This window comes from Aotus nancymaae, unplaced genomic scaffold (genome assembly GCF_030222135.1).
Source record: "Aotus nancymaae isolate 86718 unplaced genomic scaffold, 86718_ANA_hifiasm-v0.15.2.pri h1tg000488l, whole genome shotgun sequence".
Classification (NCBI taxonomy): Eukaryota; Metazoa; Chordata; class Mammalia; order Primates; family Aotidae; genus Aotus; species Aotus nancymaae.
In genome coordinates this window covers 68959-205037 of record NW_026988903.1, presented here as the reverse complement: position 1 = coordinate 205037, position 136079 = coordinate 68959, and the positions used below count along the sequence as shown (strand labels likewise).

Below are 136079 nucleotides of genomic sequence, written 5' to 3'. Positions count from 1 at the left end.
GTGCTATGACAGGATGTATACTGTGTCTGGAAGAGAGAAAGGAAGTAAAAGAAATAATTTATCTTCCCCCAAATTTTCATTCTGCATCACTGCAGAATTTTAAGAACTAGAGGACATTTTGGAGATGGCATTTCACTCATACTCAGGCACTAAAGTATTTACAATCCCTTACTTTAGCCATGACTTGAGTTCTCAAGTACATTATATTTAATTAGGGTAATTTATACTATTATCATAACTCTTTCACACATGGTGTGATAAAATTCTTTCACACATGGCCCTTATTGGATAAAAAATTACTCTACATACTAGATAGTCTCTTATAATAGCAGTGTGGGAAAGTGCCTAGCTTAGTGTTTGGAAAATACACAGGTTCTTAATAATAATGGATAATAGACAGATTCTAAAAAGTGAAGAATAAAATGGTGAACTGGTTAAATGCTACACTCCATTAACAATCCTTCAAAGACTGGTACATTTTATGGTGTTTTAATAAATGTGGCTATTGGAACAGCCTCTAGAACACTTCTCTTGGATTCTTTTTTTCTTACTTGAAGAGTAATACATAAAAGCTTCTGAAGATTCAGCAAAAAGCTATTTCAGCTGTCTCTTTTCCTGGCTCAGTACATCATTCCCCATAATTGTGTCAGCAAAACCAAATTGTAGTTGTAGAAATTAAGGAAGATGAGTATAGATTTTCACAAAGGACTAAGAGACTAAGACTGAGACTTTTCTGTGTCTCTGGACAACATTTGCTGGGAGCAGAGGTTTCCTGCCATCTTCATCAGCTAGACATGCAAAGAAGAAGGAAATGGGAAAATAGGAAACTATTATAGAAAAGATCTGTTGTTCCAGGGTAAAAATCTTCTTTATACAGAAATATTTCTGGTTTTGTTTCATTTTTCCCAATTCAACTACAGAGACAAAATTAAAAAGCTTTTCTAGGATTCTAAGAAAGAAGAATAGCAAACTAAATAGAACAACAGCTAACACAAGCAATGGGACTGGGTCCTATTAAAAAAAAAAGTACATATATGACTCTTATTTACAGAATGTTTCTGGTTTTGTTTCATTTTTCCCAAGTCAACTACAGAGACAAAATTAAAAAGCTTTTCTAGGATTCTAAGAAAGAAGAACAGCAAACTAAATAGAACAACAGGTAACACAAGCTATGGGACTGGGTCCTATTTAAAAAAAAAGAAAAAGTCCATATATGACTATTATTTGCCATAAAGCTAAACTGATGATTTAGACGTTCGTTGGTGGCCTCCCTAGAAATCTTCCTGTCCTACCACTTCCCAAATAATTCTACAAAGTAAAGTAGAAGCAGGAAAATGGACTTCAATCCTCACTTAAGCTCGTTGCCTCCTGCTGGGCAAAGGATTTAGTTCACAATCAAGCATGTGACCAAAGCCAGTGTATAAAACAGTGATTCTTCTCAAGCTTGTTTCAAGAATTTCTAGATCCAAACCCGCCCCTTTTGTCCACTGGCCATAAAAGAAGTTTATCCATAGTCCTGGTAGCTATTCAAAAATCATTTCAAGACTGTGGGAGAACCATCACTAGGGAGGTGTTGACTATCCAGAAGGCTGGACTGAGAGAAAGGGAGAGAAACTGATTCTCAGTGACACCTAAAACCTGCTCTACCTCTGGACTTTTTAGTTATATGAATCAACAAATTTCCATTTTTAAGTGCGTTTCAGGTAGGTTTTCTGCTATGGCCACAGAAGTGTAGTAAGAAACTGGCAACACAATAACTTCAATTAAATTTTTCAAAAAATATCTCTTTACTCAGCATGTATTTACATGTGCCAAAAACCTGTGCTATGTCCAGAGGATGCATGATATGATAAACAAGACAAATGTGGTCTTTACCCTTCCAGAATTCAGAACCCAGTGAAGTATTTACAGATTAGGCAAGGTAACATGTTAAGTGTCAAGATGCGGAAAGCTTAGAGTACCATGGAACAATTAGAAGGTACAGTACTGTGGACATTTATAATTATGAAGACTCTTACTTTATTTCCCCTTCCTAAAGCTTCTGGATTTTTTTAGAGAATTATTTTTCCACCGAATATTGGTAGAATTGTAAATTCAGACACCTGACTCATACTACATAAATGAAAAAGTTTGAGTTCTCTTTTCCCACAGCCCAATTAATTCATGGTATGGATATATTAGTTTAGCTTAGCTCAGCTAATCAGCTGCTCTCTCCCAGAGCATACATCTTGAGTGACTATCACAAATATAGAAGAAGCAGTTGGAATTCATTATTCATCCCCATGTAGCAGCCAAAACAAATGGGTCCTGTTATATTTGCTGAGCTTCCTGCTTTCTTAGCCTCCAACACTTCTTTCCTATTGGTAAATTCTGAGAACCTTGATAGTCATCCCATAACCTCTGTAGTGCTTAAATTAGGCAAATGTAGGTGTTCTTCTTCATGACCAAGGAATCCTAACTCATGCTTTGGATGTAAAGGAAGGCTCTCTGATGAAGGTGACAACTTGGTTGATACCTTTTTATTGAATATTAGGTATTTATCAACTATTTATCTATCTTTGAAGATGGGGCTGATTAAAGGGCAGATATACCTAAGATTGGTTTGAAGTGTAGAAGATAGGTAGAACAGTGTGAGCTTGTAACTTGGTGAATTTAAGCAAACAGAAAGGAGCAAAGGGAAACAAGGCCCTATACAGAGTAAAGAAATGCAATATATACAGAGTTCAAGAAAAGAAAAGGCATCAGGAATAGTGAAATTGTTATGGAATAATTTGGAACTATGACAAACTGTGAGAAAATGCAAATGAATTCAGAGATCTGTGGCACTCAAAGAGTAACAGAATATCTCACAACTAACAGACAAAACAAATGGTGTAGAATAAAAAGGCAAAGATGAAACCTAAGTCACTGACTGTAGCCATCATCAGAAGAGCTTTTTAATCCATTTTTGAAGGAAGATTCATGATGAATCAGGAGTATTTTTATTATTCAAATGGCAGAAAGAGTATGTATACAAAGACATATTTAGCTACAGTTAATGTGTAACATATGGGTATAGACTGGTTTTTAAATAAACCTGCACATAGCCCATAGTTTTGTTTCAGACTCTTCGTAACAAATGTATTCCCTTATGTTCCAGAGCTTCAAGTTTAAAAACCACAGTGTATCGAGATTGCATATACCTAAGATTTGTATCCAAAAGGCCAGCTAGTCGTGGTTTGGTGCCAAGATCAGAATAATTATGTTTGATTGACTCTTCCAGCTCTCCTGTTACAGTGACATTTGTAATGAACCTGGCAGGCGATACTATACAGTAGTGCCACCTCATGTCTCTCACTACTTGCAGTGAATTCTATTCAATCAGGTCAAAGCTGCCTGAGTTTCAGATAATAATAAAAAGAATCACAATTATTCATCTGAGCAGTTGAATTTCCCTGGCACTGAATTCTAGGAACAATTTTTATCAAGAATTGTTATGTAAAAGCCGCAGAATGTGTCCTCAACAACAATTTTGTTATTAAAAATCTGTCCTAAAGGCAATGAAACCTTTTTCCTGTGGACATTTGTATGTCATATATGACTAAGATGTTTTTGGTGATACTTCTAAATGTAAACTTCTTTTATATGTCCTAGTTTCTCTCATTTAAATCTTTAACCACTTACTGAGGATGTAATTTGTGCAAGGCATTATGCTAGGTGCTAAATGAGAGTAGCATCCCAATATGAATCATCAACTTGGTAAAAGTTAACTGCATCCAAATAATTTTGGAAGCCTTTAGAAATACAGATTCCCAGGTCTTCATGAGGACCTTCTGATTCAGAAGTTCTACTCTAAGTGGGGAGCATTGGCATTTAAAAAATGTCCCAAAATGATCTTCTTGCAGAGCCAGGGTTGCTTTTTTTTTTTTTTCTTTTTTTTCTCTCAGAGTAAGCCAGAGATATAGATGACATGGTTCTCTCCTTTAAGAAGCTTACAATCTGTTTATCAAAGTGTGTAACAGAGTTTCATAATCAGATTATAGAAAAACTTCAGTAAGTGCTTTAAGAGAATTGCAATTGAATCTCTGAGCTTGTAATCCTTCATGTCATACATTTTCATTGATTTCTTAAAACAGTATTCGATGACAGTGATTTTTTAATCTGGAGTCCAGAGAATCCCAAGAGGTCTGTGGATGGAAATCAGTAGATTCATGGACTAAGATGGAGAAAATAATTACATCCTTATTTTTATTAATTTCTAGCTGATACTTGTAATTTACTGCAATTATTAATGCAGGCAAAAATCCACAGTATCATTAGCAATGTCCGAAATAATAAATAGAGGTCTCAAACTGTTGTTTATTCTTATCACTACTTCACAGAGTATTTTTATAAGATGTGTTACTAAAAACCAAAAAAGTTACTATACATAATATTTTGGTGTTTCAGTAACTACATGCTGAGAAGGCCTTTTTACTTTGTAATTATTTGAGGTGTCCATAAGCTACCAGACTTCCAGAGAGTTGCTGAAAATGGTTAATAATCTCTGCTCTCTGAGAGAAAACCGCAGGATGTTAGAACTAGAAAAAATGATACCAATCATTTAATCCATCCTCATTTTATAATTGAAAGTAAATTATGTAGTGAATACTGTGGTCAACGTGGTCAACTTCCTAAAAGCCTCTCCCCTGATGAGAAATAGCAGTGTAGTTTTTGTAATTGACCTCACGTGAAAAGTAGAATCTGATTTCTTAAGGGAAAATCACTCCTCCCATCAGAGATTCTTTTGGAGTAGGCCAGTATGCATTTCACAAAAGAGGAATGTTACAGTTTTCTGGAAAAAATTTCTATATTATTTCTGAAATAAAAGAGAGGGATTACCATTCTCCCTCTTCTTAAATGAGTTTGGGAAAATGTCCTTTTGCTTTTGCTGGTAGTCGTTTTTCAGTTATGATGGGAACCATCCTAAAGACAAATCAACATACAAAACAAAACAGTAACACCACGAGAGAAGAGAGAAAAGGAGCCAGATCCCTGAACAAACTGAATGATACCAACTCGCCTCCACTTTCAAATTCCGAGATACAAGTTAATAAACTCTATTTTGTTTTTTCCGCTACTGTGAGCTGATTTAAAATTGCCAGCACAATTGGTTTAGCATCATTTTACTTCCATTTTAAATTCAGTATTAACTGAGCAGTTACTGTGCACCAGATACTGCCTGTATTAGTTCGTTTTCATGCTGCTGATTAGGACATACCTGAGACCGGATAATTCGTAAGGAAAAGAGGTTTAATGCATTCACAGTTCCATGTGGCTGCGGAGGCTTCATAATCATGGTGAAAGGTGAAAGACATCTCACATAGCAGCAGACAAAAAAAGAAAACTTGTGCAGGAAACTCCCCTTTATAAAACCATCAGATCTCGTGAGACTTATTCACTATCTTGAAAACAGCCTGAGAGAGACCTGCCCCCATGATTCAATTACCTCCCACCGGGTCCCTCCCATGACACGTGGGAATTGTGGGAGCTACAATTCAAAATGAGATTTGGAAGGAGACACACCCAAACCATATCACTGTCCCAAATAATTTTTTAATGTCAAGTCCTATTTTTTTCCACAAAAGAAATCTATTATTAGAACCAGTTTTTACAAGGTGTTGAGCAGTTAAGTGACTACTGAAGTGGCCAGTTAGGAAGGGATAGAACTGGAATCTGAAATTGCCTGAAGACATGGCATCTATACTGGTTATGGAGCTTCCTACTGTCCACTCAACATGACCCTATACCAAGAATAAAATAGTATTGCAATATGAAGAAAATGACAGTAATTATATTAATATAAATTTTCTGTCTCTCAAGGAACTTATCATGATGTTATGTAGAATGATGGGGAAATATTTAGCTCTCTATTTCTCTTATGCATTTAAATTCCCTGAGAGGAGACTATAATTGAAAGTGAGAAAAATCTTACATTTACTTAAAATGCAATAGATGCTTTTATATAGTTCCAGCATCTATGCTCCCACACGAATTGCTGTTTTGTGACTCAGGAACACCTGGACATTAAGCAAATTAAAAAGCTGCATCCTGGGAAGTGAGGGGCTTCATTGAGTTGAGGTTTAATTTTGGAGTATTAGTAACACGGGAGAAAAAACAAATCAACACAAAGCAGTGGTCAGCTCCAAAATGATGGTGTGGTGAATCCAAGGAGTCACCATGTGAATACATGAAAGGGTTCTGGAAACCGGGCTGTGAGAAAACAGAAAACAGACTGCAAAGCTGTAAATAAAGCATCAGAGCTACTTGTGGGCAATTCTAGCAAGAGTGTCATTAATGTAGTTTGATTTAATTGGCTTTACAGGCAGACTAAAGCCAGGTGGTAGGATTCACAGCTGCTGAAGTCAATCCTGTGTAATCATTTTAAACCACTGTTTCCAGACTTATTGAATCAAGAAGCTTGCAAGAAGTATTGGTTAAAATAACAGATTCCTAGGTCTCCCTTTGTAGAGCTTCACACAGTGAGTATCAGATAGATACAAACATTTGAATTTTAAACAAACCTCCATAATAATGAATCTTGAAAACTGGCAATTTAGGAACCACTGATTTTAGGCAAATGAAATCACAGAAAAATCGTGGTCATAACTATAAAATTGGAGGATACAACATAAATCAGTTTAATGTGCATTGCTCCTTTCAGTTTAGAAACATATACAACTTCCATTTATGAGATATTTATTGACTATTAACTACATGCTAGCCATTGTGTTATGTGTGGATATTTAATAATGAACAAATTGTGGCTGCTCTCCCCAGAAGTGTTTAGTCTATAGAAGAAATACAGAAGTCAACAGTCAATTACAATACGCTTTGATGAATACAATGTTAAGTAAACGTTATTACAGTAACAAATAGAACAAGCTTTTAATCTAAATTTACGAAGCCAGGCCTAAATTGAGAATTGAAAGTCAGCTGGGAATATATGAAGCATGTACAAAAACTGAAGAAGTTGTACCGTTGGGTAAAGCATCATGCGAGATGTGGGCAAAGTAGTGAGCAGTAGGCAGGAGAGGTACATGGAAAACAGGTGATAAAGGCTCTTCACAAGGAGTATGCAGAGTCACTAAAGAGAGTTAAGTAAGGCAGTGACATAATGAGATTTTCGTTCTGGAAGGAACAGTGACTATAAAGGGGAGGATGAGAGTAGTCAGAGGTCATTTAGGAAGCTAGAGCAGTAATGTTGACTTTGATGATAGATAACTGTTGCATTCGCTTTCTTTTGCTACCTAATATTGCCACAGATGTAGTGGCTTTAAATAACACATACCTATTTCTGTGGGTTAGGAGTCTGAACATTGCTTAGCTGGCTTAGTCTTATATCGTTGCAATCACATATTAATTTGGGCTGTGTTGTCACTTGGAGGCTACAGAGGGAAGGATTTGCTTTCCCACTGCCATGGTTGTTGGTAGCCTTTAGTTCCTTGTGGTTGTAGAGCCAAGAGCTTCAATTTTTGCTGACTTTTGGCCAGAGGCCACTCTCCCAGAAGCTACCAGCATTTCCTTGCTATGTGGAGTTCCCCAACATAGCTGGGGTGACAGGAGCACCTGCAGATGTGCCCACCACACCTGAGTTAAGAAAAGGCCAGTAGGGATGGAAAGAAGTTGATGATTTTTAGCTATACTAGATAGTCTTGCATAATATTACATTGTTTGCATCAATTACCACTACAATTGGGTCACTTAAGAATCTGCATCATATTTACTAAACTGAAAAACAAAAACATCAAAACTTTGCCTTTGGGGAAATAATTTGCTCTGCAAGTTCTGGTATTATATAGAATAATTGTCTTCACTACCATGCAATGATTATAAATTAGGTGTTTGCTCTAAGTAGAGAAATAGTCTTGGGAGGAAAATTCCACCCTATGGACAGTGAGTCTGAAGATGTTATTTAATTACCAAGAAAAAATACCCAAAGAATGACATCCTTTCCTAGCAGCAGTAACAGCAGGTATTAGTCAGAGTCTTGGCACATGAGCAGACGCTAAAGCCCTGAAACTTCACTTGCAAGTAGTTGAAACCAAGCACATCATTTCAACATGTCACTGTTATTTGACATTTCAGGAGAAAGATTACCAATTAGGTTAAGTAATTTAGCCAAAGCCTTAGGAAATTTTTTCAAATTATTTCCACCTTGTAGCATTGTCACGTGTCTCCAATTTCTACTTATCCTCTATACTTTCCAGGTGTGTTATTCAGAGAACTCCAAAGCCTGTTCAAATCATTCAGAGAAATCCCATAAGCTCCAGCAGTATCCTGGGTAGTTAATAGGACTAAATTACTACTCTTTCATGTACGGTCAGTGCTAAAAGTTCAAATTCTCAAGTGTTGATCTGACAATAGATTGCAAAATATTCCTTGACAGTCACACAGGTGAAGTATTATTTTAAACTAAAATCCCATATTATTGTTACTATATAAGAATACAAATGGTTATTTCAGGGTATTGGCATTGCTGGATGATGTAAATTTCAATTTTAAATGCATTCTTGATCACCAATGTGTTTCATCAGACAAGTAAACTGAATTGGCTCACAGGAGCACCACCTCAGCAGGTGAGTTTAAACTGAAGACAGAATGCTGCCCACTGGCATGTTGGCACTGTATGGAGCAGCTGCCAAATAGCTTTGTGCTCATGTCTCTTATTAGAGTTTTATTTTCTCCAGCTTGTTGCTCCTTCAGGCAAGACACATGGGCAAGGAAAGCAAGACATGCTTTTAGTCTCCAAAAGTAAATCAGATTATAAAGTAACAATGAATACAGCCAGCCAAATAATTATAACAATGTCATTAATCATAATACAAATAATGATCAATATGATAATTATAATTGTTATAATAATATAGCTAAAAATAATAATAGCTTATGTTTTGATGGTACATATGGACAAGTCAGAGTGTTGAGGTAGTTAGCCACTCTAAACTTCTCCTTATCCACATTTCAGAAACGAAACTGAAGCTTAACCCTATTCAAGTATTTTATCCAAAGGATCTCATTCCTGTCAGAGGCAGAATGCACATTCAATTGTATCATCTTTGAGGTTCCTTGAAGTTTTAAAAGATACATATATGGACAATTTTATTCTAAGGGTGTGGGGGGAAAAAACCCATAACAATCTGAATAAACTGCCGGTTAAAATAAAAGAATGATTTAGACGGAAAAAATATTTAAGAATCAGTTCTTATTATTCCTAATTCTGTGTCGTCACAAAAATATGGCATTAATGTACTAGAAATCACAATTTAAAAAAGAGTGCCATTTCCCATTCTGTATCATGAACAAATGGATCTGGTGTCCTGGAACTAGTTTGGTTATTCATTCTTTTTATTTTTCTATGGTGTATTATTTCCTTTAAATATCTGAGATGATATATTTCCCAGGGTTTGAAAATAAGTGTCATCTATTGGGTTGATTTCACCGTGCCATTCTTTGTTTTCACTCCTAGTACACAGTGCACAATGGTCTCTTTATTAATATCTGCGGAAAAGAGCACTTACTGTTGGAACTGATACCTCCTAATCTCAATAAAGTCTAAGCTTGCAGCACTCCACTGATGTTTTTCTTTTTCCTTTTTTTCTTAGGTTGAATTCTGGACACATAATCATGCCATTATAAATACTGCCTATGGGATATGAGAAAGAGAAGTCATTTGCTTGCTACACCCACTGACATACCAGATGACAGTCAACTGCAAAACATTCAGGCGAGTAAAAAAACAGAAAGCACATTGAGGCTTCCATGCATGCAGGAGAATTGCAAGCATATGCTCACCATGTCTTTCTTAATCACAGGTGCTCAGATTATTCTAGGTATTTTATTACGTTCCACCCAGTGCATTACAGTGAGTGTGAGGCACAGGGTAAATACAGAGAACGTGTATGATGTTGGGGAAGTGAGCTCTGTGAAATGATTGCCTCTCTTTCTTCTCTCTTTTTATCATTTTGTTCTCATTCCCTACAGACTGAGAACATGGCTAAATAACCTACAATATTGTCTCAAGTTGAAAGTGAAGTCAATACCTACCACATAGCTCCATCTCCCTCCAAAGACCTCTCCCCTTCTTTTCCTTTTCTTTTCTTCACTCTTAGATAATCTAATGGTCTACCATACAGTTGGGAAATACTGCCCCCATTATCATTTCAATACAGTTAATGAAAGAAGAACAGAGCTTCACAAATAAAATGATGATGCCACTTACTAAGTTATTGTCTCTCACCTCCAAACCCGCCTCTCCAGTTTTGCTTTGTGGTGGGACTCTGAAAACCATTTTCTATACACAATCTACTGCCATGCTTAGTCTGACAACGCAGAGTGCTAAAAAGGAAACTGCTATGTAGAGGAGGAGAAAAAGACGCTCTTTCTTGGTTCTCTTTTGGCTCCTGATGGGCTTACTGAGTACTATGGTTCTTGGCAACATAATAAAAATAGGGATTCTTCACCCTGGCAGAGGCAAATCTTTCTCTTAGAAAGATAGAAGACTGAGAAGCTAGAGATAGAAAAGGAGACATGCTCCCTTCCATGGGTCCCCTTTGCACTTCTTGTGGGATTCCTGTCTGCTTTGATTTTGGGGGAACATCAGTTCAGCAAAACACCTCAATCCTGACAGAGGCAATTCCTTCCCATATTAGCAACTGAATCCAGTTCTCAGCTTTACCAGCACAGAACCAGCTTCATTAATACCAGCACCATCTGACTGGCAGCCCCTCCCCAAAAGTCTGGGTTGCAGCCCCATTGGATCCTCTTCTGAGCTCAGAGATGGGAGCACCAGCTGAGTAGCACCCTTTCTTCAGAGAGGTGTGGCATGTCAGATCATATCTTGCCAAGGGTCATGAGAAATATGATTGAATGACGAGTTATCAGACTCTCTCCATAGCTCTAAGGAACTTCAAGCTTTTGTGGAGTGTTCTAATAGAGCAGATGGGAGATGCGGGTCATAGCTTTAGAGCTTGATAATTGGTGTTTCACATGCCCTTAGTTGAGCATTTTTAGACTCTATTTTTAGAGCCTGTTATATTGCTGCCTTCACTAATTTTAACTGCTTTTTTTTCTAAGAGCTTCTATATCTTCAAAGATCAATACTGTAAGCTTGTAGAGCGTAGGGTACTTCTGTCTTCTATGCTCAGTACATTGACAGCACTTAATATGTCTGAAACGACAACAACAAAGGTATAGTATGGCTTCTGCTCTATTTCCCGATTTGTGTGTCATGAACAGCAGGTTGCCAGAAAGGCTCTACCTAAAGCGTATAGAGAGATAGGATTGTCCCACAGGAATAGAATGGTAACTTAATAACAACCTTAATTTACAGTGTCAGCAGTGAAAAAAAATGTATAGCAACAAGAAATGGCAAATTGCACCTCTATCAGGCAAAAGGAAAAAAGAACCAAACAAAATTTTTTAAAAAACAAGAAACTCAGGAGAGTTCTACTAAGATTGCTATAGTACAGCCTTCTTAAAACAGCACTCTCTAGGGCCTGCCTATTGGCGTCATTAATATAATAGGCTTGGAATAGATGCTGTGAAACCCTATGAAGCCACCAAAGAATGGAGGAAAACTGAAGGGATGAATAATACAATGAAATCACAGAAGTCCTAACCTCATGAGGCTATTAATTCTGCAGCAATTTCATCACAGAGCAAGAAGATCGCTTTTCTAGTGCCTTAAATCAAACAGCAGGTAGCTACAGCCTCAAAGTAAAAAGTGTTAAGTATTAACCAACTTTCGGACTTGAGACATTGCAGAGGCAGAGCTGGAGATTTCTCAGGGTGGTTTCTCTCCCAATTTTTTTCCTTTCTTTACCTTCACGTCTTCAAACTTGATAAGAATAAAATTTTGGTACCATATCTTTCCTCTGTGGATGTCATTGTTACCCTTCCTGTGAAGAAGAGAACAGTTCTCATATGAGTCATGGTCTAAGTTTTAGTCCAAATCAATATAAGTATTTTGGAAGTGTTTACATTCAAGACACTTCTGTTCCTTTTTTTTTTTAATTAATAGAAGTATAAAACAGAGACTCAAAATCAAGACAAAAGAAGTTATGGTATTTTTAATTTCTCTTTATCAATCATAAATCTTAAGGAAGGATTGTCATTAGTTCTGGAGAAGTCTCTGGAGGAAAGTGTCCTGGACTTCAGATTTATAAGATCATAAAATCTCAATATTGGAAGGGGATAAAAAGGTCATCTATGTAAGAAAACAGCAAGCTTTTTCTGTAAAGAGCCAGTTAATATTTTAGGCTTTGTGTGTCATGGTATCTGTCATGCTATTCAACTTTACCACCGTAGCTTGGAAGAGTGTGTACAATATATGGAGCATGGTGAGGTTCCAATAAAATTTGGTTTACAAATACAGGCAGTGAGCTAGATTTGGCCAATGGGTTTTGATTTGGCCACCAATGATCTAGAATGTCCACCCATGAGAAGGAGAAAAAAAAACAGAAAGAAAACTTTAATATGAAACTCAAAAGATGTCAGCCAGTATGGAAACAGCATGGAGACACCTCAAAAAATTAAAAACAGAACTAACATATGATTCAGCAATTCCACTACCGAGTATATATCCAAAGGAAATGAAATCAGTATGTTCAGTATGTTAAAGAGATATCTGCAGTCCCATGTTCATTGCAGAATTATTCACAGTAGCCAAGATATGGAATCAACATGAGTGTCCATCATGGATAAATGAGTAAAAAAAAAATACTCTATATATACACACACACACATGTATATATACACATACACACAACAAAATACTATTCAGCATTAAAAGAAAAAAATCCTGTCATTTGTGACAACATGAATGAACCAGTAAACATTATGTTAAGTGAAATAAGCCAGACACAGAAACACCAATAGCACATAATCTCACTTAAATGTGAAATCCAAAAAAGTGGAACTTAGAGAGTAGAATAGTATCTACTCTCTAATGGGGTTGGGTTAGGAAGTAGGGGGTCACAAAGATGTTGGTCAAAAGATATAAAATTTCAGTTATGCAAGATGAATAAGTTCAAGAGATTGATTATGCAAAATGGTGACCATAGTTAATATCAATGCATTTTGAAAACCACTTAGAGAGTAGACTTTAAGGGTTCTCACTACAAAAAAAGTGTTAAGTATGTGATATAGTTTGGCTGTATCTCCACCCAAATCCCACCTTGAATTGTAATTCCCATAATCCCCATGTGTCATACAAGGTACCTGGTGGGAGGTAATTGAATCATGATGATGGTTTCTGCCATGCTGTTCTCGTGATAGCAAGTGAGTCTCATGAGATCTGATGGTTTTATAAGAGTCTAGCATTTCCGTTCATGAAACTCAGTCTCTGTCCTGCCACGCTGTGAAGTGGAAACTTCTGCTGTGATTTTAAGTTTCCTCAGGCCTCCCCAGCCATGCAGAACTGCTAGTCAATTGAACATCTTCGCTTTATAAGTTACCCAGTCTCAGGTATTTCTTGACTGCAGTATGAGAATGGACTAATACAGTAAATGGGTGTATTAGTCTGTTCTCACACTACTAATAAAGACATGTCTGAGACTGGGTAATTTATAAAGAAAAAGAGGTTTGATGGACTCACAGTTCCACGTGGCTGAGGAGGCCTCACAATCATGGTGGAAGGCAAAGAAAGAGCAAAGTCATGTCTTACATGATGACAGGCAAGAGAGAGCATGTGCAGGGAAACTCCCTTTTATAAAACCATCAGATCTGATGAGACTTATTCACTATCACAAGAACAGCACAGGAAAGACCAGCCCTACCATGATTCAGTTATGTCCTATCAGGTCCCTCCTATGATGTATGGGAATTATGGGAGCTACAATTCAAGAATGAGTTAAGACTTTGGGGGACTGTTGGAAGGGCATGATTGTGTTTTAAATCTGAGGACATGAGATTTGGGTGGGACAACAGGCAGAATGATAGGACTTGGCCATGTCCCAACCAAATTTCATCTTGAATTGTAATCCCCATAATCCTCATGTGTCATAAGAGGGACCAGATGTAAGGTAATTAAATCATGGGGGTGGTTTTCTTATGCTGTTCTCATGATAGTGAGTGAATGCTCACAAGATCTGATGGTTTTATAAGTCTCTGCCATTTCCCCTACTGGCACCCATTCTCTCTCCAGCCAGCCTGTGAAGAGGTGCCTTCCACCATTGTTGTAAGTTTCCTGAGGTCTCCCCAGCCATGCAGAACTGTGAGTCAATTAAACTTCTTTTCTTCATAAATTGCTCAGTCTTGGATATTTCTTCACAGTGGCATGAGAACAGACTAATACAGTATGTGAGGTAATGCATATGTTAATTTGCTCAATTTGGCCATTTCTTAATGTATACATATTTCAAAATATCATGTACAAGATAAATATATACAATGTTTATTTGTCAATTAGAAAATAAATAAATATATAAATAAGAGGTCCAAGATATCTGACCTCCATTTGATTATTCATCTTTTTATATTTCAGGTATAATAGTCCAACCATTAAGGGCATAAATCTTAAATGATACATTTGTACATATGTATATGCCCCTGTAAATACCGACCAGATCAAGACAGAACACTTCCAATACTGCCAAAACACCCTCTTGTTCCCCTTAAGGATCAATTACACACAAAAATAATGCCTAGTTTTACTTTATCCATGTGAATAATTATTGTTTCTTTTTGAACATCACATAAATGGAGTTGGGCGATTTCTAATATGTTGTATGATGTTTCTGTTGCTCAACACTATGACAGAGGAATTACATCATTTTATAGAACTCATATTCTAAAACGTGCAATTTCAGACATGTTTAGTAGAGCATTAGCTATGATAATATACTAAACGTTCAATGATGGGGCAATGTTTTCTTAAGTGAGGTTGATATTTTTGTGTCCACAGTACTTATTTATAACTTAAATTATATTAAAATTGACCTGAGCCCCCATATAACATATTGGCAAATGTTTATTATTGAATTTTTGGGGCTCCTCCCTTCCCATCATCCAGGCCCTTTACCCTTCATCTAAGATCCATAGTGCTTTATGAAGTACAAAAGAAAGGAAATTCAGACATCCTTTCCCAGACTAGAAAGAAATCAGGTGTATACCAGTCTGCAACTGTCATCCCTGCCATTTGTTCTCCCCACCACACAGGTGAGTTTTGCAGAATATTTTACTCCAGCCCTGCTGACACATGCCACAGTGAAGTCTCTTCCCAGGTCCGTCTAAGTCGCTCTTGCTGAACTCACTAATCATAATCCTTTAAAGAAGAGCCTGTCTGCAGGCAACTCCACTCTCTACATTTTGGGCTGAGCCACAGGTGGCCCTCACTTAAGGACCAAACGCTTTGTAGTGCTAAGATATTTAAGCATCCACATCATTACAGCATTTGCTTCCTCAAAACACCCACCTAGAGAAGAGTTAGGTATCTGAGAGGAAGTTGGGTGTAATAGTAACATGAACTCAAGATTCAGAGAGCTCAAATTCAATTTCCAACCCTTTTACTTACTAATTGTGTGACTTTGGAAAGCTGTAATCTCTCTGTGCCTGTTTTTGCACGTGGAAAATGGTTAATTGTTTTAGTAACTACCTTATAGAATCGATGAATTAATGAATTAATTTTATAAAACTCTTGGAATAATGACTGACATGTAGTAAACTACACTATATAGTTATAGCAATTAATTCTGAAATGCAAAACCTTTCTGCCCATCAGTTGCCTATAACAACTTAGATATTCTAGTCCCCATAGGAATAAAACCTAATTGCTTAGAAAGCTCTAGTCAAATGTGCCAAACCAGGCTGACACAGAAATGAAAAGATTGAAGACAAAATTGAATACATTGTAGGATCTCTACTGCAAAAACTTATACACATGCATAGAAATCATACTGGAAGGAAATACATAAACATGTAAACAATCATTATCTCTAATCTGACTATGAATAACTAATTATGTTCTTTATATATGTTCATAATTTCTATTACAATAAGCAAGTGTAACTCTTAGCATTAACTTTAACAATGAAATCACCTTTGTGTGTATCTTATTTAAAAGAATGGATAAAGCTTGTACATCAGTGCCAGAACTTCATGCAGTAGATTTATAACCACAGGATTTAGATGTCAGTACTCAACTGACATACCCAAACCATGTTTTGCTAGCATCTAAAATAAGAATGATAACCCTAATTCAATTGGTTGTCAAAATTAAATGAGAAATTGCATGATAAAACCTTTTTATAATGTAATATACTATACAAATATAAGAAATTTCATTGATTTTATTATTAGATTTAAAAAGGCATCTAAGGTAATATTTTCAGAAACTCAAAGTGCTCATTTATACGAAGAACATTAAGGAAAAATGAACAAAACTTCCAGCTAAGTAAGTGATTTAAAAGCTTACAGAGTCAGTGCCTCTTCACTTCCACTGTGAATGAACACAGTAGGCTGTTGGCTAATTTTTATCTGCTCCTGTAAGAGACAAACTACATGAATATACGCCAAGTGCTAGAAGATTGCATTACCACAAAAAAATCATTAAAAGCTGGGGATTGTGCTACCCATTAGGGATATAAAAATAAGTAAGTCAGACCCTTGACCTAAAAAATTTCACAGTGTAGAGAATTTGGAGACAATGTCATGCATACTTGTGCTACCTTAATCTAAGATGGTATATACCTTTAATCTTCATGTAATATTATCTTATTATAATTACTCTTGTTTTTCATAAATGTTAAAAATTTACTTGGATGTTGTAACACACACACACACATACACACTCCTATTGTTTTTGATTGTTAATATTGGAAGACAGATCAATGAATGTAGGCTCTGTTGCTTTAATTCGCTGTTCAGTTTCGGCTCTTATGGACATCATTCGTTAAACGAGAAGGTAGTGAGTTCGGAAAGTATTGAGTTGAAGTTGGAGTGAGTTGAATAGAGTAAATTTCCCAATTCCTTCTACTCTAGTTTTTATTTTTATTTTTATTTTTTTATTTTTGAGAGGGAGTCTCACTCTGTCACCCAGGCTGGAGAGCAGTGGCATGACCTTGGATCACAACAACATCTGCCTCCTGGGTTCAAGGGATTCTCCTGCCTCAGCCTCCCAAGTAACTGAGATTACAGGCTCCCACCACCACACCGTTCTCATTTTTGTATTTTAAGTAGAGACAGGGTTTCACCATGTTGGTCAAGCTGGTCTCAAACTCCTGACTTCAAATGATTCACCCACCTAGGCCTCTGAAAGTGCTGGGATTTCAGGTGTGAGCCACTGTGCCTGACCTCTACCCTAATTTTTTAACTCTTTCAAAAATTCTTTCTTTAGCCTTTCCTTTATTTTCCCCCAAAGCCAAATTTAGAGACCACCACACCAAAATTTAAGACTGAAATCTCAAGAAGGAATTAAAATAACTTTCTGTTTGCTTTACTTATCACCACACCACTTACTGTTACAAACATATGATCAACAGAAGTAGATGACTCTCAGACAAGTACAGTCAACGTGTAGCCACAGGACTGTACTTCATGGATTAGGGAGACAGAGTTAAACAAAATAATTTTGGACGCAGAGTCACAAGACTGTGTCCTGATCCAGTCCAGTGGCCCCCTAATTTCCTTAGTGCAAAGTGGAGTGCTTAATAAATACAAGGCTGCTGAAATGCATTTTCTTTTATCCTTATCCAGATCAGTCATTGGCGATGCAGATAAAAATACCTTTAATCTATCCATTTTCCTCATAATAGAGTTATAAAATAGTGAAGAATAAATTTTAAAAGCTGGGATGGGATACATTTACCTTCTTCATGAGGAAATTCCCCTCAGGAAAAACGAAGAAGCAGGGGACACAGTCAGTTTAAACCTCTTGTCAAGTGAACCTCTGGGTAAATAGACCATTAATACATATTAGGAAGAAGAGATTTTATCTCTGAAATGCCCTTATACTTCACAAATACCCCTGATATCACTGGATAAAGATTATCTACAGTAAATAGGACCCAGGATCTAGGAGGCATAACTGCCTGAGGCATGTCATGTAAGCTATGCAATTCCCTGGGGTAGAGGGTAAAGATGTTTTTTAATTGCAGCACTCTCATGTGAGGAGACAGGTAACCACACTTAAAGACCTCATCTGTTCTGGGCCAGGGGACATGTCCAATGTTGAAAGGAAGGATTCTGAGAAACATACTTGCTGTTCCAAACCTCCCTCCGCTTTCTCTGAGCCTTTTCAGGTCCTTCATCCTCATAATTGTGTAGCAGATATTGATACCAGGTAAGATCTCTGAGTCCATTGAATCCAATTTGGCAATGCAGTACTCTGTATGAGTGCATAAATATTTCAGAACTACCGTATCAGTAGCAATAATAGCGATCATAAAGAACTCAATCATCATTTCCTTGGAGGGGAGACTCTGACTTCACAAGTATTTTGACATAATACTCATAACGATGAATGTGTCCTTTGTTTTCATCATGCTCCATATTAAGTAGTGCAATTGTGCTATAGTTAACAAAGAAGTCCCCCAAAATTAATAGTTTCAGGAACAGGAAATACATTTCCTTTTCTCATAAGAGTCTCAGAGAGGTGTTTCCTGTTGGAATAGGGAGGTGAGGTCTGCTCCATATGCTTATTTCAAGACTCAGACTTACGGAGGCTCTGCCATCTTCAAAATATGTGGCTTCCAGGTTCACCCTGGGGCTTGTGATCCTGTTCAGCCAGAAAGGAGAGAGAGCACGGAGGAGCAATTTGAGGTATTGTACGTGCCAAGCCTAGACGTGCATCCATCACTCTGGTCACTTGCTTGGCCTCAAGCTTAGTCACATGGCTTCACCTAACTGCAAAAGAGGCTATTAAATGTAGTCTAGCTTTATTCTAAGAAAGAAGGGGAAATCGATTTCAGAGGACAGCTAACCGTCCCTGCCACAGGCCCAAGAAGGGACTGACTCTTTTCTGAAGTTATAAAACAAATAATCAGACCCTTAAGAGAGGTCAGGCCAAGAATTTCTTGACAAGTCTCTACTTTATATCAAAGGTAATATTAAATAACAGTCATATATTTACTTCATTGTTTTCTTAGCCCTCTGCTAATGAGGTTTCTTTCATTTGTTTAAATGGCTGAGGAGTGCAAACGTCTCCCCAACCCCATTCATCTTAGAAAAATGAGAGATACAGAAATAGCCATTTTCTACAGATACTACGTGGCAGCTGCAGTCAAATAAAAAATATATCCTCAGTTCTTCTAATACCTGACTCTGTCTCTTATAAACAGGTTGATGAGTGGGGATAATGATACAGGAGAAGCAAGTCTCAAAAGTGGGACTTAACTCAGGAGGATTCTTGGCTTTCACCAGGAAAGAATTCAAGGGCAAGCCAGTGCTGTTAATCAGCAATCTATTTTGAATGTTACCGTCCTTTGCAGGGTGGGGCTAGTTCAGAGGCAGTGCACCCAGAGTTGGCAACATATGGGCTGTCGGCAACTATATTTATTCCCACTTATACCTACTTTCAGTTACATGCAAATTAAGGGGCAAGATAATGTAAATTGATGGGTGGGTTATTCAGAAATTTTTAGGGAAGGGGAAGTAACTTCTGGGTCCATTGAAAAGGGTGGTAACTTCCTTGTTGTTGCCATGGCATTTGTAAACTGACAAAGCACTGGGTGAGAGTGTCTTATGCTCATGGACAATAAGGGCAGCTAGGGATATTTTGTATTGCCATCTGCTGGTTCCTGCCAGTTTCTTCACTTCATCCTGTTGGAACCAAGAAATAAGTCCTGTCTATCCTCTACCTCAATAAAATCCAAGAACAACCTCTTTTTTATACTCAAGGCAGTGGCATAGTTTATATTCTCTAATGGAAAAATATATAACTAGAAAGTAGCAAAGATAAATTCTAACCAGAGAGAGAGACAGAAATTTAAAAGAAGGTGACTCATTCCTATTTTATCCTTTTGTTGTAACATGTACAAGTTATTTCTTAAGATGTAACGGTTGGAACCCACAGTGACTTGTCACCACATTGACATGTCGCCCATGGTGGCTATTTTTAATGTTGAAGGAGAAGGAAGAGCTATCACAAGGTAAAGATCCAAAAGGCTTCTCAGCGCATGAGTAGGATCTTCCAAGGACCCCTTGGGATCCAGAAGGGATCACATCTCTCAGTTATATGTTATAGCTCCGTGTAGCTTTCTTTATTACAACCAGAAGCATATGATTTTTTTTTTTTTTGGTTATTTAATTCATGTCTTTCACTCCTCAAAAATAAGCTTCATAACAGCATTGTTTCGGCTTACCATTTAATCCTCAGTTTCTAGCACAGGAGTTGGCATGTAATAGAAACCCAATAATAGTTGGTAAATAAATAAATGGCAAAAAAAAGATAGTAACAGTTAACATTTATTGACTCTTTCTGTGCCTACGGCAACCATGGGTTATGGTCCCAAGAAGCATCTCACGTGGGTTGCAGCTTAAGCATTGGATTGTGGATAAACTGACTGGTATGTTTGTTCCCTGTCCATCTACTGGTCCCTATAAGCTGAAAGAGTCTCTCCCCATCATCATTTTTCCTAAGGAAGAGCCTTACGTATGTCCTGACAGGAGACAAAGTAAAGAAGATTTACATGCAGTGGTTCATTAAGATCAATGGCGAGGTCTGAACTCATATAACCTATCCTGCTAGACTGATGAATGTCATCAGCATTGACAAGACTGAAGATAATTTTTGTCTGTTGTATGACACCAAGGGTCATTTTGCTGTTCGTTGTATTACACCTGAGGAGACCAAGCACAAGTTGTGCAAAATGAGAAAAATATTTGTGGTCACAAAAGGAACCCTTCATCTGTTGATTCAGGATGCTCACACCATCTGCTACTCAGATCCACTCATCAAGGTAAATGACACCATTCAAATTGATTTGGAGACTGGCAAGATTACGGATTTCATCAAGTTCAACACTGGTAACCTGTCAACACTGGTATCCTGTGACTGTGGACGCTACCTTGGGAAGAATTGGTGTGATTACGAACAGAAAGAGACATTCTGGATCTTTTGATGTGGTTAATGTGAAAGAAGCCAGTGGCAACAGCTTTGCCACCCAGCTCTCAAATATTTTCTTTTTTGACAAAGGCAACAAACCATGGATTTCTCCTCCCCAGCGAAAGGTTGTCCACCACACCATTGCTGAAGAGAGACAAGACAGATGGCCAAACAAAGCTGTGGGTGAAATGGTCTCCAGACATGTTAGAAAGATCCTAGTACTTAATTAAAGTTAATACAGCATGAATAAAAACATTATTGAAACTTTCCTACGTATCAGACACTGTGATGAGCAGTTCACATATAGCTGAACAATAAGACAGATGCCTCATTATCCCCTTTATTTAGGTGATGAGATAGCCTGGGTCACTTGCCCAAGGTCACTCAACTAGAAAGGTACAGAGTTGGAGAGGTTTGAAAGTTAGTCTTGATTACTCTGGATACATCCTCTATCCACTCTCTTCTTTGTTCTTCTTGTTTTTAATCTCATCTTATTGGTTGAGTAGCCCCTCTTCTACCATGTAGCACATTATATAAAAGACTAATGGCCGCATTTCATAAATTGTATTCACATTGAGAAAAGTGATTTCAAGCTGTAGTGTAGGTTCTTTCTTAACTTCAATCCTGAGGAGTGAGGATCAACCTACCTGACATTCTCTCTAAAAACCTAAGGCCAGAGACGCATTGTAGAAAACTGGCACAAGGAACTTTCGACAAAGAAAGGACATATGACTGTGTCCATAAGTATTAACGCCTAAGTATAAAGAGTGAAAACAAAATTCTGAAACCAAGAACCGCTCCAAAAGGGGAACACTGGGAAGGTCTTCTCTCTCCTGTGGTTTGTTTACCAGGCTCAGTGTTTGTAAAAATGTGGTCGTCCCAGGCCTAATTATACTTACATTATAGATTTTTTATTGCTTTAATAACATTTTGTGACAGGGTTTTTCAAACTTTAGTAGTACTGACATTTGAGACTGGATAACTCTGTTGTGGAGGAGGGGGACTGTCCTATGCATTGTAAGATGTTTAACAGCAACATTTAGCCACCAGATGCCAGTAACACTCCACTAATTGAGGCAATGAAAATGTTTCCAAACATTGTCAAATATTCCCTAGGGGAGCAAAATTGTTTCTGATTAAGAACAAACACATCTGGGGAAATTTATACCACTTTTTTTTTTTTTTGAGAAGGAGTCTCCCTCTGTCACTCAAGATGGAGTGGAGTGGAATGGCGCGATCTCAGCTCACTGCAACCTCCAACTCCCAGGTTCAAGCAATTCTTGTGCCTCAGCTTCCTGAGTAGCTGAGATTACAGGTGTCCACCCCTACTCCCAGCTAATTTTTGTATTTTAGTAGACAGGTTTCATCATGTTGATCAGGCTGGTCCTGACCTCAAATGATCTGCCCACCTCAGCCTCCCAAAGTGCTGAGATTACAGACGTGAGCCACCGCACCCAGCGTATACCAATTTATATAATTAATATTTTCTTTCACAAAATCAGAAAAAGACACCATCAAACTTTAAGTTTATGACAGTTACCACTCCTGCTGGCATCTGATGTGAAGTCTAGCTGAAGAATGCTCAACAACAGACAATAGCTCTAAAGTTCAGCACTGCCTACTTCTTCCCAATTTATTATAAGTGTTCATGAGTGAGACCTTCTCTCTATGAGAAAGTGGTGACAAAGCCTTCTTTCTAGATGGAAGCATAAATGTGTGCAAGAGGAAAATTCTTGAAAGGCGCTCTGGCCTGAATTCATGTCTCTTTTACTCTTTAACAAGCTGGGTTTGCTCAATAAATAATTATTGAATTACTGGACCTGTGAAAGAACTATCTAGAGGCTCTCAAAAGATGTTCTGAGGACTGTATTTGCACAAGACATGAACACATGCTATTCAGGAAAATGGAAGGGTCAGTAGTTAACTAAGTTTTATTTCATTTTGGGAAAAACAAAGCTAAACAATTTTCTTCACTTTACAGCTTCTCAGAGTCTGAGAGGGATTACAGTGAAATTTGCAGCTCTAAGAGATGGCATTCATATGTGGAAAATCTAAAATAATTTGACAACAAACTTTTTTGATATTATAATTTTCAAGATCATTTTTTCATCTTGGAAACACATTTTCCATACTTTTGAATATATTTGAAGATTTAAATATAAGCAGCAATTTTGATAATCACTTGACATGGAAATTTACAAAGATTAAATATTTCAAAAGATTAAAAAATAGCAAATTAATGAAAATGTACTAATACGCTCACTGTCTGATGGGAAACCAAGATCATCATAGCCAAGAATGTGATTCTAGTATACAATAATTTCATTATTTTTAACTATCCCTAACTATCCTTTTCCTATTACCATTATTACCATTCTTCTTCTCTGTTCCATCATTGTTAAAATTAATACAAATCAGCTTTCAGGTTCTGGTCTGGCACGTAAGGAACTCAAAAGTCACCACTCCATTCTGACAACAAGTAAATAGCTGCATAAATTTAACAAAACAAGGATCTAGAGAATAGCAAGCAGGATAAATACCAAAACACATACACGTAGGCATATGTATTAGTTTGTTTTCACACTGCTATGAAGAACTACTTGAGACTGGGTAATCTATAAAGAAAAGTTTAATCAACTCACAGTTCCACATGGCTGGGGAGGCCTCAGAAAACTTATGATCATGGCGGAAGGTGAGGGGTAAGCAAGACATACCTCACATGGCAACAGGAGAGAGAGTACAAGGGGGAAAGCCCCACACACTTTTCAACCATCAGATCTCATGAGAACTCATGCATTATCATGAGAACAGCGTGGGGGAAACCACCTCCGTGATCTAGTCACCTCCCACCAGGTCCCTCCCTCTGCACATGGGGATTACAATTCCAGATGAGATTTGGGTGGGGAGACAGAGCCAAACCATATCAGCGTATTATATTCAAACTTCAGATTGTCAAAAAAAAAAAAAATTGAAAGAAGCCAAAGGGAAAAACGCCTTCCCTGTAGAGAAGTAGCAATAAGAATTGCATCGGAATTCTTCTTGCAACCTACGCAAGGAAGAAAACTGAAGTGAATTTTGTACCCTGTGAAATTATGCTTCGAAAGTAAAGCAGAAATAGAGATTGTCTTAGACAAACAAAAACCAAGGGAATGTGTTGCCCATAGAACTGCCTCACAAGAAATGCTAAAACAAGTTATGTAGAGAGAAGACAAATGATATAGATCAGCAACTCACATCTGCATAAACAAAGGGAGAAAACAGAAAAAGAATAAGTAAAAATAAAAAAACCTATTATTTTTCTAATTCTAAATTGATCTAATAGAAAAGCACTTGTTCAAATTATAAGAGCAACAATGTATTTCATTATGTATCCTTAGCCTTATAAATGTGTGGGTAGAAAGATACATCATGTTAACACTTAACAAAGGAAAATGAGACTAACCGTATTAATTTCAGTCACAGCAGAGATCAGAACAAGGAAAACTATCAGGAATTCAGAAGCATATTATGTTATAACAAAGAAGACAATATCCCAAGAAGACATAACAATCCTCAATGGGTGTGTACCTAACTAGAGCTTCAGATTAAGTGAGGCAAAAACCGATATAATTGCAAGAAGAAGTAGAAAAATACACTCTCATAATTGGAGATTTTTAACAGCCTTCTATCACAAATGAACAGTTCCACCAGGTAGAAAATCAGTAAGGTCAAAGTTGAACTCAACAGCACCATCAATCAACTGAATATTATTGAGATCTATAAACTACTTCACCCAATAATAGGAGATTACATATTCTTCTCAGGCTCACATGGAACTGCAACCAAATATGATTTAACTCAGGTATTCAAGGCTAGTTTAACAGTTGAAAATCAGCTAACATAATTAATATCATCAACAGGGTAAAGAAGAAAAATCACTTAACTCTATCAATAGATATAGAAAAAAAATTTGACAAAATCCAGCACCCATTCATGATAAAAACTGTCAACAAACTAGAAAGGGAGAGGAATTGCCTCAACTTGATAAAGGAAACCTACAAAAATACTCACAGCTAACATCATATTTAATGGTATGACTTGAAGATGTCCTGCTAAAATCAAGGAAAAGATAGGTGTTCCCTCTCACCACTGCTTTTCAATATCAGACTGGAAGTTCTAGCTAATTCAATAAAACAAGAAAAAGATATAAAAGGTATACAGATTGGGAAGGAAGAAATAAAATCACTGATTTTATTCACTGATGACATAATTATCTATATACAAAATTGAACAATTCAACAACATAAAATAATCCTCTTAGAACTAATAAGTGATTATAGCAAGGTTGCAGGATTCGAGGTTAATATACTAAAGTCATGTTTTTTTATATAAACCAGCAATGAACAAGTGGGATTTGAAATTAAAACACATGGCCATTTATTTACATTATCACTCAAAATATAAAGACATGAGTGTAAACCTAACAAAATATATGTAAGGGTTATATAAGGAAACTACAAAACCTTAATAAAAGTTAGCAAGGAATAATGAAATAAGTGGAGAAATATTCCATGTTCCTGGATAGGAAGGCTAAATGTCATCAAGTTGTCCGTTCTCAAATGTATCTGTAAGTTCAATGCAATCTCATAATCATTTCAGCAAGTTATTTTGTTGATACCAACAAACTGATTTTAAGATTTATATGCAGAGACAGAAGACCCAGATAGCTGACTCAATATTGAAGGAGAAGAAAGTTAGATGACTGACTCTACTGCACTTCAAGGCTTATGATAAAGCTACAGTAACCAAGACAGTGTAGCCTTGGTGAAAAAAAATAGACAATAGATCAATGGAACAGAATATACAGAAATAGACCCACATAAATATAGTTAACTGAACTTTGACAAAGAAGTAAAGGCAATACAAGGGAGAAGAAAAGTCTTTTTTTTAATTTTTTATTTATTATACTTTAAGTTCTGGGATACCTGTGCAGAACGTGCAGGTTTGTTGCATAGATATATGCATGCCATGGTGGTTTGCTGCAACCATCACCCTATCACCTACATTAGGTATTTCTCCTAATGCTATCCCTCCCCTAACCTCCCATCCTGTGGTATCCCACCCCTAACCCTCCACCCCCAACAAGCCCTGGTGTGTGATGTTCCTCTCCCTGCGTCCATGTGTTCTCATTGTTCAACACCCATTATGAGTGAGAACATGTGGTGTTTGTTTTTCTGTTCTTAGGTCAGTTGGCTGAGAATGATGGTTTCCCGCTTTATCCATGTCCCTGCAAAGGACATGAACTCATCCTTTTCTATGGCTGCATAATATTCCATGGGGTTTATGTGTCACATTTTCTTTATCCAGTCTATTATTGATGGACATTTGGGTTGGTTTCAAGTCTTTGCTATTGTGAACAGTGCCACAATAAACATACATGTGCATGTGTCTTTATAATAGAATGATTTATAATCCTTTGGGTATATATCCAGTAATGTGATTGCTGGGTCAAATGGTATTTCTATTTCTAGATCCTTGAGAAATCGCCACACTGTCTTCCACAATGGTTGAACTAACTTACACTCCCACGAACAGTGTAAAAATGTTCCTATTTCTCCGCTTCCTTGCCAGCATTTGTTGTCTCCTGATTTTTTAATGATCACCATTCTAACTGGCGTGAGATGGTATCTCAATGTGATTTTGATCTGCATTTCTCTAATGGCCAGTGATGATGAGCATTTTTTCATATGTTTGTTGGCTGCATAAATGTCTTCTTTTGAGAAGAGTCTTTTTAACAAATGTGCAAGAACAGCAGGACATCCACATGCAAAAAGATGAATACATGGCTATACAGATCTTACATTATTCACAAAAATGAACTCAAAATGGATCATAACCCAAATGTAATATGCAAAACTATAAAAATCCTAGAAGATAACAGAGACAAAAACTTAGATAAACTTGGTCATGACAATTACTTTGTAGATACAACACCAAAGACATGAAAGAAATAATAGATAAAATGGGCCTCACATTAAAATTTAAAGCTTCTGTTCTGTGAAAAGGTACCATAAGGAGATTGAGAAGACAAGTTACAGACTGAGAGAAAATACTTGCAAAAAACATATCTGATAAAGGACTGCTATCCAAAATATTTTAAAAATCATAAAACAACATATGAAAATGAAACATGATTAAAAATGGACCAAGGACCTGAACAGACACTTTACCAAAGATATATACCTCACAAAGTATATAGATGGCACTTAATCGTAAAAAAAATGTTCAACATTGTATTTCATTAGGGAACTACAAATTAAAACAACAGTGAGATATAACTTCACACTTAGTAGAGTGGCCAAAATCCAGAATACAGACAACATCAAATGCTAACAGGGATGTGGAGCAAAATGGATTCTCATTCATTGCTGGTGGGAATGCAAAACAGTACAGCCACTTTGGAATTCAGTTTGGTAGTTTCTTACTAAACATACCTTTGCCATACCATCCAGCAATTCCACTCCTTGGTATTTACATAAAGGGGCTGAGAACTTATGTTCACACAAAAATCTGTTCCTGGATATTTAGAGCAGTTTTATTCATAATTGCCAAAACTTGTAACCAACCAAGATGCCCTTCAGTATATGGATGGATAACCAACTGTGGTACAGCCATATAATAGAATATTATTGAGTGCTATAAAGAAATGAGTTGTCAAGCCAAGAAAAGACATGAAGGACCATTAAATGCATATTACTAAGTAAAAACAAAAGCCAATCTGAAAATGCTATGTGCTATGTGATTCCAATATATGACCTTCTGGAAAAGGAAAACCTACAAAAGCAGTTAAAGTATAAACGGTTTCTATGAGCTAGTAGGAAGGGAGACTTGAACAGACAGAGCATAGACAATTTTTAGGACAATGAAACCATATAGTACAGTAGTAGATACATATCTTTATACATTTGCTGGAACCTCATAGAATATGTAACACCAAGGATAAGCCCTAATATAAACCATGGATTTTGAGTGTTAATGATGTGTCAGTGTAGGTTCATCATTGTAACAAGCGTACCATTCCGGTGTGGGATGTCCATAGAGGGGGAAGGTGCATGCAGAGACAGGGGATGTGTAGGACTTTATATGCTTTCTGCTAAATTTTGCTGTAAACCTAAAACTGCTCTAAAAATTAAAGTTTATTAATTAAAAAATAATATAAACCATATCTCATCTTTCAAGAACTAAAATCTTGCTAATTTTCAAAGGGACATAAACTTATCTAATAAACAAATTTGTACCACTTAAAGCAAACTATATCAGGTTGAATAGTTAGAAAATAGGCAGAGAAGGACAGTAACTCAATACTTTACGACAAAAAGAAACATGGTACATTAGCTGTAGAGGTAAAAAACAAAACGGTTAAGAAAGAAATCTAGCAATGAAGGCAATGCAAAGGAAAAAGAAATTGAATAAGGGTCACAAGGAAAAGAAGTGAGGTAAGCTTCCTATGAAAACATGAAAGAAGTCATAATGAGAAGTGAGGCTGAGGTAGCAGTAAGTTAATTTTGAAAACCGCAGGAGAAATAACTTTGTGAAGCCCATTCACTATTTGTTTGAAAATTATGAATTTGTTATGAATGTTTTTATGTGTATTATTTGACTTCCCTAATACTTTTATCATATATGTATAGTGAGATGTTCTACCTTCTTGGTTTATGAGTGTTAAACTTGAGAAAATGCGAAGTCCTTTAACACGGCACTTATTAATGGCATTGTAATTATTTATTCTCATATCAGCCTACCTACACTAACCTTGAGTTTCTTGGAGGAAGAGTTCTTGCGTTTTCTTCAGTTCTGGAATCCTTCCATCTTGCATAGTGTCTGCCTTGTACTGTGCTTAGTGAGCTTAATAAGTATTCACTGAATACAAGAAGACAGAAGAAAGGAAGAGAAGAAGGGAAAAGGGGAGGAAGGGAAAAAAGGAAGAAGGAGAAAAGGAGAAAGGGAAAGACGGAGGAAGAAGGGCAAGAAATAAAATCAAGAAAGGAAGAGAGGGAGCAAGGAAAGAAAGGAAGGAGGGAGGGAAAGAGGGAAAAAAGGAGGGGGGATGGAGGGACAGAAGGAAGGAAGGAAGGAAGGCAGGAAGGAAGGCAGAAGGCAGGCAGACTGGAGGGAAGGAAGGAAGGCTGGCTTTAATGATCCAAGTAAAAAAGAATAAGTGGAAAAAACTTCATCAGTACTTTAAAGTCCTGGTCAAAACTCTGTGTCTAGAGGAGACAAGGAAACGTGGTTGAAAGGAGGAACAACATGTAACTGATTACGCAGATGAATAAAGTAAGGGGAAAATGGGGACCTTTCAGTGAGTGCGGATAATGTGTTAGTAGTTATGGTACTTTGTAAGCACATGAGCATAATTTGCCTTAATGGTTTTTTAGTCTACTTAGTCTATTGTCCTTCAAGATTTCAGGTCAATAGATTATTATGTCCTAATATCCCTCTAAAATGGTATAAACAAATATTTATATCCTTCTCTATTCCAAAGAGGAAGTGAGACAGTAATTTTTTACACATAATGACATCATCCTATTAGCACTCTATTTGTAAGTACCATTGTCAAGAAATATACCTTGATTGAATATATTTCTAGCTCTATATAACAGTTTAAAAGAGGATGAAGCTGAAGCAGTACTTGGGGAAATAGTTTCTCTCTCTGCCACTCTCTCTCTCTCTTTCACACACACACACACACAGACACACACGCACACACCCCTTTTCAATTTGCTAAAACAACTACATTTCTCCAGTACGTAATCCTCCTCATCTCAAATTTAAAACTAGTTTGTTAGCTCCTGATAGTTTATTTATCCATGTCAGCCGCTACCTATTTTTTTTAACAAAGATCAATATATCACCAGTTTTACCCAACTCTGTGTGTCTCTTTCACTCATATTCAGATATGTAAACTTTTTTCCCATCCTTCTGCAGACTCTAAAGTTTGATTAGTTTTGCTTCAACTCTGCTCTTTCTTCCTTTGTGCCTTATTTCTTTTCTTGTTTTATTTCTTGCATCCTCTCTGTTCCCTGACAAAAGGAACATTATCATTCCTGACTCAAGCACTCATGATCTGTTGGCCCCAACAGCTACACTTGATTTAAGTAGGGACTTGGACAGCAATGTCGGAGGCACAGATACCAAAGCTGCAGCCTAGCCCTTGAGAGGAAGACCAGATTTGAACTGGGGCAAACTGGGCTGCTCCCTTTTCTACCCTATGCAGTTCATCGCTGCCAGCATGATTTCAACAAGGGCATCAAGAGAACAATATGCCTTGGAGTGTCCCTGCTTCCTCTGGCTTTATGCTTTCATTTTCTAAAACTGTAGAAGCCCCCAGCTACGTCAGAGCTTCTGTGGACCCTTGTAAACTGAAATAAATTGCTTTTTCTCTCTACAAAATGTCTCTGATGAAAGGTTATGCTTTGTTTATTTTCACTTCTGAAGACTCCTACTGCTAGCATCAGGGAGTTAGAAATAAATGTACCCGAACAAAATGTTTGTGAATGCTTTTTAGATTCGTGCTCTATTCCTGTGATAGTGCTGACCTCTAGTGTTCAGCACACGGATAGCTGCCCTTATTTATTTATTTATTTATTTATTTATTTATTTATTTATTTATTTATTTATATCTTATCATCAAAATTTCTTCAGAGATTTGCCTCTTCTATTAGTGAAATTTGATAAGACGTCTATGCTCAGCATAATAAATAGTTGTATTTTAATTAAAGAACTGAATATAATAATTAAGGATTAGAAACTTTTAAAGATATGAATACTTAAAATAGATATAAGCATTTTCAGTTGTCATCATAGGAATAACTTTTGAAGCATCTCAAACTGGACACAGGTCAAAACCAGACTCCATACTCCTAGTCTCCAGTCTTCCATTTGTTCCAACTAAAAGGCTTGAGTTAATCTTGACCTCTTTCTTTCTCTCACCCTACAAATCCATGAGAAAACTTGTGGGTTCTCTTACTGGATATACTGGAATACAGCCTTGCCACCACTACCTTGACCAAGACATGCGTTCTCTCACTAGAGTTAGGGTGACAACCTTCTCACTGGTCTCCCTAAGGCCACAGCTCCCCTCCCACATGGAGTCTCTAAGCGTCAGCAGCCACTGTAGTTAGAAATGGAAAGTAGATTGTGGCATGACTCAGCTCAAAACTGTCAAATGGCTTCCCACAGCCCTCAGAGAAAAGGCTGAAAGTCTGTTACTGGCTTACAAATCCCTATCTGACCTGCCTCCACAAGCCATTGCTCTGATCTCATCTTTTACAACGCATACACCCTCTCTTTTAGTTTAGATATTTTGTTTGTTGGGTTTTTTTAATTTGTACTTATTTTATATTATTTTATTTATTTATTTTTGAGCCGGAGTCTCACTCTATTGCCCAGACTGGAGTGCAGTGGCACAATCTTGGCTCACTGCAGTCTCCACCTTCCGGGTTCAAGCAATTCTCCCACCTCAGCCTCCCAAAGTAGCTGGGACTACAGGTGCTGGCCACCACACCTGGCTAATTTTTGTATTTTGAGTAGAAATGGGGTTTTGGCATATTGGCCAGGTTGGTCTCAAACTCCTGACCTCAGGTGATCTGCCCACCTTGGCCTCCCAAACTGCTAGGATTACAGGTGTGAGCCACTGTGCCCAGTCACTCTCTCTCTCTTTCTCATCCAGACACAATGGCCTCTTGGAGACAGTGACCAAGAAGTTCTTAAAGTTCCCCTCAGTTTGACTAAACTTTGAACAGATGTTTTCCTGCCTCTGGGCTTCTGACCTCTCTTTCCTTAGGGCATTTACTTTAGAACACATGCCATTGTCAATGTTTTCTCTGTCCCTTTGAGATGTAAACCTTTTTAAAAGCTTCTTGTTGAGGTTTTATAATCCAAGACTATCTTTCTCAAGGACCTGAAAGCCATCCCTTTGAAATATAATCATCAAAGACTATAACAGCCCCTATCTCCCAGTTTCTATGGGAGGTGGGAGCCTAACTTTCTTGTTCTCAGCTATGACATTGCCTCCTGTCATGAAGATACAAGAGAATTTACTTTCCTTTTGGGTAAGGCCAATTAACAGACACAGGTGGCCTGTGATTCTCCACTACCCCAGCTCAGCTCTTAAAAATCTCTAACCCTTTGTAGAACTGAGTTCAATCTCTCTCTCCTACTGCAATGGTCTTAAATACAGTCTTTCTTGCCTACTTAAATTTGCCTGATGCAGTGTTTCTTTGACAATGCCAATAATTCCACCTGGGTATTTACTGTTTCCTTTTTTCTTATTCTTATTCTTTTATTTATTTATTTATTTTTTGAGATGGAGTCGCACTCTGTCACCCAGGCTGGAGTGCAGTGGCGTGTTCTCAGCTCACTGTAACCTCCACATTCGGGTTTCAACCAATTCTCCCTTCTCAGTCTCCCGAGTAGCTGGGATTACAGATGCAGGCCACCACACCCAGCTAATTTTTGTATTTTTAGTAGAGATGGGGTTTCACCATGTTGGCCAGGCTGGTCTCAAACTCCTGACCTCACGTGATCCACCTGCCTCGGCCTCCCAAAGTGCTGGGATTACAGGGGTGAGCCACCATACCCGTCCTTCTGTTCCCTCTTGCTCAGAATGTGTTAACCCTAGGTATCCCTAGGAATACTATACCTAGGTATATTACTAGGTAATATAACTTGCTTCCCCACTTCCTTCACAGGACTTCTTCCAAAATGTTGTAAATGAGCTCCCTTACCCATCACAAAACAGCAAACTCTACTCCGTCCCCTCTGATATGGTTTGGCCGTGTCCCCACCCAAATCTCATCTTGAACTGTAGTTCTCATAATCCCACATGTCCTAGGAGGAACCCTGTGGGAAGTGATTGGATGATGGGGCAGTTTCCCCCATGCTGTTCTCATGATAGTGGGTGGGTTCTCATGAGATCTGATGGTTTTATGAGTGTCAGGCATTTTCCCTACTGGCACTCATTCTCTCCTGCCACCCTGTGAAGAGGTGCCTTCTGCCATGATTGTAATTTTCCTGAAGCCTCGCCACCCCGCCAGTCATGCAGAACTATGAGGCAATTAAACCTCTTTCTTTTATAATTTCCCAGTCTCAGACAGTTCTTTATAGCAGTGTGAGAATGGACTAATACACCCTCTCTTGCTATCTAGCTAACCTGCTTCATCCTCCCCTTGAATTTTCATAGTGCCTCTGAATTTATCACTGTCTAAACTTATTATAATTAAATGTCTGGTTGTCTCCTCCCCTGTACAATAAATGGTCCATGAGGGAAGATATTTTTTTCCTGTTTTGTTCACTGCTACATCTCTGATATTTTCTAAGTTTACTTTTTTATTGCCAAATTAAAACTGAATACATTTATGCTATACAATGTAATGTTTTGATCACATTGGTTTGCACTGTGGAGTGATTAAATAAAGCCAACTGACATGTCCATTACCTCACATCCTTATTACTTTCATGAGATGAGGATGTTTCAAATCCACTCTTCGCAATTTTCAAGTATACATTATTATTAACTGTAGTCACCATGCTGTACAGTAGACCTCCAGAATTTATTCCTCCTATCTAACTGTGTGCTTGTACCTTTTAGCCAATATCTCCCCCATTCCCTGCACCCCAAAACGCCCGTCCTAGTAACCACCATTCTGCTCAATGCTTATGTGAGTTGAATTTGTTCAGAGTCCACATAGAAGTGAGATCAATACAGTATTTATCTTTCTATGGCTGGATTATTCTACACAGGGTAGTAGCCTCTAGATTCATATGTGTTGTCACAAATGATTCATTTATGTTGTCATAAAAGCCGGATTTCCTGCTTTTTAAAGGCTAAATAATATTCCATGTATATTCATGCCACAGTTTCTTTATCCTTTTATCCATTGGTGAACACAGGTTGATTCCATATCTTGGCTGTTGTGAATAACGCTGCTATATGTAAGAAAGGCTGTCTTTTTGACATACTGATTTTATTTCTTTTGGATATATACCCAGAAATAGAATTGCTGGATCACATGGCAGATCTAGTTTCAAGTTTTTTAGTTATCTCCATACTGTTTTCTACAATGGCTATACTAATTTGCCCCCCTATAAAAGTGTTCAGAAGTTCCCTCTTTATCACATCCTTACTATAAAATTTGTTATTGTTCGCCTTTCTGATAAAAGTCATTCTTACCAGAGCCTAATGATGTCTCATTGTGGCTTCAACTTGCATTTCTTCACGATTAGTAATGTAGAGCCCCTTTTGGCATACCTGTTGGCCTTTCACATGCCTTATTTTGAGAAATGTCTATTTAGGTCCTTTGACAATTTTTTAATCAGATTATATGTTTTCTTGCTAATGAGTTGAGTTCCTTCTCTACTTTAGACAGATATTAGCCCCTCACTGAATATATGATGTGCAAATATGTTCTCCCTCCACACAGTCTCTTCTCTCTGTTTATTATTTATTTTGCTGTGTGGAAGCTTTTTGGTTTAATGCAACATCTAGACAAAAAAATAGACAAAATAATGTGTATTTTTGCTTTTGTTGCTTGTGTCTCTTGGGTTATATCTAAAAACTCTTTGCCAAGACCAATGTCAAGAAGCTTGTTCCCTATGTTTTCTTCCAGAAGCTTATGGTTTCAGTCTTACATTTAAGTCCTTAATCGATTTTGAATTCATTTTTGTATGTGGGGTGAAATATGTTTGCAATTTTGTTCTTCTGCATGGATATTCAGTATTCCCAGCACCATTTATTAAAGAAGCTGTCCTTTCCCCATTGTATGATCTTGGCACCTTTGTCAAAGACTAGTTGACCATAAATGTGTGGATTTATTTCTGGGATCTCTATTCTGTTCCATTAATTTCTGTGTCTGGTTTTGTGCTAATTTCTGTTTACTAGAAATAAATAAATAAATAAATAAGAGAAGCTATCCGTGTGCTGAACACTAGAGGTCAGCACTATCACAGGAATAGAGCACGAATCTAAAAAGCATTCACAAACATTTTGTTCGGGTACATTTATTTCTAACTCACTGATGCTAGCAGCAGGAGTCTTCCGAAGTGAAAATAAACAAAGCATAACCTTTCATCAGAGACATTTTGTAGAGAGCAAAAGCAATTTATTTCAGTTTACAAGGGTCCACAGAAGCTCTGATGTAGCTGGGGGCTTCTACAGTTTTTGAAAATGAAAGCATAAAGCCAGAGGAAGCAGGGACACTCCAAGGCATATTGTTCTCTTGATGCCCTTGTTGAAATCATGCTGGCAGCGATGAACTGCATAGGGTAGAAAAGGGAGCAGCCCAGTTTGCCCCAGTTCAAATCTGGTTTTCCTCTCAAGGGCTAGGCTGCAGCTTTGGTATCTGTGCCTCCGACATTGCTGTCCAAGTCCCTACTTAAATCAAGTGTAGCTCTTGGGGCCAACAGATCATGAGTGCTTGAGTCAGGAACGATAATGTTCCTTTTGTCAGGGAACAGAGAGGATGCAAGAAATAAAACAAGAAAAGAAATAAGGCGCAAAGGAAGAAAGAGCAGAGTTGAAGCAAAACTAATCAAACTTTAGAGTCTGCAGAAGGATGGGAAAAAAGTCATTATGTGTAAAAAATTACTGTCTCACTTCCTCTTTGGAATAGAGAAGGATATAAATATTTGCTTATACCATTTTAGAGGGATATTAGGACACAATAATCTATTGACCTGAAATCTTGAAGGACAATAGACTAAGTAGACTAAAAAACCATTAAGGCAAATTATGCTCATGTGCTTACAAAGTACCATAACTACTAACACATTATCCACACTCACTGAAAGGTCCCCATTTTCCCCTTACTTTATTCATCTGCGTAATCAGTTACATATTGTTCCTCCTTTCAACCACGTTTCCTTGTCTCCTCTAGACACAGAGTTTTGACCAGGACTTTAAAGTACTGATGAATTTTTTTCCACTTACTCTTTTTTACTTGGATCTTTAAAGCCAGTCTTCCTTCCTTCCCTCCAGCCTGCCTGCCTTCCTTCCTTCCTTCTGTCCCTCCCTCCCCCTCCCTCCCTCTCTCCTTTTTTCCTTCTCTCCATCCGTCTTTCCCTCCCTCTCTTCCTTTCTTGCTCTTATTTCTTGCCCTTCTCTCTTCCTCCTCCTTTCCTTTTCTCCTTTTCTCCTTCTTCCTTTTTTCCCTTCCTCCCCTTTTCCCTTCTTCTCTTCCTTTCTTCTGTCTTCTTGTATTCAGTGAATACTTATTAAGCTCACTAAGCATTTTCAAGAAATATACCTTGATTGAATATATTTCTAGCTCTATATGACAGTTTAAAAGAGGATGAAGCTGAAGCAGTACTTGGGGAAATAGTTTCTCTCTCTCTCTGCCACTCTCTCTCTCTCTTTCTCACACACACACACACACACACACACACACTCCTTTTCAAATTGCTAAAATAACTACATTTCTCCAGTACGTAATCCTCCTCATCTCAAATTTAAAACTAGTTTGTTAGCTCCTGATAGTTTATTTACCCATGTCAGCCGCTACCTATTTTTTTTAACAAAGATCAATATATCACCAGTTTTACCCAACTCTATGTGTCTCTTTCATTCATATTCAGATATGTAAACTCTTTTAAATAGCATATTTCTGGATGTAAAAATATCTATTGATTAGAATTTGCCCCAGTTACATGATGGTTACTAAGACATTTTATTTTTGGTACTTCATTTTGGTTTTTTTACACAACTTTTTCTTTATTTTTTATTTCTTTTTTCATTTCATTTTATTCTTTCTACCAATTTAGCAGCAATATGACTTGCAGTTATCCTATAAATCGTGGCATGCAATGGTTAATTTAACACCATCAAGATTATATCTTACCCCTTTAGGCTCACTGTGTATAACTACACAGACAGCATATTGTGTTTGGATTATGGTCTATTTCCCCTCGAATACGTACAGTAAAATCCACACAACCTTGCATGTTCAACTATACAAAGAACTCAGAGTGACTTAACTCTGGTCACCCGTTTTTATAACTTGTATGTAAATGTTCTGAGCTTTTAATTCTACCTTGGTTTTTTTAAAAAAAACTGACAAGTTAGAAAGTATTATTGTTGTTTGATGCAATTATTGTTTTGCTACATTAAACCACATGTTATGTCCATTGGTAACCATTCTCCATGCCTCTCAGATTATTTTTGTAAATCATTTTTCTTTATCCAGAAGAATATTATTCAGAAGTAATGTGAGATTTCGATTTAGGGAAAAAGTCTCGGTTTTGATTTTGCTAACGGGTTCTAATTTTTATCAAAGTTTTGAAAAATGACCGGACATTTTTCCAGATTGCCAATTATTTTCTTTAAGTGCATTGATTATTCCATTATTTTCTGGCTGTGTTGCTCTTGGGAGTTTAAATATCAGCATAATATTTCTTTCTTTGTAGTCAAATTCTTTTCTTTCTGCTTAAGATATTTTTGATTTACTGCAGTTTAAAGATGGAGAGTACAGTTGAGCGTTTCTTTTTGTTTCATTTTTATTTTTTGATCCAGTGGGGATTCTATGTCTGAGGATGCTGTTTTTCAACAATTTTTACAGCTATTTTCTTTATCATAGCGCCCACATTTTCTCTAATTGTCTTATCTGGAAGATACAGGTTGACACTCTTACTTCATTCTCCATCTCTCTTTACCTTTCTTTTATATTTTCCATTTTTAGTCTGTGATACGTGATGCCAAATTTATTCAAATACATTCTTCAATATGTACTCTGCTCAGCAGCTTATCTAATCTTTTTACCCAATCTTTTATTATTACGCCTATGTAGTTTCTACTATGTTATTTTCACTTTGAAATGTTTTGTAGGGTTTCTTTTCAAATATTTCTGGTCAATGTTAATAGCCTTTTATCAGTTCTTCATGTTTTCAATGCATTCTTTACCCTTTAATTACTTTTCATAGGTCTCATTCTGGCATTTGCTGCTACTCTTGACTCAATGGCTACTTCTATATGTTTAATATTGGGGAGTGGGTTATACATTTATGTCACTTGGAATTTTAGCTTTGGTGATTCCTTGAGGCCTAAGTTTAAAAGCCAGAGACTACAAATTATTTACCTTTGCTTCATCCACATGCCTGGAGGCACAACCAATTTTAGAATAGTTTATATTACATTTTAGGCTTGAAGTTTGTTAGGACATCCTGATCATGTGAATTAAGCTCAAAATTCACCTGAAAAAGTTAAGGTCTTTTGAAATGCTAGGAGAAGAAGACATATACTAATACTGTCTCTGTCTGCAAAGTAATGATTCATTTTCTAGTTCCCTCCTTTGTAGTTCACCCTTAATGGGTCCTGGCATTTTATGGGGTTTGCAATCCTACCCCAACTCTGGTCATGCCCTAGACTCTGTCTCTTATTCCCCTATTCTTGACAATTGAAGTTCCAAATCTATGGCAGGGATATGCAAATACCTGAGGACAAACACCAGCTCTAATTTTTTCTTACTCTTCTGGAGTCTCTTTTTGTCATTCTAGCCTCTGAGGCAATCTTTTTTTTCCCCCACCTGTTCTGATATATACTGAAAAAAATGCTTTTGTTTCATTTTGTTTTGTTTCTAAATATGACATATGTGGGTGTGTTGTTACAGAAAATATAAACCTCTGAATATATAGTTTACCATACTACTGGAAACTGAAGCCTCTAATTTTCGTTCTTTACAACTATTTGTTTCATAACAGCTACAAGTTGTGACATGTTACCGGACAGCTTGTTACTATGTGCCAGGCACTAAGTTCTATCTATCTATCTTTATCTCTCTGTCTCTGTCTCTCTCTCTCTCTCTCTCTCCCACCCCCGTGTGTGTGTGTGTGTGTGTGTGTGTTTGTGCGTGTGTGAAACAGAGAAAGAGAGAGAGAGAGAAACATTACTATTATCTTTTAGATGGAGTCTCGCTCTGTCGCCAGGCTGGAGTGCAGCGGCATGATCTTGGCTCACTGCAACCTCTGCTTCCTGAGTTCAAGCGATTCTCTTTCCTCACCCTCCTGAGTAGCTGGGACTACAGGCACGTGCCACCACACCCAACTAATTTTTGTATTTTTGACATAGATGGGGTTTCACCATATTGGCCAGGATGGTTTTGATCTCTTGACTTCGTGATCTGCCCGCCTTGGCCTTCCAAAGTACTGGGATTACAGGCGAGACCTTATTTTCACAATAAATAGTAATGTGATAAGAGGAAAGTAGCATGGAAATTACTGAGGAAAAAAAATCACTTCAGAAAATCTTATACCATCTCTAGATATAAATTATGAATCTATTCTAGATCTTAGGCTTTTTTTCTACAGATTTTCAATATTAGAGATTATAGACTAAACATGTGTGATTTACTTGTCCAAATAACTCTCTAGTTAGTAGCAAAGAACAATGGTATGCATTGCTTTTCACAGAATGGTACACAGACCTGATGGTTTTGCCCAAGGCTTCCTTGATAACCACCACAGTTTCATATAACAATAACCCCATAAATTACCTAGGATGTATAGAATAAAAAAAAATAAAAATTATACTTTTGTGTGGTCCATTCTCCATGTGAAATACTCTAGAAATGTAATTAACACTGCCTTGCTCTTCAGCCTCGCTCCTTTGCTATGATGACAAATCCCTGGCAAAAAGCCAGACTCTTGTCACAGCCAGTCTTTCTCCTTCTGTCCATGGTTTGCATAATAAAGGAAACCAGAAGCAATCTATGTGAAAATCACAAGGGTTACAGAATTGATAGGAAAAAAATGATAATTAGACAGAAAATATTGCTATTTTGCCTGTGTGTGCTAAGCAGATTATTTGCAGAGCCTCAGGCAAGAGTGGATATGAAGACTTATATGCCATATACCTCAATATTTTAAAATCATAAATCAAGCTATCAAATATATCCATATAATGATATCAAAAACCAGGTTTATATTTAAAATCCTGGGACAATTCAGAGTTCTACTCTAGGAACTAGAAGCATGAAAAGCTTCAGGCTCATGGAATGAATTGCATCCTGTTTGTCTTCCCATTCCCTGCTATAATATGTCGCAAACCTCAAGAGACCCTATGCACATGTATGGACAGAACAGCCCACATTCTCCACCTCCTTCAACATCCTGCAAACAGCTTCTCCTTCCCCACCCATGTGATAGCAAGGTTTACCCTTTGAAGCACTATTTTAGGAGAGAGGCTTATATAGCATTCCATGATTTCAGGGTGTTTACTACAGAGAAATCCAGCATCCCTGGTTCCAGAGCATGCCCTAGAAGGAGGAGCACGTCTCCACGGCCCTGTGGAGTCCTTAGCCAGTGCGAATCCCTCAGAACACACAGCTCATGGCAATTATCCAGATTTCTAATGACTGCTCTGGTTGACTCAAGGAAAACAAACTTCAGTGACAGGTATTAGATCACTCAATAAATATTAAGTATCAATTATATGTCAGGTGCAAGGAATATAAGGAGGGAAAGATGGTGCAAGGAATATAAGGAAGGAAAGACATTGTTCTTTTCTTGAAAACACTCATAACCTAATGGGAGAATAAATAAGCTAATCCTATGCAAAGTATAATCACAAAATGGAATGCGGGTGCGTGTCCAAGTAGAAATGTTCACTCTAAAACTAATATTCTTGGTGACACTTCTCTGAGGAGCACATGTGCCCAAGTTCTCTGTTTCAAAACAGAAAGGAAGTGCTCCTTAAAATTTAACAATTCCTCCTTTATCCCACAGTAGTTCCAGTGTCCAGACAGACCACTACCACATGCAGTACTGTAAGTCAACACAACTCCTCATATAGAGGAATGCTAGCAGCAAGAAAATGTTTAAGAAATCTTGCAAACTGTACAATGTCAAGCAAGACTGTCAGCTACAATATCTATGAAACATGCCTTTTCTTATAGCCTCATTGCACCTACTCTGTACTTCCACTATGGCACACATTACATCACAGAAATGCTTAAATCGCTTGTTTGTATCGCTCATTATATTAGAAGCATTTAGAAAGACTTGATTTATCTTTGTATCTATAATATGTAGCAGAAGGCTTAATCTCAAAGGGGCTCTTTTAACATTTATTGAATGAATTTCAGTTAGGTTTACATAAAATGTATTTCACCTCAAAAGCAGTACTATAAAAAAGTCTTTTGTGGAGCATTAGTATAATTTTCTGATATAATTATATTTTCTTTCTTGTCTTGGTTGCCAGAAAACTCAAAATTAAATGTAATATTCACAAATTGCATATTTTGATATGTGCTTGAGGAACAGAAGTGGAAAGGGAAGGTAACGGGGAAGAAACCTTGATTAGGAGACTTACCACGATGGCTTCAAGACTGACATCTCTAGCCCAGGGTGACCCAGGGTGGCTTCTTCCTAGCTCATTGTTTGTTTAGGTAAAGAGAAGATTTAATTTTTTAGTGAGTTATTTTATGTAGTATCGTTTCTGCTACATAGTAACAACTATGTTTTACTATGCACATGAAAGGTAGTCATGTTAGGTGGAAAAAAGTGGCTCCCCAAAGATGTCCACGTCCTGATCCCCAGAACCTGTGGGTATGTTAAGTTATTTGGCAAAGGGTAAGTTTGCTAACCACCTGCCTATTTATAGTGGAAATATCCTGGATTATCCAGGTCCAATGTGATGGTGAATTTTATGTGCCAACTTGCCTGAGCCATGATGCCCATATATTTAGTCAAACATTATTCTGGATGTTTCCGTGAGGGTGATTTTGGATGAGATTTACATTGGGCAGTTCACCTTCCATAATGTGGGTAGGCCTCAACCAGTCAGTTGAAGACCTGATTATAATAAAAAACTTGACTTCTCCCCAGCAAGAAGGACATTTCCAGCAGACTGCCTTCAGACCTCAACTGCAACTACCCGCTAAGTCTCCAGCCTGTTGGCCTTCCCCATTGGATTTTAGATTCACGAAGCCTCCACAATTCCACAGGCCAATTTCTTAAAGTAAATCTCTTCCTATACATAGACATGCATCCTATTGGTTGCATTTCTCTGGATAATGCTGACTAATACAGATTTTCATACCATGTGTAGTTCTAGAGGAGTAAAATCCTAAGGATGGCTTTTTTGAATTGGTTCTAAGGTGTCTGGAATTGGCTCTATAATCTGATTAAACACAATAATAACTCTATTTCCAACTCTAGAGAGAAGATGAATAGTTCATGGCATAATGTGGCAATAGAAATAGGCAAAATGGAAACTCCTAATCAACCACTTATAAAAGGCAAAGATCTGTTGACACATTTATGAGACCTTTGAACAGTTTTGTCAAACTAACAAGTATAACGAGCTTTGCTGCTTGCTTCTAATACCCCTGAAGAAAGTGGAGAAAAAAAATTATGAGCCCAAGGATTTGAATTTTCAGTTCCAGTGCTGCATAAATGACCTGAAAGTTGCATACCTGCCCTGAGAAGACAGAGTTATTTCCTGTAGCCACAAGACTGAAATTGCTGAAAACCCAACTCTAGATTTCATCTTGCAAGTGTATAACTTAACAATGCAAATAGAATTCCCAGGCTTGTAAGGGGTGTCAACTAGCGAGGACATTGACTGGGAAGGAACGTGATCCTGAAAGTTGGAATGGGGATATTTAGCAAGACTCTGATAAAAATGGGGACATTAAGCCCCTAAATTCTGAGTTTTCCTCACCACTAAAAATAGTAGCTCCACTCTCAGTAGAAGCAACCACTCCACCCCAACTGAGATTAATCCTAACACTTGTCTTAAAAGATACTAATGGCCCTCAAGACCCCACTATCCTTCTTTGATATGAGACCCATAACTAGACTCAGCCCCCTAAAGATGAGGTCCAAAGTGTGATCCATGAGGAGGTACGTTACACTCCAAAAGAACTACTTAAGTTTTCTAATTTATACAGATTGGAATACAGGGAATATGTCTGGGAATGGATACTAAAGGTGTGGAATAGTGGTGGAAAGAAAATAAAATTGGATCAGACCTAATTTATTGACATAGACTCATTGTGCAAAGATTCCACATTTTATGTGGTGGCTTGGGGAGTTAGAAGGCACTCTAATTGGCTTGGCAGTGGCTCACACCTGTAATCTGAGCAGTCTGGGAGAACAAGGTGGGTAGACCTCTTGAGCCCAGAAGTTCAAGACCAGCCTGTGCAACATGTTTAAAATTTGTCTCTACAGAAAATATACAAATTAACCAGGTGTGGTGGCACATGTCTGTAGTCCCAGCTACTCAGGAGGTGGAGGTGGGAGGATCACTTGAGTCCAGAAGGTCAAGGCTGCAATGAACCGTGATCATGGCACTGCACTCCAGCCTGAGTGACAGAACAAGATGCTGTCTCAAATTTAAACCAAAAAAAAGAAAGAAGAAAGAAGGAAGAAAGAAAGAAAGAAGAAAGAAGAAAGAAGGAAAGAAAGAAAAGAAAGAAAGGAAAGAAAGAAAGAAGGAAGAAAGAAAGAAAAAAGAAAGAAAGAGAAAGAAAGAGAGAAAGACGAAAGAGCTCTGTTTGGTTTATTGTCTTCAACATGGGCTGAAAACATGGCCAAGAGTGAATTAGCTAGAAATGCCAGATCTGCCCTTGTTTACTGTAGATGAAAGGATTTAAAGGTATAGGGAGACTGGAATGTTAAAAGTGAACTTGTCTAAGACCCTCTCTAAACTATGTCCCCCTCAAAACTCATATGTTGAAGTTCTAATCCTTGCTACCTAAGAATGTGAACTTATTTGGAGACAGGGTCTTTAAAGAGATAAGATCAAATGAAGTCATTAGGATGGCCTCTAATACAATAAAACTGGTATCTTTATGAAAAGGGGAAATTTGAACATGGGGACATATATAGGCGGCAATCATGTGAAGAGACACAAGGAAAAGACAACAATCTTCAAGCCAAGGAGAGAGACCTGGAACAAATCCTTCCCTTACAGCCCTCAGAAAAGGCCAACCCTGCTGACACCTTGATTTCAGACTTCTAGCCTCCAGAACTATGAGACAAAAAAATGTCTGTTGCTTAAGACATTCAATTTGTTGTACTTTGTTACAGCAGTCTTAGCAAATTAATAGACTAAGCATTTAATACATGCTACTTTTATTATCATTTTTATCAATGCTGCATGTTAAAGAGTAGAGTCATGGAACTCCAGTGAAAGATATCAAAAGCTTTTAGATGTGACACAAAAGCAATTACGCACCCGCTGGCCTTGTGAAACTTAAGTTTACACGTACTATTTGCACATTCAGGAAGCAGCAAGCATAGGTTTTTGCTAGCTTACTAATTTTTTTGTTGTTCACTTATTTTGTTGTCTCCTATATTTTCTTATTTGGGGTTTGCTACCTTCTTCTTCCCTGGTTTGTAGTTTACCCCATTTAAACCAATTGCCTTTTTCCTAAATCACACATATAGAAACAGAGTTGGCTAATGCTGTCATATATGTGGTCCTTTAGACAAAACTTATCACAAGAAAAATTTCCATTTATTCAGGAACAACATTTACAAAATCACATTCAGGCCTTCCTTCAGATTTTATTCCTCACTGATTCTTCAGCATTTAATATATAATAAACACACACGGAGAATCTGTATTTCAGGAAGGTCTTTTGAATTTTCTTCCTAGAACCTTTCCCTCTTCATAACTAGTTGAAGTTTTAGAAGGACACAGATCTGTTCATTAAATGGAATTATGTCTCCCATCAGCTTCAATCTAGACAGCCTGTCAACTCAGCTATTTTCTTACATCCCTCTCAACTCTAACTCACCAAGATATTTTTCTGGCATGGCTTTCATTTTATTTCTTGTTTGTTTGTTTGTTTTTTGGTTTTTGAGGCAGGGTCTCACTCTGTCACACAGGCTGGAGTGTAGTGGTACAATCTCGGCTCACTGCAACTTCTGCCTCCCAGACTCAAGTGATCCTCCCGCTCCAGTCTCCCAGGTAGCTAGGACCACAGGCGTGCACCAACAAGCCCAGCTAATTTTTGTATTTTTGGTAGAGACAGTGTTTCACCATGTTGCCAAAGCTGGTCTCAAACTCCTGAGCCCAAGCAATCCACCTGCCTTGGCCTCCCAAAGTGCTATGATTACAGGCATGAGCCACCGCACCCAGCCCACAGTTTTCATTTATATCTTCTCCCTTGTTAAAAAATAAATTACTATATCCCCATGTGCTTGAAAGTGTGTACACAGAGCACCATTAGAAGCCAAAAACTAGGGCTTTTTACTCCACATCATAAAAAGATGCTTTAAAATAAAATATTTCTAAGAACCTTGATTCTTTCCCCCAATAAATATTGAAAAAGATGATATCAATAACCACAAAATCCATGCAAATATAAGTATGAGATATCCTAAAATCTCAGTGATTTTCTAAGCTTTAATAAACTCAGAAGTATAAATGCTACAAACTTACAAAAACAGCATTTTAAATGTTAATGACTTATATTGCTTTCAAACGTGTTTTTAAGTTGAAAGGATGAATTTTTATGTTTTTGTTTCAGTCACTGCAGGTGGTTAATTTTGACGAAAATTTTAAAAATTCAATTAAGAAGTATTATTCAAAACACAATTCTAAAAAGGCTAAAAAGAAATCAAAATTAGTTTCTAAATGATGTCTCTCTTCACTTGTAAATATTTATGCTTCTGGAGTTACGCCTTAAAATATCACTAAGACATTTTGGGCACCAGGTTATTTATTCACTTTTTTTCTTAAATACATCCTTTTCTCCAATATAACCATATGATTTTTATTTTCATGGTAGGAAAATGTTTATTTTTTGCACACCTCAGCAGATTCTCTAGTTGCCAATTAAAACACATTGTTTAACAACTGTCCTGAATAATAAACCAATCTTCGTCTCTTTCTATCACACATTAAAGTGTATTTCTATTGGAATTCCTCTAATATATTCATCACCAAACTGTAAGCTGGGACTTCATTCAATTTATTTATACTTTATGTGTTATCATTGCTGAGGGCCCAGCTAAAAATCCAGGTAAAGAAATAAAAAGTGAGTTTCTTCCATAAGGAATATTGCAAAATAGATACCAAAGGCACAATTTTACTTCTCAATCTCTGCAATCTAGCTTGGTTTACAATTAAGGAGTGATTTTAATTGTCAAACTTTTAAATTTTATTAAAATGTTTGTAGTAATGCACCGAATGAATTCCAGACCTACATAAATACACTGGCAGCTGTTTGTAATTTGCATTTTTATCAGTTTTGAAAGAGCACAATGTACTTCCTGCATCGTATTTTCAGAATTTTTATTTTTATCATCTTTAGCTATCCAATATACAGCAGAGAGTACTTGAGTATCTCATTCTTTGAATTTTCATTTTTGATTGTAAATCAGATGATGTCTGGCACTTTTTTTTCTCATTTTTCTCTTCTCTCAAACTCCAGGTTACTTGCTCCCATTTCTTCTTAGCTTTAATAATAAAATATACAAAATATTTCAATTATTTTCTTGTTTAATGCACTGGTATTTTGTTCCTCTTTTGCTAACTAAATCTAAAGGAAAAGCAAAAGCTAATCTTATTGTTTTAATTTATACAATTTGAAGATGCTATTCAAATAGCCCACTTCTTTTCAATGCTTACTGTGTTTTTGCATTTGGATGGAGGGGTGGAAAAGGATGGAAGTGACACCATTTATAAGGCTGTGCTATGGGACATGCAGAATGAACAGAACGAAGGCTCCATCATATGAAGACAAGCACCTCCACTCACACCAGCAATATCCCTATTACAAAGAACATGTGGCCTCAAGGGAAGCTTGCTGATGAGAATGACATCTCTAGTCGCCCTCAGCTTCTGCCCCTAATTCCCACAGACACGTGCATTTTCCTCTATTATTGCATTATCCCCACAGGATCCAACAACATTTTCCCAAAAGGCTTCTCCTGTCCATTTACACTTCTATGGCCCTGGCTGCCAGCCCCCTAGAGGAACAGACTCATGGCAGCTTGTGCTTTCTGCCTCCTTTCCTCCAGCAGTCCATCTGTCCCCTGGGAAAGGTTGAAATTGCTGCTCTGTGACCTAGCAAGAATATGTGCAGGAAGAAACCCAAGGTAATCTCTCTCTTCCTATTCTGGTGATGACAGCAATTGGGAAGGATAACCATTCTGAGATTATGCATTTCCTAATCAAAAGAAAATAAGAAAACAAATGGTTTCATTATAAAATCTATTTAATTTCTGAAGTCCTCATTCTTCCTTTGCATGTACATTCAGTCCAATTCACTGATTTATTAGGCACCTCACTTTTAAATTTCAGTCACATTCAGATTTAAAATTCTTTCTCAGGGTTTTCTCTGTACTCCACCTCCCTGCTACTGATCCCAATTTCTGGAAGTGGAACAGGAGAGAATGGTGGTGGTTGTGAGAGAGCTAGTAAGAGAATATAATTTCAACAATCTTGACATGGGTGGGCCCTGTGCTGAGCTCTTATTTTTCTTTAATGGTGGCCTAGATAGCCAGTCTAAGGTTTCTTGGAATTTAATGTGTATCCTAATCACCTGGGACGGTTGTTAGAATGCAAATTCTCATTCATCAGATCTGAGATGGAGATTCTACATTTCTAAAATGCTTCCAGGTGATGTCATTGCAGCTAGTCCTCAGACCATACTTTAATTAACAAAGTTTGGGTCAGTGGATGCTGGCTCAGTTTCTCCTTGACTCTCTGGCAGAAGCAATCTGTTGAGATTACAGCTAAATACCACCCCACCCCAATATGGCTCAACAAGAGCCTCTTTCTGGTGCTTATCCTTTTAATCCCAGCCAGAAGACTTCATTTCCCTCCCACAAACTCTCTCCTACTTGAGGCTCACAGGAAAGTGAGGTGACCTCCCATGCAAACTTGCACTTGAAAATCTCAAGAAGCTGTCTCCAGTCCTCTCCTATTAGACATGACTTGCCTTCCCCCTAGCCCAGATAACATTGCAAAATTTTTCCTCAAAGCTTTTCTCCCTCGATTGTATCTGGGAACTGCAATGCAGCCATACCTGGATGCATAGATTCACAGCTAGACATAGATGGTACATATATTATGTGCTGAAGTTACCCTTCCTTTCCCAAATAGCCTTCTGTAATTCTTGTTTAACTATCTGGAATGGGAGGGGAGAAGGCTACTGAAAGACAAGAGAAGTCATTAAGATGGGGATAAGGAAGGAGCACATCCTTTAATACTCCAAATATCACCTTGCCCATAAGAGGACCATGGGAGAAAAGGCTGTAGAGCTCAACAAGTTTCACTCAGGATATCCATCAACCCCTCACCTCTTTCCCCACCCCCCAAATTCAGTGCAATAACCTGTGAAAATTCACACAAAGTTAAGGGAAAGTAGAATCAATTAAATAGCACTGCAACAGAGTTCTCTTGCGCATTGTATGATTTGGGAAAGATGGGGGATACAAGGAAAACAGTTGTCCCAGTATATGAACATAGAACACAGATCCATGCCTTAAGTCACAGTTGGAGTCAGTAGGACTTCCCTAACTGGAACTTTTTTTGAAATGTTCAGTTGTCTGAGATGTAATTGAACGCATTATATCCAGTATGGATTTTCAAACCTACTGAACCAGCCCAGGACAGTCTGGAAGAAAACACCAAGCTGTTTAGCAAAAGAACAACTTGAGGTCAGGGTTACTACAAACCTCTACCCTGAGGAGGTTCCAAGGATCCCCAGTTTCCCAGAGGACAGGGTTCAACAAGGGGGAGACCACAGTCCCTCAGAAGCTACTGGCTGAGAAATTTCATCTTGGATGTCCTGTCAGCCTGCACCAGCCAATTTGTCTATGGTAGATATAGCAGAGCCTTAATGTCTTGTGTTAAGACACAGTTTAATGTATTTGCTTTGTAGCACAGCCAAAAATTCATCTAACATATTACATACTTGCTGCAATTACTGTTTGTTGCCCAGGAGAGAACTGTATAAAAACCTTTTCTGGTAACAACGTACAAATAGGCAAAGAGGAACACAGCAAAACAGTCAAATTAAATTACTAGTAGACATGATAACTACTAAACTCCAAGTAATTAAATGTGCATATATATCTTGACATTTTTATTTATCTTCATGTTTTCTAAAATATTCCTTGCACTTAAAAACTTATTCATTTTCAGAATTGCATAATACATTAAAACCACTTATAAATAGTTACCTAGATATATCTTCTCACGTTTTGAATAAGTTTTGGAAGAAGGAATTCGTTTTGGCCAGGCTGAACCATTATATGATGTTGATATATATTTGTCTGAGGGAAAAAAATCCAGGATTAAATATTTTAGAACTTTAAAATCATATTCCAGGGATGTTTCAAAGTTATAAACATCTCGGGGTGAAGCTATTCTCTAAGGAATTTATTTTACCATTTCAAAGCTAAGGCATCAGGGATACAAGTGAGTTTATTAAGACAATTTAAGTTATAAGTGAACATGGTTACAGATTATTAATTGGCTGTTCAGTGCTTCAAATAAAGATAAGATACAGGAGAGTATGATATCTAAACGTAATAAATATTTTCACTGCATGGCTTAATCATAGTTTTACATAAGTTCTGCTAGTGTCTGTTTGAGCTTTTATTTAAAAACTGTGAAACTTTGAAGGTACAGCCCAAGTCCTGTGTCCTTCCATGAAGTGACTTCCATGGTTGCACTAAGTAGCATGATGAAGTAGTGAACTCACTATCCCAGACAGCCAAAGCATTTATATCCTGACCTGGTCCTTCAATACTTATTTTTCCCTGACATAGCTACATTTCTAATACTATCTAACAATGTTATATTTGTGTTTTCAAATATTACTATGCAGCTGTATTCTCAAACATGATCCACAATACCAATAATTTGCTTTTCTCTTGTGTTGACATTTGCGCTAATGGTGCAAAAGCAATACAGAGTATAAACTCTGGCACCTTCATACAAATCTAGACAACGACAACTGTTCTAGTATTCATTGTATTCTTCACAGCCATCCACTTGCAGTTTAGCAATAATAGCAATAAATAAAATAATAATAATAAATAAAATTAAAAGCCAGTTTCACCTAAGAATATCCTGATTTACATATACACATTCCTATATCATTCTAAAGAAAAGAGAAAAATAATTCAAATAATGCAAATGTCTATTTAAATTGTATAGGAAACACCTACTATGTACCCATAAACAAAATGTTTATATACACCTACTATGTACCCACAAACACAAAATGTTTATGGGTATATAGTAAGTGTATATAAACATTTTGTGTGGGTACATAGTAGGTGTATATAAACATTTTGTTTGTGGGTACATAGTAGGTGTATATATTTCTTAAATTATAAAAGAAACTAAGAAAAATATAGTCTTATGCTTCCAAAAGTACAAAATATTCAGAACTCCACTAATCAGACCATGAACAAGGAAAAATACAAACATGAAATCATACAGAATTGAGCAGCAGTTTGTTAAGTTGAAAGAAATGAAACTCAACTTCAAAAGAGCAAAATCCATCTGAGAAACAGGAAGAAAAAGAGATTTGGTTCTCTTCTCCCTGGTAGCCTTGTACTTCCAGACATATACTATGACTCTGCCTATTACATGATGAAATGACTTAGAAGCAATCTATACATGGTGAGAGGGATGAGAGGTTGTCAAAAATATGGCAGTTAATCCCCAAACTAACCCTTTCAGAAAATAATCATGAAGGCCTACAGAAATGGCAAGGCACTAGTCTGACGGTGATAACTGAACAATGTAGTTAATGGAACAAGAAAATGTCAGCCATTTAAAAACAGTCCTCCAGAGTGACATGAAGCTGTCCAGGGGGAACAAAGTGCAGTGCTCTGATAAAAGAAGAAGAAAAACCCTCTAGGGAGGTGCAATGTGAAGTCATTGCACTCACAACGTGAGTTTTCTTCCACATCCCTTAAATCACGTGCAGGAGTGCACGTGGAAGAAATCTTCTCACTAGTTTCTATGGTGGTGATGGCCAGGAAAAAGAAGAGGGGAGTAGGTAGCAGTGAAGATTAGCCAAGCCATCAGAAAATTCCATGGGAATGCCAACCACAGACAAAAGTAAACCACATCAAGAAAGGACCTCTCACCTGGACTGACGTTGGGTTTGGGTGCCTTGTTAACATGGACTTCATTGTAGGACCCCTGTGTGGGCCTGCTGCGGGGAGGTGCATTCAACGAGACACTCCTGACGGCATCTCTTTCAACGTGAACATAAGATGCGTTCTCAGTATTTCGATTTTTATTATTGCGATGGTAACTCATTTTATTTTGGGGACCTGGGGTCTGTACTGCTGTAACGAAAGGCAGAAGGGAGTGAGGAATAAAACACAGGCTGGTTTCACACCCATAAATAACATATTGCACTGTAAGTGCTTGATGGCATAATGGAAGCCAAAATAATGAAGTTTAGAGTTGAGTTGACACCTAAAGTAACATCTATGTCACATGACACTAATTTGTTTTTCAGGTAGAAGATATCTGACATTTACTCTCTTTTAAAATTACAATTTAGAAATATCAAATGTATGGACACTTTACCTCTCTGCATTCCAGAGCCAGGAAAGTTCTTTGGTTCGTCATAAATCCATTTTGTTTTTTTCACACCTTTAAAATGAGGCTTCCTTGGCTGGACATCATTCACTTAGAAAAGATACAAATTTTACAGTTTCTTTAAGAGATGCTTTTATCTTTGAAATTATTGTGGGTGATAATTACATATCTGTGCATTCACATGTCAAGCAAGAGTAAAAGATAAATGTACTACCCTAATACTTTACTTTTTAGAAAAAAAGGTGATTTATTTTTAAGTGCCAAAAAAATCTATCTTGGAAGTAGATTGATGAGATAACCTTCAATAAGTAGCTTTCCTCAAAGAAAAATACTTTTCTCCAAACGAATGTGTGGATTCTTTTAACGGAACATAAAATTGCATTCAAAATATAATTATAAATATTATTATAATGCTATTATTAAGTAGTTTTAGAATCATTACTTTCAACATGAATCTTTTTGTACTTTTTAGCCAAAACTACTACTTGTTAAGAAGTTGGATTAACGTAAAATACTTTCAGTGAATTTTACCTTTTTCTTTTAAGGACTTAAGTTGGGTGTACAGAGAGTTTGGTCAAGACTAAGTAAACAGAATTTGTAAGTTCTAAGAATATTAAATTTTCACTTTGTATTTGCATATTTTCACATCCAAAATTTTATATATATTCTCAATTTTTCAGGAATTTCTATGGTACATATCTCCAGAGGATTTTTAAACAATTTTGTAGAGGGGGCATTCTGTCGCTTCACTGTGCGGGGCTTCTGAAAAATCACAAGTGACCACTGCACAGAGAAACTGATCACCAAATGTACAGTGTAGATTATACTAGTTTTCTACAGTAGACTAATACATCTTTCTGTGCTCTCTCAGTTTAAGCTTTAAGCCCTCAATAAAGATCTGATTCACTGTCCCTTCCTCAAACATCATGGCACTGCCCTACTCCCAGGCTGCCAGTCCAATGATTTGGAATCCATATTTTTAACAAGAGCTACTAAACTGGGCTTCTTGGAGGCAAATCACAATTATTCCTATCAGTGTCAGGCTGCGATCCAAGAATATTTTAGGGGTTCAATACATAAAATAAGGAACAAAAGAAAGAAGGGAAGGGATCAAGAAGATTCACAAGTCTTCACTGTATCAAGAGAAGTAGTTCATTGAACTGAATGTCAAGGAGAAGCCAAACTAATAAAAAATAATCCAAAATGTCATAAAAAGCTGTCAATGCATTATTCCACTATGGGTGAAATTTAAAATGTTATGCTAGTGAATCTTCCAAAAAGGTAGTATATTATTAATTTTAAGACCCAAATTTAAACTAGTGGGAAAGCATATAATGCACTAGGACCTACATCACAGTTCATTGTCAGTTAATAGAGGATATTGTATCTTTAATTCTTAGTACTGAATAATTTTGAAACCTTTTTTTCCTTTCTTTTTAAAAATTCTGTTTCAAATAACCAATACAAATCCATGGCAAGAGAAATATACCTAAGGCCAAAAAGTGATAGAGCTAATGTCTTACTTGAAGAGGGATCCTCTCTGCACTTCATACTGATATTCTCAGTAGCATTTAATACATGCGTTGTAAGTACTGGTCGGGTAGTTAGGGAACGCTTTGGATGAGCACTGTCCTTGTTATCTTTTAAAGGAAATTAAGAAAATAAAACGTCAATATTAGTTTTAAAAAAACTTTCAGTTGGTATTTCACTATTCAAACATTACATGATGGGAACAGTTCTTTAAAATGATATATATGTTTATTAATTGTGAGGAAAGCATCATTAACATTCCCTAGGTGCCACATGGATTTCCAAAAGTCATCAGTAACAAAATAAAACTCTGAAAGTAAAGCCATTGTTTTCAATATGTAAATAAAAAAATGTGGCAATATTTTTAATATCTCCATACAAAAGTTTTAAAAGGTTTTAAATTTTTATGTTGAATGGTCCCATTTAAGTTGGGGTTCTGAACATATTTAAAATGTAACAACTTTAACTTGTCATATGCTTTGAAGCAGAACTAACTTCTTGTTACATGCTTTGGAGCAGAACTCCTTGGTAGGGCTTTCCACAATGATGAAAATGTTCTAAATCTGTGCTGTTCAATATGGCAGCCATTAGCCTCCTGTGACTACTGAGTACATGGAATGTGGCTAGTGCCAATGAAAAACTGATTTTTTATTTGATTCAACTTTAACTTAAACAGTCATACATAGCCGGCAGCTACTGTATTAGTATAGCTTTAAGAGTTTCTTTGATGGATTGGGCAAAACCTTTCCATCTTTGAGTGATAAAATGAGAGAAAGATTTACAATTTTCTGCAGAAATAATTGGATCACTAGTTCCTTTTCTTATGCTTGAGAATATTTAATGGTAGAGATAGTAGATAAAATGGGTTTGCATTTTGATTGAGGGTATGTGAAGCTCCCTAATTACAGGACAGCTGTATTTTTAGTCTGTGACTGAGGGGCACTCAGCAGAGAGACACCACATGGTGGATTCTAAGCACAGTTAAAGGTAGTGTAAAACTATAGTGGATATATTTTATCATATGTCTTGATTATTCACAGACTAGGGTTAGCAACAAGTATAAAATATACAAGTCTTTTCAAGATTAAACTCTTTAAAATTTTCAAAATATTTTCTAAGAAAATTCATTTACACTGATATTATATATTAAAGGACTTGGTGTTACCATTTAAGAGAGCCAATAACTTTAGAACTAGCAATACTCCTAGAAATTATACAGTTCAACAGGCTATTTTTCAGATAAGGAAAAATTGTCATGGTCATACAATTATGGACAGAGCCAGGACTGGAACCTTAGAGCTCTTGATTCCTATTCAGTGTATATGTTGATTTATTACCATTCCTCTTATACTGGTTTTTATAACGAGCAACCTTATCTTTAACTCGTCTAGCCAAATTACAAATGAATCAAAATTATATAACTCATTACCTTTAGTATTTGAACATTTTGATATGGTGATTTCTTTGTCTTTCATGAAAGCTTCCTTTTTCTTTCTTCCAAGAAACATGTTCCTCTGTGGAATGTAACAGTCACCTCCTATGACAAAACCTTACTATCAGTGGCAATGATGGCAGAAAGTGATACAAACTACCTTTCAATACAGGAATATTTTCTACAACACCCCTTTTGTCCACCTTTGTTTGGACACTTCTCTGTGATGCCATACCTGTCTCCATACATTTATATGTTTAGATTAATATATGTGGATCTATATATATGTATATGAATACACAGTATGTAAACTTACATATAAATAATTGCAAGAAAATTCACAGAGTCAACAAAGTTTTCCTTAATTTATAATCATCTTTAGTCCCACCCTTTAGAGATACTCAAAGTAAATGTAATTTATCTTCCATATAAAATCTTCAGAACTCTTAAAGCAGTTTTCATGTTTCCCCAAGGTCTTCTATTTTCCAGGATAAATATTCATAGTTGCTTTAAATATTACATACAAAATTCCAAATTCCTTTACCGTACAAGTTACCTTTTCTTAGCATAAAATATTTATGTCAGCCGGACGCGGTGGCTCACGCCAGTAATCCCAGCACTTTGGGAAGCCAAGGAGGGTGGATCATGAGGTCAAGAGATCGAGACCATCCCGGTCAACATGGTGAAACCCCGTCTCTACTATAAATACAAAAAATTAGCTGGGCATGGTGGCGCGTGCCTGTAATCCCAGCTACTCAGGAGGCTGAGGCAGGAGAATTGCCTGAACCCAGGAGGCGGAGGTTGCGGTGAGCCGAGATCATGCCATTGCACTCCAGCCTGGGTAACAAGAGCGAAACTCCGTCTCAAAAGGAAAAAAAAAAAAAAAAGTGTATATATATGTGTGTGTGTGTGTGTGTGTGTGTCAAATAACCTTATTTAAAAATGACACCCAAATGTGAACTAAGTTGTGGAGAAATCAGCGAAACTAGTATAATAATATTTGCCATTCATGGAGTAATTTTCTAGGTATCAGACCCGCTACTGAGAACTTTAAATCTCATTTAATTATCTTTCCATACTACTTCTAATAATCCAATGTGAGTTTACCATCTAGTGAAAACTCCTAAATTGTTGTGAAACATTTGGCCAAAACACCCACTATATCTTCCCCTCACAAACTCCATCATGTTGGGTTTCCCCAACTCAAAGAAAAGCCACCATTTAATGTTGTGTAACTAAATGTAAGATGGTATGCTTCTTATTGTTTGAGGTTACCCTGTAAGATATGGTTAATTGTTCCAACAAATTAACTTCCAATTAACTGTAAATTTTATAAATATGTCTACATTCACCCAGTCATTCAATGCATTTAAACATATCATCATTTATTCTACAAGTATTTACTGAGTACACACAATGTGCCAGGCATTCTACTACAGGTATTTATCTATAGCGATTGATTATATACAGTTCCTGGCCTCAAGGAGCTTACACAAAACCAGTGATGAAAATGTTAAAAAAAAATTTGGTTTCTGCCATGACAAAAATGGCTTTTATCAGAATAACTTTCATCCCAAAATCAATTATGAATTGCCAAAACACATTGATTGGAAAACAACCCAAGGCATGCTCGTGTCATCCCTGAGAGCAATGGAGGGACACAGAGTCAATTGTACGTTCACATTCACCCTGGTTTTCTTCCCTGAAGGCGTTACACTCCACACTCACTACAGATTTCTCACTGAAAGCATGTCTAGTTCATCATGTAAGGAAAGAACAAGCAGAAAGTGACACCAAGGAGGTAAGAAAGAGCCAAAAGTCTGGGACTGTCTAATTGGCTTGAACTTCAGGGGGGAAATGAAAAAGGAAGAACAACAAAGAAGTTCCCCTGAAATAGGCATAAAACTAAAACTCCCTTTAGGTCATTACCCGACTCCCACATTTTTCATGCACACAATGGAACCCTAGGATTTCAGCAAAACAGCATCTGGGAGGTTAAAAACTGGTCAGAGATTTCAGCATCTACATACAGCTCGGGAGGTAAAATTTGGCACAGAAGCCTCACCAGAGTAGAGATATCTTGGTGAACACCCCATGTCTCAGTTGATAACCCAGTAAAGCAATGCTGTAGGGGTGAGGGTCATATCCTAGGAATGAGGACTATACCTTCAAAGAAATGAAAATTAATGTATCACCCCTAATAAAGCCCAAAACCAGTCCTTCACAGAATTAAGGTGGCCAGCTGATAGTCTAGCTGCCTGCCAGAAGAAAAGTTTCTTTCTTAAAAAACAACATCATTCATACACCATGTAATTTTTATCTATAATGTTCAGTAGCAAAAAAAATATCAGAGGGGCATAGTAAGACAGAACAAATGAGCAAAAACCTGAGGAAAATGAGAGATATCCCAGTGTTATCAAACAAGAAGTTGGAAAAAATAACAGAAACATTATCAAAATAGAGAACTGATAGAGAATTTAAGTAGAAAATCAATAAAAAGGTCAAACAAATTTAGAATTTAAAATATGGATTGAAGAGCAGAGAGGAAGAGAATTAGTGAACAGGACAGTAGGTTGGCAGAAAGTATCCAGATTTACCTTGAGAAATCAATAAGAAAAAAAACACATTTAAGATGGACTAGAGACTTAAAAACGCACCAGACAAAAGAGAAAGTCAAAATGGCCAATGAGTTTATGAAAAGGTGCTCAACATTATGAGTCATCAGAGAAATACAAATTAAAACTACAAAGATGTGCCACTAGCCCCCCACCAGAAAGGCTAAAGTTAAAGGACTGAAAATTCTCATTGTGGGTTAGGATACAGAGCAAGCTTATCTCAAAGAAAAGGAGTGCTTATGGCCTTTAGAAGACATGTGCAAGAAGGAATGTTAACAATAGTCCCACACTGGAAATATTGTTCATCATAATCTCAGTATCGATACTCATGGTGCTTTCGTGTGTTGTTTTTTGTTTGTTTATTTGTTTACAAACGTATAAACAGTGGTGAAAAGTCTGAGTTGTTAGACCCACACATTTCTAGCTGAGGTCTAACAATGCTCATTTCAGTTCATACAGAGATGACCAGAGAATGGCTGGAGACAGGAGGGGGCAGCACAGCACAGTGCAAGAAGCTCTGACTCTGGGGAGAGGTGGAAGGGATCTGAATCCAAGTTCTGAGGCTTGTCGGTGGGGGAACCTCAGGAGAGTCACTTAACACTTCTAAACTTTGTTTTCTCTTTTGTAATATAAAGAAAACAATATACCAGGATGAGTAATTTCTACGATTTAAGATTATAATCTCTGTGAGATGTATGTATATGTGTGTGTGTACGTATTTCCCCAAGGAGCAATGATTCAGTGTTTGCTAATTCAGGGTTCATGTCAGCTTTATGGAACATAGCTACCAGGAATAACAAGAATCAATCGTGTGTGGGTTTGTGTGTGTATCAACTGTGTGTATATGTATAGACTATATACAGAGAAGAAATGCCCATGTTTTCATATATACATACATATATATAGTATACATCTTATATATAGAAATGTGTGTATATATGTGGCATATATCTATCTGTCTGTAGATATTTACAGCAATATAAAAAGGCTACTGCTACAATCAACAGCATGGATCAGTCTCATAAAAAGAGCATTAAGTAAAAGAATCCAAACTAAAAGAGTTCAAACTGCATATTTCCAGTTATATAAATGCCAAAAAATGCAAAATTAGCCTATAGTAAGAGTGAGCAGAGTAGTGGTTACCATTGGGAGAAGACTACTGACTTGGAGGGAAGGAGCCATCTGGAGTACCATAAATGTGGTTACATTGATACATACACACGTAAAATTTTAACAAGCTATTCACTCCAGATCTGTGAACTTTATTAAAGTGTATAACACACTAAAATAATATTAAGATAAGACAATACCTCAAGTATTTTTCTTGAAATTGAACACTAACTCATTAATTATAATTTCAATTTTGATCACCTTCATTTCAAAGATGTCTTATGAATACAGGGGTCTGAATATGTTTAGATATATCTATCATATACATATACCCAGAAGATTCTTTTATCTAGTGACACAGAGAACATTATGATGCCTGGAAAATCAATAAGCCTAACTATGCCAGAATCTAGAATGCCAGATGATGGAATTCTTGTAACATCCTTTTGGTATGGTTGTTCAACCAGTTTATGATAGTAATTTATAACGATATTACAGTAATAAACTGGTTGAACAACCACACCAAAAGGATGGTAGATAGACTAATGACTGTATAATGACATTCTCACATTTTCTAACACCCAACAAAGTAGGGAATATATTACTAATGTCACAATGTGAAGGAAAGTTTACTTTTATATGAAGTCATTAGTTTATCAATGGTTGAAAATAACTTTTGATTAACCAGAAGGCAATTGGATTTAATAATATTTCAACAAAATGTTCAATTAGAATTGCTCAGGTTAAGTGGATCCCAATTATACAGGTTATATAGACAGTGGGAACTCCGATGGGAGAAACTAGCAGTGTTTCTAATTTGCAACTAAACTGATTACTTCAAGGCAACTAAACAATGCCAGCTAGACTAAAATGCTGCAGATATAAGAAGAAAGAATCAAATTATTTTAGCACTAGAAAAAAAAGAAAAAAGCATACACAGAAGAAAATGGCTGACACCAGGACAGCAGAAAGTATCACCAATATGCCTAAGATATACTGGTACTTACTGACACCTGCTCTCAACTCCCTTCCTGATCTTCATGCACATTGTTCCCACCAGCCACACCTTTCAATCTCCCCACAAACTCTCTATATATTTTTAAAACGAATGCCTGGAATTTTCAGTCAAAGGATTGATTTTCCAACATGTTTATGCTAAAAAGCAGTTCCAAAATATTTAAGCTATAATACACAGTTAGAATGTGATGTGTTGGCACACATGATATATATTTGAATACAGCTGCTTTAAAGCAGACTTACTCAAATGACTTATTAAGTGCCTCTTTCATTTACAGCTCTGTTATAGTATATTACAGCACATACATGACACCTAAATTCATTACAGTATGGAGTCGAGCCTACACACACACACACACACACACACACACACACACAGGCACACACACACATCAGGTTTCTCATTAAAATATGGAAAATGGAATGTCTTACACACTGAACACAAATTCGCGCAAGGTATTTGGTAGACATTTTAGTCTCTGAAAGCATCTGATTTTGTAACGTACCTCCAACTCCCTGTGTTAAACATGACATGGTCAAAAAAAGAAAAATTAGTTGTAAAAGATAAAATTCAGACATTTATTATGTGGTGATAGATTCAGTCAATCAGTAATAAATTAACTCACCTCCATTTTCAGAAGCAGCAATGTCAGTCCCTGGTTTCCTATGCAATGATGCTTTTATTTCACCTTGTCTTTCATATTGGCTAAATTTTGTCGGAACTGTAAGACTATCTCCTAGAAATAATAAGAAGAAAAAGTCACTCCAGAAATTATTAGATGCTTAAATAAGAAATTTATGGTAGAATTCATGATGAAAGTAAAAAAGCTTTCAAGTTAATGCGAGTGTTGTTTGAACAGTGATCTAATAAACAATAAATTAATAAATATATGAGTTTTAAATTCTGTAATTGTCAACCAAGAAGTGAGTATATTCTCCTATTTGGATTATTTATTCAATGGCAATTAAAAAATTTAAACTATCTAACACTATTGTATGTATTTAGTCAACACTAAACATATGGATATGTTTCTCATATACTGAATTTTGTAATATTGCTTTTGATTTTATCTGTTCACCATGAACAATCAGATAAAATGTATTAACACTACAAAATGCTAATTACACTGATAAATAATACTCTCGGCTTTCCTCATGCACTTCTAGATAATTTTATTCTAAAATAAACAGAAGCAGAATAAAAGAGAGATGACAACCTAATGCAATGTGTGATTATGGATTGAATCCTAGACCAGGGGATAACATTAATTTTACTATAAAGAACATTAATGGTACAATTGGTAAAATTTATGGGAAAAGAAAGTTGTGAATGATATTGTTATCAGTGGAAATTTTCTGATTTTTATATTTATACTACAGTTATGTAAAAGCAAAGCGATATCATTTCTATAACTTATTCTCTTAAACAGTTCAGAAAATTATAATTGTATATTTAGAGAGAGTGAAAATTCAAATATGGTAAAATGCTAACATTTCAAGGAAATCTAGGTGAAGGGTATATAGGAATTAACTGAAGCTATTTAAAAATAAAAGCCTTGAAAGCATAATACAAAGCAAAAGTACATACAATAGTGTTCATAATATGCCATCTTTTTTTTTTTTTTTTTTTTTTTTTTTGAGACAGAGTTTCGCTCTTGTTACCCAGGCTGGAGTGCAATGGCGGGATCTCGGCTCACCGCAACCTCCGCCTCCTGGGTTCAGGCAATTCTCCTGCCTCAGCCTCCTGAGTAGCTGGGACTACAGGCACGCGCCACTATGCCCAGCTAATTTTTTGTATTTTTAGTAGAGACGGGGTTTCACCATGTTGACCAGGATGGTCTTGATCTGTTGACCAGGATGGTCTTGATCTCTTGACCTCGTGGTCCACCCGCCTCGGCCTCCCAAAGTGCTGGGATTACAGGCTTGAGCCACTGCGTCCGGACAATATGCCATCTTTAATGTTCATTGTTAACTTATTTTTTTCTTTTGTTTTTATTTCCTTCTGTTTTTTCTCCTCTGAGTAGTGCAGCCTTGCAATCTGTCCTTCCCTATATGGCTCCCAAGTCTTGCAGACTCTTCTCCATCTGATGGTGTGTTGCTGCCACCTACCGCCGCACGTTTGAATAGTTCGCTACAAACAGACTTGCACAGCATCTTGTGGATGTTCATCCACAATAAATCAGATTCTCCAAAAGTATGCGCCATAAAACACAGAGCCTTTGATTTGTCCTCCAGCACGGACCCTGAAATAGCCTTGTCCACAGAAGACTCTCATTCAATGACCAAATAATCTTTGTCCTGCCGCTAGCGTCATTCTGTGATCTCTTCTTCTTGGGCTAGGCTTACTTTTCTATACAGAAAGAAAAATCTAGACCTCTTTCACAGGGGTGATTTATCTCAAAGGCAAATAAAATGGTAAAAGCAAATTATTTACAGGATTACCCCATGGAGTGTGTAGTGTCATTGTGTGTTATGAAGTCTATTCATTCTGTCATTTCTCTAGGATAACATAATCCCATTAATAGCAGCTTTGGGTCATCCAATACAAACACTTTTTTCTAGCTCTCAATTACAATGTATTATTTATCACTTTATTCTTCTGTACATCATACTAAATAATTCAGTCTATCACACCAAGTATCTCTTATATATCACTATGAATGCTACCTTTTCATTTCTTACCGTTTTGCAATTCACTGCCACTTTCCAACGTCTTTTCTGACTCTTTCTCTGATATACGGGCCACACTTTTCGAGGATGAAATACCTGGAGGAGTATGAAATCTGTAGTATTCTCCTAATCGACCATAAGAAAAGTAATAGTTAGTATATTGATCACATCAAGTATTATAAAATACAAAAAATGTTTGATTTCTTACCAGATTTATGACACATCTCCACAATTGCTCTTTTTTCTTCAATTTCTTCAGGAGTCATTGTCCATAAACTAGAAGCATCTATAGGATACATTTTTTTAATTAAATTTTCCCAAAGCCAAATAATGTGAAAATTTATAAACTAGAAAGAAAAACCCCAAATACTGTTTTCATGGATAGATTATGTTTTTATATGTTTAAAGTCAATAATTTTACATACTAGTAATAGTTTCAAGTTGCTACATTTTAAGTATTAAAGAGGATCAGTCAAGAGAAAAGAAAGGACTATGTAATATGTACTTTGAAATGAGATGCTGAATGTATAGACTCAATGTTGAGATGGTGTATGTTTATTTGGAGGTTGATGTAGGCATGAGAGACATGGAGCTGCAGCACACAGAAACAGTAATAAGTAGCTCTGTGTATTCCTAAGCACAGAAACTATGGTGGCCTGTGACCCACAGAAGGACACATTCCAGCACAAAGACAGAGTGAGAGTTTATTTTTCTTCATGTTTATCTTGTATATACATACCTTCTGGCACCACTGTGCTGGGTGGACATGGGAGGCAGAGGATGAACAAAACTGCAAAAACCTGGATTCTAAACTTGTTCATACTCTTGTGAGGATGACCTAGAATAATGCAGATGACAGTGCTTTATAGATTATTAACTATTACATAGACCTCTGTAACTCAAGGATTAAATGTGAAGCTAATATATTATTAATACATATGTATATAAATAGAAACATGTGCATCAATGTGTTTTAGAAACAATTTATATAAAAAATGGAACTTATTAGTATCTCTCTATATATACTAATATATACACCTGTATATATTTAAGCATCAGATATGTCTCTCAACCATCACACAACAAAAAATTTCCAATCCAAATGATCATAAATATGCTAGACATAGAACAAATTAGAACATAACGAATTAAATTTGTTTAATACAATTCAAGTAATGTTCTCAGCAAAATCTGCCTTATATATTTCATCATAAACCTCTATAGTTAAACATATATGTAGAAAATGTCGTGAGGTTACTGAATGCGCATTATAAACCTGAGAAAAGGTCTACTAACCATTTTGTTTATCTATTTCCTCTTCTTCCTCAAAATTGGTTTTTAAAACTAAAGGACTGTGGATGGGTCCTGATACATTTTCCTGAGGTTTCAAAGCTTCCTGATTGTGGGTCTGGAGTGGAATTCCTTCCTGACTTTCTTTCTGTAGTGTCATATCTGCAGAGAAAATGCAACATTTTAGTCCATTAAAGATAAATTTGATGATAAGTATATTCGATAATCAATCATTGCCCTCCTCATTAACTATATATTATTTTACAACATGTATAATAATAATGCAATAATAGATTGTGTTTCTACGCATTAGCAATGAACAAACTGAAAATGAAATGAAAAATAATCCCAAGTACAATAGCATCAAAGAGAAAAAATATTTAGGAATTAATTTTAAGATGTGCAAAATTTATATTCTGAAAAGATTGTTGAAAGAAGAAAAAAAAGTTGTTGAAGGAAGTTACAGAAATGTTGAAATGGAAAAATATCCTTGTGTATGGATTGATTTGTTGTTGGTATGGCAATATTTTCCAAATTAATCTATGGGTTCAATACAACCCTTATCAAAATCCCAACAGACTTCTTTGCAAAAATTGACAAGCTGATTCTAAAATTTATATGGACATTACTACAAAACTAAAGTAATCAAGACTATCCGAACTAGCATAAAAACAAAAATAGATCTATGTATCATTGGAATAGGATTGCAAGACCAGAAATAAACCTTTATATGAATCAATTTATGCTCAATTGGTTTTCATCAAGGGTACATAGACCATTCAATGGAGAAAGAATAGTATTTTCAACAAATGGTGCTGGGACAACTACATAGCCACATGCAAAGTAATTAAGTTGCACAACTTCATCACATTATAAACAAAAATTAATGCAAAGTGGATCTAAGAACAAAATCCAGGAGCTGAAGCTATAAAACTCTTGGAAGAATCCTTAGGTTATACAAAGCTTTCTTAGATATGACATCAAAAGGATAAGCAATCATTGAAAAACAGCCAGCCCCCTGGCACATGGAGGTGAGCCACGAGAGCACCTGTCAACAAGGCCTAGATTTTGCTGAAAAGCAGAAAAGCAGTTCCCAGCCCTCTCAGCCAGAGAGTGAAGAGACACTCAGAACCCCAAGGTGATGCAGAAAGAATGAGTAAGATCCAGCCTGGGCAACATGGCAAAACCCTATCTCTACAAAAAATACAAAAGTTAGTCAGGTGTGATGGTGCACACCTGTAGTCCCAACCACTCAGAAGGCTGAGGTGGAAGCATCACTTGAACCCCAGAGGTTGAAGCTGCACTTAGCCAAGATCATCCCACTGCACTCTAGCCTGAGCAACAGAGCAAGACTCTGTTTCAAAACAAAACCAAAACCAAATGAGATATCACTTCATACTACAGTGATTGCAATTATTACTTTTTTTTATTAAAAAGACAATAACAAGTGTTGACAAGGATGTGAAGAAACTGGAATCTTCATACATTGCAGTTGGGAATGTAAAATGTTGCAACTACTTTAGAAAACAATTTGACAGTTCCTCAAAAGGCTGAACATGGAGTCATCATAAGTCCCATCTATTCCATTTTCAGCTACATACAAAGGGGTGTAAAAATATATGTCCATATTGTACAAATGTTCATTTGTACACAAATGTTTATATCAACGTTATTTATAACAGTCAAAAAGTGGAAACAACCTAAATTTCCATTCTCTGATAAATGGATAGATAAAATGTGGCATATTCATACAATGGAGTGCTATTAGGCTATAAAAAGGAATAAAGTACTGCTGCATGTGAGAGCATGGATGAATTTTGAAAACACACTAAGTGAAAGAAGTAATTCACAAAACAATAATGTATGATTCCATTTATATAAAATAACAAAAATCTATTTGTAGAAACAAGAAGGAAATTAGTGACCGTGTAGGTTTCAGGAGTTGGGAAGAAATGAGGAGTAACTCTTAACGGGTGTGGATTTCTTTTTTGGCGTGATCCAATGTTCCAAAATGGAATATTGTTCTTTGATCCATTTTGAGTTAATTTTTGTAATGTGATGCAGTTGTGCTACTTAATTACTTTGCATGTAGCTATCTAGTTGTCTTCGCACCATTTGTTGAAAATACTATTATTTTCCCCATTGAATGGCCTATGTACTCCTGTTGGAAATCAATTGAACATAAACTGATTCATATAAAAGTTTATTTCTTGTCTTATAATCCTGTCCCAATGGCATATAGATCCATTTTTATGCCAGTGAAAATAGTCTTGATTACTTCAGTTTTGTGGTAACTTGTAGATTTTGAAATCAGGAAGTGTAAGTCCTCCAAATTTGGTTTCCATTTTCATCATTTTTTTCACTATTCTGGACCCCTTAAATTTCCATATAAATTTTAGAATCAGCTTCTCAATTTCTGAAAATAAGTCCATTGGGATTTTGATAAGGTCTGCATTGAACCTATGGATCAATTTGGAGAACACTGGCATATCGACTACAAAGTCAATCTAAGAACAAGCATAGCTCCATTTTTCAAGGTTTTCTTTAATTTCTTTCAACAATCTTTTGTAGTTTTCAGAATATGAACTTTGCACATCTTATGTTAAGTTAATTTATCAGTATTTTTTCCTTTTCGAAGCTATTATAAGTGGGATTTTTTCATTTTATTTTCAGTTTGTCCATTGCTACTGTAAAGAGACACAATCCATTATTGTATATTATTATTGCACCCTGCAAAGTTGCTAAACTTATTTTTAATAATTTTTAGATTTGCAGAATTTTTAAATAAAAGATCATGCTGTATCCAAATAGAGACAATGTTGCATCCTTCTTTCCAATCCGGAAGCCTTTTTACTGATTACATTGCAACAATTCCCTGTCTTGACTATAAATGATAATGATGAGCATCCTTGTCTTTTTCCCGATCTTAGGGGTAAGCTTTCAGTATTTCAGCGAGTATGATGTCAGCTGTGGATTTTAAGTTTTTTTCTGTTTCTAGTTTGTGGAATATTTTGTGTAATGTATGTGTGTCAAATTTTATCAACTGCTGTTTATTCATCTGTTAAGATGATCGTGTGTCTTTTACTCTTTATTATATTATCATGGTTTATTATTATTATTATTATTATTATTATTATTATGGAAATTTATTTCGGGAAGTTAAATCAACCTTGTTTCTGGGTTAATCTCACTTGGTTATGGAATATAATCCCATTTTAAAGCTGTCAGATTTAGTGTAATTGAATTTTGTTGAGTATTTTTCAGTGACTGTATTCATAGAAAAAGCTGGGTCTGTAGTTTTCTTGTAATGTCTACGAACATCTCATAGACATGAGTTGGAAAGCATTCCTTCATCTTTTGCATTTTTGAAAGAATTTGTGACAAATTGGTACTAATTCTTCTTTAAATTTTTGTTATAATTCAATATTGAAGCCATCTGAGCCCGATTTTAATTGTGGCAATATTTTTAAATACTTAATCAATCTCTATTCCTATAGAGGTATTCAAATATTTTCTTTTTTTCTAGAGTCAGTGTTGGTAGTTTGTGTCTTCTAGAAAGGTTTCTATTTTATCTAAGTTATCTAATTTGTTGAAATATAGTTGTCCACAGTATTGCCTTTTAATTCTTTTTATTTTCATAGTATTAGGAGTGATGTCTCATCTTTCATTCCTGATTTTAGTCATTTCAGCCTATCTCTCCTTTTCTTGGTCAGTCAAGTTAAAGATTTTTAATTTTCCTGATTTTATCAAAGAACCAACTTTTGCTTTCCCTGACTTTCTCTATTGGTTTTCTTTATTTATATTCTCTAGTTCATTAATTTCTGCTTTAGTTTTTATTATATGCTTCATTCTATTTGCTTTGGGTTTAATTTGCTCTTCTTTTCCAGTGTCTTAAGGTATAAGGCTAGGTTATCGATTTGAGATTTTTTTTAAATATATAGGAATTTACAACTTATAAATATTCTCCTAAGCACTGCTTTACTTACCTGCCATGAGTTTTGGTATGCTTTGTTTTACTTTTATTAAACACAAAGTATTGACTAATTGCTCTTGTAATTTTTTTGTGATCTCTTGGTTATTTACATGTGTATTATTTAATTTCCACATATTGATGATTTTCGCAATTTTTTCTCTCTACATTTGAAACCATTATATTCAGAAAACATACACTGCACAATTTCCATCATTTTAAATTTATCTGGGTTTGTCTTATCACTTAGACTGTGATCTATACTGGAAAATATTTCTTGTGCACTAGAGAAAAACATCTATTTCACAACTGTTAAATGGAATGTTTTGCTGAAGTATCTTAGGTCTAGTTCCTTTACAGTTGTCCAAATCTTTTATTTTCTTGTTTACAATTGTTTGCATGGTATATATTTTCTATTCTTTTAGTTTCAGCTAATAGTTTCTGTTGAATTTAAAAGAGTGTTTTCTGTAGACAGCATGTGGTTTTATCTTTATTTTTATTCTCACAATCTCTGCCTTTCGATTCTATCCATTCACAATTAATGTTATTGATACAGTTGGATTCAGGTACACGATTTTACCTTGTTTTCTATATGTCTAATGTCTTTGTTGTTCTGCTGTTTCTCTTTCTTTTACACTGATGAATATTTTCTAGTATAATATTTAATTCCTTTAATCATTCCTCATTTTTCATAGTATTTTTTCATTTGCACTATGGCTTACTAAATATTTCTGAACATCAAAATCTATTTCATATTTATACTAATTGAATTCCAGTGATATATAAGAGGTTTCTCCTATATAGGTCTATTCCCACTTCCTCCTTTCTGTGCTATTATTGTTACATACGTCACATTTCTATGCATGACAAACCCAATAATACATTGTTATATTTATTAATTAAGATAATTGTATGTCTTTAAGGAGATGAGAGGAAAAAAGGTAAAGTATGTTTCTATAGTTTGTTCTATAAATAGAGACTAATCATATTTTTATTTATAATTTCTAATTCTTTTCACCTGTTCCTATGGATTTGTGTTACTATCTGGTGTCATTTCTTTGCCATCATACAGTTTTGCTTCCATCTGCCTCCTTTGTGTGACTATTGTTGAATATATTACATTTCTAAGTATTACTGGCTTAAAAAATATAATTTTATATATTGTTTTACAAAATTTTAAAACAGATTATAGAAGGAAGAGAAATATGCCCTTATGATGGTTTTATAGTTACACAACTACCTTGATCAGCATACTTTGTTTCTTCATGTGGATTTTAAATACTGACTCAGGTCACTTGCTTTCCACCTGAAAATTTTCCTTTAGTATTTAAGGTATGCATACTGGCAACAACAAATTCTCTGTTTTTGTTTTCTGGAAATGTTTTCATTTTGCCTTTAATTTTGAAATACAGCATTTAAAACTAGTTTTCTGGACAAAGATTCTTGGTTGACCCTGTTTTTTCTTTCGGCCTACCGTGAAAACTGCCTATATTGTTTCTGACGATAAGGTAGCTGTTAATCATACTGTGGTTCTATTATATGTAACAAAACTTTTTTATCTTGTTGTTTTCCAGAATTTGCCTTTATCACCGGTATTTATCATTTTTAACATGATGTGTCTGGATGCAGATATATTTGTGTATATCCAACTTAGAGTTTGTTGAGCTTCTTGTATATGCAGATTAACTTTTAACCAAATTTGAGGAATTTCAGCCATTAGTTTTTCCTTCCTTACATTTTGGTAAAATGCCTCATATTTCTCTTAGGCTCTGTTCATCTTTCTTTCTTTTTTTCTTGGTTTTTCGGATTGCATAATTTCTGTTGATTTATATTCAAATTTACTGGTTCTTTCTCTTGCAGTTCTCAAATCTACCCTTGAGCCCTTATACTATATTTTTCCATTTCAGTTATTGTGTGCTCAACTCCAAAATTTCAGTTCGTTAGGGTTTTTTCATAGTTTTTACCCATTGATAGTCTCTACTTGTTAAAATGTTCAATGAGCATTGTCTGCTCATGAATGCTTTTCAAAGAAGACATATACACAGGCAACAAGCATGTGAAAAAATGCTCAACATCACTAATCATTAGAGAAATGCAACGCAAAGCCACAATGAGATACTATCTCACAGTAATCAGAATGGCTATTATTAAAAACCAAAAAATAACAGATGCTGGCAAGGCTGCAGAAAAAAGGCAATGTTTATACACTACTGGTCAGAATGTAAATCAGTTCAGCCATTGTGGAGAGCAGTTTGGCAATTTCTCGAAGAACTTAAAACAGAAATACAATTTGACCCAGCAATTCCATTACTGGGTATATACGGTCTACTGTGAAGACACATGCATGCGTATGTTCATCAAAGCGCTATTCACAATAGCAAAGACACAGAGTCAACCTAAAGGCCCATCGATGGTAGGCCGGATAAAGAAAATGAGGCATATATCCACTATGAAATACTACACAACCATAAAAAAGAATGAGATCATGTCCTTGGCAGCAACACGAATGGAGCTGGAGGCCATTTTCCTAAGGGAACTGACACAGGAATCGAAAACCAACATTGCACCTTCTCACTTACAAGTAGGAGCTAAACATTGAGTACACATGGACACAAAGAAGGGAAGAACGGCCACTGGAGCCTATTCAAGTGCGGAAGATGAGAGGAGGGTAAAGATTGAAAACTACCTATCAAGTACTATGCTTATGACCTAGGTGACAAAATAATACATACATCAAACCCCAGGACATGCAGTTTATCTTTAGAACAAACCTGTATAAACCAACTTGTACCCCTGAAGCCAAAATAAAAGTTGAAAAAAAAATCGATGCACAGTTGAACATCACATTCCTCTCACAGGAGGCATTCTATGGCCTCCTGTGTTTCTATAAGTGAATTATACATTTCTGTTTTTTTGCATGTATCATAATCTTTTACTGAAAACTCAACATTTGTGACAATATATTGTAGTAACTCTGAATATTGATCTCCCGCCTTAACCTGAAGCTTGTTGCTGTTTGCTTTTTAATTTTTGAGTGACTTTGTTGAAATACTTGAGTAAAATCTATTTTCTCCCACAATATGCAGCCTCTGTTGTCATTCCTCAGAGGATGTAGCCTTGGCATGTCCACAGTAAACAGGGATAACAAGGGCTTTAGCAGGGTTCATTTTGCCCCTTTCCCTATTTTCTCCGCTAAGTTGTCCACCTCTACTGGTATCACACTGAGATATTAGCTTCCATACATTGCTGGCTTAATGCTCTGTTGTGTCATCAGTGTATAGGGCATAAATTGCTCCACGGTTTAACCTGAGCAAATTCTGACTCCTTCGGAGAGCTAAGCTTGGAGGCCAATCTTCCAAGTTTGTTCCGATCCCAAAAGAGCTATTTTTAATTGTCTCTTTACCAGGTTGTCTTTGGTAAACTTCTAGCTGGTTTGCAGTTTAGTTTACTCCTCTCTCAGAGAGACTAGCCTCCTCTTAATTACTTATCTCGAATCACCACTGTTTTCAGAGCATCCATAATTTTAAACTTCCCCACACTATGTTCTATTTCAAATAAATTTGGGTTTTTTTTGGAGCGCTTCAGAGTTTTCTACTCTCTACTTGCACAAAATCTCAGTGCTAATGCTAAGAGCAGGGATAGTCACTAAATTCTTTTGGAGTGACACCCCTGTTTTACAATTGGGGCATGAAGCAGAGGTGCTAATTTCTGGTCTTTATGACTTGTGCCTCCTGGCATGGGACCTCCACCCATGCTCCATCTGAGGCAAAGGTAACTGGGGTCCAATGAGTCCTAGTCTGCTGCATGTGAGATAGAACTTTTGCTTTATGCATGGGGCTGGTGAAAACAAGATTCAAATCTCTTGGAACTTTTGCTTTATCAAGGGGCTTAATGAAAACAAGATTCAGGCCTGAAAAATAGAGCTCTAGCAACATGGAGTTGGGAACTGGGGAGGATAAGAAACGTTAGCAGCTTTCTTCCCCCCCAGACACATACTATAGTTCTTGACTAGAATCTAGACATGGAAAGAGCTCTATGTTCTTGGCTCCATCCATTCAGGGTAGAGCTTCTGTCACACTAAACTGAGAGGTGGTGAAAGGAGTGGGTCGTGGTTCCAATACAACAGACTTACCATTTCTACTGGCTTTAATTAAGATTATCGTTCTTGTATTTTTACAGTAGATGATAAGTATCAAATAATTATAAGATGTCATTAGATAAATTCATAATAAGAATGAGAAAACTTTTACCTTTAACGTCAGTATTGAAACAATGTTGAAAATTACACCCTTTGCAACTATTTAAACTTATCATTTGAAAGTTTAATGAAAAACGTCTTAGTGGATATTTCATCACAAATAAAGACCATTGTCCATCACACCTTTCTATTACATGTGTTTAAATACACATCAGAGGGAGAAAGAGATACGATGGGAAAGAGCACATTTAGTTAACAGAAACTACCCAATTAGAAATATGGAATAAATCATTCAAGTAACCAAGTAATGCAGTAAAACTTCAGACACTGGTAAGTTTACCTCTCTGCAATGATTGAAACAAAAATGTGCTGAATTTGACAGATATTATTATATCTTTGTTAATTAGAGTAACTTTCCTATGAGATCACAAATACCAATGGTCTTTGCATTTTAAGAAACTACTATAATGCACTTTCCATGAATTTATACATAGATAATTTTTGTCACCTTGATTTTTCTACCCAAAGCATAGCTTCATGTCACTAAGATCAACTTTGATGTGATCACATGTATTTCATATAACTCTTTTGAAAACTATATTTTTAACAAATATTGTATAGTAATTATTATTTTGGCTTGTTCTTTAACATATATTTTTTGCTCTCATTTTAGGTCAAGTATATCAGGGCATTTTTTAGGGAATCACCTTTTTCCCATTTTCAATCTACTTAATGTGAGTAACGACGACCCCCGGGACCCAAAGATTAGCTAATCCCCCAGCCTGAACAACTATTAAGGATGAGCGTGATTTCTACATCGTTAGATGAGGTTCAATACTCAGGCTTTAGCTGAATAAGAAAGACTTATTTCTCCTGATGTTAATTGAGAATGATGATGCTAATGAAAAGACTGATTACTCACTCTTTGCCAAGAATTCTAAACTATTGAGTATTTATCTGTTAAACGTCTAAAACCCAGTGACAGATACTATTACTATCTCTACCATACAGATGAAGAAATTGGCCCACAGAGATATTAAGATGTCCATGTTTATAGTGGCAAATATGTGGTAGGTTGATGTTTCAAGCTAATCTGAGCTAGAGCTACTATTCTTAATCTAAGCCTATTCTGCTCCAAAATCTAGGTCTGAGCTTCTGGAGTAACTGCAGTATATAGAGAAGGACAACTGGCTAAGAGCCAAGAGTTGGTGAAGGAAATATGGATCCAGCCAGGTCTGAGGTCAGCTCTGTCCCTAATCTCTTCAATTATATTAGCCAAGAATTCCAGTTTTCCCATGAATAAAATTGAGTTGGGTTTCTCTCCTTAAAACCAGTAATGTACTGGAGTGGGCTCAGATAAGCATGTGAGAACTGACACATTTTCAGGAATTTTTCAAGTGTACTGATGTCACATTTATAGCTTGAAATTGGCTGTAGAGAAACTATTTGCTTTACGCTAATTGTCAAATGTGAAAAACCAGAGCGATTTTGTTTTGGATTTTTTCCAGTTGGTTTTTCTGGGGGAGGGGAGCGAGGTGGGGGAAAAGAGCCAGTTGTTAAAACATTTAGCACTACTCCATCGTTTATGACCAAGACAGTCTCTACAAGAACTTACAATAGACTATCATATCACATCATATCATGCCAGGGCATTTCATTCATGAACATCTACTTTACATGCTTTCTCAATTTTCAAAACAAATTCCGTTTTTTAAAAACAGATGTCATCAACATTATCATCATAATGCAGTATTTCCTACTCCTATAAATACTTCCATAGCTAGAACACACATGCAATACAAAACAAGTAGGTTAAAAGAAACTTTTGTATAAACAAATTATTTATAACCAAACAAGTTGTTTTTATTTAGATTCACTAGGAATTGGGCACTGTCCTTCTCTTGTCCTTCAAAGAGTACAAGAAATGCTAACTTTTGTAAAATTCACAGAGCGGAGGTTCTTCACAAAGTATTTTTCTTCCCCTTTTCACTAGTTCTTTAAGGGCACCCCATGGAATTGTTTGCTTAGGGCATTAGGGCAAATCTATACAATGCTTGTGTAGATTTTAAAATAACTAATTGATCTTCGTAGTATTTTTGCAAAAAGAAAATAGTTTAATCTAAACGTAATTAGGAGGAAACAAATGAACAAATCACCTTAGAAAATATCCTACAAAACAACTGGCTTGAACTCTTAAAATTTGTATGACATGGGGCAGGTGCAGTGGTTCATGCCTGTAATCCTAGCACTTTAGGAGGCCAAGGTGAGAGAATTGCTTGATCCCTGGAGTTTGAGACCAGCCTAGATAACATGGTGAGATCCCATCTCTACCCAAAATTACAAAATTAGTTGGTCATTGTGGCATGAGCCTGTGGTCCCAGTTACTCAGGAGGCTGAGGTGAGAGGGTCACTTGGGCCCAGGATGTCAAGGATGCAGTAAGCTGTGTTCACACCACTGCACTCCAGCCTGGGCAACAGAGCAAGATTCTGTCTCTAAAAAGACACATGTATATGACAAGGAAGGAAATATATCCTGGTGAAAGTTTTAAAGAGATATAAGATTTTTAAAAAGAGATTAAATAGAGACATGACAACCAATTGCAATGAATGATGCTTAATTGGAAATTGGATGAGAAAAAAAAACCAACAATTTTACGGCTGTTGTACCCAACGTTTGGTCCCAAGAACCTACAAGTAGGTTATACTGAATTAGACTACAATTAAACAAGATATACCGAATTAGACTACAATTTAAACAAGATTGTCAGGTGATTTCTGTGCATACTACATTTTGTGGAAACATTGCTATTACAAGCATTATCAGACAAGTAGAAAATTTTGATATAGACTGAATATTAGACATTGTTGATTCTATCAATTCTATCAACATTGATAGAATTCTCTATATATGATAGTCATGTGTGATTATATCGGAGAATGCCCTTGAACTTAGAAGGTACATGCTGAAGTATTTAGCAATGAAGTGTGAGAATATTGGCAACTAACTCCCAAATGGTTCCAAAAAACAAAAATAAAGAAATACGTGTTTGTACATTATATGCAGATATATAAATACAATCAAGGAAAAAGAGAAAGTAAACGTGACAAAATGTTAATTGGTGAATATAGGTGAAGAACGCATGGCTGTTCACTGAACTATTCTTGTAAATTAAAGAATAGTAAACTATCTTGTAAGTTAAAAAATGTCTCAGAAAGTTGGGGAGGAAACAAAAGTATAATGAAGCATCAGTTTCACTGGTGGTCTAAGTGGTGACTGAGAACTGTTTTGGCTTTTGGTGGTTGTTGTTTTAAGCTCACCAGTTAATTCTAATGTGGAGCCAGAATCGAGAGCATGGGGCTGAGACAAACATCAGATGGGGTACCTGGGCTTCTGAGCTTCATGTAATATAAGGGAACATGTTTCAGAAAAGAGAGAAATATATATTGAGAAAGAGAAAAGAAACCTTATTTAATGGAAGTACACATAACTCAGAAGTGCTATAATATCTCACTCTATACTGTAAATTAAAAGGGAAAGGGAGTCTTCTACTAAATATGAAGAACTTTAATAGCTTTGAAAAGAAGTCTATGGGGTAGGATGGGATAGAATTAGCCCCTCAGAGGGCAGAAGCCAGATCAGGAGGTCTGATGCATGGTCATTCAAATGACAAAAAGCACTGGAGTATACTTTAAATGTCATGTCTAATTTTTTTGTGAGACGCTTTTAGAGTCAGACAGAACTATGTTTAAAGTCAGAAACTGCCACTTATGAGAAGTTTTATATTGCCTAAGATATTTGGCCTCTACACCTCATTTTCTTTATCTGTTAAGCCAGGAGACTATACCTATTTGGCCAGTTTTTATGATGATTAAATAAAATTAGGCATGAAAAGTGCTCAGTATAGCACTGCCATATGGAGCACGCTTAACAGATTATTCTAGCCCTAACACTGGGTATGTGATTTTCTGATTTCTTATAACTCCACTTCGTTTTTTAAAAGCCGTAATGAAACTGCAAGTTTACACGGTCCTATAAAGCAAGTTGTGGAGGTCTTAAACATGACTAACAAATGTTAAGCCTGAAGAACGAATATTTGAGTTCCTGCTTTTGTTTTTTTGTAGGTTTGGATACTCTTTGGTCCTTGGATGAGAATGGATGCAGTATGTAGTCAGGATAAAGAATCTCCCAACCAACACAAATTATCCCAGGGGCTACCATTCGGTGTGCTGTGGCATTTCCTTAAGCCCTCTCTTTCTTCCCCAGAGAGGAAAGAACTAAGTTGAAGAACTTTTACCCTTATAACCATTATAAATTGTCTTCTTCTTTTCTGAAATATACACGCACGCAAATTAGCCTGTGTGTACTGACTCAAATATTCAAGTAAAATATTTATTAAACTATTTAAAAACAATTTATTAGCAAGTGGCTTTTCAAGACTTCAAATAAAAGGCAGGTCATAAATACATAGGCTAGACATTCTAAAGAAAGCTGACCAAAGTTTCGTTTAAAGTGGCCAAATCAGTTGTCAAAGGCATCACTGGACACTGACTGAGAATAAATAATTATCAAATGATTCCATTCAATTGTTCACTACAGAATAAAATGGCAACTAGCCAAGAAAAGATGAGCAATTTCCATGTTCAAGCTAGCTACTGTGTTTGGAACAAAATTTTCTTCAGCAAATTTAAGAAAAAATAAAAAACAGTTTGTCTAAGAGAGTACACTAACCTCTAATGTATACCATAGGAGAAAGAAGAAGTGCCTACCAGGATTGCAAAGAAAGCATGGATTGTACTCAGAAAATGTCTAGGGAATTCTTATGGTAAATATAAACAAAATTATGTTTTCTTAGCATTCTCAATTGGTTTAGCAGCTGTTGGCTTTTAAACTTAGAGATAATAACCAGAGGGATTATGTTGTCTTTTAAAATTCCATGGTTTATAAACATGTAAAGAAAATATCTTGGATGTCCTGTCAGCCTGTACCAGCCAATTTGTCTATGGTAGATATAGCAAAGCCTTAACGTCTTGTGTTAAGACACAGTTTAATGTATTTGCTTTGTAGCACAGCCAAAAATTCATCTAACATATTACATACTTGCTGCAATTACTGTTTGTTGCCCAGGAGAGAACTGTATAAAAACCTGTTCTGGTAACAACGTAAAAATAGGCAAAGAGGAACACAGCAAAACAGTCGAATTAAATTACTAGTAGACATGATAACTACTAAACTCCAAGTAATTAAATGTGCATATATATCTTGACATTTTTATTTATCTTCATGTTTTCTAAAATATTCCTTGCACTTAAAAACTTATTCATTTTCAGAATTGCATAATACATTAAAACCACTTATAAATAGTTACCTGGATATATCTTTTCACTTTTTGAATATGTTTTTGAAGAAGGAATTCGTTTTGGCCAGGCTGAACCATTATATGATGTTGATATATGTTTGTCTGAGGGAAAAAAATCCAGGATTAAATATTTTAGAACTTTAAAATCATATTCCAAGGGTGTTTCAAAGTTATAAACATCTCGGGGTGAAGCTATTCTCTAAGGAATTTATTTTACCATTTCAAAGCTAAGGCATCAGGGATACAAGTGAGTTTATTAAGACAATTTAAGTTATAAGTGAACATGGTTACAGATTATTAATTGGCTGTTCAGTGCTTCAAATAAAGATAAGATACAGGAGAGGATGATATCTAAATGTAATAAAAATTTTCACTGCATGGCTTAATCATAGTTTTACATAAGTTCTGCTAGTGTCTGTTAGAGCTTTTATTTAAAAACTGTGAAACTTTGAAGGTACAGCCCAAGTCCTGTGTCCTTCCATGAAGTGACTTCCATGGTTGCACTAAGTAGCATGATGAAGTAGTGAACTCACTATCCCAGAGAGCCAAAGCATTTATATCCTGACCTGGTCCTTCAATACTTATTTTTCTCTGACATAGCTACATTTCTAATACTATCTAACAATGTTATATTTGTGTTTTCAAATATTACTATGCAGCTGTATTCTCAAACATGATCCACAAGACCAATAATTTGCTTTTCTCTTGTGTTGACATTTGCGCTAATGGTGCAAAAGAAATACAGAGTATAAACTCTGGCACCTTCATACAAATCTAGACATTGACAACTGTTCTAGTACTCATTGTATTCTTCACAGCCATCCACTTGCAGTTAAACAATAATAACAATAAATTAAATAATAATAATAAATAAAATTAAAAGCCAGTTTCACCTAAGAATATCCTGATTTACATATACACATTCCTATATCGTTCTAAGGAAAAGAGAAAAATAACTCAAATAATGCAAATGTCTATTTAAATTGTATAAGAAACACCTACTATGTACCCATAAACAACATGTTTATATACACCTACTACGTACCCACAAACACAAAATGTTTATGGGTACATAGTAAGTGTATATAAACATGTTGTGTGGGTACATAGTAGGTGTATATAAACATTTTGTTTGTGGGTACATGGTAGGTGTATATATTTCTTAAATTATAAAAGAAACTAAGAAAGATATAGTCTTATGCTTCCGAAAGTACAAAATATTCAGAACTCCACTAATCAGACCATGAACAAGGAAAAATACAAACATGAAATCATACAGAATTGAGCAGCAGTTTGTTAAGTTGAAAGAAATGAAACTCAACTTCAAAAGAGCAAAATCCATCTGAGAAACAGGAAGAAAAAGAGATTTGGTTCTCTTCTCCCTGGTAGCCTTGTACTTCCAGACATAACTATGACTCTGCCTATTACATGATGAAATGACTTAGAAGCAATCTATACATGGTGAGAGGGATAAGAGGTTGTCAAAAATATGGCAGTTAATCCCCAAACTAACCCTTTCAGAAAATAATCATGAAGGCCTACAGAAATGGCAAGGCACTAGTCTGACAGTGATAACTGAACAATGTAGTTAATGGAACAAGAAAATGTCAGCCATTTAAAAACAATCCTCCAGAGTGGCATGAAGCTGTCCAGGGGGAACAAAGTACAGTGCTCTGATAAAAGAAGAAGAAAAACCCTCTAGGGAGGTGCAATGTGAAGTCATTGCACTCACAACGTGAGTTTTCTTCCACATCCCTTAAATCACGTGCAGGAGTGCACATGGAAGAAATCTTCTCACTAGTTTCTATGGTGGTGATGGCCAGGAAAAAGAAGAGGGGAGTAGGTAGCAGTGAAGATTAGCCAAGCCATCAGAAAATTCCATGGGAATGCCAACCACAGACAAAAGTAAACCACATCAAGAAAGGACCTCTCACCTGGACTGACGTTGGGTTTGGGTGCCTTGTTAACATGGACTTCATTGTAGGACCCCTGTGTGGGCCTGCTGCGGGGAGGTGCATTCAACGAGACACTCCTGACGGCATCTCTTTCAACGTGAACATAAGATGCGTTCTCAGTATTTCGATTTTTATTATTGCGATGGTAACTCATTTTATTTTGGGGACCTGGGGTCTGTACTGCTGTAACGAAAGGCAGGAGGGAGTGAGGAATAAAACACAGGCTGGTTTCACACCCATAAATAACATATTGCACTGTAAGTGCTTGATGGCATAATGGAAGCCAAAATAATGAAGTTTAGAGTTGAGTTGACACCTAAAGTAACATCTATGTCACATGACACTAATTTGTTTTTCAGGTAGAAGATATTTGATATTTACTCCCTTTTAAAATTACAATTTAGAAATATCAAATGTATGGACACTTTACCTCTCTGCATTCCAGAGCCAGGAAAGTTCTTTGGTTCGTCATAAATCCATTTTGTTTTTTTCACACCTTTAAAATGAGGGTTCCTCGGCTGGACATCGTTCACTTAGAAAAGATACAAATTTTACAGTTTTTTTAAGAGATGCTTTTATCTTTGAAATTACTGTGGGTGATAATTACATATCTGTGCATTCACATGTCAAGCAAGAGTAAAAAATAAATGTACTACCCTAATACTTTACTTTTTAGAAAAAAAGGTGATTTATTTTTAAGTGCCAAAAAAATCTATCTTGGAAGTAGATTGATGAGATAACCTTCAATAAGTAGCTTTCCTCAAAGAAAAATACTTTTCTCCAAACGAATGTGTGGATTCTTTTAACGGAACATAAAATTGCATTCAAAATATAATTATAAATATCATTATAATGCTATTATTAAGTAGTTTTAGAATCATTATTTTCAACATGAATCTTTTTGTACTTTTTAGCCAAAACTACTACTTCTTAAGAAGTTGGATTAACATGAAATACTTTCAGTGAATTTTACCTTATTCTTTTAAGGTCTTAAGTTGGGTGTACAGAGAGTTTGGTCAAGACTAAGTAATCAGAATTTGTAAGTTCTAAGAATATTAAATTTTCACTCTGTATTTGCATATTTTCACGTCCAAAATTTTATATATATTCTCAATTTTTCAGGAATTTCTATGGTACATATCTCCAGAGAATTTTTAAACAATTTTGTAGAGGGGGCATTCTGTCACTTCACTGTGCGGGGCTTCTGAAAAATCACAAGTGACCACTGCACAGAGAAACTGATCACCAAATGTGCAGTGTAGATTATACTAGTTTTCTACAGTAGACTAATACATCTTTCTGTGCTCTCTCAGTTTAAGCTTTAAGCCCTCAATAAAGATCTGATTCACTGTCCCTTCCTCAAACATCATAGCCCTGCTCTACTCCCAAGCTGCCAGTCCAATGATTTGGAATCCATATTTTTAACAAGTGCTAGTGAACTGGGCTTCTTGGAGGCAAATCACAATTATTCCTATCAGTGTCAGGCTGCGATCCAAGAATATTTTAGGGGTTCAATACATAAAATAAGGAACAAAAGAAAGAAGGGAAGGGATCGGAAGATTCACAAGTCTTCACTGTATCAAGAGAAGTAGTTCATTGAAATGAATGTCAAGGAGAAGCCAAACTAATATAAAATAATCCAAAATGTAATAAAAAGCTGTCAATGCATCATTCCACTATGGGTGAAATTTAAAATGTTATGCTAGTGAATCTTCCAAAAAGGTAGTATATTATTAATTTTAAGACCCAAATTTAAACTAGTGGGAAAGCATATAATGCACTAGGACCTACATCACAGTTCATTGTCAGTTAGTAGAGGATATTGTGTCTTTAATTCTTAGTTCTGAATAATTTTGAAACTTTTTTTTCCTTTCTTTTTAAAAATTCTGTTTTAAATAACCAATACAAATCCATGGCAAGACAAATATATCTAAGGCCAAAAAGTGGTAGAGCTATTGTCTTACTTGAAGAGGGATCCTCTCTGCACTTCATACTGATATTCTCAGTAGCATTTAATACATGCGTTGTAGGTACTGGTCGGGTAGTTAGGGAATGCTTTGGATGAGCACTGTGCTTGTTATCTTTTAAAGGAAATTAAGAACATAAAACGTCAATATTAGTTTTAAAAAAATTTCAGTTGGTATTTCACTATTCAAACATTACATGATGGGAACAGTTCTTTAAAATGATATATATGTTTATTAATTGTGAGGAAAGCATCATTAACATTCCCTAGTTGCCACATGGATTTCCAAATGTCATCAGTAACAAAATAAAACTCTGAAACTATAGCCATTATTTTCAATATGTAAATAAATAAATGTGGCAATATATTTAATAACTCCATACAAAAGTTTTAAAAGGTTTTAAATTTTTATGATGAATGGTCCCATTTAAGTTGGGGTTCTGAACATATTTTAAATGTAACAACTTTAACTTGTCATATGCTTTGAAGCAGAACTAACTTCTTGTTACATGCTTTGGAGAGAACTCCTTGGTAGGGCTTTCCACAATGATGAAAATGTTCTAAATCTGTGCTGTTCAATATGGCAGCCATTAGCCTCCTGTGACTACTGAGTACATGGAATGTGGCTAGTGCCAATGAAAAACTGATTTTTTATTTCATTCAACTTTAACTTAAACAGTCATACATAGCTGGCAGCTACTGTATTAGTATAGCTTTAAGAGTTTCTTTGATGGATTGGGCAAAACCTTTCCATCTTTGAGTGATAAAATGAGAGAAAGATTTATAATTTTCCACAGAAATAATTGGATCACTAGTTCCCTTTCTTATGCTTGAGAATATTTAATGGTAGAGATAGTAGATAAAATGGGTTTGCATTTTGATTGAGGGTATGTGAAGCTCCCTAATTACAGGACAGCTGTATATTTAGTCTGTGACTGAGGGGCACTCAGCAGAGAGACACCACATGGTGGATTCTAAGCACAGTTAAAGGTAGTGTAAAACTATAGTGGATATATTTTATCATATGTCTTGTTTATTCACAGACTAGTGTTAGCAACAAGTATAAAATATACAAGTCTTTTTAAGATTAAACTCTTTAAAATTTTCACAATATTTTCTAAGAAAATTCATTTACACTGATATTACATATTAAAGGACTTGGTATTACCATTTAAGAGAGCCAGTAACTTTAGAACTAGCAATACTCCTAGAAATTATACAGTTCAACAGGCTATTTTTCAGATAAGGAAAAATCGTCATGGTCATACAATTATGGACAGAGCCAGGACTGGAACCTTAGAGCTCTTGATTCCTATTCAGTGTATATGTTGATTTATTACCATTCCTCTTATACTGGTTTTTATAACAAGCAACCTTATCTTTAACTCGTCTAGCCAAATTACAAATGAATCAAAATTATATAATAATTCATTACCTTTAGTATTTGAACATTTTGATATGGTGATTTCTTTGTCTTTCATTAAAGTTTCCTTTTTCTTCCTTCCAAGAAACATGTTCCTCTGTGGAACGTAACAGTCACCTCCTATGACAAAACCTTACTGTCAGTGGCAATGATGGCAGAAAGTGATACAAACTACCTTTCAATACAGGAATATTTTCTACAACACCCCGTTTGTCCACCTTTGTTTGGACACTTCTCAGTGATACCATACCTGTCTCCATACATTTATATGTTTAGATTAATATATGTGTATCAATATATATGTATATGAATACACAGTATGTAAACTTACATATAAATAATTGCAAGAAAATTCATAGAGTCAACAAAATTTTCCTTAATTTATAATAATCTTTAGTCCCACCCTTTAGAGATACTCAAAGTAAATGTAATTTATCTTCCATATAAAATCTTCAGATATCTTAAAGCAGTTTTCATGTTTCCCCAAGTTCTTCTACTTTCCAGGATAAATATTCATAGTTGCTTTCAATATTACATACAAAATTCCAAATTTCTTTGCCGTACAAGTTACGTTTTCTTAACATAAAATATTTATGTCAGCCGGAGGCGGTGGCTCACGCCAGTAATCCCAGCACTTTGGGAAGCCAAGGAGAGGATCATGAGGTCAAGAGATCGAGACCATCCTGGTCAACATGGTGAAACCCCGTCTCTACTAAAAATACAAAAAATTAGCTGGGCATGGTGGCGCGTGCCTGTAATCCCAGCTACTCAGGAGGCTGAGGCAGGAGAATTGCCTGAACCCAGGAGGCGGAGGTTGCGGTGAGCCGAGATCGCGCCATTGCACTCCAGCCTGGGTAACAAGAGCGAAACTCCGTCTCAAAAGGAAAAAAAAAAAGTGTATATATATATATATATATATATATATATATATATATATATATGTCAAATAACCTTATGTGAACTAAGTTGTGGAGTAATCAGCGAAACTAGTATAATAATATTTGCCATTCATGGAGTAATTTTCTAGGTATCAGACGTGCTACTGAGTACTTTAAACCTCATTTAATTATCTTTCCATACTACTTCTAATAATCCAATGTGAGGTCACCGTCTAGTGAAAACTCCTAAATTGTTGTGAAACATTTGGCCAAAAAACCCACTATATCTTCCCCTCACAAACTCCATCATGTTGGGTTTCCCCAACTCAAAGAAAAGCCACCATTTAATGTTGTGTAACTGAATGTAAGAAGGCATGCTTCTTATTGTTTGAGGTTACCCTGTAAGATATGGTTAATTGTTCCTACAAATTAACTTCCAATTAACTGTAAATTTTATAAATATGTCTACATTCACCCAGTCATTCAATGCATTTAAACATATCATCATTTATTCTGCAAGTATTTACTGAGTACACATAATGTGCCAGGCATTCTACTACAGATATTTATCTATAGCGATTGATTATATACAGTTCCTGGCCTCAAGGAGCTTACACAAAACCAGTGATGAAAATGTTAAAAAAAAATTTGGTTTCTGCCATGACAAAAATGGCTTTTATCAGAATAACTTTCATCCCAAAATCAATTATGAATTGCCAAAACACATTGATTGGAAAACAACCCAAGGCATGCTCGTGTCATACCTGAGAGCAATGGAGGGACACAGAGTCAATTGTACATTCACATTCACCCTGGTTTTCTTCCCTGAAGGTGTTACACTCCACACTCACTACAGATTTCTCACGGAAAGCATGTCTAGTTCATCATGTAAGGAAAGAACAAGCAGAAAGTGACACCAAGGAGGTAAAAAAGAGCCAAAAGTCTGGGACTGTCTAATTGGCTTGAACTTGAGGGGGGAAATGAAAAAGGAAGAACAACAAAGAAGTTCCCCTGAAATAGGCATAAAACTAAAACTCCCTTTAGGTCATTACCCGACTCCCACATTTTTCATGCACACAATGGAACCCTAGGATTTCAGCAAAACAGCATCTGGGAGGTTAAAAACTGGTCAGAGATTTCAGCATCTACATACTGCTCGGGAGGTAAAATTTGGCACAGAAGCCTCACCAGAGTAGAGATATCTTGGTGAACACCCCATGTCTCAGTTGATAACCCAGTAAAGCAATGCTGTAGGGGTGAGGGTCATATCCTAGGAATGAGGACTATACCTTCAAAGAAATGAAAATTAATGTATCACCCCTAATAAAGCCCAAAACCAGTCCTTCACAGAATTAAGGTGGCCAGCTGATAGTCTAGCTGCCTGCCAGAAGAAAAGTTTCTTTCTTAAAAAACAACATCATTCATACACCATGTAATTTTTATCTATAATGTTCAGTAGCAAAAAAAATATCAGAAGGGCATAGTAAGACAGAACAAATGAGCAAAAACCTGAGGAAAATGAGAGATATCCCAGTGTTATCAAACAAGAAGTTGGAAAAAATAACAGAAACATTATCAAAATAGAGAACTGATAGAGAATTTAAGTAGAAAATCAATAAAAAGGTCAAACAAATTTAGAATTTAAAATATGGATTGAAGAGCAGAGAGGAAGAGAATTAGTGAACAGGACAGTAGGTTGGCAGAAAGTATCCAGATTTACCTAGAGAAATCAATAAGAAAAAAAACACATTTAAGATGGACTAGAGACTTAAAAACGCACCAGACAAAAGAGAAAGTCAAAATGGCCAATGAGTTTATGAAAAGGTGCTCAACATTATGAGTCATCAGGGAAATACAAATTAAAACTACAAAGATGTGCCACTAGCCCCCCACCAGAAAGGCTAAAGTTAAAGGACTGAAAATTCTCATTGTGGGTTAGGATACAGAGCAAGCTTATCTCAAAGAAAAGGAGTGCTTATGGCCTTTAGAAGACATGTGCAAGAAGGAATGTTAACAATAGTCCCACACTGGAAATATTGTTCATCATAATCTCAGTATCGATACTCATGGTGCTTTCGTGTGTTGTTTTTTGTTTGTTTATTTGTTTACAAACGTATAAACAGTGGTGAAAAGTCTGAGTTGTTAGACCCACACATTTCTAGCTGAGGTCTAACAATGCTCATTTCAGTTCATACAGAGATGACCAGAGAACGGCTGGAGACAGGAGGGGGCAGCACAGCACAGTGCAAGAAGCTCTGACTCTGGGGAGAGGTGGAAGGGATCTGAATCCAAGTTCTGAGGCTTGTCGGTGGGGGAACCTCAGGAGAGTCACTTAACACTTCTTAACTTTGTTTTCTCTTTTGTAATATAAAGAAAACAATATACCAGGATGAGTAATTTCTACGATTTAAGATTATAATCTCTGTGAGATGTATGTATATGTGTGTGTGTACGTATTTCCCCAAGGAGCAATGATTCAGTGTTTGCTAATTCAGGGTTCATGTCAGCTTTATGGAACGTAGCTACCAGGAATAACAAGAATCAATCGTGTGTGGGTTTGTGTGTGTATCAACTGTGTGTATATGTATAGACTATATACAGAGAAGAAATGCCCATGTTTTCATATATACATACATATATATAGTATACATCTTATATAAAGAAATGTGTGTATATATGTGGCATATATCTATCTGTCTGTAGATATTTACAGCAATATAAAAAGGCTACTGCTACAATCAACAACATGGATCAGTCTCATAAAAAGAGCATTAAGTAAAAGAATCCAAACTAAAAGAGTTCAAACTGCATATTTCCAGTTATATAAATGCCAAAAAATGCAAAATTAGCCTATAGTAAGAGTGAGCAGAGTAGTGGTTACCATTGGGAGAAGACTACTGACTTGGAGGGAAGGAGCCATCTGGAGTACCATAAATGTGGTTACATTGATACATACACACGTAAAATTTTAACAAGCTATTCACTCCAGATCTGTGAACTTTCTTAAAGTGTATAACACACTAAAATAATATTAAGATAAGGCAATACCTCAAGTATTTTTCTTGAAATTGAACACTAACTCATTAATTATAATTTCAATTTTTATCATCTTCATTTCAAAGATGTCTTATGAATACAGGGGTCTGAATATGTTTAGATATATCTATCATATACATATACCCAGAAGATTCTTTTATCTAGTGACACAGAGAACAGTATGATGCCTGGAAAATCAATAAGCCTAACTATGCCAGAATCTAGAATGCCAGATGATGGAATTCTTGTAACATCCTTTTGGTATGGTTGTTCAACCAATTTATGATAGTAATTTATAACGATATTACAGTAATAAACTGGTTGAACAACCACACCAAAAGGATGGTAGATAGACTAATGACTGTATAATGACATTCTCACATTTTCTAACACCCAACAAAGTAGGGAATATATTACTAATGTCACAATGTGAAGGAAAGTTTACTTTTATATGAAGTCATTAGTTTATCAATGGTTGAAAATAACTTTTGATTAACCAGAAGGCAATTGGATTTAATAATATTTCAACAAAATGTCCAATTAGAATTGCTCAGGTTAAGTGGATCCCACTTATACAGGTTATATAGACAGTGGGAACTCCGATGGGAGAAACTAGCAGTGTTTCTAATTTGCAACTAAACTGATTACTTCAAGGCAACTAAACAATGCCAGCTAGACTAAAATGCTGCAGATATAAGAAGAAAGAATCAAATTACTTTAGCACTAGAAAAAAAAGAAAAAAGCATACACAGAAGAAAATGGCTGACACCAGGACAGCAGAAAGTATCACCAATATGCCTAAGATATACTGATACTTACTGACACCTGCTCTCAACTCCCTTCCTGATCTTCATGCACATTGTTCCCACCAGCCACACCTTTCAATCTCCCCACAAACTCTCTATATATTTTTAAAACGAATGCCTGGAATTTTCAGTCAAAGGATTGATTTTCCAACATGTTTATGCTAAAAAGCAGTTCCAAAATATTTAAGCTATAATACACAGTTAGAATGTGATGTGGTGGCACACATGATATATATTTGAATACAGCTGCTTTAAAGCAGACTTACTCTAATGACTTATTAATTGCCTCTTTCATTTACAGCTCTGTTATAGTATATTACAGCACATACATGACACCTAAATTCATTACAGTCTGGAGTCGAGCCTACACACACACACACACACACACACACATACACCCACACACACAGGCACACACACATCAGGTTTCTCATTAAAATATGGAAAATGGAATGTCTTACACACTGAACACAAATTCGCGCAAGGTATTTGGTAGACATTTTAGTCTCTGAAAGCATCTGATTTTGTAATGTACCTCCAACTCCCTGTGTTAACCATGACATGGTCAAAAAAAGAAAAATTAGTTGTAAAAGATAAAATTCAGACATTTATTATGTGGTGATAGATTCAGTCAATCAGTAATAAATTAACTTACTTCCATTTTCAGAAGCAGCAATGTCAGTCCCTGGTTTCCTATGCAATGATGTTTTTATTTCACTTTTTCTTTCATATTGGCTAAATTTTGTCGGAACTGTAAGACTATCTCCTAGAAATAAGAAAAAGAAAAAGTCACTCCAGAAATTACTAGATGGTTAAATAAGAAATTTATGGTAGAATTCATGATGAACGTAAAAAAGTTTTCAAGTTAATGCGAGTATTGTTTGAACAGTGATCTAATAAACAATAAATTAATAAATAGATGAGTTTTAAATTCTGTAAGTCAACAAAGAAGTGAGTATATTCTCCTATTTGGATTATTTATTCAATGGCAATTAAAAAATTTAAGCTATCTAACACTATTGTATGCATTTAGTCAACACTAAACATATGGATATGTTTCTCATATACTGAATTTTGTAATATTGCTTTTGATTTTATCTGTTCACCATGAACAATCAGATAAAATGTATTAACACTACAAAATGCTAATTGCACTGATAATTAAATAACACTCTCGGCTTTCCTCATGCACTTCTAGATAATTTTCTTCTAAAATAAACAAAAGCAGAATAAAAGAGACATGACAACCTAATGCAATGTGTGATTATGGGTTGAATCCTAGACCAGGGGAAAAAATTAATTTTACTATAAAGAACATTAATGGTATAATTGGTAAAATTTATGGGAAAAGAAGGTTGTGAATGATATTGTTTTCAGTGGTAATTTTCTGATTTTCATATTTATACTACAGTTATGTAAAAGCAAAGCGATATCATTTCTATAACTTATTCTCTTAAAGAGCTCCCAAAATTATAATTGTATATTTAGAGAGAGTGAAAATTCAAATATGGTAAAATGCTAACATTTCAAGGAAATCTAGGTGAAGGGTATATAGGAATTAACTGAATCTATTTAAAAATAAAAGTCTTGAAAGCATAATACAAAGCAAAAGTACATACAATAGTCTTCATAGCATGCCATCTTTTTTTTTTTTTTTTTTTTTGAGACAGAGTTTCGCTCTTGTTACCCAGGCTGGAGTGCAATGGCAAGATCTCGGCTCACCGCAACCTCCGTCTTCTGGGTTCAGGCAATTCTCCTGCCTCAGCCTCCTGAGTAGCTGGGATTACAGGCACGCGCCACTATGCCCAGCTAATTTTTTGTATTTTTAGTAGAGACGGGGTTTCACCATGTTGACCAGGATGGTCTTGATCTCTTGACCTCGTGGTCCACCCGCCTCGGCCTCCTAAAGTGCTGGGATTACAGGCTTGAGCCACTGCGCCCGGCCAATATGCCATCTTTAATGTTCATTGTTAACTTATTTTTTTCTTTTGTTTTTATTTCCTTTTATTTTCTCTCCTCTGAGTAGTGCAGCCTTGCAATCTGTCCTTCCCTATATGGCTCCCAAGTCTTGCAGACTCTTCTCCATCTGATGGTGTGTTGCTGCCACCTACCGCCACACGTTTGAATAGTTCGCTACAAACAGACTTGCACAGCATCTTGTGGATGTTCATCCACAATAAATCAGATTCTCCAAAAGTAAGCGCCATAAAACACAGAGCCTTTGATTTGTCCTCCAGCACAGACCCTGAAATAGTCTTGTCCACAGAAGACTCTCATTCAATGACCAAATAATCTTTGTCCTGCCGCTAGCGTCATTCTGTGATCTCTTCTTCTTGGGCTAGGCTTACTTTTCTATTCAGAAAGAAAAATCTAGACCTCTTTCACAGGGGTGATTTATCTCAAAGACAAACAAAATGGTAAAAGCAAATTATTTACAGGATTACCCCATGGAGTGTGTAGTGTCATTGTGTGTTATGAAGTCTATTCATTCTGTCATTTCTCTAGGATAACATAACCCCATTAATAGCAGCTTTGGGTCATCCAATACAAACACTTTTTTCTAGCTCTCAATTACAATGTATTATTTATCACTTTATTCTTCTGTACATCATACTAAATAATTCAGTCTATCACACCAAGTATCTCTTATATATCACTATGAATGCTGCGTTTTCATTTCTTACCGTTTTGCAATTCACTGCCACTTTCCAACGTCTTTTCTGACTCTTTCTCTGATATACGGGCCACACTTTTCGAGGATGAAATACCTGGAGGAGTATGAAATCCATAGTATTCTCCTAATCGACCATAAGAAAAGTAATAGTTAGTATATTGATCACATCAAGTATTATAAAATACAAAAAATGTTTGATTTCTTAGCAGATTTATGACACATCTCCACAACTGCTCTTTTTTCTTCAATTTCTTCAGGAGTCCTTGTCCATAAACTAGAAGCATCTATAGGATACATTTTTTTAATTAAATTTTCCCAACGCCAAATAATGTGAAAATTTATAAACTAGAAAGAAAAACCCCAAATACTGTTTTCATGGATAGATTATGTTTTTATATGTTTAAAGTCAATAATTTTACATACTAGTAATAGTTTCAAGTTGCTACATTTTAAGTATTAAAGAGAATTAGTCAAGAGAAAAGAAAGGACTATGTATTATGTACTTTGAAATGAGATGCTGAATGTATAGACTCAATGTTGAGATGGTGTATGTTTATTTGGAGGTTGATGTAGGCATGAGAGACATGGAGCTGCAGCACACAGAAACAGTAATAAGTAGCTCTGTGTATTCCTAAGCACAGAAACTATGGTGGCCTGTGACCCACAGAAGGACACATTCCAGCACAAAGACAGAGTGAGAGTTTATTTTTCTTCATGTTTATCTTGTATATACACACTTTCTGGCACCACTGTTCTGGGTTGATATGGGAGGCAAAGGATGGACTAAACTGCAAAAACCTGGGTTCTAAACCTGTTCATACTCTTGTGAGGATGACCTAGAATAATGCAGATGACAGTGCTTTATAGATTATTAACTATTACATAGACCTCTGTAACTCAAGGATTAAATGTGAAGCTAATATATTATTAATACATATGTATATAAATAGAAACATGTGCATCAATGTGTTTTAGAAACAATTTATATAAAAAATGGAACTTATTAGTATCTCTCTATATATACTAATATATACACCTGTATATATTTAAGCATCAGATATGTCTCCCAACCATCACATAACAAAAAATTTCCAATCCAAATGATCTTAAATATGTTAGAGATAGAACAAATTAGAACATAACGAATTACATTTGTTTAATACAATTCAAGTAATGTTCTCAGCAAAATCTGCCTTATATATTTCATTATAAACCTCTATAGTTAAACATATATGTAGAAAATGTCGTGAGGTTTCTGAATGCGCATTATAAACCTGAGAAAAGGTCTACTAACCATTTTGTTTATCTATTTCCTCTTCTTCCTCAAAATTGGTTTTTAAAACTAAAGGACCGTGGATGGGTCGTGATATATTGTCCTCAGGTTTCAAAGGTTTCTGATTCTGGGTCTGGAGTGGAATTCCTTCCAGACTTTCTTTCTGTAGTGTCATATCTGCAGAGAAAATGCAACATTTTAGTCCATTAAAGATAAATGTGATGATAAGTATATTTGATAATCAATCATTGACCTCCTAATTAACTATATATTATTTTACAACATGTATAATAGTAATGCATTAATAGATTGTGTTTCTACGCATTAGCAATGAACAAACTGAAAATGAAATGAAAAATAATCCCACTTACAATAGCATCAAAGAGAAAAAATATTTAGGAATTAATTTTAAGATGTGCAAAATTTATATTCTGAAAAGATCGTTGAAAGAAGAAAAAAATGTTGTTGAAGGAAGTTCCAGAAATGTTGAAATGGAAAAATATCCTTGTGTATGGATTGATTTGTTGTTGGTATGGCAATATTTTCCAAATTAATCTATGGGTTCAATACAACCCTTATCAAAATCCCAACAGACTTCTTTGCAAAAATTGAGAAGCTGATTCTAAAATTTATATGGACATTACTACAAAACTAAAGTAATCAAGACTATCCGAACTAGCATAAAAACAAAAATAGGTCTACGTATCATTGGAATAGAATTGCAAGACCAGAAATAAACCTTTATATGCATCAATTTATGCTCAATTGGTTTTCATCAAGGGTACATAGACCATTCAATGGAGAAAGAATAGTATTTTCAACAAATGGTGCTGGGACAACTACATAGCCACATGCAAAGTAATTAACTTGCACAACTTCATCACATTATAAACAAAAATTAATGCAAAGTGGATCTAAGAACAAAATCCAGGAGCTGAAGCTATAAAACTCTTGGAAGAATCCTTAGGTTATACAAAGCTTTCTTAGATATGACATCAAAAGGATAAGCAATCATTGAAAAACAGCCAGCCCCCTGGCACATGGAGGTGAGCCACGACAGCACCTGTCAACAAGGCCTAGATTTTGCTGAAAAGCAGAAAAGCAGTTCCCAGCCCTCTCAGCCAGAGAGTGAAGAGACACTCAGAACCCCAAGGTGATGCAGAAAGAATGAGTAAGATCCAGCCTGGGCAACATGGCAAAACCCTATCTCTACAAAAAATACAAAAGTTAGTCAGGTGTGATGGTGCACACCTGTAGTCCCAACCACTCAGAAGGCTGAGGTGGAAGCATCACTTGAACCCCAGAGGTTGAAGCTGCACTTAGCCAAGATCATCCCACTGCACTCTAGCCTGAGCAACAGAGCAAGACTCTGTTTCAAAACAAAACCAAAACCAAATGAGATATCACTTCATACTACAGTGATTGCAATTATTACTTTTTTTTTTATTAAAAAGACAATAACAAGTGTTGACAAGGATGTGAAGAAACTGGAATCTTCATACATTGCAGTTGGGAATGTAAAATGTTGCAACTACTTTAGAAAACAATTTGACAGTTCCTCAAAAGGCTGAACATGGAGTCATCATAAGTCCCATCTATTCCATTTTCAGCTACATACAAAGGGGTGTAAAAATATATGTCCATATTGTACAAATGTTCATTTGTACACAAATGTTTATATCAACGTTATTTATAACAGTCAAAAAGTGGAAACAACCTAAATTTCCATTCTCTGATAAATGGATAGATAAAATGTGGCATATTCATACAATGGAGTGCTATTAGGCTATAAAAAGGAATAAAGTACTGCTGCATGTGAGAGCATGGATGAATTTTGAAAACACACTAAGTGAAAGAAGTAATTCACAAAACAATAATGTATGATTCCATTTATATAAAATAACAAAAATCTATTTGTAGAAACAAGAAGGAAATTAGTGACCGTGTAGGTTTCAGGAGTTGGGAAGAAATGAGGAGTAACTCTTAACGGGTGTGGATTTCTTTTTTGGCGTGATCCAATGTTCCAAAATGGAATATTGTTCTTTGATCCATTTTGAGTTAATTTTTGTAATGTGATGCTGTTGTGCTACTTAATTACTTTGCATGTAGCTATCTAGTTGTCTTCGCACCATTTGTTGAAAATACTATTATTTTCCCCATTGAATGGCCTATGTACTCCTGTTGGAAATCAATTGAACATAAACTGATTCATATAAAACTTTATTTCTTGTCTTATAATCCTGTCCCAATGGCATATAGATCCATTTTTATGCCAGTGAAAATAGTCTTGATTACTTCAGTTTTGTAGTAACTTGTAGATTTTGAAATCAGGAAGTGTAAGTCCTCCAAATTTGGTTTCCATTTTCATCATTTTTTTCACTATTCTGGACCCCTTAAATTTCCATATAAATTTTAGAATCAGCTTCTCAATTTCTGAAAATAAGTCCATTGGGATTTTGATAAGGTCTGCATTGAACCTATGGATCAATTTGGAGAACACTGGCATATCGACTACAAAGTCAATCTATGAACAAGCATAGCTCCATTTTTCAAGGTTTTCTTTAATTTCTTTCAACAATCTTTTGTAGTTTTCAGAATATGAACTTTGCACATCTTATGTTAAATTAATTTATAAGTATTTTTTCTTTTCGAAGCTATTATAAGTGGGATTTTTTCATTTTATTTTCAGTTTGTCCATTGCTACTGTAAAGAGACACAATCCATTATTGTATATTATTATTGCACCCTGCAAAGTTGCTAAACTTATTTTTAATAATTTTTAGATTTGCAGAAGTTTTAAGTAAAAGATCATGCTGTATCCAAATAGAGACAATGTTGCATCCTTCTTTCCAATCCGGAAGCCTTTTTACTGATTACATTGCAACAATTCCCTGTCTTGACTATAAATGATAATGATGAGCATCCTTGTCTTTTTCCCGATCTTAGGGGTAAGCTTTCAGTATTTCAGCGAGTACGATGTCAGATGTGGATTTTAAGTTTTTTTCTGTTTCTAGTTTGTGGAATATTTTGTGTAATGTATGTGTGTCAACTTTTATCAACTGCTTTTTATTCATCTGTTAAGATGATCGTGTGTCTTTTACTCTTTATTATATTATCATGGTTTATTATTATTATTATTTTTATTATGGAAATTTATTTCGGGAAGTTAAATCAACCTTGTTTCTGTATTAATCTCACTTGGTTATGGAATATAATCCCATTTTAAAGCTGTCAGATTTAGTGTAATTGAATTTTGTTGAGTATTTTTCAGTGACTGTATTCATAGAAAAAGCTGGGTCTGTAGTTTTCTTGTAATGTCTACGAACATCTCATAGACATGAGTTGGAAAGCATTCCTTCATCTTTTGCATTTTTGAAAGAATTTGTGACAAATTGGTACTAATTCTTCTTTAAATTTTTGTTATAATTCAATATTGAAGCCATCTGAGCCCGATTTTAATTGTGGCAATGTTTTTAAATACTTAATCAATCTCTTTATTCCTATAGAGGTATTCAAATGTTTTCTTTTTTTCTAGAGTCAGTGTTGGTACCCTTTGTGTCTTCTAGAAAGGTTTCTATTTTATCTAAGTTATCTAATTTGTTGAAATATAGTTGTCCACAGTATTGCCTTTTAATTCTTTTTATTTTCATAGTATTAGGAGTGATGTCTCATCTTTCATTCCTGATTTTAGTCATTTCAGCCTATCTCTCCTTTTCTTGGTCAGTCAAGTTAAAGATTTTTAATTTTCCTGATTTTATCAAAGAACCAACTTTTGCTTTCCCTGACTTTCTCTATTGGTTTTCTTTATTTATATTCTCTAGTTCATTAATTTCTGCTTTAGTTTTTATTATATGCTTCATTCTATTTGCTTTGGGTTTAATTTGCTCTTCTTTTCCAGTGTCTTAAGGTATAAGGCTAGGTTATCGATTTGAGATTTTTTTTAAATATATAGGAATTTACAACTTATAAATATTCTCCTAAGCACTGCTTTACTTACCTGCCATGAGTTTTGGTATGCTTTGTTTTACTTTTATTAAACACAAAGTATTGACTAATTGCCCTTGTAATTTTCTTGTGATCTCTTGGTTATTTACATGTGTATTATTTAATTTCCACATATTGATGATTTTCCCAATTTTTTTCTCTCTACGTTTGAAACCATTATATTCAGAAAACATACACTGCACAATTTCCATCATTTTAAATTTATCTGGGTTTGTCTTATCACCTAGACTGTGATCTATACTGGAAAATATTTCTTGTGCACTAGAGAAAAACGTCTATTTCACAACTGTTAAATGGAATGCTTTGCTGAAGTATCTTAGGTCTAGTTCCTTTACAGTTGTCCAAATCTTTTATTTTCTTGTTTACAATTGTTTGCATGGTATATATTTTCTATTCTTTTAGTTTCAGCTAATAGTTTCTGTTGAATTTAAAAGAGTGTTTTCTGTAGACAGCATGTGGTTTTATCTTTATTTTTATTCTCACAATCTCTGCCTTTTGATTACATTTTTTAATCCATTCACAATTAATGTTATTGATATAGTTGGATTCAGGTACACGATTTTACTTTGTTTTCTATATGTCTAATGTCTTTGTTGTTCTGCTGTTTCTCTTTCTTTTACACTGATGAATATTTTCTAGTATAATATTTAATTCCTTTAATCATTCCTCATTTTTCATAGTATTTTTTTATTTGCTCTATGGCTTACTAAATATTTCTGAACATCAAAATCTATTTCACATTTATACTAATTTAATTCCAGTGATATATAAGAGGTTTCTCCTATATAGGTCTATTCCCTCTTCCTCCTTTCTGTGCTATTATTGTTACATACGTCACATTTCTATGCATGACAAACCCAATAACACATTGTTATATTTATTACTTAAGATAATTGTATGTCTTTAAGGAGATAAGAGAGGGAAAAAAGATCAAGTATGTTTTTATAGTTTGTTCTATAAACAGAGACTAATCATATTTTTATTTATAATTTCTAATTCTCTTCATCTGTTCCTATGGATTTGTGTTACTATCTGGTGCCAATTCTTTGCCATCATACAGTTTTGCTTCCATCTGCCTCCTTTGTGTGGCTATTGTCGAATATAGTACATTTCTAAATATTACTGGCTTAAAAAATATAATTTTATATATTGTTTTACAAACTTTTAAAACAGATTATAGAAGGAAGAGAAATATGCCCTTATGATGGTTTTATAGTTACACAACTACCTTGATCAGCATACATTGTTTCTTCATGTGGATTTGAAATACTGACTCAGGTCACTTGCTTTCCACCTGAAAATTTTCCTTTAGTATTTAAGGTATGCATACTGGCAACAACAAATTCTCTGTTTTTGTTTTCTGGAAATGTTTTCATTTTGCCTTTAATTTTGAAATACAGCATTTAAAACTGGTTTTCTGGACAAAGATTCTTGGTTGACCCTGTTTTTTCTTTCAGCCTACAGTGAAAACTGCCTATATTGTTTCTGACGATAAGGTAGCTGTTAATCATACTGTGGTTCTATTATATGTAACAAAACATTTTTATCTTGTTGTTTTCCAGAATTTGCCTTTATCACCGGTATTTATCATTTTTAACATGATGTGTCTGGATGCAGATATATTTGTGTATATCCAACTTAGAGTTTGTTGAGCTTCTTGTATATGCAGATTAACTTTTAACCAAATTTGAGGAATTTCAGCCATTAGTTTTTCCTTCCTTACATTTTGGTAAAATGCCTCATATTTCTCTTAGGCTCTGTTCATCTTTCTTTCATTTTCTCTTGGTTTTTCGGATTGCATAATTTCTGTTGATTTATATTCAAATTTACTGGTTCTTTCTCTTGCAGTTCTCAAATCTGCCCTTGAGCCCTTATACTATATTTTTCCATTTCAGTTATTGTGTGCTCAACTCCAAAATTTCAGTTCGTTAGGGTTTTTTCATAGTTTTTACCCATTGATAGTCTCTACTTGTTAAAATGTTCAATGAGCATTGTCTGCTCATGAACGCTTTTCAAAGAAGACATATACACAGGCAACAAGCATATGAAAACATGCTCAACATCACTAATCATTAGAGAAATGCAACGCAAAGCCACAATGAGATACTATCTCACAGTAATCAGAATGGCTATTATTAAAAACCAAAAAATAACAGATGCTGGCAAGGCTGCAGAAAAAAGGCAATGTTTATACACTACTGGTCAGAATGTAAATCAGTTCAGCCATTGTGGAGAGCAGTTTGGCAATTTCTCGAAGAACTTAAAACAGAAATACAATTTGACCCAGCAATTCCATTATTGGGTATATACAGTCTACTGTGAAGACACATGCATGCGTATGTTCATCAAAGCGCTATTCACAATAGCAAAGACACAGAGTCAACCTAAAGGCCCATCGATGGTAGGCCGGATAAAGAAAATGAGGCATATATCCACTATGAAATACTACACAACCATAAAAAAGAATGAGATCATGTCCTTGGCAGCAACACGAATGGAGCTGGAGGCCATTTTCCTAAGGGAACTGACACAGGAATCGAAAACCAACATTGCACCTTCTCACTTACAAGTAGGAGCTAAACATTGAGTACACATGGACACAAAGAAGGGAAGAACGGCCACTGGAGCCTACTCAAGTGCGGAAGATGAGAGGAGGGTAAAGATTGAAAACTACCTATCAAGTACTATGCTTATGACCTAGGTGACAAAATAATACATACATCAAACCCCAGGACATGCAGTTTATCTTTAGAACAAACCTGTATAAACAAACCTGTACCCCTGAAGCCAAAATAAAAGTTGAAAAAAAATCGATGCACAGTTGAACATCACATTCCTCTCACAGGAGGCATTCTATGGCCTTCTGTGTTTCTATAAGTGAATTATACATTTCTGTTTTTTTGCATGTATCATAATCTTTTACTGAAAACTCAACATTTGTGACAATATATTGTAGTAACTCTGAATATTGATCTCCCGCCTTAACCTGAAGCTTGTTGCTGTTTGCTTTTTAATTTTTGAGTGACTTTGTTGAAATACTTGAGTAAAATCTATTTTCTCCCACAATATGCAGCCTCTGTTGTCATTCCTCAGAGGATGTAGCCTTGGCATGTCCATGGTAAACAGGGATAACAAGGGCTTTAGCAGGATTCATTTTGCCCCTTTCCCTATTTTCTCCGCTAAGTTGTCCACCTCTACTGGTATCACACTGAGATATTAGCTTCCATACATTGCTGGCTTAATGCTCTGTTGTGTCATCAATGTATAGGGCATAAATTGCTCCACAGTTTAACCTGAGCAAATTCTGACTCCTTCGGAGAGCTAAGCTTGGAGGCCAATCTTCCAAGTTTGTTCCGATCCCAAAAGAACTATTTTTAATTGTCTCTTTACCAGGTTGTCTTTGGTAAACTTCTAGCTGGTTTGCAGTTTAGTTTGCTCCTCTCTCAGAGAGACTAGCCTCCTCTTAATTACTTATCTCGAATCACCACTGTTTTCAGAGCATCCATAATTTTAAACTTCCCCACACTATGTTCTATTTCAAATAAATTTGGTTTTTTTTTGGAGCGCTTCAGAGTTTTCTACTCTCTACCTGCACAAAATCTCAGTGCTAATGCTAAGAGCAGGGATAGTCACTAAATTCTTTTGGAGTGACACCCCTGTTTTACAATTGCGGCATGAAGCAGAGGTGCTAATTTCTGGTCTTTATGACTTGTGCCTCCTGGCATGGGACCTCCACCCATGCTCCATCTGAGGCAAAGGTAATTGGGGTCCAATGATTCCTAGTCTGCTGCATGTGAGATAGAACTTTTGCTTTATGCATGGGGCTGGTGAAAACAAGATTCAAATCTCTTGGAACTTTTGCTTTATCAAGGGGCTTAATGAAAACAAGATTCAGGCCTGAAAAATAGAGCTCTAGCAACATGGAGTTGGGAACTGGGGAGGATAAGAAACGTTAGCAGCTTTCTTCCCCCCCAGACACATACTATAGTTCTTGACTAGAATCTAGACATAGAAAGAGCTCTATGTTCTTGGCTCCATCCATTCAGAGTAGAGCTTCTGTCACACTAAACTGAGAGGTGGTGAAAGGAGTGGGTCGTGGTTCCAATACAACAGACTTACCATTTCTACTGGCTTTAATTAAGATTATCGTTCTTGTATTTTTACAGTAGATGATAAGTATCAAATAATTATAAGATGTCATTAGATAAATTCATAATAAGAATGAGAAAACTTTTACCTTTAACGTCAGTATTGAAACAATGTTGAAAATTACACCCTTTGCAACTATTTAAACTTATCATTTGAAAGTTTAATGAAAAACGTCTTAGTGGATATTTCATCACAAATAAAGACCATTGTTCATCACACCTTTCTATTACATGTGTTTAAATACACATCAGAGGGAGAAAGAGATACGATGGGAAAGAGCACATTTACTTAACAGAAACTACCCAATTAGAAATATGGAATAAATCATTCAAGTAACCAAGTAATGCAGTAAAACTTCAGACACTGGTAAGTTTACCTCTCTGCAATGATTGAAACAAAAATGTGCTGAATTTGACAGATATTATTATATCTTTGTTAATTAGAGTAACTTTCCTATGAGATCACAAATACCAATGGTCTTTGCATTTTAAGAAACTACTATAATGCACTTTCCATGAATTTATACATAGATAATTTTTGTCACCTTGATTTTTCTACCCAAAGCATAGCTTCATGTCACTAAAATCAACTTTGATGTGATCACATGTATTTCACATAACTCTTTTGAAAACTATATTTTTAACAAATATTGTATAGTAATTATTATTTTGGCTTGTTCTTTAACATATATTTTTTGCTCTCATTTTAGGTCAAGTATATCAGGGCATTTTTTAGGGAATCACCTTTTTCCCATTTTCAATCTACTTAATGTGAGTAACGACGACCCCCGGGACCCAAAGATTAGCTAATCCCCTAGCTTGAACAACTATTAAGGATGAGCATGTTTTCTACATCGTTAGATGAGATTCAATACTCAGGCTTTAGCTGAATGAGAAAGACTTATTTCTTCTGATGTTAATTGAGAATGATGATGCTAATGAAAAGACTGATTACTCACTCTTTGCCAAGAATTCTAAACTATTGAGTATTTATCTGTTAAACGTCTAAAACCCAGTGACAGATACTATTACTATCTCTACCATACAGATGAAGAAATTGGCCCACAGAGATATTAAGTTGTCCATGTTTATAGTGGCAAACATGTGGTAGGTTGATGTTTCAAGCTAATCTGAGCTAGAGCTACTATTCTTAATCTAAGCCTATTCTGCTCCAAAATCTAGGTCTGGAGTTTCTGGAGTAACTGCAGTATATAGAGAAGGACAACTGGCTAAGAGCCAAGAGTTGGTGAAGGAAATATGGATCCAGCCAGGTCTGGGGTCAGCTCTGTCCCTAATCTCTTCAATTATATTAGCCAAGAATTCCAGTTTTCCCATGAATAAAATTGAGTTGGGTTTCTCTCCTTAAAACCAGTAATGTACTGGAGTGGGCTCAGATAAGCATGTGAGAACTGAGAAATTTTCAGGAATTTTGCAAGTGTACTGATGTCACATTTATAGCTTGAAATTGGCTGTAGAGAAACTATTTGCTTTACGCTAATTGTCAAATGTGAAAAACCAGAGCGATTTTGTTTTGGATTTTTTCCAGTTGGTTTTTCTGGGGGAGGGGAGCGAGGTGGGGGAAAAGAGCCAGTTGTTAAAACATTTAGCACTACTCCATCGTTTATGACCAAGACAGTCTCTACAAGAACTTACAATAGACTATCATATCACATCATATCATGCCAGGGCATTTCATTCATGAACATCTACTTTACATGCTTTGTCAATTTTCAAAACAAATTCCGTTTTTTAAAAACAGATGTCATCAACATTATCATCATAATGCAGTATTTCCTACTCCTATAAATACTTCCATAGCTAGAACACACATGCAATACAAAACAAGTAGGTTAAAAGAAACTTTTGTATAAACAAATTATTTATAACCAAACAAGTTGTTTTTATTTAGATTCACTAGGAATTGGGCACTGTCCTTCTCTTGTCCTTCAAAGAGTACAAGAAATGCTAACTTTTGTAAAATTCACAGAGCGGAGGTTCTTCACAAAGCATTTTTCTTCCCCTTTCACTAGTTCTTTAAGGGAACCCTCATGGAATTGTTTGCTTAGGGCATTAGGGCAAATCTATACAATGCTTGTGTAGATTTTAAAATAACTAATTGATCTTTGTAGTATTTTTGCAAAAAAAAAATATTTTAGGCCGGGCCCCGTGGCTCACGCCTGTAATCCCAGCACTTTGGGAGGCTTAGGCGGGTGGATCACGAGGTCAAGGGATCGAGATCATCCTGGTCAACATGGTGAAACCCCGTCTCTACTAATACAAAAAATTAGCTGGGCATGGTGGCGCGTGCCTGTAATCCCAGCTACTCAGGAGGCTGAGGCCGGAGAATTGCCTGAACCCAGGAGGCGGAGGTTGCGGTGAGCCGAGATCGCGCCATTGCACTCCAGCCTGGGTAACGAGCGAAACTCCGTCTCAAAAAAAAAAAAAAATATTTTAATCTAAACGTAATTAGGAGGAAACAAATGAACAAATCACCTTAGAAGATATCCTACAAAACAACTGGCTTGAACTCTTAAAATTTATATGACATGGGGGATGTGCAGTGGTTCATGCCTGTAATCCTAGCACTTTAGGAGGCCAAAGTGAGAGAATTGCTTGAACCCAGGAGTTTGAGACCAGCCTAGATAACATGGTGAGATCCCATCTCTACCAAAAATGACAAAATTAGTTGGTCATTGTGGCATGAGCCTGTGGTCCCAGTTACTCAGGAGGCTGAGGTGAGAGGGTCACCTGGGCCCAGGATGTCAAGGATGCAGTAAGCTGTGTTCACACCACTGCACTCCAGCCTGGGCAACAGAGCAAGATTCTGTCTCTAAAAAGACACATGTATATGACAAGGAAGGAAAAAAAATCCTGGGAAATTTTTAAAGAGATAGAAGATTTTTAAAAAGAGATTAAATAGAGACATGACAACCAATTGCAATGAAAGATGCTTAATTGGAAATTGGATGAGAAAAAAAAACCAACAATTTTACGGCTGTCGTACCCAACGTTTGGTCCCAAGAACCTACGAGCTTATTATAAATTCAGAACCTCAGCCTCCAACCCAGATATACCGAATTAGACTACAATTTAAACAACATTGTCAGGTGATTTCGGTGCATACTACATTTTGTGGAAGCATTGCTATTACAAGCATTATCAGACAAGTAGAAAATTTTGATACAGATTGAATATTAGACATTGTTGATTCTATCAATTCTATCAACATTGATAGAATTCTCTATATATGATAGTCATGTGTGATTATATCGGAGAATGCCCTTGAACTTAGAAGGTACATGCTGAAGTATTTAGCAATGAAGTGTGAGAATATTGGCAACTAACTCCCAAATGGTTCCAAAAAACAAAAATAAAGAAATACGTGTTTGTACATTATATGCAGATATATAAATACAATCAAGGAAAAAGAGAAAGTAAACGTGACAAAATGTTAATTGGTGAATATAGGTGAAGAACGCATGGCTGTTCACTGAACTATTCTTGTAAATTAAAGAATAGTAAACTATCTTGTAAGTTAAAAAATGTCTCAGAAAGTTGGGGAGGAAACAAAAGTATAATGAAGCATCAGTTTCACTGGTGGTCTAAGTGGTGACTGAGAACTGTTTTGGTTTTTGGTGGTTGTTGTTTTAAGCTCACCAGTTAATTCTAATTTGGAGCCAGAATCGAGAGCATGGGGCTGAGACAAACATCAGATGGGGTACCTGGGCTTCTGAGCTTCATGTAATGTAAGGGAACATGTTTCAGAAAAGAGGGAAATATATATTGAGAAAGAGAAAAGAAACCTTATTTAATGGAAGTACACATAACTCAGAAGTGCTATAATATCTCACTCTATACTGTAAATTAAAAGGGAAAGGGAGTCTTCTACTAAATATGAAGAACTTTAATAGCTTTGAAAAGAAGTCTATGGGGTAGGATGGGATAGAATTAGCCCCTCAGAAGGCAGAAGCCAGATCAGGAGGTCTGATGCATGGTCATTCAAATGACAAAAAGCACTGGAGTACACTTTAAATGTCATGTCTAATTTTTTTGTGAGACGCTTTTAGAGTCAGACAGAACTATGTTTAAAGTCAGAAACTGCCACTTATGAGAAGTTTTATATTGCCTAAGATATTTGGCCTCTACACCTCATTTTCTTTATCTGTAAAGCCAGGAGACTATACCTATTTGGCCAGTTTTTATGATGATTAAATAAAATTAGGCATGAAAAGTGCTCAGTATAGCACTGCCATATGGAGCACGCTTAACAGATTATTCTAGCCCTAACACTGGGTATGTGATTTTCTGATTTCTTATACCTCCACTTCGTTTTTTAAAAGCCATAATGAAACTGCAAGTTTACACGGTCCTATAAAGCAAGTTGTGGAGGTCTTAAACATGACTAACAAATGTTAAGCCTGAAGAACGAATATTTGAGTTCCTGCTTTTATTTTTTTGTAGGTTTGGATACTCTTTGGTCCTTGGATGAGAATGGATGCAGTATGTAGTCAGGATAAAGAATCTCCCAACCAACACAAATTATCCCAGGGGCTACCATTCGGTGTGCTGTGGCATTTCCTTAAGCCCTCTCTTTCTTCCCCAGAGAGGAAAGAACTAAGTTGAAGAACTTTTACCCTTATAACCATTATAAATTGTCTTCTTCTTTTCTGAAATATACACGCACGCAAATTAGCCTGTGTGTACTGACTCAAATATTCAAGTAAAATATTTATTAAACTATTTAAAAACAATTTATTAGCAAGTGGCTTTTCAAGACTTCACATAAAAGGCAGGTCATAAATACATAGGCTAGACATTCTAAAGAAAGCTGACCAAAGTTTCGTTTAAAGTGGCCAAATCAGTTGTCAAAGGCATCACTGGACACTGACTGAGAATAAATAATTATCAAGTGATTCCATTCAATTGTTCACTACAGAATAAAATGGCAACTAGCCAAGAAAAGATGAGCAATTTCCATGTTCAAGCTAGCTACTGTGTTTGGAACAAAATTTTCTTCAGCAAATTTAAGAACAAATAAAAAACAGTTTGTCTAAGAGGGTACACTAACCTCTAATGTATACCATAGGAGAAAGAAGAAGTGCTTACCAGGCTTGCAAAGAAAACATGGATTGTACTCAGAAAATGTCTAGGGAATTCTTATGGTAAATATAAACAAAATTATGTTTTCTTAGCATTCTCAATTGGTTTAGCAGCTGTTGGCTTTTAAACTTAGAGATAATAACCAGAGGGATTATGTTGTCTTTTAAAATTCCATGGTTTAGAAACATGTAAAGAAAATATCTTGGATGTCCTGTCAGCCTGTACCAGCCAATTTGTCTATGGTAGATATAGCAGAGCCTTAATGTCTTGTGTTAAGACACAGTTTAATGTATTTGCTTTGTAGCACAGCCAAACATTCATCTAACATATTACATACTTGCTGCAATTACTGTTTGTTGCCCAGGAGAGAACTGTATAAAAACCTGTTCTGGTAACAACGTAAAAATAGGCAAAGAGGAACACAGCAAAACAGTCGAATTAAATTACTAGTAGACATGATAACTACTAAACTCCAAGTAATTAAATGTGCATATATATCTTGACATTTTTATTTATCTTCATGTTTTCTAAAATATTCCTTGCGCTTAAAAACTTATTCATTTTCAGAATTGCATAATACATTAAAACCACTTATAAATAGTTACCTGGATATATCTTTTCACTTTTTGAATATGTTTTTGAAGAAGGAATTCGTTTTGGCCAGGCTGAACCATTATATGATGTTGATATATGTTTGTCTGAGGGAAAAAAATCCAGGATTAAATATTTTAAAACTTTAAAATCATATTCCAAGGGTGTTTCAAAGTTATAAACATCTCGGGGTGAAGCTATTCTCTAAGGAATTTATTTTACCATTTCAAAGCTAAGGCATCAGGGATACAAGTGAGTTTATTAAGACAATTTAAGTTATAAGTGAACATGGTTACAGATTATTAATTGGCTGTTCAGTGCTTCAAATAAAGATAAGATACAGGAGAGTATGATATCTAAATGTAATAAAAATTTTCACTGCCTGGCTTAATCATAGTTTTACATAAGTTCTGCTAGTGTCTGTTAGAGCTTTTATTTAAAAACTGTGAAACTCTGAGGTACAGGCCAAGTCCTGTGTCCTTCCATGAAGTGACTTCCATGGTTGCACTAAGTAGCATGATGAAGTAGTGAACTCACTATCCCAGACAGCCAAAGCATTTATATCCTGACCTGGTCCTTCAATACTTATTTTTCTCTGACATAGCAACATTTCTAATACTATCTAACAATGTTATATTTGTGTTTTCAAATATTACTATGCAGCTGTATTCTCAAACATGATCCACAATACCAATAATTTGCTTTTCTCTTGTGTTGACATTTGCGCTAATGGTGCAAAAGAAATACAGAGTATAAACTCTGGCACCTTCATACAAATCTAGACATTGACAACTGTTCTAGTACTCATTGTATTCTTCACAGCCATCCACTTGCAGTTAAATAATAATAACAATAAAAAAATAATAATAATAAATAAAATTAAAAGCCCGTTTCACCTAAGAATATCCTGATTTACATATACACATTCCTATATCGTTCTAAAGAAAAGAGAAAAATAAATCAAATAATGCAAATGTCTATTTAAATTGTATAAGAAACACCTACTATGAACCCATAAACAACATGTTTATATACACCTACTACGTACCCACAAACACAAAATGTTTATGGGTACATAGTAAGTGTATATAAACATTTTGTGTGGGTACATAGTAGGTGTATATAAACATTTTGTTTGTGGGTACATAGTAGGTGTATATATTTCTTAAATTATAAAAGAAACTAAGAAAGATATAGTCTTATGCTTCCAAAAGTACAAAATATTCAGAACTCCACTAATCAGACCATGAACAAGGAAAAATACAAACATGAAATCATACAGAATTGAGCAGCAGTTTGTTAAGCTGAAAGAAAAGAAACTCAACTTCAAAAGAGCAAAATCCATCTGAGAAACAGGAAGAAAAAGAGATTTGGTTCTCTTCTCCCTGGTAGCCTTGTACTTCCAGACATATACTATGACTCTGCCTATTACATGATGAAATGACTTAGAAGCAATCTATACATGGTGAGAGGGATAAGAGGTTGTCAAAAATATGGCAGTTAATCCCCAAACTAACCCTTTCAGAAAATAATCATGAAGGCCTACAGAAATGGCAAGGCACTAGTCTGACGGTGATAACTGAACAATGTAGTTAATGGAACAAGAAAATGTCAGCCATTTAAAAACAATCCTCCAGAGTGGCATGAAGCTGTCCAGGGGGAACAAAGTACAGTGCTCTCATAAAAGAAGAAGAAAAACACTCTAGGGAGGTGCAATGTGAAGTCATTGCACTCACAACGTGAGTTTTCTTCCACATCCCTTAAATCACGTGCAGGAGTGCACATGGAAGAAATCTTCTCACTAGTTTCTATGGTGGTGATGGCCAGGAAAAAGAAGAGGGGAGTAGGTAGCAGTGAAGATTAGCCAAGCCATCAGAAAATTCCATGGGAATGCCAACCACAGACAAAAGTAAACCACATCAAGAAAGGACCTCTCACCTGGACTGACGTTGGGTTTGGGTTCCTTGTTAACATGGACTTCATTGTAGGACCCCTGTGTGGGCCTGCTGCGGGGAGGTGCATTCAACGAGACACTCCTGACGGCATCTCTTTCAACGTGAACATAAGATGCGTTCTCAGTATTTCGATTTTTATTATTGCGATGGTAACTCATTTTATTTTGGGGACCTGGGGTCTGTACTGCTGTAACGAAAGGCAGGAGGGAGTGAGGAATAAAACACAGGCTGGTTTCACACCCATAAATAACATATTGCACTGTAAGTGCTTGATGGCATAATGGAAGCCAAAATAATGAAGTTTAGAGTTGAGTTGACACCTAAAGTAACATCTATGTCACATGACACTAATTTGTTTTTCAGGTAGAAGATATTTGATATTTACTCCCTTTTAAAATTACAATTTAGAAATATCAAATGTATGGACACTTTACCTCTCTGCATTCCAGAGCCAGGAAAGTTCTTTGGTTCGTCATAAATCCATTTTGTTTTTTTCACACCTTTAAAATGAGGGTTCCTCGGCTGGACATCGTTCACTTAGAAAAGATACAAATTTTACAGTTTTTTTAAGAGATGCTTTTATCTTTGAAATTACTGTGGGTGATAATTACATATCTGTGCATTCACATGTCAAGCAAGAGTAAAAAATAAATGTACTACCCTAATACTTTACTTTTTAGAAAAAAAGGTGATTTATTTTTAAGTGCCAAAAAAATCTATCTTGGAAGTAGATTGATGAGATAACCTTCAATAAGTAGCTTTCCTCAAAGAAAAATACTTTTCTCCAAACGAATGTGTGGATTCTTTTAACGGAACATAAAATTGCATTCAAAATATAATTATAAATATCATTATAATGCTATTATTAAGTAGTTTTAGAATCATTATTTTCAACATGAATCTTTTTGTACTTTTTAGCCAAAACTACTACTTCTTAAGAAGTTGGATTAACATGAAATACTTTCAGTGAATTTTACCTTATTCTTTTAAGGTCTTAAGTTGGGTGTACAGAGAGTTTGGTCAAGACTAAGTAATCAGAATTTGTAAGTTCTAAGAATATTAAATTTTCACTCTGTATTTGCATATTTTCACGTCCAAAATTTTATATATATTCTCAATTTTTCAGGAATTTCTATGGTACATATCTCCAGAGAATTTTTAAACAATTTTGTAGAGGGGGCATTCTGTCACTTCACTGTGCGGGGCTTCTGAAAAATCACAAGTGACCACTGCACAGAGAAACTGATCACCAAATGTGCAGTGTAGATTATACTAGTTTTCTACAGTAGACTAATACATCTTTCTGTGCTCTCTCAGTTTAAGCTTTAAGCCCTCAATAAAGATCTGATTCACTGTCCCTTCCTCAAACATCATAGCCCTGCTCTACTCCCAAGCTGCCAGTCCAATGATTTGGAATCCATATTTTTAACAAGTGCTAGTGAACTGGGCTTCTTGGAGGCAAATCACAATTATTCCTATCAGTGTCAGGCTGCGATCCAAGAATATTTTAGGGGTTCAATACATAAAATAAGGAACAAAAGAAAGAAGGGAAGGGATCGGAAGATTCACAAGTCTTCACTGTATCAAGAGAAGTAGTTCATTGAAATGAATGTCAAGGAGAAGCCAAACTAATATAAAATAATCCAAAATGTAATAAAAAGCTGTCAATGCATCATTCCACTATGGGTGAAATTTAAAATGTTATGCTAGTGAATCTTCCAAAAAGGTAGTATATTATTAATTTTAAGACCCAAATTTAAACTAGTGGGAAAGCATATAATGCACTAGGACCTACATCACAGTTCATTGTCAGTTAGTAGAGGATATTGTGTCTTTAATTCTTAGTTCTGAATAATTTTGAAACTTTTTTTTCCTTTCTTTTTAAAAATTCTGTTTTAAATAACCAATACAAATCCATGGCAAGACAAATATATCTAAGGCCAAAAAGTGGTAGAGCTATTGTCTTACTTGAAGAGGGATCCTCTCTGCACTTCATACTGATATTCTCAGTAGCATTTAATACATGCGTTGTAGGTACTGGTCGGGTAGTTAGGGAATGCTTTGGATGAGCACTGTGCTTGTTATCTTTTAAAGGAAATTAAGAACATAAAACGTCAATATTAGTTTTAAAAAAATTTCAGTTGGTATTTCACTATTCAAACATTACATGATGGGAACAGTTCTTTAAAATGATATATATGTTTATTAATTGTGAGGAAAGCATCATTAACATTCCCTAGTTGCCACATGGATTTCCAAATGTCATCAGTAACAAAATAAAACTCTGAAACTATAGCCATTATTTTCAATATGTAAATAAATAAATGTGGCAATATATTTAATAACTCCATACAAAAGTTTTAAAAGGTTTTAAATTTTTATGATGAATGGTCCCATTTAAGTTGGGGTTCTGAACATATTTTAAATGTAACAACTTTAACTTGTCATATGCTTTGAAGCAGAACTAACTTCTTGTTACATGCTTTGGAGAGAACTCCTTGGTAGGGCTTTCCACAATGATGAAAATGTTCTAAATCTGTGCTGTTCAATATGGCAGCCATTAGCCTCCTGTGACTACTGAGTACATGGAATGTGGCTAGTGCCAATGAAAAACTGATTTTTTATTTCATTCAACTTTAACTTAAACAGTCATACATAGCTGGCAGCTACTATATTAGTATAGCTTTAAGAGTTTCTTTGATGGATTGGGCAAAACCTTTCCATCTTTGAGTGATAAAATGAGAGAAAGATTTATAATTTTCCACAGAAATAATTGGATCACTAGTTCCCTTTCTTATGCTTGAGAATATTTAATGGTAGAGATAGTAGATAAAATGGGTTTGCATTTTGATTGAGGGTATGTGAAGCTCCCTAATTACAGGACAGCTGTATATTTAGTCTGTGACTGAGGGGCACTCAGCAGAGAGACACCACATGGTGGATTCTAAGCACAGTTAAAGGTAGTGTAAAACTATAGTGGATATATTTTATCATATGTCTTGTTTATTCACAGACTAGTGTTAGCAACAAGTATAAAATATACAAGTCTTTTTAAGATTAAACTCTTTAAAATTTTCACAATATTTTCTAAGAAAATTCATTTACACTGATATTACATATTAAAGGACTTGGTATTACCATTTAAGAGAGCCAGTAACTTTAGAACTAGCAATACTCCTAGAAATTATACAGTTCAACAGGCTATTTTTCAGATAAGGAAAAATCGTCATGGTCATACAATTATGGACAGAGCCAGGACTGGAACCTTAGAGCTCTTGATTCCTATTCAGTGTATATGTTGATTTATTACCATTCCTCTTATACTGGTTTTTATAACAAGCAACCTTATCTTTAACTCGTCTAGCCAAATTACAAATGAATCAAAATTATATAATAATTCATTACCTTTAGTATTTGAACATTTTGATATGGTGATTTCTTTGTCTTTCATTAAAGTTTCCTTTTTCTTCCTTCCAAGAAACATGTTCCTCTGTGGAACGTAACAGTCACCTCCTATGACAAAACCTTACTGTCAGTGGCAATGATGGCAGAAAGTGATACAAACTACCTTTCAATACAGGAATATTTTCTACAACACCCCGTTTGTCCACCTTTGTTTGGACACTTCTCAGTGATACCATACCTGTCTCCATACATTTATATGTTTAGATTAATATATGTGTATCAATATATATGTATATGAATACACAGTATGTAAACTTACATATAAATAATTGCAAGAAAATTCATAGAGTCAACAAAATTTTCCTTAATTTATAATAATCTTTAGTCCCACCCTTTAGAGATACTCAAAGTAAATGTAATTTATCTTCCATATAAAATCTTCAGATATCTTAAAGCAGTTTTCATGTTTCCCCAAGTTCTTCTACTTTCCAGGATAAATATTCATAGTTGCTTTCAATATTACATACAAAATTCCAAATTTCTTTGCCGTACAAGTTACGTTTTCTTAACATAAAATATTTATGTCAGCCGGAGGCGGTGGCTCACGCCAGTAATCCCAGCACTTTGGGAAGCCAAGGAGAGGATCATGAGGTCAAGAGATCGAGACCATCCTGGTCAACATGGTGAAACCCCGTCTCTACTAAAAATACAAAAAATTAGCTGGGCATGGTGGCGCGTGCCTGTAATCCCAGCTACTCAGGAGGCTGAGGCAGGAGAATTGCCTGAACCCAGGAGGCGGAGGTTGCGGTGAGCCGAGATCGCGCCATTGCACTCCAGCCTGGGTAACAAGAGCGAAACTCCGTCTCAAAAGGAAAAAAAAAAAGTGTATATATATATATATATATATATATATATATATATATATATGTCAAATAACCTTATGTGAACTAAGTTGTGGAGTAATCAGCGAAACTAGTATAATAATATTTGCCATTCATGGAGTAATTTTCTAGGTATCAGACGTGCTACTGAGTACTTTAAACCTCATTTAATTATCTTTCCATACTACTTCTAATAATCCAATGTGAGGTCACCGTCTAGTGAAAACTCCTAAATTGTTGTGAAACATTTGGCCAAAAAACCCACTATATCTTCCCCTCACAAACTCCATCATGTTGGGTTTCCCCAACTCAAAGAAAAGCCACCATTTAATGTTGTGTAACTGAATGTAAGAAGGCATGCTTCTTATTGTTTGAGGTTACCCTGTAAGATATGGTTAATTGTTCCTACAAATTAACTTCCAATTAACTGTAAATTTTATAAATATGTCTACATTCACCCAGTCATTCAATGCATTTAAACATATCATCATTTATTCTGCAAGTATTTACTGAGTACACATAATGTGCCAGGCATTCTACTACAGATATTTATCTATAGCGATTGATTATATACAGTTCCTGGCCTCAAGGAGCTTACACAAAACCAGTGATGAAAATGTTAAAAAAAAATTTGGTTTCTGCCATGACAAAAATGGCTTTTATCAGAATAACTTTCATCCCAAAATCAATTATGAATTGCCAAAACACATTGATTGGAAAACAACCCAATGCATGCTCGTGTCATCCCTGAGAGCAATGGAGGGACACAGAGTCAATTGTACGTTCACATTCACCCTGGTTTTCTTCCCTGAAGGTGTTACACTCCACACTCACTACAGATTTCTCACGGAAAGCATGTCTAGTTCATCATGTAAGGAAAGAACAAGCAGAAAGTGACACCAAGGAGGTAAAAAAGAGCCAAAAGTCTGGGACTGTCTAATTGGCTTGAACTTGAGGGGGGAAATGAAAAAGGAAGAACAACAAAGAAGTTCCCCTGAAATAGGCATAAAACTAAAACTCCCTTTAGGTCATTACCCGACTCCCACATTTTTCATGCACACAATGGAACCCTAGGATTTCAGCAAAACAGCATCTGGGAGGTTAAAAACTGGTCAGAGATTTCAGCATCTACATACTGCTCGGGAGGTAAAATTTGGCACAGAAGCCTCACCAGAGTAGAGATATCTTGGTGAACACCCCATGTCTCAGTTGATAACCCAGTAAAGCAATGCTGTAGGGGTGAGGGTCATATCCTAGGAATGAGGACTATACCTTCAAAGAAATGAAAATTAATGTATCACCCCTAATAAAGCCCAAAACCAGTCCTTCACAGAATTAAGGTGGCCAGCTGATAGTCTAGCTGCCTGCCAGAAGAAAAGTTTCTTTCTTAAAAAACAACATCATTCATACACCATGTAATTTTTATCTATAATGTTCAGTAGCAAAAAAAATATCAGAAGGGCATAGTAAGACAGAACAAATGAGCAAAAACCTGAGGAAAATGAGAGATATCCCAGTGTTATCAAACAAGAAGTTGGAAAAAATAACAGAAACATTATCAAAATAGAGAACTGATAGAGAATTTAAGTAGAAAATCAATAAAAAGGTCAAACAAATTTAGAATTTAAAATATGGATTGAAGAGCAGAGAGGAAGAGAATTAGTGAACAGGACAGTAGGTTGGCAGAAAGTATCCAGATTTACCTAGAGAAATCAATAAGAAAAAAAACACATTTAAGATGGACTAGAGACTTAAAAACGCACCAGACAAAAGAGAAAGTCAAAATGGCCAATGAGTTTATGAAAAGGTGCTCAACATTATGAGTCATCAGGGAAATACAAATTAAAACTACAAAGATGTGCCACTAGCCCCCCACCAGAAAGGCTAAAGTTAAAGGACTGAAAATTCTCATTGTGGGTTAGGATACAGAGCAAGCTTATCTCAAAGAAAAGGAGTGCTTATGGCCTTTAGAAGACATGTGCAAGAAGGAATGTTAACAATAGTCCCACACTGGAAATATTGTTCATCATAATCTCAGTATCGATACTCATGGTGCTTTCGTGTGTTGTTTTTTGTTTGTTTATTTGTTTACAAACGTATAAACAGTGGTGAAAAGTCTGAGTTGTTAGACCCACACATTTCTAGCTGAGGTCTAACAATGCTCATTTCAGTTCATACAGAGATGACCAGAGAACGGCTGGAGACAGGAGGGGGCAGCACAGCACAGTGCAAGAAGCTCTGACTCTGGGGAGAGGTGGAAGGGATCTGAATCCAAGTTCTGAGGCTTGTCGGTGGGGGAACCTCAGGAGAGTCACTTAACACTTCTTAACTTTGTTTTCTCTTTTGTAATATAAAGAAAACAATATACCAGGATGAGTAATTTCTACGATTTAAGATTATAATCTCTGTGAGATGTATGTATATGTGTGTGTGTACGTATTTCCCCAAGGAGCAATGATTCAGTGTTTGCTAATTCAGGGTTCATGTCAGCTTTATGGAACGTAGCTACCAGGAATAACAAGAATCAATCGTGTGTGGGTTTGTGTGTGTATCAACTGTGTGTATATGTATAGACTATATACAGAGAAGAAATGCCCATGTTTTCATATATACATACATATATATAGTATACATCTTATATAAAGAAATGTGTGTATATATGTGGCATATATCTATCTGTCTGTAGATATTTACAGCAATATAAAAAGGCTACTGCTACAATCAACAACATGGATCAGTCTCATAAAAAGAGCATTAAGTAAAAGAATCCAAACTAAAAGAGTTCAAACTGCATATTTCCAGTTATATAAATGCCAAAAAATGCAAAATTAGCCTATAGTAAGAGTGAGCAGAGTAGTGGTTACCATTGGGAGAAGACTACTGACTTGGAGGGAAGGAGCCATCTGGAGTACCATAAATGTGGTTACATTGATACATACACACGTAAAATTTTAACAAGCTATTCACTCCAGATCTGTGAACTTTCTTAAAGTGTATAACACACTAAAATAATATTAAGATAAGGCAATACCTCAAGTATTTTTCTTGAAATTGAACACTAACTCATTAATTATAATTTCAATTTTTATCATCTTCATTTCAAAGATGTCTTATGAATACAGGGGTCTGAATATGTTTAGATATATCTATCATATACATATACCCAGAAGATTCTTTTATCTAGTGACACAGAGAACAGTATGATGCCTGGAAAATCAATAAGCCTAACTATGCCAGAATCTAGAATGCCAGATGATGGAATTCTTGTAACATCCTTTTGGTATGGTTGTTCAACCAATTTATGATAGTAATTTATAACGATATTACAGTAATAAACTGGTTGAACAACCACACCAAAAGGATGGTAGATAGACTAATGACTGTATAATGACATTCTCACATTTTCTAACACCCAACAAAGTAGGGAATATATTACTAATGTCACAATGTGAAGGAAAGTTTACTTTTATATGAAGTCATTAGTTTATCAATGGTTGAAAATAACTTTTGATTAACCAGAAGGCAATTGGATTTAATAATATTTCAACAAAATGTCCAATTAGAATTGCTCAGGTTAAGTGGATCCCACTTATACAGGTTATATAGACAGTGGGAACTCCGATGGGAGAAACTAGCAGTGTTTCTAATTTGCAACTAAACTGATTACTTCAAGGCAACTAAACAATGCCAGCTAGACTAAAATGCTGCAGATATAAGAAGAAAGAATCAAATTACTTTAGCACTAGAAAAAAAAGAAAAAAGCATACACAGAAGAAAATGGCTGACACCAGGACAGCAGAAAGTATCACCAATATGCCTAAGATATACTGATACTTACTGACACCTGCTCTCAACTCCCTTCCTGATCTTCATGCACATTGTTCCCACCAGCCACACCTTTCAATCTCCCCACAAACTCTCTATATATTTTTAAAACGAATGCCTGGAATTTTCAGTCAAAGGATTGATTTTCCAACATGTTTATGCTAAAAAGCAGTTCCAAAATATTTAAGCTATAATACACAGTTAGAATGTGATGTGGTGGCACACATGATATATATTTGAATACAGCTGCTTTAAAGCAGACTTACTCTAATGACTTATTAATTGCCTCTTTCATTTACAGCTCTGTTATAGTATATTACAGCACATACATGACACCTAAATTCATTACAGTCTGGAGTCGAGCCTACACACACACACACACACACACACACATACACCCACACACACAGGCACACACACATCAGGTTTCTCATTAAAATATGGAAAATGGAATGTCTTACACACTGAACACAAATTCGCGCAAGGTATTTGGTAGACATTTTAGTCTCTGAAAGCATCTGATTTTGTAATGTACCTCCAACTCCCTGTGTTAACCATGACATGGTCAAAAAAAGAAAAATTAGTTGTAAAAGATAAAATTCAGACATTTATTATGTGGTGATAGATTCAGTCAATCAGTAATAAATTAACTTACTTCCATTTTCAGAAGCAGCAATGTCAGTCCCTGGTTTCCTATGCAATGATGTTTTTATTTCACTTTTTCTTTCATATTGGCTAAATTTTGTCGGAACTGTAAGACTATCTCCTAGAAATAAGAAAAAGAAAAAGTCACTCCAGAAATTACTAGATGGTTAAATAAGAAATTTATGGTAGAATTCATGATGAACGTAAAAAAGTTTTCAAGTTAATGCGAGTATTGTTTGAACAGTGATCTAATAAACAATAAATTAATAAATAGATGAGTTTTAAATTCTGTAAGTCAACAAAGAAGTGAGTATATTCTCCTATTTGGATTATTTATTCAATGGCAATTAAAAAATTTAAGCTATCTAACACTATTGTATGCATTTAGTCAACACTAAACATATGGATATGTTTCTCATATACTGAATTTTGTAATATTGCTTTTGATTTTATCTGTTCACCATGAACAATCAGATAAAATGTATTAACACTACAAAATGCTAATTGCACTGATAATTAAATAACACTCTCGGCTTTCCTCATGCACTTCTAGATAATTTTCTTCTAAAATAAACAAAAGCAGAATAAAAGAGACATGACAACCTAATGCAATGTGTGATTATGGGTTGAATCCTAGACCAGGGGAAAAAATTAATTTTACTATAAAGAACATTAATGGTATAATTGGTAAAATTTATGGGAAAAGAAGGTTGTGAATGATATTGTTTTCAGTGGTAATTTTCTGATTTTCATATTTATACTACAGTTATGTAAAAGCAAAGCGATATCATTTCTATAACTTATTCTCTTAAAGAGCTCCCAAAATTATAATTGTATATTTAGAGAGAGTGAAAATTCAAATATGGTAAAATGCTAACATTTCAAGGAAATCTAGGTGAAGGGTATATAGGAATTAACTGAATCTATTTAAAAATAAAAGTCTTGAAAGCATAATACAAAGCAAAAGTACATACAATAGTCTTCATAGCATGCCATCTTTTTTTTTTTTTTTTTTTTTGAGACAGAGTTTCGCTCTTGTTACCCAGGCTGGAGTGCAATGGCAAGATCTCGGCTCACCGCAACCTCCGTCTTCTGGGTTCAGGCAATTCTCCTGCCTCAGCCTCCTGAGTAGCTGGGATTACAGGCACGCGCCACTATGCCCAGCTAATTTTTTGTATTTTTAGTAGAGACGGGGTTTCACCATGTTGACCAGGATGGTCTTGATCTCTTGACCTCGTGGTCCACCCGCCTCGGCCTCCTAAAGTGCTGGGATTACAGGCTTGAGCCACTGCGCCCGGCCAATATGCCATCTTTAATGTTCATTGTTAACTTATTTTTTTCTTTTGTTTTTATTTCCTTTTATTTTCTCTCCTCTGAGTAGTGCAGCCTTGCAATCTGTCCTTCCCTATATGGCTCCCAAGTCTTGCAGACTCTTCTCCATCTGATGGTGTGTTGCTGCCACCTACCGCCACACGTTTGAATAGTTCGCTACAAACAGACTTGCACAGCATCTTGTGGATGTTCATCCACAATAAATCAGATTCTCCAAAAGTAAGCGCCATAAAACACAGAGCCTTTGATTTGTCCTCCAGCACAGACCCTGAAATAGTCTTGTCCACAGAAGACTCTCATTCAATGACCAAATAATCTTTGTCCTGCCGCTAGCGTCATTCTGTGATCTCTTCTTCTTGGGCTAGGCTTACTTTTCTATTCAGAAAGAAAAATCTAGACCTCTTTCACAGGGGTGATTTATCTCAAAGACAAACAAAATGGTAAAAGCAAATTATTTACAGGATTACCCCATGGAGTGTGTAGTGTCATTGTGTGTTATGAAGTCTATTCATTCTGTCATTTCTCTAGGATAACATAACCCCATTAATAGCAGCTTTGGGTCATCCAATACAAACACTTTTTTCTAGCTCTCAATTACAATGTATTATTTATCACTTTATTCTTCTGTACATCATACTAAATAATTCAGTCTATCACACCAAGTATCTCTTATATATCACTATGAATGCTGCGTTTTCATTTCTTACCGTTTTGCAATTCACTGCCACTTTCCAACGTCTTTTCTGACTCTTTCTCTGATATACGGGCCACACTTTTCGAGGATGAAATACCTGGAGGAGTATGAAATCCATAGTATTCTCCTAATCGACCATAAGAAAAGTAATAGTTAGTATATTGATCACATCAAGTATTATAAAATACAAAAAATGTTTGATTTCTTAGCAGATTTATGACACATCTCCACAACTGCTCTTTTTTCTTCAATTTCTTCAGGAGTCCTTGTCCATAAACTAGAAGCATCTATAGGATACATTTTTTTAATTAAATTTTCCCAACGCCAAATAATGTGAAAATTTATAAACTAGAAAGAAAAACCCCAAATACTGTTTTCATGGATAGATTATGTTTTTATATGTTTAAAGTCAATAATTTTACATACTAGTAATAGTTTCAAGTTGCTACATTTTAAGTATTAAAGAGAATTAGTCAAGAGAAAAGAAAGGACTATGTATTATGTACTTTGAAATGAGATGCTGAATGTATAGACTCAATGTTGAGATGGTGTATGTTTATTTGGAGGTTGATGTAGGCATGAGAGACATGGAGCTGCAGCACACAGAAACAGTAATAAGTAGCTCTGTGTATTCCTAAGCACAGAAACTATGGTGGCCTGTGACCCACAGAAGGACACATTCCAGCACAAAGACAGAGTGAGAGTTTATTTTTCTTCATGTTTATCTTGTATATACACACTTTCTGGCACCACTGTTCTGGGTTGATATGGGAGGCAAAGGATGGACTAAACTGCAAAAACCTGGGTTCTAAACCTGTTCATACTCTTGTGAGGATGACCTAGAATAATGCAGATGACAGTGCTTTATAGATTATTAACTATTACATAGACCTCTGTAACTCAAGGATTAAATGTGAAGCTAATATATTATTAATACATATGTATATAAATAGAAACATGTGCATCAATGTGTTTTAGAAACAATTTATATAAAAAATGGAACTTATTAGTATCTCTCTATATATACTAATATATACACCTGTATATATTTAAGCATCAGATATGTCTCCCAACCATCACATAACAAAAAATTTCCAATCCAAATGATCTTAAATATGTTAGAGATAGAACAAATTAGAACATAACGAATTAAATTTGTTTAATACAATTCAAGTAATGTTCTCAGCAAAATCTGCCTTATATATTTCATCATAAACCTCTATAGTTAAACATATATGTAGAAAATGTCGTGAGGTTTCTGAATGCGCATTATAAACCTGAGAAAAGGTCTACTAACCATTTTGTTCTTCTATTTCCTCTTCTTCCTCAAAATTGGTTTTTAAAACTAAAGGACCGTGGATGGGTCGTGATATATTGTCCTGAGGTTTCAAAGGTTTCTGATTCTGGGTCTGGAGTGGAATTCCTTCCAGACTTTCTTTCTGTAGTGTCATATCTGCAGAGAAAATGCAACATTTTAGTCCATTAAAGATAAATGTGATGATAAGTATATTTGATAATCAATCATTGCCCTCCGAATTAACTACATATTATTTTACAACATGTATAATAGTAATGCATTAATAGATTGTGTTTCTACGCATTAGCAATGAACAAACTGAAAATGAAATGAAAAATAATCCCACTTACAATAGCATCAAAGAGAAAAAATATTTAGGAATTAATTTTAAGATGTGCAAAATTTATATTCTGAAAAGATCGTTGAAAGAAGAAAAAAATGTTGTTGAAGGAAGTTCCAGAAATGTTGAAATGGAAAAATATCCTTGTGTATGGATTGATTTGTTGTTGGTATGGCAATATTTTCCAAATTAATCTATGGGTTCAATACAACCCTTATCAAAATCCCAACAGACTTCTTTGCAAAAATTGACAAGCTGATTCTAAAATTTATATGGACATTACTACAAAACTAAAGTAATCAAGACTATCCGAACTAGCATAAAAACAAAAATAGGTCTACGTATCATTGGAATAGAATTGCAAGACCAGCAATAAACCTTTATATGAATCAATTTATGCTCAATTGGTTTTCATCAAGGGTACATAGACCATTCAATGGAGAAAGAATAGTATTTTCAACAAATGGTGCTGGGACAACTACATAGCCACATGCAAAGTAATTAAGTTGCACAACTTCATCACATTATAAACAAAAATTAATGCAAAGTGGATCTAAGAACAAAATCCAGGAGCTGAAGCTATAAAACTCTTGGAAGAATCCTTAGGTTATACAAAGCTTTCTTAGATATGACATCAAAAGGATAAGCAATCATTGAAAAACAGCCAGCCCCCTGGCACATGGAGGTGAGCCACGAGAGCACCTGTCAACAAGGCCTAGATTTTGCTGAAAAGCAGAAAAGCAGTTCCCAGCCCTCTCAGCCAGAGAGTGAAGAGACACTCAGAACCCCAAGGTGATGCAGAAAGAATGAGTAAGATCCAGCCTGGGCAACATGGCAAAACCCTATCTCTACAAAAAATACAAAAGTTAGTCAGGTGTGATGGTGCACACCTGTAGTCCCAACCACTCAGAAGGCTGAGGTGGAAGCATCACTTGAACCCCAGAGGTTGAAGCTGCACTTAGCCAAGATCATCCCACTGCACTCTAGCCTGAGCAACAGAGCAAGACTCTGTTTCAAAACAAAACCAAAACCAAATGAGATATCACTTCATACTACAGTGATTGCAATTATTACTTTTTTTTATTAAAAAGACAATAACAAGTGTTGACAAGGATGTGAAGAAACTGGAATCTTCATACATTGCAGTTGGGAATGTAAAATGTTGCAACTACTTTAGAAAACAATTTGACAGTTCCTCAAAAGGCTGAACATGGAGTCATCATAAGTCCCATCTATTCCATTTTCAGCTACATACAAAGGGGTGTAAAAATATATGTCCATATTGTACAAATGTTCATTTGTACACAAATGTTTATATCAACGTTATTTATAACAGTCAAAAAGTGGAAACAACCTAAATTTCCATTCTCTGATAAATGGATAGATAAAATGTGGCATTTTCAGACAATGGAGTGCTATTAGGCTATAAAAAGGAATAGAGTACTGCTGCATGTGAGAGCATGGATGAATTTTGAAAACACACTAAGTGAAAGAAGTAATTCACAAAACAATAATGTATGATTCCATTTATATAAAATAACAAAAACATATTTGTAGAAACAAGAAGGAAATTAGTGACCGTGTAGGTTTCAGGAGTTGGGAAGAAATGAGGAGTAACTCTTAAAGGGTGTGGATTTCTTTTTTGGCGTGATCCAATGTTCCAAAATGGAATATTGTTCTTTGATCCATTTTGAGTTAATTTTTGTAATGTGATGCAGTTGTGCTACTTAATTACTTTGCATGTAGCTATCTAGTTGTCTTCGCACCATTTGTTGAAAATACTATTATTTTCCCCATTGAATGGCCTATGTGCTCCTGTTGGAAATCAATTGAACATAAATTGATTCATATAAAAGTTTATTTTTTGTCTTATAACCCTGTCCCAATGGCATATAGATCCATTTTTATGCCAGTGAAAATAGTCTTGATTACTTCAGTTTTGTAGTAACTTGTAGATTTTGAAATCAGGAAGTGTAAGTGCTCCAAATTTGGTTTCCATTTTCATCATTTTTTTCACTATTCTGGACCCCTTAAATTTCCATATAAATTTTAGAATCAGCTTCTCAATTTCTGAAAATAAGTCCATTGGGATTTTGATAAGGTCTGCATTGAACCTATGGATCAATTTGGAGAACACTGGCATATCGACTACAAAGTCAATCTATGAACAAGCATAGCTCCATTTTTCAAGGTTTTCTTTAATTTCTTTCAACAATCTTTTGTAGTTTTCAGAATATGAACTTTGCACATCTTATGTTAAATTAATTTATAAGTATTTTTTTCTTTTCGAAGCTATTATAAGTGGGATTTTTTCATTTTATTTTCAGTTTGTCCATTGCTACTGTAAAGAGACACAATCCATTATTGTATATTATTATTGCACCCTGCAAAGTTGCTAAACTTATTTTTAATAATTTTTAGATTTGCAGAAGTTTTAAGTAAAAGATCATGCTGTATCCAAATAGAGACAATGTTGCATCCTTCTTTCCAATCCGGAAGCCTTTTTACTGATTACATTGCAACAATTCCCTGTCTTGACTATAAATGATAATGATGAGCATCCTTGTCTTTTTCCGGATCTTAGGGGTAAGCTTTCAGTATTTCAGCAAGTATGATGTCAGCTGTGGATTTTAAGTTTTTTTCTGTTTCTAGTTTGTGGAATATTTTGTGTAATGTATGTGTGTCAACTTTTATCAACTGCTTTTTATTCATCTGTTAAGATGATCGTGTGTCTTTTACTCTTTATTATATTATCATGGTTTATTATTATTATTATTTTTATTATGGAAATTTATTTCGGGAAGTTAAATCAACCTTGTTTCTGGATTAATCTCACTTGGTTATGGAATATAATCCCATTTTAAAGCTGTCAGATTTAGTGTAATTGAATTTTGTTGAGTATTTTTCAGTGACTGTATTCATAGAAAAAGCTGGGTCTGTAGTTTTCTTGTAATGTCTACGAACATCTCATAGACATGAGTTGGAAAGCATTCCTTCATCTTTTGCATTTTTGAAAGAATTTGTGACAAATTGGTACTAATTCTTCTTTAAATTTTTGTTATAATTCAATATTGAAGCCATCTGAGCCCGATTTTAATTGTGGCAATGTTTTTAAATACTTAATCAATCTCTTTATTCCTATAGAGGTATTCAAATGTTTTCTTTTTTTCTAGAGTCAGTGTTGGTACCCTTTGTGTCTTCTAGAAAGGTTTCTATTTTATCTAAGTTATCTAATTTGTTGAAATATAGTTGTCCACAGTATTGCCTTTTAATTCTTTTTATTTTCATAGTATTAGGAGTGATGTCTCATCTTTCATTCCTGATTTTAGTCATTTCAGCCTATCTCTTCTTTTCTTGGTCAGTCAAGTTAAAGATTTTTAATTTTCCTGATTTTATCAAAGAACCAACTTTTGCTTTCCCTGACTTTCTCTATTGGTTTTCTTTATTTATATTCTCTAGTTCATTAATTTCTGCTTTAGTTTTTATTATATGCTTCATTCTATTTGCTTTGGGTTTAATTTGCTCTTCTTTTCCAGTGTCTTAAGGTATAAGGCTAGGTTATCGATTTGAGATTTTTTTTAAATATATAGGAATTTACAACTTATAAATATTCTCCTAAGCACTGCTTTACTTACCTGCCATGAGTTTTGGTATGCTTTGTTTTACTTTTATTAAACACAAAGTATTGACTAATTGCCCTTGTAATTTTCTTGTGATCTCTTGGTTATTTACATGTGTATTATTTAATTTCCACATATTGATGATTTTCGCAATTTTTTTCTCTCTACGTTTGAAACCATTATATTCAGAAAACATACACTGCACAATTTCCATCATTTTAAATTTATCTGGGTTTGTCTTATCACCTAGACTGTGATCTATACTGGAAAATATTTCTTGTGCACTAGAGAAAAACGTCTATTTCACAACTGTTAAATGGAATGTTTTGCTGAAGTATCTTAGGTCTAGTTCCTTTACAGTTGTCCAAATCTTTTATTTTCTTGTTTACAATTGTTTGCATGGTATATATTTTCTATTCTTTTAGTTTCAGCTAATAGTTTCTGTTGAATTTAAAAGAGTGTTTTCTGTAGACAGCATGTGGTTTTATCTTTATTTTTATTCTCACAATCTCTGCCTTTTGATTACATTTTTTAATCCATTCACAATTAATGTTATTGATATACTTGGATTCAGGTACACGATTTTACTTTGTTTTCTATATGTCTAATGTCTTTGTTGTTCTGCTGTTTCTCTTTCTTTTACACTGATGAATATTTTCTAGTATAATATTTAATTCCTTTAATCATTCCTCATTTTTCATAGTATTTTTTTATTTGCTCTATGGCTTACTAAATATTTCTGAACATCAAAATCTATTTCACATTTATACTAATTTAATTCCAGTGATATATAAGAGGTTTCTCCTATATAGGTCTATTCCCACTTCCTCCTTTCTGTGCTATTATTGTTACATACGTCACATTTCTATGCATGACAAACCCAATAACACATTGTTATATTTATTAATTAAGATAATTGTATGTCTTTAAGGAGATAAGAGAGGGAAAAAAGATCAAGTATGTTTTTATAGTTTGTTCTATAAACAGAGACTAATCATATTTTTATTTATAATTTCTAATTCTCTTCATCTGTTCCTATGGATTTGTGTTACTATCTGGTGCCATTTCTTTGCCATCATACAGTTTTGCTTCCATCTGCCTCCTTTGTGTGGCTATTGTCGAATATAGTACATTTCTAAATATTACTGGCTTAAAAAATATAATTTTATATACTGTTTTACAAACTTTTAAAACAGATTATAGAAGGAAGAGAAATATGCCCTTATGATGGTTTTATAGTTACACAACTACCTTGATCAGCATACATTGTTTCTTCATGTGGATTTTAAATACTGACTCAGGTCACTTGCTTTCCACCTGAAAATTTTCCTTTAGTATTTAAGGTATGCATACTGGCAACAACAAATTCTCTGTTTTTGTTTTCTGGAAATGTTTTCATTTTGCCTTTAATTTTGAAATACAGCATTTAAAACTGGTTTTCTGGACAAAGATTCTTGGTTGACCCTGTTTTTTCTTTCAGCCTACAGTGAAAACTGCCTATATTGTTTCTGATGATAAGGTAGCTGTTAATCATACTGTGGTTCTATTATATGTAACAAAACATTTTTATCTTGTTGTTTTCCAGAATTTGCCTTTATCACCGGTATTTATCATTTTTAACATGATGTGTCTGGATGCAGATATATTTGTGTATATCCAACTTAGAGTTTGTTGAGCTTCTTGTATATGCAGATTAACTTTTAACCAAATTTGAGGAATTTCAGCCATTAGTTTTTCCTTCCTTACATTTTGGTAAAATGCCTCATATTTCTCTTAGGCTCTGTTCATCTTTCTTTCATTTTCTCTTGGTTTTTCGGATTGCATAATTTCTGTTGATTTATATTCAAATTTACTGGTTCTTTCTCTTGCAGTTCTCAAATCTACCCTTGAGCCCTTATACTATATTTTTCCATTTCAGTTATTGTGTGCTCAACTCCAAAATTTCAGTTCGTTAGGGTTTTTTCATAGTTTTTACCCATTGATAGTCTCTACTTGTTAAAATGTTCAATGAGCATTGTCTGCTCATGAACGCTTTTCAAAGAAGACATATACACAGGCAACAAGCATATGAAAACATGCTCAACATCACTAATCATTAGAGAAATGCAACACAAAGCCACAATGAGATACTACCTCACAGTAATCAGAATGGCTATTATTAAAAACCAAAAAATAACAGATGCTGGCAAGGCTGCAGAAAAAAGGCAATGTTTATACACTACTGGTCAGAATGTAAATCAGTTCAGCCATTGTGGAGAGCAGTTTGGCAATTTCTCGAAGAACTTAAAACAGAAATACAATTTGACCCAGCAATTCCATTATTGGGTATATACAGTCTACTGTGAAGACACATGCATGCGTATGTTCATCAAAGCGCTATTCACAATAGCAAAGACACAGAGTCAACCTAAAGGCCCATCGATGGTAGGCCGGATAAAGAAAATGAGGCATACATCCACTATGAAATACTACACAACCATAAAAAAGAATGAGATCATGTCCTTGGCAGCAACACGAATGGAGCTGGAGGCCATTTTCCTAAGGGAACTGACACAGGAATCGAAAACCAACATTGCACCTTCTCACTTACAAGTAGGAGCTAAACATTGAGTACACATGGACACAAAGAAGGGAAGAACGGCCACTGGAGCCTACTCAAGTGCGGAAGATGAGAGGAGGGTAAAGATTGAAAACTACCTATCAAGTACTATGCTTATGACCTAGGTGACAAAATAATACATACATCAAACCCCAGGACATGCAGTTTATCTTTAGAACAAACCTGTATAAACAAACCTGTACCCCTGAAGCCAAAATAAAAGTTGAAAAAAAATCGATGCACAGTTGAACATCACATTCCTCTCACAGGAGGCATTCTATGGCCTTCTGTGTTTCTATAAGTGAATTATACATTTCTGTTTTTTTGCATGTATCATAATCTTTTACTGAAAACTCAACATTTGTGACAATATATTGTAGTAACTCTGAATATTGATCTCTCGCCTTAACCTGAAGCTTGTTGCTGTTTGCTTTTTAATTTTTGAGTGACTTTGTTGAAATACTTGAGTAAAATCTATTTTCTCCCACAATATGCAGCCTCTGTTGTCATTCCTCAGAGGATGTAGCCTTGGCATGTCCATGGTAAACAGGGATAACAAGGGCTTTAGCAGGATTCATTTTGCCCCTTTCCCTATTTTCTCCACTAAGTTGTCCACCTCTACTGGTATCACACTGAGATATTAGCTTCCATACATTGCTGGCTTAATGCTCTGTTGTGTCATCAATGTATAGGGCATAAATTGCTCCACAGTTTAACCTGAGCAAATTCTGACTCCTTCGGAGAGCTAAGCTTGGAGGCCAATCTTCCAAGTTTGTTCCGATCCCAAAAGAAGTATTTTTAATTGTCTCTTTACCAGGTTGTCTTTGGTAAACTTCTAGCTGGTTTGCAGTTTAGTTTGCTCCTCTCTCAGAGAGACTAGCCTCCTCTTAATTACTTATCTCGAATCACCACTGTTTTCAGAGCATCCATAATTTTAAACTTCCCCACACTATGTTCTATTTCAAATAAATTTGGGTTTTTTTTGGAGCGCTTCAGAGTTTTCTACTCTCTACCTGCACAAAATCTCAGTGCTAATGCTAAGAGCAGGGATAGTCACTAAATTCTTTTGGAGTGACACCCCTGTTTTACAATTGCGGCATGAAGCAGAGGTGCTAATTTCTGGTCTTTATGACTTGTGCCTCCTGGCATGGGACCTCCACCCATGCTCCATCTGAGGCAAAGGTAATTGGGGTCCAATGATTCCTAGTCCGCTGCATGTGAGATAGAACTTTTGCTTTATGCATGGGGCTGGTGAAAACAAGATTCAAATCTCTTGGAACTTTTGCTTTATCAAGGGGCTTAATGAAAACAAGATTCAGGCCTGAAAAATAGAGCTCTAGCAACATGGAGTTGGGAACTGGGGAGGATAAGAAACGTTAGCAGCTTTCTTCCCCCCCAGACACATACTATAGTTCTTGACTAGAATCTAGACATAGAAAGAGCTCTATGTTCTTGGCTCCATCCATTCAGAGTAGAGCTTCTGTCACACTAAACTGAGAGGTGGTGAAAGGAGTGGGTCGTGGTTCCAATACAACAGACTTACCATTTCTACTGGCTTTAATTAAGATTATCGTTCTTGTATTTTTACAGTAGATGATAAGTATCAAATAATTATAAGATGTCATTAGATAAATTCATAATAAGAATGAGAAAACTTTTACCTTTAACGTCAGTATTGAAACAATGTTGAAAATTACACCCTTTGCAACTATTTAAACTTATCATTTGAAAGTTTAATGAAAAACGTCTTAGTGGATATTTCATCACAAATAAAGACCATTGTTCATCACACCTTTCTATTACATGTGTTTAAATACACATCAGAGGGAGAAAGAGATACGATGGGAAAGAGCACATTTAGTTAACAGAAACTAAAAACCAATTAGAAATATGGAACAAATAATTCAAGTAACCAAATAATGCAGTAAAACTTCAGACACTGGTAAGTTTACCTCTCTGCAATGATTGAAACAAAAATGTGCTGAATTTGACAGATATTATTATATCTTTGTTAATTAGAGTAACTTTCCTATGAGATCACAAATACCAATGGTCTTTGCATTTTAAGAAACTACTATAATGCACTTTCCATGAATTTATACATAGATAATTTTTGTCACCTTGATTTTTCTACCCAAAGCATAGCTTCATGTCACTAAGATCAACTTTGATGTGATCACATGTATTTCACATAACTCTTTTGAAAACTATATTTTTAAAAAATATTGTATAGTAATTATTATTTTGGCTTGTTCTTTAACATATATTTTTTGCTCTCATTTTAGGTCAAGTATATCAGGGCATTTTTTAGGGAATCACCTTTTTCCCATTTTCAATCTACTTAATGTGAGTAACGACGACCCCCGGGACCCAAAGATTAGCTAATCCCCTAGCTTGAACAACTATTAAGGATGAGCATGATTTCTACATCGTTAGATGAGATTCAATACTCAGGCTTTAGCTGAATGAGAAAGACTTATTTCTTCTGATGTTAATTGAGAATGATGATGCTAATGAAAAGACTGATTACTCACTCTTTGCCAAGAATTCTAAACTATTGAGTATTTATCTGTTAAACGTCTAAAACCCAGTGACAGATACTATTACTATCTCTACCATACAGATGAAGAAATTGGCCCACAGAGATATTAAGTTGTCCATGTTTATAGTGGCAAACATGTGGTAGGTTGATGTTTCAAGCTAATCTGAGCTAGAGCTACTATTCTTAATCTAAGCCTATTCTGCTCCAAAACCTAGGTCTGGAGCTTCTGGAGTAACTGCAGTATATAGAGAGGGAGAGAGGGACAACTGGCTAAGAGCCAAGAGTTGGTGAAGGAAATATGGATCCAGCCAGGTCTGGGGTCAGCTCTGTCCCTAATCTCTTCAATTATATTAGCCAAGAATTCCAGTTTTCCCATGAATAAAATTGAGTTGGGTTTCTCTCCTTAAAACCAGTAATGTACTGGAGTGGGCTCAGATAAGCATGTGAGAACTGAGAAATTTTCAGGAATTTTGCAAGTGTACTGATGTCACATTTATAGCTTGAAATTGGCTGTAGAGAAACTATTTGCTTTACGCTAATTGTCAAATGTGAAAAACCAGAGCGATTTTGTTTTGGATTTTTTCCAGTTGGTTTTTCTGGGGGAGGGGAGCGAGGTGGGGAAAAGAGCCAGTTGCTAAAACATTTAGCACTACTCCATCGTTTATGACCAAGACAGTCTCTACAAGTACTTACAATAGACTATCATATCACATCAGATCATGCCAGGGCATTTCATTCATGAACATCTACTTTACATGCTTTCTCAATTTTCAAAACAATTTCTGTTTTTTAAAAACAGATGTCATAAACATTATCATCATAATGCAGTATTTCCTACTCCTATAAATACTTCCATAGCTAGAACACACATGCAATACAAAACAAGTAGGTTAAAAGAAACTTTTGTATAAACAAATTATTTATAACCAAACAAGTTGTTTTTATTTAGATTCACTCGGAATTGGGCACTGTCCTTCTCTTGTCCTTCAAAGAGTACAAGAAATGCTAACTTTTGTAAAATTCACAGAGCGGAGGTTCTTCACAAAGCATTTTTCTTCCCCTTTCACTAGTTCTTTAAGGGCACCCGCATGGAATTGTTTGCTTAGGGCATTAGGGCAAATCTATACAATGCTTGTGTAGATTTTAAAATAACTAATTGATCTTTGTAGTATTTTTGCAAAAAAAAAATATTTTAATCTAAACGTAATTAGGAGGAAACAAATGAACAAATCACCTTAGAAGATATCCTACAAAACAACTGGCTTGAACTCTTAAAGTTTATATGACATGGGGCATGTGCAGTGGTTCATGCCTGTAATCCTAGCACTTTAGGAGGCCAAGGTGAGAGAATTGCTTGATCCCAGGAGTTTGAGACCAGCCTAGATAACATGGTGAGATCCCATCTCTACCAAAAATTACAAAATTAGTTGGTCATTGTGGCATGAGCCTGTGGTCCCAGTTACTCAGGAGGCTGAGGTGAGAGGGTCACCTGGGCCCAGGATGTCAAGGATGCAGTAAGCTGTGTTCACACCACTGCACTCCAGCCTGGGCAACAGAGCAAGATTCTGTCTCTAAAAAGACACATGTATATGACAAGGATGGAAAAAAAATCCTGGGTAATTTTTAAAGAGATATAAGATTTTTAAAAAGAGATTAAATAGAGACATGACAACCAATTGCAATGAATGATGCTTAATTGGAAATTGGATGAGAAAAAAAAACCAACAATTTTACGGCTGTCGTACCCAACTTTTTTTCCCAAGAACCTACGAGCTTATTATAAATTCAGAACCTCAGCCTCCAACCCAGATATACCGAATTAGACTACAATTTAAACAAGATTGTCAGGTGATTTCGGTGCATACTACATTTTGTGGAAGCATTGCTATTACAAGCATTATCAGACAAGTAGAAAATTTTGATACAGATTGAATATTAGACATTGTTGATTCTATCAATTCTATCAACATTGATAGAATTGTCTATATATGATAGTCATGTGTGATTATATCAGAGAATGCCCTTGAACTTAGAAGGTACATGCTGAAGTATTTAGCAATGAAGTGTGAGAATATTGGCAACTAACTCCCAAATGGTTCCAAAAAACAAAAATAAAGAAATACGTGTTTGTACATTATATGCAGATATATAAATACAATCAAGGAAAAAGAGAAAGTAAACGTGACAAAATGTTAATTGGTGAATATAGGTGAAGAACGCATGGCTGTTCACTGAACTATTCTTGTAAATTTAAGAATAGTAAACTATCTTCTAAGTTAAAAAATGTCTCAGAAAGTTGGGGAGGAATCAAAAGTATAATGAAGCATCAGTTTCACTGGTGGTCTAAGTGGTGACTGAGAACTGTTTTGGTTTTTGGTGGTTGTTGTTTTAAGCTCACCAGTTAATTCTAATGTGGAGCCAGAATCGAGAGCATGGGGCTGAGACAAACATCAGATGGGGTACCTGGGCTTCTGAGCTTCATGTAATATAAGGGAACATGTTTCAGAAAAGAGGGAAATATATATTGAGAAAGAGAAAAGAAACCTTATTTAATGGAAGTACACATAACTCAGAAGTGCTATAATATCTCACTCTATACTGTAAATTAAAAGGGAAAGGGAGTCTTCTACTAAATATGAAGAACTTTAATAGCTTTGAAAAGAAGTCTATGGGGTAGGATGGGATAGAATTAGCCCCTCAGAGGGCAGAAGCCAGATCAGGAGGTCTGATGCATGGTCATTCAAATGACAAAAAGCACTGGAGTACACTTTAAATGTCATGTCTAATTTTTTTGTGAGACGCTTTTAGAGTCACACAGAACTATGTTTAAAGTCAGAAACTGCCACTTATGAGAAGTTTTATATTGCCTAAGATATTTGGCCTCTACACCTCATTTTCTTTATCTGTTAAGCCAGGAGACTATACCTATTTGGCCAGTTTTTATGATGATTAAATAAAATTAGGCATGAAAAGTGCTCAGTATAGCACTGCCATATGGAGCACGCTTAACAGATTATTCTAGCCCTAACACTGGGTATGCGATTTTCTGATTTCTTATAACTCCACTTCGTTTTTTAAAAGCCATAATGAAACTGCAAGTTTACACGGTCCTATAAAGCAAGTTGTGGAGGTCTTAAACATGACTAACAAATGTTAAGCCTGAAGAACGAATATTTGAGTTCTTGCTTTTATTTTTTTGTAGGTTTGGATACTCTTTGGTCCTTGGATGAGAATGGATGCAGTATGTAGTCAGGATAAAGAATCTCCCAACCAACACAAATTATCCCAGGGGCTACCATTCGGTGTGCTGTGGCATTTCCTTAAGCCCTCTCTTTCTTCCCCAGAGAGGAAAGAACTAAGTTGAAGAACTTTTACCCTTATAACCATTATAAATTGTCTTCTTCTTTTCTGAAATATACACACACGCAAATTAGCCTGTGTGTACTGACTCAAATATTCAAGTAAAATATTTATTAAACTATTTAAAAGCAATTTATTAGCAAGTGGCTTTTCAAGACTTCACATAAAAGGCAGGTCATAAATACATAGGCTAGACATTCTAAAGAAAGCTGACCAAAGTTTCGTTTAAAGTGGCCAAATCAGTTGTCAAAGGCATCACTGGACACTGACTGAGAATAAATAATTATCAAATGATTCCATTCAATTGTTCACTACAGAATAAAATGGCAACTAGCCAAGAAAAGATGAGCAATTTCCATGTTCAAGCTAGCTACTGTGTTTGGAACAAAATTTTCTTCAGCAAATTTAAGAACAAATAAAAAACAGTTTGTCTAAGAGAGTACACTAACCTCTAATGTATACCATAGGAGAAAGAAGAAGTGCTTATCAGGCTTGCAAAGAAAGCATGGATTGTACTCAGAAAATGTCTAGGGAATTCTTATGGTAAATATAAACAAAATTATGTTTTCTTAGCATTCTCAATTGGTTTAGTAGCTGTTGGCTTTTAAACTTAGAGATAATAACCAGAGGGATTATGTTGTCTTTTAAAATTCCATGGTTTAGAAACATGTAAAGAAAATATCTTGGATGTCCTGTCAGCCTGTACCAGCCAATTTGTCTATGGTAGATATAGCAGAGCCTTAATGTCTTGTGTTAAGACACAGTTTAATGTATTTGCTTTGTAGCACAGCCAAAAATTCATCTAACATATTACATACTTGCTGCAATTGCTGTTTGTTGCCCAGGAGAGAACTGTATAAAAACCTTTTCTGGTAACAACGTAAAAATAGGCAAAGAGGAACACAGCAAAACAGTCGAATTAAATTACTAGTAGACATGATAACTACTAAACTCCAAGTAATTAAATGTGCATATATATCTTGACATTTTTATTTATCTTCATGTTTTCTAAAATATTCCTTGCACTTAAAAACTTACTCATTTTCAGAATTGCATAATACATTAAAACCACTTATAAATAGTTACCTGGATATATCTTCTCACTTTTTGAATATGTTTTTGAAGAAGGAATTCGTTTTGGCCAGGCTGAACCATTATATGATGTTGATATATGTTTGTCTGAGGGAAAAAAATCCAGGATTAAATATTTTAGAACTTTAAAATCATATTCCAAGGGTGTTTCAAAGTTATAAACATCTCGGGGTGAAGCTATTCTCTAAGGAATTTATTTTACCATTTCAAAGCTAAGGCATCAGGGATACAAGTGAGTTTATTAAGACAATTTAAGTTATAAGTGAACATGGTTACAGATTATTAATTGGCTGTTCAGTGCTTCAAATAAAGGTAAGATACAGGAGAGTATGATATCTAAACGTAATCAAAATTTTCACTGCATGACTTAATCATAGTTTTACATACGTTCTGCTAGTGTCTGTTAGAGCTTTTATTTAAAAACTGTGAAACTCTGAGGTACAGGCCAAGTCCTGTGTCCTTCCATGAAGTGACTTCCATGGTTGCACTAAGTAGCATGATGAAGTAGTGAACTCACTATCCCAGACAGCCAAAGCATTTATATCCTGACCTGGTCCTTCAATACTTATTTTTCTCTGACATAGCTACATTTCTAATACTATCTAACAATGTTATATTTGTGTTTTCAAATATTACTATGCAGCTGTATTCTCAAACATGATCCACAATACCAATAATTTGCTTTTCTCTTGTGTTGACATTTGCGCTAATGGTGCAAAAGAAATACAGAGTATAAACTCTGGCACCTTCATACAAATCTAGACATTGACAACTGTTCTAGTACTCATTGTATTCTTCACAGCCATCCACTTGCAGTTAAACAATAATAACAATAAATAAAATAATAATAATAAATAAAATTAAAAGCCAGTTTCACCTAAGAATATCCTGATTTACATATACACATTCCTATATCGTTCTAAAGAAAAGAGAAAAATAACTCAAATAATGCAAATGTCTATTTAAATTGTATAAGAAACACCTACTATGTACCCATAAACAACATGTTTATATACACCTACTACGTACCCACAAACACAAAATGTTTATGGGTACATAGTAAGTGTATATAAACATTTTGTGTGGGTACATAGTAGGTGTATATAAACATTTTGTTTGTGGGTACATGGTAGGTGTATATATTTCTTAAATTATAAAAGAAACTAAGAAAGATATAGTCTTATGCTTCCGAAAGTACAAAATATTCAGAACTCCACTAATCAGACCATGAACAAGGAAAAATACAAACATGAAATCATACAGAATTGAGCAGCAGTTTGTTAAGTTGAAAGAAATGAAACTCAACTTCAAAAGAGCAAAATCCATCTGAGAAACAGGAAGAAAAAGAGATTTGGTTCTCTTCTCCCTGGTAGCCTTGTACTTCCAGACATATACTATGACTCTGCCTATTACATGATGAAATGACTTAGAAGCAATCTATACATGGTGAGAGGGATAAGAGGTTGTCAAAAATATGGCAGATAATCCCCAAACTAACCCTTTCAGAAAATAATCATGAAGGCCTACAGAAATGGCAAGGCACTAGTCTGACAGTGATAACTGAACAATGTAGTTAATGGAACAAGAAAATGTCAGCCATTTAAAAACAATCCTCCAGAGTGGCATGAAGCTGTCCAGGGGGAACAAAGTGCAGTGCTCTGATAAAAGAAGAAGAAAAACCCTCTAGGGAGGTGCAATGTGAAGTCATTGCACTCACAACGTGAGTTTTCTTCCACATCCCTTAAATCACGTGCAGGAGTGCACGTGGAAGAAATCTTCTCACTAGTTTCTATGGTGGTGATGGCCAGGAAAAAGAAGAGGGGAGTAGGTAGCAGTGAAGATTAGCCAAGCCATCAGAAAATTCCATGGGAATGCCAACCACAGACAAAAGTAAACCACATCAAGAAAGGACCTCTCACCTGGACTGACGTTGGGTTTGGGTTCCTTGTTAACATGGACTTCATTGTAGGACCCCTGTGTGGGCCTGCTGCGGGGAGGTGCATTCAACGAGACACTCCTGACGGCATCTCTTTCAACGTGAACATAAGATGCGTTCTCAGTATTTCGATTTTTATTATTGCGATGGTAACTCATTTTATTTTGGGGACCTGGGGTCTGTACTGCTGTAACGAAAGGCAGGAGGGAGTGAGGAATAAAACACAGGCTGGTTTCACACCCATAAATAACATATTGCACTGTAAGTGCTTGATGGCATAATGGAAGCCAAAATAATGAAGTTTAGAGTTGAGTTGACACCTAAAGTAACATCTATGTCACATGACACTAATTTGTTTTTCAGGTAGAAGATATTTGATATTTACTCCCTTTTAAAATTACAATTTAGAAATATCAAATGTATGGACACTTTACCTCTCTGCATTCCAGAGCCAGGAAAGTTCTTTGGTTCGTCATAAATCCATTTTGTTTTTTTCACACCTTTAAAATGAGGGTTCCTCGGCTGGACATCGTTCACTTAGAAAAGATACAAATTTTACAGTTTTTTTAAGAGATGCTTTTATCTTTGAAATTACTGTGGGTGATAATTACATATCTGTGCATTCACATGTCAAGCAAGAGTAAAAAATAAATGGACTACCCTAATACTTTACTTTTTAGAAAAAAAGGTGATTTATTTTTAAGTGCCAAAAAAATCTATCTTGGAAGTAGATTGATGAGATAACCTTCAATAAGTAGCTTTCCTCAAAGAAAAATACTTTTCTCCAAACGAATGTGTGGATTCTTTTAAAGGAACATAAAATTGCATTCAAAATATAATTATAAATATCATTATAATGCTATTATTAAGTAGTTTTAGAATCATTACTTTCAACATGAATCTTTTTGTACTTTTTAGCCAAAACTACTACTTCTTAAGAAGTTGGATTAACGTAAAATACTTTCAGTGAATTTTACCTTATTCTTTTAAGGTGTTAAGTTGGGTGTACAGAGAGTTTGGTCACGATTAAGTAATCAGAATTTGTAAGTTCTAAGAATATTAAATTTTCACTTTTTATTTGCATATTTTCACATCCAAAATTTTATATGTATTCTCAGTTTTTCAGGAATTTCTATGGTACATATTTCCAGAGAATTCTCAAACAATTTTGTAGAGGGGGCATTCTCTCACTTCAATGTGCGGGGCTTCTGAAAAATCACAAGTGACCACTGCACAGAGAAACTGATCACCAAATGTGCAGTGTAGATTATACTAGTTTTCTACAGTAGACTAATACATCTTTCTGTGCTCTCTCAGTTTAAGCTTTAAGCCCTCAATAAAGATCTGATTCACTGTCCCTTCCTCAAACATCATGGCCCTGCCCTACTCCCAAGCTGCCAGTCCAATGATTTGGAATCCATATTTTTAACAAGAGCTACTAAACTGGGCTTCTTGGAGGCAAATCACAATTATTCCTATCAGTGTCAGGCTGCGATCCAAGAATATTTTAGGGGTTCAATACATAAAATAAGGAACAAAAGAAAGAAGGGAAGGGATCAGGAAGATTCACAAGTCTTCACTGTATCAAGAGAAGTAGTTCATTGAGCTGAATGTCAAGGAGAAGCCAAACTAATAAAAAATAATCCAAAATGTCATAAAAAGCTGTCAATGCATTATTCCACTATGGGTGAAATTTAAAATGTTATGCTAGTGAATCTTCCAAAAAGGTAGTATATTATTAATTTTAAGACCCAAATTTAAACTAGTGGGAAAGCATATAATGCACGAGGACCTACATCACAGTTCATTGTCAGTTAGTAGAGGATATTGTGTCTTTAATTCTTACTTCTGAATAATTTTGAAACTTTTTTTTCCTTTCTTTTTAAAAATTC

The 136079-nt window shown here is 35.5% G+C and overlaps 1 protein-coding gene and 2 pseudogenes across 1 annotated transcript; 1 reads left to right on the top strand and 2 right to left on the bottom strand.

Annotated features, from left to right (window-relative positions):
* The first annotated feature begins 20509 nt into the window (after window positions 1–20509).
* LOC135273228 (small ribosomal subunit protein eS4-like) lies at window positions 20510–21291 on the top strand (annotated as a pseudogene).
* Window positions 21292–46525: 25234 nt separating this feature from the next.
* On the bottom strand, window positions 46526–118852 carry LOC135273227 (uncharacterized). Its single transcript, XM_064372115.1, has 28 exons — window positions 118699–118852; window positions 117613–117688; window positions 117415–117530; window positions 115386–115496; window positions 110025–110132; window positions 108588–108704; window positions 107054–107155; window positions 106603–106806; window positions 104679–104771; window positions 90842–90997; window positions 89756–89831; window positions 89558–89673; window positions 87529–87639; window positions 82166–82273; window positions 80729–80845; window positions 79195–79296; window positions 78744–78947; window positions 76819–76911; window positions 63291–63446; window positions 62203–62280; window positions 62007–62120; window positions 59951–60061; window positions 54580–54687; window positions 53144–53260; window positions 51609–51710; window positions 51158–51361; window positions 49232–49324; window positions 46526–46581 (listed from the first exon to the last, which is right to left on the bottom strand). Exons 1-28 carry the CDS (start codon window positions 118850–118852, stop codon window positions 46526–46528), a joined length of 3303 nt encoding a protein of 1100 aa, XP_064228185.1.
* A 9863-nt stretch (window positions 118853–128715) lies between these two features.
* Window positions 128716–136079, bottom strand: part of LOC135273226 (uncharacterized protein C12orf50 homolog) — a 17754-nt pseudogene continuing 10390 nt past the window's right edge.

Excerpts from the sequence above, each read along its gene's own strand:
- LOC135273227 (XM_064372115.1), bottom strand. The coding sequence starts at position 118,852 with ATGACACTACAGAAAGAAAGTCTGGAAGGAATTCCACTCCAGACCCAG. Across the intron at positions 104,772-106,602 it reads CAAACCCAACGTCAGTCCAG|ACAAACATATATCAACATCA; the intron begins GTGAGAGGTCCT and ends TTTTTCCCTCAG. Across the intron at positions 78,948-79,194 it reads TGGCTCTGGAATGCAGAGAG|CAGTACAGACCCCAGGTCCC; the intron begins GTAAAGTGTCCA and ends CTTTCGTTACAG.